At 44.8% G+C, this 144,179-nt stretch overlaps 5 protein-coding genes across 10 annotated transcripts; 1 reads left to right on the top strand and 4 right to left on the bottom strand.

Annotated features, from left to right (window-relative positions):
* Window positions 1-19,779: 19,779 nt before the first annotated feature.
* LOC108919834 (Rieske domain-containing protein) lies at window positions 19,780-25,954 on the top strand. Its single transcript, XM_018728124.2, has 3 exons — window positions 19,780-20,140; window positions 21,793-21,908; window positions 25,695-25,954. The coding sequence occupies exons 1-3, from the start codon at window positions 19,978-19,980 to the stop codon at window positions 25,791-25,793; spliced, it is 378 nt and encodes a 125-aa protein (XP_018583640.1). The 5' UTR covers window positions 19,780-19,977; the 3' UTR covers window positions 25,794-25,954.
* Window positions 25,955-31,025: 5,071 nt separating this feature from the next.
* On the bottom strand, window positions 31,026-44,678 carry cilp2 (cartilage intermediate layer protein 2). Its single transcript, XM_018728089.2, has 9 exons — window positions 44,615-44,678; window positions 40,116-40,211; window positions 38,991-39,260; window positions 38,537-38,719; window positions 37,118-37,273; window positions 36,688-37,005; window positions 35,846-35,954; window positions 34,151-34,308; window positions 31,026-33,457 (listed from the first exon to the last, which is right to left on the bottom strand). The coding sequence occupies exons 1-9, from the start codon at window positions 44,676-44,678 to the stop codon at window positions 31,026-31,028; spliced, it is 3,786 nt and encodes a 1,261-aa protein (XP_018583605.1).
* A 3,323-nt stretch (window positions 44,679-48,001) lies between these two features.
* On the bottom strand, window positions 48,002-76,843 carry yjefn3 (YjeF N-terminal domain containing 3). Its single transcript, XM_018728016.2, has 6 exons — window positions 76,639-76,843; window positions 54,616-54,724; window positions 52,021-52,131; window positions 49,580-49,693; window positions 49,230-49,380; window positions 48,002-48,870 (listed from the first exon to the last, which is right to left on the bottom strand). Exons 1-6 carry the CDS (start codon window positions 76,695-76,697, stop codon window positions 48,674-48,676), a joined length of 741 nt encoding a protein of 246 aa, XP_018583532.1. The 5' UTR covers window positions 76,698-76,843; the 3' UTR covers window positions 48,002-48,673.
* A 2,781-nt stretch (window positions 76,844-79,624) lies between these two features.
* On the bottom strand, window positions 79,625-109,556 carry LOC108919882 (transcriptional repressor p66-alpha-like). 6 transcript variants are annotated; one of them, XM_018728223.2, is made up of 11 exons: window positions 109,284-109,556; window positions 91,211-91,445; window positions 88,344-88,470; window positions 88,018-88,149; window positions 87,844-87,924; window positions 87,463-87,591; window positions 86,962-87,165; window positions 85,775-86,051; window positions 83,844-84,232; window positions 82,999-83,209; window positions 79,625-80,959 (listed from the first exon to the last, which is right to left on the bottom strand). In XM_018728223.2, exons 2-11 carry the CDS (start codon window positions 91,435-91,437, stop codon window positions 80,826-80,828), a joined length of 1,911 nt encoding a protein of 636 aa, XP_018583739.1. In that variant the 5' UTR covers window positions 91,438-91,445; window positions 109,284-109,556; the 3' UTR covers window positions 79,625-80,825. The 6 variants fall into 6 exon arrangements, with proteins under 6 accessions (XP_018583739.1, XP_018583743.1, XP_018583744.1 ...); XM_018728227.2 differs by having other exon boundaries at window positions 86,962-87,144; XM_018728228.2 differs by having other exon boundaries at window positions 86,962-87,141.
* Window positions 109,557-118,678: 9,122 nt separating this feature from the next.
* Window positions 118,679-129,202, bottom strand: LOC108919884 (MAU2 chromatid cohesion factor homolog). The gene is made up of 19 exons (XM_029255095.1): window positions 128,881-129,202; window positions 128,222-128,239; window positions 127,037-127,102; window positions 126,022-126,117; window positions 125,739-125,833; window positions 125,553-125,580; window positions 125,069-125,224; window positions 124,821-124,967; window positions 124,586-124,676; window positions 124,380-124,483; window positions 123,566-123,643; window positions 122,967-123,032; window positions 122,755-122,838; window positions 122,470-122,519; window positions 122,051-122,128; window positions 121,829-121,940; window positions 121,338-121,428; window positions 120,905-121,032; window positions 118,679-120,142 (listed from the first exon to the last, which is right to left on the bottom strand). Exons 1-19 carry the CDS (start codon window positions 129,112-129,114, stop codon window positions 120,068-120,070), a joined length of 1,797 nt encoding a protein of 598 aa, XP_029110928.1. The 5' UTR covers window positions 129,115-129,202; the 3' UTR covers window positions 118,679-120,067.
* Window positions 129,203-144,179: the final 14,977 nt, after the last annotated feature.

The following is a 144,179-nucleotide window of genomic DNA, read 5'->3' as shown; positions in this document are numbered from 1 at the left end:
GGAGTCGTTTTCCGTGGTCTGTGTCAAGCAAAATTAGTTTGAAACCTTTTCTAATTGCAGTACTTCCAAAAAAACAAGAATCACAGAAAGCTGGCAGCTTATTTGAAATAAGCCAGTAGCTCCCGAGGCACAGGACGGCGGGGTTCCAGGGAGTTCAGGTCCTCACCTCTCATATTAGACCCATGTTATAGATTTTTGGCATTTTTCTCCTGCTGAGCCTGCAATGCAAAGTGACTTTAAAAAAAACTCTAAAAATCAAGATTAGCTTTTTTTTTTTTTTGCCAAAAGTCATGGTTGCTGCTGATTTACATTAAGCGTTGCCATACTGTGACTTATGGAAAAAAATATGGGCATTTAAGAGCTGAGCACTTTTTTCATGCGCTTGTGTTGGCTTTCCTCTGGATTGTTTGGGCTTGGGCCACACAGGACAAAAGAACTCATGAGAAGTGCAGCATCTTCACCGTTGCAATCGTGGAAAATGATGCTGGAGAGCATAACTCCATGACCTCTTTCACTTTGTCCTTCGCGAACTCAACGGCACCCTGCCGAGCCATTCGATGATTTACCAAATGCTCTCTGGGCTGGGTACGATGCGATCTCCGAGAGTAAATCATGCGTGTGTGGACTATTTTAGCCTTGGTGAATATAAATATGTACCTTAGAGGCAGGAAGTGTATTGAAGATTCATTAAGATTCAACACTCAACAACAGCTAGCCTTCTTATGCGTACGATCTTGTGAACTTCAACATGCAGTAAATGCATGAAAGGGTGCATAGCCATCATTACAGATACACTACAGATATATTACACATAATGTAATATATTGGGCTTCACAGTGCATTATATATATATAATGTAATTATATATATACATTGCATTATACTGTATATATAATGTGACATATAAGGGGCAGCATAGCAAGTAGCACTGCTGTCTCACAGCACCTGGGTAGTGCAAGAGGATGTGGGTTCAGTCCCCACTCAGTCTGTGTGGAGTTTGCATGTTCTCCCTGTGTTTGTTTCCTGCACATGCTCTGGTTTCCTCCCACAGTCCAAATACATTTACATTTATTTTACAGCATGTCTTTGGACTGTGGGAGGAAACTGGAGCACCCCAAGGAAACCCACACAGACTGAGCAGGGATCAAACCCAGGTTCTCTCACACCACCCAGGCACTGTGAGACAGCAGCGCTACTCGATGTGCCGCTGTGCCATGTGAACATGTTGTTCAGGTTCCCCCATAGTGTGTGAGTGACACTGAGAGTGTTCCACTGATGTATGGATGAGTGACCCAGTGTAAGTAGTGTATCTAGCAGTGTAAGTCACCACGGTGAATAAGGTGTGTGGGCTGATAACACTACATAGAGTTCACTGGAAGTCGCTTTGGAGAAAAGCACCTGCTAAATAAATAAATGTAATGTAAGAGATAAATGCTAGAAACATGCATTTATTTCAGAAAGGTAAGAAATGCTCTCCTAACTGTCTCTGCTATATCTGTCTCACAGTTTTCTCAAAAGCAACTTGCAATTACTTACCCATTTATACATGTAGGCAATTATTTTTCTTTTCTCCTGGAGCAATTTAGGGTACATACCTTGCTCAACATGGGAATCAAACCTGCAACCTTCAGGTCTAAATGTAGTAGCACTAACCAGTATGCTATCATCTATCTGTGCAGGAATGTATTATTATTATTGAGTAATAGGTTTGATATTAATTCTTCATTACAGAATCTTTCTATTATGAAGCAGCCTGTTTAGATGAAGTTCTTTATGCTTCGCTGTGATGTATTTCAATCTTATTATTTTCCTGTAAGGGGGTGCGGTGGTGCAGTGGGTTGGACTGGGTCCTGCTCTCTTACATCCTGCTTGGGGTGCCTTGCGACGGACTGGCATCCTGTCCTGGGTGTGTCCTCTCCCCCTCCGGCCTTACGCCCTGTGTTGCTGGGTTAGGCGCTGGCTCCCTGCGACCCCGTATGGGACCAGCAGTTCGGACGGCGTGTGTGTGTGTGTGTGTGTGTGTGTGTGTGTATATATATGTATATTTTCCTGTAAAACAACTGGAAATGATGACGCACGGGGTGCAAAATTGCATGCAAAACAAAGTTAGCTTTGGACCCTTTAGCGAAATAAATTGAAAATGTAATGTATCTAATAGAATTACCTCATAAATGAACATGCACGCAAACACTGAGATATGCATCATGTACCCACACTCACTCTTACTGTGATTCCTTTATGTGACATTATGCAATTCTTCCGCTTATTATTTTAAAATCAGAAAAAAAATGTTATTAATACATGAAGAGCAAATGGGAAATTGCCTAAATAAATCTGTCCACGGTGGTTAAGATAATGCTTTTAGGGCAATTCACATAATTTGTGAGTTTGAAATTATAATAGAAACATGGATCATCATACTGGTCCAATAACAAAAATGTTGCTTTTGGTTATTGTTTATGCAGATGCATTGCTTCTCTGAATCAGCCACAATGTGCAGTGTTTTAGCGATGAGGACAAAAACACAAAACCCTTCTCTCTTGCCAGACGGTAAAAAGGTAACACTCATCAACAAAGATACATTTGTTATTGAAAACAAAATCACTGTTTCTTTTTATGGAATTTTGGGTTGAGGACCTCTAGGATTGGGAAATGGATTTCGAACTTGTGCGAGTCTGCTATAGCATAAATTATGTCAGGACGTTGAATACGTTGGCTTTCCGTTTGACTGATTTTGATTCGCAAAACATATGGCGTCAATCTATTTCAAACGTGGGACATGTTTTTAAATGTATCAGGTGTACGTCTGAAAATAGCAAAGGGGGAAACTGTAAAAGAGACATTGCCTTGGGCCCAATTAAGTCTTATTCGGCAACATCAGAAGCAAGTGGCTCTAACATGTGTTTTATCCTCTTTGATGATCGTCAAAAAAAAAAAAAAACAAGGAGAAAATGCAAGTTTCACAGTGTAAAAAAAAAAAAAAAATTCTGAAAAAATATGTTCCATCTCCGCTCTGATACGTGCTTCAGAGAAGGTAAAAGACGAGGTCAATAAGCAGTCAAAGGCACAATGAGAGATGAGATAAAGGTTGCAGCTGCCAACCTCGGTTCTTCGCTGAGATGTTTCAGGTTAATGTGATCGAAAGTGAGATTAAACAGATTTATCGTGCAACCGCAAGATGATAGCCTTAGAAGGTCCAGGTCATTTCAGACTCATTCTTCAGTAACAACAGCTACATTCCAGAAAGAGAAGCCTCATGTAAATTATTCTGTCTGGAGCATGGAGGCCTCCAGGGATCCCTGCACATACCCCCAGTCATTCCTGTGGCTGTTCGTCTCAGATCTGGACACGAGGGGCTCAGCGAAGTGTCCAGTGAAAGAGCCTCGAAGAAGCGACACGACCACCGGGCCGAACGGGAAGGAAACCAGAAACGCCCAAAGGCTTTCGTGAAGAACTGAAGCTCAAGGTTCTTTTGTCTGCACTCGCAGTCCAGGTAGAGTAACAGAAGGCGCGGGACTTGAGACTCGTGCCCTTTCCAATGAAGAAAATGGCTTTTCTCGTAATGAGTGGGTAATGTAAGGCGATATTTGTTTTCACACAAAACTTGCTTGGATAGTGGAAGCACTCAAAGACCCAGATGCACTCCTCTTTCGACAGCATGCACGGCACAGCGGGCTCGCTTTGTGAGGTATTGATGTCTGTGGTTTTCGGAGAGCCGAAATGTAAACCCAAGCGCTGCTCAGGCTGCATGGTGTGTAAGAGGAAGGCTGGCAGGACTGTCTTCGCACCAAGTAACCGCTGAAACACAGCTCGGCATGGGGTGAGAGGAGGCGATAGGGAGCAGACCCAAGGCCGGCTGCGGTGTGAGAAGCGTAGTCGGCCTTTCGGAATAATATTTTCGCTGACTGGAAACGCGTCCTGATTAGCAATTAACTCAAGAGCCAAAATTAAAATGTTCCCTCCCAGACCCTTCTCAGTCTTCAGCCCGGCTACTTTTCTAGATGTTGCGTCTGTAAAATAGTCCTAAAACAGTTGAGGGTACCAGGCGGAGAGGGAGTTGGAGCTCCTTCCTCCCTGAAAGACCCAAGTTAGAATCCCACCCCTACAGAAGCACCGGTGAGCGAGGCACCTACTTTAGCCACACACTGGCTGAAGCAGCTTGTCCCAAGGGGGGGGGTCGCGGCAAGCTGGAGCCTAACCCGGCAGCACAGGGCGCAAGGCCGGAGGGGGAGGGGACACACCCAGGACGGGACGCCAGTCCATCACAAAGCACCCCAAGAAGGACTCGAACCCTAGACCTGCCAGAGAGCAGGATCTGGCCAAGCCCGCTGCACCACCGCACCCCCCTTTAGCTAGAGCCTGAAAAACGAAGCAGCTGTATGAAAGGGTAAACATTTGTGAGAAGCTTTATTAGCTGCTTTGGAAAAAAGCCTCAGCTGAATAAATAAATGTGAAATATTTTTGCTTCATCGTGACCCACTAGGTACACCATTGTGTATAGAAACAGCATATGCTTCTACTATATAATCTCACATGTGACATAGTGCAAACTCCTGAGGAGTCACAACGGTATAGAATATATGAGACTACGGAGAAAATTTTAAATCAGCCGTGCATTGTTTGGGGGAAAAAAAAAAAAAAAAAAAGTTTATGACAAGATGTAAATTATGAGAGAAGTTGAATTCCTTAGCGGCGCATTCCCTGGAGCTTACCTTGGTGAGAAGTAGCAAACCAGGATTTTTAAAAGAAAAACTGTGTGGACAGTGGTGGAGAGCGTTCTGAATCCCATTCTACCCTGGTATGCCGGGTATTTGGCCAGGGTTTGAGGATGGACACAGATATCTGTGCGAAAAATGAATAACGGACGCAGGAGGCAAGAGGGACTCGAGGACACAAAGGAGCGAGTATCTTTAGCAGGGTTTGGCTGGCAGGGTGAGCAGCAGAAGCAGACAGTCTGTGTTGGTCATTACGGGCCTTATGGGGATGGAGAAAACAGACGTGGGTTTCTGGCTGAGCTTCCACCGAAAACACAGCGTTGAAGGCGAAGCACCGAGAACACGGCGTCCTGCACACCCTTCTCATTCTCTGCTCATTCCCTCCCCCAACTCATCCTCACTCTCCATTTTTCTTCCTCTCTCACGCTAACACACAACTTACACCCCCCCCCCCACACGATACAGTCGCAGCGCGACCGAATTACCCAACAGTAACGAACGGTGGAGTTCACTGGTAAATTTAGTCTACTCTTGAACACCGGCTCTCCGGTGAAATGGGACTTCGGAGGCCAACGGGAGCAGAACTTAACATCCTTTCGTTGGCAGAGAGACCACAAGTCTGATGTGCTTGATGTCCCTTTTGTTGAAACTTATTGACTGCAAGACACTGATTGCAAAATGGTTTTTCATTCCCTGAGACATGCCCTGCAGCATACATGTCCTATGTAGTATTAATAAATGTTGTATGTGTTGAAATTTCAGCTTTCAACAGCTAAGCAGTGCACTGAGCTAATTCATGGCGTTATTTTTAATTCCTATTAAAAAGAATAACGTGGAAATGCAAAGGATGTTTTCAGCTCTACTACACCAATTTTCTTTCTTTCTTTATAACTGTTCATGCTTCCCACACAATTGGATACAGGTTAAAAATAGATTTAAATGCAGGGCAGCGATGGTTTTGCAACATTTATATAATAGCGATGACATAAGGGATAAACACTGTATATGATTAAATACAGCAAGCTACTTTGCATAAGAGTTGTTACTAAGCAGTAAAGCTGTAATAAAAAGGTTTATTACCAAAGCGTTTCCTTTGACTCTAAATAAGGCCACTTCTGGTGATGGAAAAAGTTCCTCATCCATGAGAGTGTTTTTTTTTTTTATATATATATATATATATATATTATTTAAACCAGGATGTCAATAATTGAGATTGGCATTTTGCTTTCTTTGGACATTCATTTTCCCACCACCTCTTCAGGATACTTCTCAGACAGGTCTGGGTCTTTTGGCCCTCGGAGACCAGGAAGCAGGTGAGCCAGAAGGGTATTGACTGGTTGTTGTGAAAGTGGTAGCATCGGCAGGCAGATGGAAGCTCATGGGAACATGGACTCCTACCAAGGAACGTGGCACTTTCTGTGCTCTCAAAGAGCCTGTCTTGCGTGATATATTTCCCATTGCCCCAAAGCAATTTTAAGGCCTCCTGGACTCTCTTAGCATCTCCTAGGAGTTTCCCAGGAGCACCACAGCAGTGTCTCTTAGAGACCTCTCAGCAAAATCACTTGTGATTTTACAGCTGTGTTACTTATGGCAGCGAAACAATCCTTTTTTGGTTTCACCCACATCCCAAACAGAAGTACTGACAGCTACAGCGGAGTAATACTGGAATAAATTTTTGGACTCTTTCGGAAATACAGGGAGGACACCTGGGGATCACTGTCTCAAGCAATTCCTTATTCTTTTTTTTTTTTGCTTGTACATAATAACTTCGTGAGATCTCGATGTGACAAAGGCAATGTCTGTCTGCATTTATAATGAGTTTACCATCCTGCGGGGTTCTTTGTCATTTGCACTGCCAAGATAAAAAAAAAAAAAAAACCCAGTGTTCAGCTGAAATGTAATCATTCAAACCAAATTCAAATAACCAAATGATCTCAGCAAATATGACGTTATTCATCCGTTTGGTTTCGAGGCAGTAAAATTATGGCCCAGGTAGTCTTTACTGGAAACAAGATCCACTGACAGAAGAATGTGGTATATCTTTGGTCCGACACACCGTCCCCAATTCTAGGTGGTTTCATGTTTCATTTCCTGCGCCGATCTTGACAAAGATGATTTGTTTGAAAAACTCTTGACCGAAAGCAAGATTCCATTCCATGGTCAGAAAAATGGACAGTGCAAAATAGATAGTCCGAAATGGTTTGGAAAACGAACTAGGGGTTCACTATCGGTACAGACATTACATAAAGCTGTGATTTGAAAATGGGAACGAAAACATGTCATTCCTGGTTATTTTTTCCATGTGATTCTTTTACTTGTTTATTTAGTCAGAAATGACCATATCTCCACACTTCACATTGGACCTTTAATAGGATGATGCCGCAATAAAGCCTGCAAGTCCCGCTCTAGGGAGTGTCACTAAGGTGGGAAATTTGATGGGGTACCAGTTGGCACACTAAAAAGAAATCTGCCAGAGATTCTAGTGACATGACAGTGTGACAGAAAGGCATCTGCTGCAACACCCCACTTCCTAACGATGATGGCTCGTGGACTGAATGATGAAATATCGCCACGAACATCTTTGAAGGCAGCCGAGTCCATGACACTCTCAGGTAGAGAAACTTCGAAGACAATAGTAGGGATGTTATATTTAAAAAGCAGGCTTAGCTATGGGAGCCTGTCTACTTGCCTACATTTGCACACATCATTGTGCAGATTTGCTTGTTAAAACAGCACACCACCTGGATGCCTAAATTACATTTATTCATAGGAAATAGGGTTAGCTGGGGTTGCACTTATAGTCACTCACTGGCATACATACAAAAGCTGTAATGTTCATATTACCTTAATTACACAAAAGTTGTGAATAACTTGAATATTTATTTTTTGGGGAAGGTAATCATATTCACAAGTTCAACCAACTCTTGGGTTTTTGTTTTGCCCTTAAAGTTGCTCCTGATCGGAAAATGAGGAAACTTCATATCAAATTGAAACATACAGTACATGTAACAAAACACACTTCAACCTCATGGTTCACCTTTGGCTAAATACTGAAGAAAACATGGTTAAACTAAAAAAAGATTTGAAAATCTCTCATACTGATGAGAAAGTGACTTCTGACAGTCCCCAGATTTCAACCGAATTTTGATGTGCAGATCAGGTTGACCCATAGCAGCTACTCACTCAATTTTCTACATGATGAGAGGAACTGCTTTATATTCCCTCTTCCATACCCATCTACAGAGCCCAAACACAAGGAGAAAATGCAGACCTCACACACCCTGAAATTCAAACCCATTTTCACCAAGCAAATCATGTTATTGGATACTTATCCACTGTACCACCTTGTTCCAGATTGAATAGAGCACATAACACACTTTAACGAAATAAAGGCAGCTCTGTATTTCAGAGAGGGTGGCACAGCAGGTTTTGCCAGGTCCCTGCACTCTGCTGGGTCTGGGGTTCGAGTCCTGCTTGGGGTGTTCATCCTGGGTGCGGCCCGTTCCTCTCCAGCCTTGCTGGGTTAGGCTCCGGTTTGCCGTGACCCTGCTCAGGACAAGCGGTTTCAGACAGCGCGCGTATTTCAGACTCAATTCTTATCCGTCACAGACTCACATCACTTCAAGGTCATACCTGCTCACACCTGTCATGCCCCCTGCTCCCCAACCTTGGCTTGTTTCCTTAGGCCCTCAGTTAGAGGTGGGGGGTTTTGATCAGCTCTTGGGCTTATTTTGTCACAGAGACCTGACAGCACTGGTCATTTCCTTTGGCTGGTTCCCTCCCCAAAAAAAAACTGAGGAGGAGTGAGGGCAGTCAAAGTGCCAGAGCAGCTGCAACAACCTTCGGGGATGTGCATGTCAGGAACGAGAGAAGATGAGAGCACCAACCTGTCACAAGAATGTAGCACAAGTCCAAATTCTGCATGGAATCGTATGAACAGCGCTCAGGAAGCTCTGGGTCCCACCAGAGCTTGGATGGAAATTAACTTACCACCTAATCAACTGCACCCTTGGGACCCTGATACACCCCTGCAGAGGAAAGGCAGGAGCAGACAGAGCTGCTTCAGATGTACGGAAGGCCATCTGCCTGCTCCGAGCGCTGCTTGGTAGACGGCCCCTGAAGGTGCAGTGAAACTAGGCGATAGTGATGGAGGGAGACTGACCCAGCCAAGCAGGAGCTACACTCAAGTCACCCAAAACAGCTACATCACCTAACCCTCAAGTCCTCATTGTCAAGTACAATGAAGTCACACTAATCTAAGGTAACTGCAAAATTTTGGAAGCAAAGGGTTCTCTCATATTACAGCTTGCTATGAAATCATGTGAAAACTAACCAACAACACAGAAATAGACAATTCTGTTTTTACACTCATTTTCCTCAAGCAAATTGTGCAAATCAGGTCACCGCTGTCCAATGCTCATCTAGGAAGCCCAGGACACAAGGCTAAATAAGGTACACCTTCATCAGACTGCATCCATTGCAAAGTAACCACACCTTCACTCACACCCTCCCAGCAGTTTAGCATTACCCATTATCTTGAAACATGTCTGGACCATAAGAGGAAACCCACATGTACGGGGAAGAACATGCACACTATACATAAGAGTAAATTGGAGTCAAACCCATGCCCAAGAAGCCCAGGGCCTGCAATATAAGCACTGTATTTAACTTCTACAGAAATATGGTTTTTATTTTTAACCCCCCCAGGACAGCCACAACAGCAATAGAAACATCTGAAAGGTGTCAAGCAGAAGTCACCCAATTATTGTAACAGTGAATAATGAACACTAAAAGGCACATTGGGTTTTAATGAATCCAAGTTGATGCCACCGCTAGCTGTGCTTCCGCACAGGAAACAGTGGGACAGTGATGGAGAGAAGCAGTCTCTCTGTAACATAATAAGGTAACAGACAGGAAAGACAGCAAAAGGAAAATTAAGTGAGAGACAGCTGCTGGTAACACAGTGGAGCCGTGAATTTCTGGCTCTGTCCCTTGCCCTTTTTTTTTTTAAAAGCTACAAGACCCCTGACTTCACAGGGAGGGGAGCAGCCTTTGATTCGCTCAGGATCTGGCCCCCTTCCTTGTCCCCGTTGTAGATCTCACCAGCCATCTCATGGTCCTCCCCTTGTCTGATGCACGCTGGACTGCTGCCACATGAAACATTACACTGACCATTGTGGAAAAGTGGTTGTCCTATGAATGCCCCCCAATCACTGCATAGCCACTCTTGGGGAGTAGATATACCTAGAGTGAGCATGCTGTCCCCTTTGTGTCAAAGGGCAGGTACACCCCCACAACAAAAGTTTAATCGAAATGCAGCAAAAACCTACTCCTTAGGTCTTCAAGTGATAAAAGTAGCACATTGACATTTAAAAGCCAGTCTTACACTGACTCATTGTCACAAAATAAGAAGCTTTGCTGTCACCTCAACACTACCCTAATATCCCCCTACAGACATGACATTCACATGCAGAGTGAACAGACTAATTAGAAACTAGAGTACAGGTTTGAGAAGAAACAGAACAAAGTGAAACAGCACTCAACAAGGACCACAAGTGGAACAGGACAAGCACATCAGGTTTACACAAGGCTGAGACACAGGAATAGAAGAGAGGCACAGCAGTAAAGCAGAAACAAGACAAACTCAGAACTGAATAGACCCAACCAAGGAGCCAGCAAGCCCGGGCCATCTGAAAGCCACAGTAGATATCTCATTAAGAAACCATAAGTCTACAAGCTTGTTGTTTGCCTTTTATAGTGTCGTCAATTGAATCATTGGGAACAGCTGTGCTGCATTCTGCCAGATGATTTGGACCCAGACCTCTGGTGGTTAAGCTCATCACTCCTCATGGAAGACATTGGGTAAAAAAAAAAAATGTACTTTGGCTGAGTGGACCTTTCCTTAGACCAGGAATGTCAAACCATCTTTGCCAAGGGTTACAATCATTATTGTAAACTGGTCCAAGAGCCACATGTGTGAAAATCGTCGAAAATGACTTAATGAATCCTAGTAGTCTACGCTCAAAAATTGTTATATTTTCTTAGACCTGGTATGTAATCAGATGCTTGTATCTAACTGCATTATCATGTCATTCAGTAGAATTCATAGTATTTATGGTAAGTACAGTATATATTAATAGTTTTACAAATGTTCTTGCAAGCTGCGTTACGTGAAGCGGTGAGCCACACGATGGACACCTCTGCCATTTGATTTCCAAACACAATTGAGTAAGAATTGAAAGTGACTGAGGATAAACGTTCTTTCCAGCACTTGGATCATTAGGCCTTCAAGTGTCTCGGAGGTCACATTTGGGGGCATGGTGCAGTAGAGACCTGGGCCTTGGACACAAACGTGTGATTGTCATGAAGGAAGGTTCTTCAGCAGCTGGAGCCTTCAGTAGACTCTCAAACCAACAGAGTGAACCATGCTGGGTTTTCCTACTGTCTGAGGGGCTGATTTTAGAGTTTGTGTGAATGAAACCCCACAAAAAAGGTGTCCATGGCCTCCAGATTCCTCAAAGACTGAATTATTCAAATTATTGGAAACCTAAAGCTTATAGAAAAAACAGCACCGTGGCCTAATGTCTCATCTTCTGTTAAGAACGAGCTTACCCCAGTGCTACAACTTCATCCACTAACTAATGTGAAAAGTAGAACTTGCACAAGGAGCGCAGCATACAGTGCACCACGTACGAAACGCTCAGAATTCACAACTTCAGTTGACATACCAGCCTAAGCAATCAGCTGTTGCTGAGACAAAAAAAATGAGCAAAACGGCCCGTTGAAAAAATCAAAATCCTATTTAAAGTGTTTGAAGTTTGTATATTAGTGAAAACTAATGAATTTGCTTGCCTCATTATCAACTCCCCGGTCGTGTCATGGTTGGTGGATGAATATTACAGAGATGCACCTGATGGCACAGACAAAAGAGCAAGTGCCAGTCAGAAAAGCTTTCAAAAAGAATTTTTTTAGCGTCAAAAAACACAAGCCACCATGATCAGTCCCACCCCCTAAAATACAGGATGACACAGAAAACTCAAATTGTTGAAAAGCAAGGCTGAAACTGAGCAGACCCAAGCTGCATGACAAAAGACACCGTGTTAGGTCTGGATGTAATTATGACTGATGAGACGATGAATAAGGTATGTGCTCATGTCTGATCACTTCAGCAGACCTCCATGAGAGACAGAGCAGGGAGAAGACACACGATTATTCCATTACCACACATTACATGCTTTGCTTATGCATACTGGCCTGTAGCACATTCACCTAAAACTTGTTTGGAAGCTAGTAGAGAGATTGGTGGTAGTGTGCTCACTAGCTTGGCTGCCTTTGGACCCAAGGTTGGAGGTTCAAATCCCATATCCAGTTGTAGTACCCTTGAACAAGGTACTTACACTAGGCTGTTCCAGTAAAACTGCTCAGCTCTATAAATGGGTACATAATTGTAAGTTGCTTTGGAAAAAAACATCAGCCAAATGGGGGGGAAAAAAAAAATCTAACTGCAAAGTATGGTAAATTTGAACAGCTGTTGAAGAACCATGATGGTTATTTACAAAAAAAATGCAGACATAGTAAATGAAAGAGGTACTGGAAAATGTTTAGATTTAAATGATTATTTAAAAATTCGTTTTAAATTTTCTGCATGTAAGAATGGAATCATCTGACAAAAAAGGTGGTTGAATTTAAACCAAAAACTCATAAATGCTCATATATACAGGAAATATTCTGACAAAGTATATAAGGTAGAAAATAAACAATTTTTATGAACTAATGATCCATAAAAAATGAATAATTAAATAAAAATGAAGAATTTCTGTAATCAAATATGATTAGCTAGAATTTTATCATCATCTTGAAGGTGAATACAGTATGTACTTATTGCCTAGGACAATCATGTTTAATTACAATGATTAATGTATACTTAAAGCCACACATTTCCATCCATACCACTCCAGATTGTCTCTTCCTAACCTGTGATGTTTTCACTTGCTAGTGCAAAAGACCCAACAATTTCTTCATCATAACTCACTCACTCTTTCACTTTCCCCACTTGTCAAAGTCTTCATATAGAGAGGTCTTCATTAAAATCTCCCCAAAAGGAGATGAGAGCCATGTATGTACTCAACGAACCCAATTTTTACAAGGAAAAACCAACCTGCAAGGTTAAGCCAACAAACTCATCTCCTTAAAAGATTGTGGTAGTAAATAGTCGATATCCTTTAACAACTGTGCACTGTGAAATTCTGAAACTATATATATTATTCAAATAATACATTGCTGCTTGAAAGTATGAACCCCTTGTGTCCCTTACTTTTACTACAAAATGGTAATTTAATGAGAATTAGTGTTTCTCATGTGATGCAATAGGTGTGTAATGGCCAATTGTGTATGTTACTTTCGAGGAAATCGTGCAGCAGAAACATGGAAGTTGTGCAGGTATAAAAATAAGTGAAGCCCAAATTGCATTGGTTAAACCAATTTGTAAATCATAATAATTTATTAATTTAATAAGTTAATTGTAACATTTAGATTTTATTAGTTTAATATTTTATACAAGAATAATGACAATCCCTATAGGGTTCACATACTTCCATCACTAACTTTGGAATAATTACAAATAATATAATATACTCTAGTTATTTCTGTATTGCATCATTCCTACTTAATTTAAATTTATTCATTTAGCAGATGCTTTTCTCCAACTCAGAGGAAAAACAGAAGGAGAGATACATATAGAGACATGTGATTCCCAAAGTACAATCAGTTTGTTTCATGCCCTACAGAACTGATAGGAAATATAAAATGTAAATCTAACAAATACTGCAGATTTATGGAGCAGACAGAACATCAGGAGAGAAGTGTCTTAAATAGGCATGTTTTAAAGACCCTTCCTGAAAACTTAGAATAAAAATGTTAACTACTTGTACTTATAATTTCCTTCTTTCATTAACCTTCTATTTTTTGGATTTAATTCATTACACAAATGTGTATGTACATTACTTTAAGGAAGCTTATACGTAAAGTATTACTGCTAATAGTCACCTCAATGATTATCCATTTTAGGAATTTGCAATAAATTCAAGGGAAGGGAATTTATTTTGATCGCAATTTTAAGTAATATTAAAAGAGTATATCAACTGGAAGCTTAAGTTTAAATGACTATTTCCTTTGAGCTGCAGTTCATGGAATGAACTTTGTTTGCTGTATTAAGGTAAATTTTTATACCATAAACAGGCATCGGTAAAAAGTAGTGCTTGCATTACGAAGTAACTGAGATGAAATTTTTGGGAAGTATGACAAGCTAATGTGTGGTGAACTAGGTATACTGGTACCGGGTTTTTCTGCGTTTACTCTTCTTGCTAACTGCTTTACACTCCTGTTCAGGGAACCATCCGTGGTCTGTAACTGAGGTAAACAAGGAGAGGGTGAAACAGCTCCGCAGCCAAAAGGAGTGCAGGAAAATCATGACTATTTTAAATTTATACTCACTTTGGGATCTGGGAAGGGTAAGATTCAAAAATAATTTAAGCTTTAAATCAAAGCAGTTAGTAGTGGGGAACCTTCATCACCCTATGAATTGTTTCCATAGGAACAGCGACTGCTTTCCAAAGAGACTCCAAACGTAAATGTGCAAGGTTCAAAACAGGGTTTTGTTTCCCGTATAACTCCTTCTCTATTGAAGGGATTTCTGACTGAATTGAGGAACAAAAGAGTGAGCAGGTATCAGCCCACTTCCTACTCACAGTTGTACTCTGGAAGACCAAAAAGTGCCTTGTTAGGAAAAGTATTGATGCTTGTAAGAGTTAGACTTGCTTAATGGTTTTTTTTAATTCACCGCCTGATCTTCATGAGAAGTATAAGGAAAATAAAGTGGAAACCATGTTCTTTGAGATGTTACCTGGCTGTTGATTTTCCTTTTTTTATTTAAACCATATTTATGGAAGGTCTTTTAATCAGGCACACATAAGAGTTAGAGGCCCCTGGATAACAGCTGCTGTGATGCTGATGATGTTTTGAAAAAAACCTAAGGAAACCAGTAACTGATGAACTCATTGCTTGTCAGATATGTTGCCTAAACCTTCCCTTTGCGGTGGACTAAATTCCCAATACCAAAGGCATATGTGTCAAAGTCTGCACATGGCATGCATAAATATGGCACAAAACCTGTTTTTAATTTACTGTTGTAAATTAAATGAATTAATTTAATTCACTCTTACTGTTTCACTGTTGTACACAATGAATTAATAACGCTCATGAGGCAAACTAGTACAGGTTGCAAAGAATACAGTTTAAAAAGTAATTGATCTGAATTGACCCCACAAGGTGAGTTACTTTACTAACCAAATAAACTGTAGAACTTACCGAGACTGACCATCAGCAGTGTACATCAAACTAAATATCTCATATGTAGTAAATGATCCATGTGTTTTTCATAAACACTCAAAACATTTCTGTATTTAAAAGGATGGTTAAGATTCCTCCACTTCAGTTCACAAAACTAGGGAATTTCACTCCCTTTTCAAGAGTTTTACGTTGCCCTTAAGCTGCTACTTTCTGGTCAATGGTTCACTAGTAAACGATACCCAGACTTATGTGCTCGTTTAAAGCCAAGATAAGTAAGAGTTTCCCGACTTCCTGGCTTCCAAAACACTTGTTATACCCAATAAATCAAAACCCACCTTGTAATTTAACAAAAAAAACTGAAGTAAGGGAATTTCTGTGGAGTTATTGTCAACAAGTTGGTTCAAACCATTAAGAGCATACGTGCATTTGAAAGCCGTAACTGGTGAATTCTTTCCGTTCATCATAATTTTTCCACCGCCACTTGCAGAGGTTGCTTTCATTGTGGTCTAATTCAGCTGAAAGTTCTGACATCACCAAAGTTCCCAATTTTCTTGATTACACATATTTTCACAATAAGGTTCAATCTAATTTTCTTCTTTCAACAGCAAAGAATACTGAACTAGAACCTGTTTTTACTCTTGTTTCAGATATTAATTACATTAATTTATGTCCAGGCACATAATACATTTGCATGAACCCTCTTGCAACTGCTGCAAATGCAGATGTCAAAACGTACTACAATAAGCCTGCATATATTGTCATTATTTACAAAAATTGTTTTGTTTTTTGTACATTAGTACATAACACAAAATGCTGACAAACATACATCTAAGGCTATTTATACAAAACACTAAGAAAAATATGGTGCTTGTGAAGTCTGGATGCTAAGAGAAGAAAGTCAACCAAATTTATCCATAATTCTACCTGCTACCCCCATACCTGTCCTAGTATGGAAATCACACACACTGGCTGAAACCGCTTGTCTGAAGCAGGGTCGTAGCAAACCAAAGCCTAACCCAGCAACACAGGGCGTAAGGTTGGAGGGGGCGGGGACACATCCAGGATGGGACGCCAGTCCATCACAAGGCACCCCAAACGGGACTCGAACCCCAGACCCATCAGAGAGCAGGATGTGGCCAAACCCACTGCGACACCGCACCCCCCATAGTATGGAAATCTTACATCGATATTCATGTATTTCAAATTGTATAATACATTTTAATTAACTCAATAACATTACAAAAATGTCCTTATTCTCTTATTTCCTTATTTCAACTGAAATGTATACAATCAGTTATCGAACCACAAGCTACTACTTTGGGCAGCAGGAATGACAATGACTTACATCCCGAAAGTTGCTGATCAAAGTGTCACAAGGAGGTTTGTTTTAGTACTCCTGTGCACAGTAAAAAAACAGATTTTTTCTAATAAAATACTGAGCTGTAGAAATGGAAACAATCCTACGATGCTTAAAAGAACCATCAGCTAAACAAAAAGTAATAAAAGCTTGGAAGTCACTCTTCTGGCAATACTGTACTTGATGTCAGAATGTTGGATCTGAATTGCATTTCATTTGGAAATATTTTTACCTCATGGATCCAGCTGAAAATTTAAGAAAATGTTCACCACAACATGTCCTTTTCACTCCTGATTACTCTGTAATGTTTGGCAGCATGAGTAGCACTACTTCTCTGTCTGAATATGCGGTACATCAGTTTTATGTTGAAATTTTTGGAGGTTTTTCCAATGCAGCCTCCAAACTAATGCTGTAATTTCATGTATTTTATGGATATATCTAATATCTGTTTGTTACATTTGATTTCTGTAGCGCTTGACAGTTATGTAGTGTTTTCTTTTCACAACATCGCAATTTCGGTGAGTACTGAACACAGAAAACGCTGAACATACTGAACTCTCTGAAATCCAGGCAGCTGTTGTGCTGGACTGTATGACTCGCATTGTCGGAAATGTTCTATAGGAGAGGATAATATAATTGAGTTGGTTTATTTACTACTGTGTTTGCAACCATGTTAGTACTGCTTTCTGTACAAAATTGGGCTCTGAAGTACAGTGGAACTCCATATTACACAAATTTGAATTTAAAGGTCTCAGCTTTAGGCGTGCAGTTCCCCAAAATATCAGAAAAAATATTTTAAAAAATAGACCTGAGGGATCAGATTAATGCGGCTTTCTTGTAAATTTGTTGACAGCCCATGTCTGGTGTTTGTGAGTGTTGTTGTGGAATTGGTCAACAATTTGTTTTGAATAAGGGTGTGTGGAGACACCAAATTTTTAAGTCATGTGAAATTAGTTTTGATTTAATGCAACTTCAAGTAATACAGTAATAAAATAACATGCTAAATATTTGTTATTTTTGCTATATCTGATATTTTTACAGAAATTAAAACAAAAATAAACAGGTGCAGCAGATAGCATAGTATTTACAGTTGCCATCTAGTATTTAAATCACACCTCCTGCTTTAGTAACTGCTCCAATAAAACTGACCCTTCTCTATAAATATTATACATTTTTATGTCACAGATACAGCTGTTGTTTGGCTTTGGAGTGTTACTCTATATAAAACATTTTAAGTAGCTTAACATTATAAGGTGATGTGTACAAAAGACACGGCTAAATAATTAAACATAAATATAAAGCAAGGGCTGGGGGCATAGTGGCGCAGCGGCCTTGGCCGGGGTTTGAGTCCTGCTTGGGGTGCCTTGTAACGGACTGGTGGCCCATCCTGGGTGTGACCCCTCCCCCTCCAGCCCAGTGCTGCCGGGCTAGGCTCTGGCTCACCACAAGCAGCTTCAGACAGTGTGTGTATAAAGCAAGGGACTGTACCACTAACCTTTCATTGATTGGAATTTCATGATAAAAACTGTACAAAAAGACTTGCCATTACAACTTTGTCAGTCAAGGAGCCTGCATGTAACTCCATCAAGCAGGCCTATATAAGTCATCCCTTGTGTAATGAACACTCATATGAGAATCTGCACTTACAATGCTGTGCAACTTGCACCCTAAAACTTGTAAAATAAACTACTTTTGAGAAACTGAACTGAAAGTTCCATTAAAAACACAAACCTTGGTGACAGCAAGCACCACAGCCTATATCCCACCCCTCATAAGAGCATGGCTGTTCTTCTCCTGTGCATCAGTTGTCCCTGGCTGTATGCCTGCTTACAAGAATCTCTAAGACATTTTATCGTAGTGTCACATAACGAGCGTTGAGAAAACGTGAAGAGAGTGACAAAAGAAAAGAAGCTGAAAAGGCAAAGGAAAGCCTTACCATCCATTGATATAACCCCTTGTTCAAAGCAGCTTACACTGACTGATCTGGAGTCAGTGGCGTCACGAGTGTCACCTATGATGTAACATGATCGGCCTCCTCCCGTACCAGACCATACAGAATCCTTAGTGTTTTTTGTTACTCGTAAATCTTAAATTATTCCCCTATATCACTGAATGTAATAACAGTAGCGTCATAAACAACTGGCAAAATTCAGATTACACATTTAAAATACAATAGCATACGTTCAGCTATTTTAATTAATTTACCACATGACCGTCATGATGACGATGTCGATGATCGTTGAGGTGGTTAACTTCAGTGAAAATTCGGAAAGAAAACAATAGAATTCGAAGTAAAAACGTTTAAGAACCCCACCAAATTTTAACGTTATTGATTCAAGTTCACAAATACTAATTACTACCACAATATTGTAGCTAAAACACCAAAAAAACGTGACAAAATCAGTGACTGTAATAAACACAGCTGCACAAGCAAAGAAAACAAGAGCGGGGGTTCGTAGCGCGTGCGGACGAAACCACGTGATTCCAAGAGTCACTGTAATTGGGTAATAATGAGAGCTCTCAACAGAGCGCGAAAAGTAAAAGAGCGCAGAGTTTTATCCTTGTTGGTACGTTGATACATGTAAGCTGGGCTTTATTACGAAGAATGTTTTTGTTCTTATAAGTACAGGGATATTTTATAAAAAATAATACATTTCTGCTGAAACACTGCACACATTTCATAGACAGTCATTTGGTGTTACCCCCCTCTGATAGTGTTACTTAGTGCGGTCCGCACCCCTCTAGTGACGTTACTGGACATAGGACAATGGAACGGCGTAGACGTAGAGTGGGACGCTATTTCATCGCATGACAAACACAGCACACGCACTACGAGCAGTTCGGTGATAAATTCACCTGAGGCACGTGTTTGAGGAAATGGGCAAAGCCTCAGCGCTTTCTACTACATATCGTTTTTTTTTCCATTTCTGTTTCATCAATAGCTGTATGCACCTTGTTCATTTTTACATGTTTTCCGCCTTATTTTAATCAGCAATTAAAATGTGTTCTTTTGAAAAACGCGTGTTATTAAATGTACTGTCTTGTATTTGGAATGGTATCTCCCTTATGGTTTATTACCGTAAGCCCTGTGACAATGCCAGTGTAAACTGCTGTATCTTTGGTTATGGAGGAAAGTATGAATTTAACGGCTATTTGGCACATCATGTTGTGTCACAAATTGGTGGGGTTTAGAACGTTCAAAAAACATTGCTTTCAAGAAGCCGAGAATACTGGTCGACTTATAAGGTGTAGACAGCAATAATTCGACGAGAAACATAATTCACTTAAACTATTTGAAGAAAAACACGTACTAGTATGTGCCCTAAAAATGCTCCAAAACCTGGGTTTTCGAGAGCCTGCGCTGCATCCCTGCCTGGCCACCATGACCATGGCGGTCTTTTCCAGGGCTCGTATCGCAGCGCTTCGTTCAGAGGCAAAAAGAGCGCGCGAATTGTAGTTTAGTTGGGAGAAATTTAAATCGGATCACATTCAATGAAAGCTTAGGACCAGAGAGCGAGGACTACGCGCTGAGCTCCAGACGGGGAAGCCGTGTGTGCGATGGCCGGAGACGGCAGCGTGTGGAGGCTCGTGGGCCCGCTAGCGGAGCTCTCCCAGCGGCGCTGCCGACTGCTGCACTCGTCCTTCGGCCGCGGCTCCGACGTGTGTCTCTTCTACCTGCAGGGCCGCTTCTCCGCTATGGACGCCCGCTGCGCCCATTCGGGTGAGCAGTAATATGTGCCCTTTTCACAAGTTTCCCCACGAGAAAAAGCCGCTCGGACGGCGCACTGAGGCACTTGCCTGCCATACGAACTTGCCTGGTTTTTTGTGCATTAAGGGAACGTTGCCTGTTACGTCATTTACATTTATTCATTTAGCAGACGCTTTTCTCCAAGCGACGTACGTCTCAGAGAAAATACAATTTGTGCGAAATTGTGTTAAAGTAAATATTGTGTCAGTGAAAGGTCCCCCCCGCCAGCTGTGACAATACAATGAAGTGTTTGTGCTTTTTGGACTGAATTAGCGCCGTCATACTGTATTTCCTGCTTTATTACCGCGTTCGGTCGCCTTCGCGTCACATCTACTGTACGTGTAGCTCCGTCGTGCTGCTTCGAAACGTTTCCATTCCTCTCTAGGGAGAATCACTAACACCTCGCAAACATTCAAATAAAAGCAGGAGTCACCAGTAAAAATACAGTTCCGTTCGCTGAAATTCGGTTCCACTTGCCTGTTGATCCAAAAAATTGCAAAAAAGTGGAGTTGTGTTAACGTACCGTTTACTGGTCAGCCTTTTTGCCCAGATTTTAACAACGTCGTAGTTCTGTGGAATTCCCTCCCTGCAGGAATATTATTGTTCATTTTTCTTAAACACGAAACGATATTTCTTATTATTATTATTATTATTATTATTATTATTATTGTAGTAGTAGTAATAATAACTCGTGTTTACATCTACAGTGTACAGCGGCCTATAGTATACATTTACATTATATTTACATACATGTACATGTTCATTTATCAGACACTTTTCTCCAAAGCGACGTACATCTCATAGAAAATACATGTGTTCATTACATTAGTAGAAAGAGACACTTGGATGCAGACGTGTGATTCTTAAGTACAGTTAGTTTCTTTCCAGCATATCATGAATCAATGTTCATCACACGAGTAGCTGCATAAAACCTTGTCTGAATATCCACAATTCCAGATCGCTTTCCTAGTCATTTTTTAAATACATATATATATGTAACATTTCCGTTACATTACAGGAATAGCGCCGTAAAAGTTTATCCGTTGTTCGCCAGGTATGATCTTGAAGGTATACAGCATGAACATTTACACCTTACATGAACTTCAGAGATGATGGGAGAAGTGAGTCTGGAAGAGGTGAGTCTTCAGACTCTTTTTAAATGTGGATGGAGATTCAGCAGTTCTGAGTGACAGGGGGAGGTCGTTCCACCACAACGGCGCCAGAATCAAGAACCTCCGGCCTTTTCCTTTCGTGCGTGGGACCACCGGGCAGGCAGATGTGGAAGAGCAGAGCAGTCTAGTTGGCGTGTAGCACGTGATCAAGGCTAGTAGACAGACACAGGACAATAAAGTACACACAGTTATCTATCTGTCTACACACACAGAGAATGGGCAATGTAGTCACCAGTTATTGAAATGCATGTCTTTGGGGTATGGGAGGAAGCCCATGCACGCACGCTATGAGTTGGATTCAAACCCACGTTCGAACACACAGCCCATGAGAACTGAGGTACCAGCATTACTCACTGTACCTCCCAGTGCTGCCCAATAACAGCCTAAAGAGCTGACGCTGGTACTCCGGTAGTGTGGAAAAAAATCGTGTTGTGCTCACTGTGTGTTTCACAGGTGGACCGCTGTGTGATGGTGATATTGAGGAGGCTGATGGAGTTCTTCAGGTCTTCTGTCCCTGGCATGACTACGACTTCGATATTCAGACAGGGAAGTCACAGACTGGCTTACAGGTGATGGCGCTCATGGTGTCAAAGCGCACTTTTTTCACCATTGCAAATGGGCCAGCTGGTAGGCTAATAATTATGGTCATCACCTTCCAGCTATTGTGAAACCTTTTTAGTTATCTGAATTTTTGCCGGCAGCTCAGAAGGGGTCGGAAGAGTTTCGCTCAGGCTGTGTTTAGCAGGAGTGGAGAAACTCTGACCTCCGATGAGAACATTGTCGGGAGGTGGAAGGAGCACTTTGAAGAACTCTTAAACCCGAGTGATATGCCTCCCTTATAGGAGTCAGGGCCAGAGGCTTTCTGGCTGTCAGAGTCCATTTCCCTGGTGGAAGTCACTGAGGTAGTTGGTAAGCTCCACAGTGGCAAAGCACCGCGGGTGGATGAGATCCGCCCGGAAATGCTCAAGGCCCTGGATGTTGCTGGGCTGTCATGGTTGACACGCCTCTGCAATGTTGCATGGACCTCGGGGACAGTGCCCTTGGATTGGCAAACTGGGGTGGTGGTCCCTATCTTTAAGAAAGGGGACCGGAGAGTGTGTGCTAACTATCGGGGCATCACACTTCTCAGCCTCCCTGGAAAAGTCTATGCCGGGGTGCTGGAGAGGAGGCTCCGGCCGATAGTTGAACCTCAGATTGAAGGGGAACAATGCGGATTCCGCCCTGGCCGTGGAACAGTGGACCAGCTTTTTACCCTCTCACAGATCATTGAAGGAGCATGGGAATTTGCTAATCCAGTCTACATGTTTTTTGTGGACTTGGAGAAGGCCTATGACCGTGTTCCCCGGGAAATTCTGTGGGAGGTGCTTCGGGTATATGGGGTACCGGGGCCACTACTGCGGGCCATTCGGTCCTTGTACATATGAAGCGAAAGCTGTGTCCGCATACTCGGCATTAAGTCAGGCCTGTTCGGTGTGGTTGTTGGACTCCGCCAAGGTTGTGCCTTGTCTCCGCTTCTGTTTGTGGTTTTCATGGGCAGGATATCAAGGGCGCAGTCGAGGTCAGGAGGGCATTCTGTGTGAGAGTCGGAAGGTGACGTCTCTGCTTTTTGCAGATGATGTTGTCTTTTTGGCACCGTCACATGGCTGCCTCCAGCACGCACTGGAACGGTTTGCGGCCGAGTGTGAAGCGGTGGGGATGAGGATCAGCACCTCAAAGTCTGAGTCCATGGTTCTCTCACGCTAAAGGATGGTATGCCCCCTCCAGGTAAGGGGAGAGTTTTTGCCCCAGGTGGAGGAGTTCAAGTATCTTGGGGTCTTGTTCACGAGTGAAAGAGGAAGGGAGCATGAGATCGGCCACAGAATGGGAGCAGCAGCAGCAGTAATGCGGTCGCTGTACCGGACTGTAATGGTGAAGGGGGAGCTGAGCCATAAGGTGAAGCTCTCCATTTACTGGTTGATCTACGTCCCTGCCTTTACCTATGGTCATGAACTCGGGGTGATGACCGAAAGAATAAGATCGCGGATACAAGCAGCCGAAATGAGTTTTCTCCGCAGAGTGCTGGGACTCACTCTCCATGACGGGGTGAGGAGTTCGGACATCCGGGAGGAACTCAGAGTAGAGCCGCTACACCTTCACATTGAGAGGAGCCAGTTGAGGTGGTTCGGGCATCTGATGAGGATGCCCCCTGGACGCCTCCCTTTGGAGGTATACCAGGCGCGGCCAACTGGGACGAGGACCCGAGGTCATCCCAGGACCCGCTGGAGAGATTATATCTCACAGTTGGCCTGGGAACGGCTGGGGATCCCCCAGGTTGAGCTAGAGGAAGTGCGGGGGGCAGGGGCGGCTGGGCCTATCTGCTCTCCCTGCTGCCACCGCGACCCTTTTGGGACAAGTGGGACAGAAGTTGGATGGATGGATGGATGAAATTTTGCAAGAATGGCTCCTAAAATGTGACCTGATCTCCGTTTGTCATAATAACCACAATCTTATTTACATTCATTTAGTTGATGCATTTCTTCAAAGCAACTTACAGTGTCAAGGTACCATTATTTATCCATTTATACAGCTGGGTAAGTTTTACTGGTGCAATTTTAGGGTAAGTACCTCATCAGGGGTTTACAACTGGAGTTGAGACTCAAACCTGTGACCTTTGGGTCTAAAGGCAGCAGCTCTAACCACTACGCTTCTAACTGCCCGTCTTTTAACACACATTTTACAATGCCACATCTTCACTGAATCAATTGTTTAAGCAGTCTGGCTCGTTGATGTATGTGAACCCTTATTTAGCAACTAGCAGAACCTCTTACTGACAAAAACCTCAACCTTTCTATAGCTGCTGATCAGGCACATACAGCAGTTAGGCCCATTTCTCTACACAAAATTGTTACATTTCATGTGTGTTTTTGGGATGTCTTGCTAAAACAGCTTGTTTCAGGTCATAGCATGGCATTTCAGTGGGACTGAGGTCTGGGCTCTGACTTGACCACTCTAAATTCAGAATTTCTTGTGTTTGAACCAGTGTTGTTGATGTACTCCTGTATTATGGCTCATTGTTATATTCTTCAAGCCAACTTCTTTTGAGTTTTAGATTATAGATGGACATTCTGACATTGTGTTGCAGAAATTCCTGATAGGTTGTGATTGGTCCCTCAGTGATAGCAAGTCATCCAAGCCCTAAGGCAGCAAAGCAGCCCCACACCATTATACTTCCTCCACCATGCTTCACAGCTGGGATGAATTTTTGGTGTTGGCATGCAATGTGTTTTTTTTTTTTTCTTTTCTTCCAAACACAAATCTGTGTACATTACCAAATACTCCAGGTTCTGTTTCATCAGTCCACTGAACACTTTTTCGCTAGTGCTCTGGAACATCCAGGTGGTCTTCAGCAAACTTGAGACATGCAGCAATGTTTATTTGAGAGCAGTGCTTTCCTCCATGGTGACGCCCCATGAACACCACTGTTGTTCAGTTTTTTCTTACGGTAGACTCATGAAAGCAGACATTATCTGGGGTGCGATAGAAGAGATGCCTGCAGATCCATAACTGTCACCTTAGGGTTCATTGTCTTTTTTTGAGGATTGCTCAGTGTGCCCTTGGACTGATGTCCATTCCTTTAGAAATCCTTTTGTAACCCTTTCCAGTCTTCAGCTTCAGCAACTCTTCTTCTGAGGTCCTTTGAAATGTTTCTTAATTATTCTATATCGCACATGCACAAGAGAATTCTGTTGTAAAGAGAAGGTAACCAAAATTGTGTGTGTCTTTTTAATATTGCTGGGCTGATCAAACCTACACGTTAATTGACTGGAATATCAGACTTCACAACAGACTTGTCCTCTTCTAAAGTTGTCATTATCCTAGATCTTCACATACTTTTCTATCAATGACTTTGATTGTATGAACTAATTTTTCAATCTGGAAATATTAAAACTGTGTTCTGTTTGTTAAATAAGACTGTCTTTTATTATTATGACTTAGATCAGATCACATTTTAGGAGCCATTTGTGCAAATATCCAGATAATTTAAAAGTGCTGATAAACTTCCTCACAACTGTATAAGACAAACTTATACAACTGTAATTTCATATATTTAAGAATATTCATCATGGGTTCAGCAGCTTTGGGAAAAACAAAAATTGTGTTGTGGTTTTTGGCTGATTTTGTCATTATCTCCCTTTTAATAAAAGGAGTGGATTACATTTTGGGAACTTGGTCTGGAAAAAAATATGTTTGTTTTTAAACTGTTAACTCACCATCACCAAAATGTTTCAGAACCACTATGCTGATGCCTAGACAGATTAAACAATAATGATTTTGTTATTTTACTTATCCTTAATTCACATGTTTTTCATTTACAGCAACAAGTGCACAGTGTGAAGGTAGAAGATGGCAATGTATATGTGAAGCATGCAAGCCTGCTCTCTTTAGAGCCCTTTCCTCCAGCTTCAAAGAGCTGAAGTCCTCACAGACTTCCCTGGGTCCAGCACAGGAAATTCTGTTACAGTCCAAGCTATTTTTAAGATTTATTACACAGACCTGAGCTATCTGAGACATTTTTGTCGTTATCCGTGATCACTACAGGCCTTGAATCTGGCAGTGCGGGAGTTGAGTTTTTAGCAGGGCGATTCACTAATTGGTGTAGTGCCAGTATTTTAGCTGTCCTTGGCAGAAAACATAAAGGATTTTAATAGTTCAGTCTTGCAATTGATAAATGATCAGAACTTTAGGACATTATCCACTGTGTAGTGAACTTTTAGTTTTTGCTTTGTTAAATTGCCAGGATACCACCTGAGGTACTTTGGGATTTCGAAATTTATCATGGTTTTTCCAGCGGATTTTCCTTTTCAGATTAAAGCTGTTTATTTTATTTTGAAATTGAAACAATTTATCAAAGATTTTTTTCAAAATATGTTCTTTTCTAAAGTAAAACTCATGTTCATTTTAAGAAGTTGAGCACGCTGGGCATATTTTAGTGGTAAACAAAGAAATCATTCAAAAGTTTTATACTCATATTTTTCTGACTGTCTTGTAGAACAATTTTCTCTGTATTAAGGACACTTTTTTCTTGTTTCCAAGTATAAGAAAACTAGAACCAGAAAAGTATTGATCAATGGTAAAATGTCCATCTGTTGCTTGGAGCAATGAGTTGCCTTACAGCTAATATTTACCTTGAATGTTGTCAAGTCAGGGGGGCGCGGTGGCGCAGTGGGTTGGACTGGGTCCCACTCTCCAGGGGGTCTGGGGTTCGAGTTCCGCTTGGGGTGCCTTGTGATGGACTGGCGTCCCGTCCTGGGTGTGTGTGTGTGTGTGTGTGTGTGTGTGTGTGTCCCCCCCCCCGCCTCTGGCCTTACGCCCTGTGTTGCTGGGTAGGCTCTGGTTCCCTGTGACCCAAAGGGACAAGCGGTTCAGAAAATGTGTGTGTGAAATTGGTGTAAATTCTTTTTTGGTTTTAACTGCACAGAAGGCTTTAAGAAAGTTCAGTATCAGCATTTGTCCTGGACAGATGAGCAGTCGTGTTTTTCTTGTGCATAGGTGACGGTGAGGCTTTAAGGGAGGGAGACCTCCAGTGAACAGGGTTCAACAGTTTCTTTGGGTTTAAATGCGTTTTGCTCACACTGGAAAAGAGCATGTCTCGTTCCTTACAATTTCATTTTAACACACAGAAAGTGCCAACAAAAACTTCGCTAGAGCTTTTTTCTGCCCCTTTTTTTCTTTCTCCTCGCCTTGAACCACCAAAGTTGTGAGCTTTTATTTGAACAATATTTCTACCAAAAATGTCTGCTGCATGGTTTGGGATCTTTGCCACATGTCCAATAAAACATTAGTATGCTGATAGGTTGCCTCAAAATTTTGCTAAATGAATTATTTATTCCAGAGTTAGTTTAATCCATCTGTTGTTTTAACATTCCACTGGCCTGGAACTGTGAAATTATCTCTTGTTGTTGGTATTATGTTACAGTTATAAAGTTTTGTGACGTATTAGGGAGGACATAAATGATGTCAGGGCTTAGCATTGTATTAGCTGTTTTTTTTTTTTTCAATTTACTGTAATGCAGTTCTTTGGACGAGCTACTGTTTGACAGTTTTGTACTGTTTATTAATTTTATTTATACCCCTGCTTACAATTGACGATGATGTACTAATGAATTGAATTGAATTTTAGTTGTAATATATCTTTATGCCATGTGTCATTTAATCTGAGATGATACATTATGCATCTTTGTCATGTGTTATGTAATTATATTGCTGTCATTCTTTAAAATATTTTGTTGATTGCAGATAATTTCATATATGGACACAATATATGGTGTGTTTAAAAAAATCTCTCACAACCTCAAAATATTTTACATAAAAGTTTATTTACAGTACCTTACAACATCTCCAGTCAATTCACAATTTTCACTTTGAAACAGTACTAACTTGTGTGGTGGTGCGATTCATGCAATACACATTAAGAAAGAAATGACTGAGAATTATAAACAATTGTTTATTATTGTGTGCAAGATGTTTTCCAAAGTATAATGCCAGCTAAACAGTGAGCTCTTCATAACCTACATAATTTTGAAGTGATCTAAACAAGCTGATTTTGAAAGAGGGTTTTCTCTAATGTACCAGCCTTCCTGAGACTTGCCAGAAAGAGGCAATGAGGATAAATGTTGGAACATGAGCTGGTTGTAGCACTACATTCTGAACACAAATTGTGATTATTTTGAGTCAAATACTGAATACGGAGTCTGAGTTTTTGTTTGTATTATGTTGAAATATTTTCACTAGATGTTATAATTAAAACTTTTTAACTCTCATTTCTTTTTGTTAACAGACTTAATGAAAATGCATTAATCCTTTTGTATTTCACTTCGCATTTGTATAAAATATACTTATTGCTTCAGTGGATTTTACAAGTTCACATTCCCGTTGTTAATATCAGTTTGCAGAGCATTTTTGCATCTCCTGCAGTTATGCTACACCCTCAGGATTGTTAATGATACTCATATTCTCCACATGTGGCAACAATTATGGTCATCAACTGTTCAACTGATGGTATCTTCTAAACACGGCTGTTATTCGGAGTTCAGAATCTCTAATACCGTTCTCTAAAAGAGAGTCTAAGAACATCACAAGTAGTCTTCGATGACTTTTACCACAAAGCTTTAAGAGTATCATTTCAAAGTTCTTTCCTTCACAGCTTGCCAAAATCCATTCTTTAGACACAATTGCATGAGAATAGTGTTTAATTTGTGTGTATCATTATTCAAAAAAATTCCGTTGGCATTGGTTATAATTTATTACCCACAAAATCTGTTTGGCTTTTTAAATGTAACAGCATGGTGTTTTAAGATGATTTCCAAGTCATGTGTATTAAATCAGTTTCTTTAATCACTCCTGTTGCATAATGACCTGTATCCCTCCAGGAGCAAGGGTTGCTTTTATGATTAATACTTAAAGTTTTACCTCATGTCAGTTTGTTGAATACAGTTTCAAACATTATTCCCAAGTCATGTCTTGTCACAGAACTGCTGTGCTGACTCTTATCAGTATGGTTATGCAATTGAATTTGAGATGGTAACATGTTTATTGGGTCACCCTACATTGCACTACCATAAACAAATTTACAACTTGGTGCAAGGAGAAGAATAGCTCTTAGAATGTGTGCTTATTTAGCTTAAATATAGTACTGTGCAAAAGTCTTAGGCATTTTAGATGTTGCACAAAAATATTACAGTTATTTTACATCTTCTGTGTTAGTCTATAGGAAAGAGTGAATTTCAATTGCCAGACATTCAGTCTGCAAAAGGTGAACTAGTACAGTGAGATTTTTGTATTCTCTTAAAGAAAGTAACATAGTAATAGACAGCACATCTAGTCACCATTTCATACCAGAGTGTCTTCAGGTATCAATTTTTCTTTTATATCCATTTCAGTGATCCAACACTGAAGTTAAGGACTATCACTTGCTATGTCTTCATTTTGAATTAGGGATATGGTATGTGTGTAAAAGAAATTAAATGATCCCATTCTATTCAGAATTTTGGTCATTTCCCAAAACCAAAGCTATATGCACCAAGCATTTCCACATGCAACAAAATGGTCCAAATGCACTATCACATCTTAAATTTACTGCCAAAGATTCCGTATTGGAGGACACCACTGCTTGTTGTATTACCATGCAAACATGAAGAACGTGTTTCAATATTTACAGACAATCCCTTTTAGGATTTAACCTATGAGCTATTTTCCAGCCTGGCCTATTGCATATTGTTGGGGCTTTCAAGTCAGTACCCAAACATTGTTATTGCACTTCAAAGACAATAAAAATACTTGCCAAAATGACATACACTGAAGTAAGCAGATTGAATAACTTTAACAAATTCACATATAAATGCATACATACAAATATTCTCTTTCCAAAAAGCTGATGGCAGAAAACGCTGAAAATAATACGAGATGTAGAATCAAAGTCATATTGGAGAAACAATTTAGGTGATGCAATGGAGAAGCAGAGACTTCTGGGAAACATGTCTTCCCTCAAATTCTACTTCATTTCCCAGCTCTGAAGGATATGTTTAGTCTAGCAGTGAGATCCGTTTCGTTAAGGGATGCTTGTCTTGGCAAAGGTCTTGTGCACGTTGCTGTCAGGTTAAGCAGAAGGTTGGCAGACCCACAGCTGGCACAGTAACCTATTCCTTTCAAAGAAGACAAAGATGCATCCCATCCATTCCAGAGATCCTTGCACCCTACCAGTTCTTCTTAAATGAGTCTCTCTTTGATAGAGAAACAGGTTTCGCTGCTTTCAGAGACAGGTTTATTGCCTCACTGACAACAGGCACTATTTCACTTAGAGTGGATGTTCCACATTCTTAGTTCTCAAAGCAACAATTCATCTTCAAAGGAATGCTTTACTGGGCCGAATTTTTCTTAACTCACTTGAAATTAGTTTTTGCCTTGTTTTTGCGCTATTGATAAGATAAAGTCACATGTAAAAACTCTGGGGTGAAAGGTTAAAGAAATTTGAGTGCAATAGATTCAAAGTCTGAATATTTTCACAGAGCTTTACAAACTTAAAATGGAGAATTTCCACTGTGTCCCACTGAGATCAAAGTAACATATGAGAAATCTGAACATATTTTGTGAGTAACTTGTTGGTATTTGTGTTCATAAACTGAGCATTTTAAGTCAAATGAGGAATTATACATGTCTTCCATTTTCGCACAACCTTGTGGGCATTGTGTGAAGAATGGACTGCAACGTCTCTATGGTCTTCGGGGAGAAACATGCAAAGTAAGTTTCGCAAGAGAATACATGTCCAAAATCACCAGATTGGTGGAGATGTCAATCTCCACCTCTGAATGAGGACATTATCTTCAATATTTTAATCCAAGGGACTGTGGACAAAGCAGATATTCTATGGAGAAAGACAATTAAATTGAGTATCATTAGAATATGGCAATAGAAAAGGAGCTAATTCCTTAAGTACTGCCCTGTACAATTCACTGAGGTTTTAATATGCATACCAAATCAGTGGCAATACAAGGCAAAGAAAGAAGCTGAAAAAGAAAAGAAGGAAAGAAAAAGTTGTTGAAAAAATGTAATGTTAAGCACTTATTTGTTATTTTGCACTAATGCCAGTACGTTATAAAACTGTTAATATCTTTGTTAGACTGCTAAAAAGAGCCAACAGAGAAACTCACCTAATCCCTGATCTGCTGCCTGATCTGCGTTTGGCCTGTTTTCCTCCTCCTTCCAGAGGCTGCAGTGATTCTGCGGCCCTGGGTTCTGCTCTGCAGGCTCGAAGGATAGGCTATTACTTGAGCTGTCCCTCTTGTGACCTGTAGCCCTCCTGCTTGTCTCATGTCCCGTGCCATCTGAGCTAGAGTTTGGCCAGGGTTGGTCTGCAGCCGCTGGAAAAGGCTTTCACGAGTTATTGTCCTTTCAGGACAGCTGAAAGTCAAAGCCAACCCAGAATCAGACTTCATCTCTCTGGAGAAGCCATCTGAGGTGCCATCAAAGCAACGGCCAATTGCAATCTCCTTGGCTATCCGGGGATTCTGGTCCGTGACTGTGTAAATACCATAGTTGTGACCCAAGGGGTCAACTGGTGCCAACATTTTGAAGACATGGGTCTCATTGTTTTGCAGCAAAGGAGGGTGCTTAGTCAGGTACTCTTGGAGGAGGCTATTAATTCCCACTCGCCGGCAATTGCCCTGTGGGATGACTGCAATGAGAGACCTGTCCACAATGTCTTGGTCATAAAGCATCCCACTGCACTTAAACTCCAGACAGGCAGCAGAAGTGTTGGGTGAGTACATGTCTCGTGTGCTACGGATATCCCTGATGCCATAGAGTTGCCCTCTAGTTGCGGGATGAGTGCCTCCAAAATTCCTTGACCTTACCATAACCTCTGTAGGCCCATTGATCTTGACCTTGATGTAGCATGCACGAAACTCCTGAGGGTTTGGCCACCATGAGAGATAGTCACCAGTCCAAGAGGTCAGATCACTTTCCTGGAAGGGTACTACATTGTACTCGTACTTGTCCTTTTCCACACGGAAAAAGCGGAAGTGATTAGCATCAGCTGGTGCATTCTCACAAGCTATTAAACTCTGATAAGGATATATTGGCCCGTTAGTTTCATCAAAATTATTTGGATTAGGCTTGGCTAAGTTGATTTTGAAGGCCGTTTTCTTGAGAGCTGGATCGTCATGGTCTGAGCGCTGGTAATCTATCTTGTCAAGATATGGCTGTGACACCCCAATGATGTTAGGATTCATTTTAGGAGTGGAGGGAGCAGCCTCTAGTTCTTCACCACCCATCAGCGCTGTCACATAAGCAGTGTAAGCATCAGGCCTTTGGGCATCACAGAAAGCTGGTAAACAAGCTCCGTTGGGCCCAGTTATTACACTGTCAAAGCGTCCCCATGCACGAGGGTTTGATGTGTAACCAGGTTTGGGCTCCAAGTTGATGAGATTGATAACCACTCCTTCAAGTTGCTCTGTTGGTAAGAACTTTTCGCTCATATATGCCCGCACTTTGACATAACAGCGACGATCCTCAGGTACATCTAAGTTAAAAAGTCTACGCTCCCGTATTTCCATGTTGCCAATAAGGAAAGTGCGTTCTTCCCGCTTGCTCCTTCCGTTTCCACCATCGGTAGCCTGAGTGTGGTCAAAGTCACTTTCTTCCTCCCAGATGCCCGTGTCTGGGTTGAGGGACCACAACTTCATCTTGGGGATGTGCTCCGGCATTTTGACGTGCTGAGTGTCCAGCATTACTTGGACTGCCCCAGTCCCAAGAACCTCTCGGTTAGTTTCATCTCTGAAGTCTACAGAAAACATTCCATAGGTCCTCAGAGGAAGCATTTCGCCTTCATTATCAACAAAGTTAAGGTCTCCAGGAGTGGCAGCAGCGGTAGTGATGTTTCTTGGATCTAGAAATGTCACGCTGGCTTTTACCATGCCCTCATAAACCTCCCCAGTGCTTTTATGAAAGGAATTGGGGGGTATGACTATTTGACCAATGGGATCCTCACCTTCAATTTCACCAAGGTAGATGGTGTTCAGTTCTGTGGAGTTGATATCAACAGGTTGCTGCTTCCGCATCACTTTCACATCATGGTAGACAGCGCCACCCTTTTTGTCAAATACGAACACCTTGACAGTGTCAATGAACTTCTGCAAGCTGTCCACAAAATTTACAACAAGTCTTTCAGTATCAGGGGACACCTGAAGTGTGAAGCTTCCTTGGTATCCGGTGGTACCCACCCTTTCTTTCCCAAGGTAGATGTGTCCGAAGCGTAGGGGCTCACCGTTGTCTGCGGCAACAACCCGACCCCGCACCAGAATCTTGGGTTCCATGCACTTCTGGCAGCCACACTCAGTCACAGTGCGAATGGGAAGACTATAGCTGCCACAGTCAATTGCCTGGGTCTCCATATGTTTCACTCCACAGCAGAAGGCAGTACCATCCCTGCAGCGCAGGTCGAAGTCCAGTGACCCTGCACACTTGCTATGGGGACATCGGCCAGCATTATAGAACTTAGAGGTTGTTCCTGGCTGAACACAGTCCTCTGGAAGTTTTATCAAGTATTTCTCAGGTGTAGAAATGCAGGCTGGTGTGCCTTTAGCTGCAGAATAAAGAGATAATGCAATATAAATCTAGTAGCGTAAATTTTGTTCATTGTCACAAGAAGTGAAACTAAAGGTCTCTTCTCGTTCACATTTGTTAAATTTGATTCCCTATGAACTCGCTTATGAAACAGGTACACTTCAAAACATTAAAAAGCAGGCATACTTCAAAACCTTTTCTGAAAAGCAACTTACATTGTTAAGCAACCTACAATTATTGACCCATTTGTACAGGTGGGTAATTCTACTGGAGCAATTTTAAGAAAAGTGCCTTCCTCAAGGATACCACAGCTAGAAGTGCTATTACACTACCAGCTGGCCCTCCACATATTAAAAAATTTTTAAAAAGCATCTTAGTTTCATTCTCCTCCATTAGGAAACAATGTATTTCTGCTTTTTTTCATTGGAATGATTTTTTTTCTTGCCATTATGATTCCAAAACAAAATGATAGCTTTCAGAAGTCTTGTGCTGATTACTTTAGCAGACTACTCAGCAATCTGTCAGTCTATACTTCGTCTAACAAGCAACGGAGGAAAGTCAGCCATGTGCATATACTTCTTGCAGATGTGGAAACACGTTCTTGTCTTTCTTGACAGAAACAAGGCTACATCCATAAAGATATTGTTGGATTTCACTTCAGAATTCAGTGCTTCTGCATATACGTTTTGGGAAATATGGCGGCAATACTTACGAAGCACAGTAAGAAAGGCTCGAGAAGACTTAATGCTGCCTGTATCACTGCTGGCTTTGCAGTGATACTCTCCTGTCTGCTCTGGTTTGAGATTCCTCAAAGTCAGGTCCTCTTCATATTTGTACACATTTCGATCTAACAATGTTCCATTGTGGTACCTGAGTAGATGTACATTCATCAGGGAGAGCTGGCATCACATGTCAGTAACACAGACAACAAAAAGATGTCCATATGTCTGTTCATATATTAAGACTAGACAGTGCTGTGAAAAAGTATTTGCCCCTTTCCATTTTCCATTCCATTGACAGTCCATGTCATGAAAAAGTTCTATTTTGGTTCATCATTAGACAGAACATTCAGAACATCCCGGTTATTTTGGTGAAGGACAGATTTTGTTGAAGGATTTATTTTTGTTTTTAGGTGTACTGCCTCTCTTGCATATGCCATTTCTGGACAATATCATTCTTATTTTGGTGTCATGAACTTTGTCTTGAGCTGTGGCAGGAGATGCCTGCAATGAGGTGGAACACATGGAGATGCTAGAATGTTGCTCTGGGATTCCTTTGAGATCATAAATGACTTCATAAATTGCTAGTGGAGATACTTTGACAGAATGGCCATTTGTAAGTTGGTGTGCAATTGTTCCAAAACTTCTTGGTTCAGCCTAGGTTCAGCGCCCTAGAAACGTAACCCTGTCCTGACTGATGTACAAATTCTCTCTAGAGGTCATACTCAGTCACTCTTGTTTAAATGCTTGTCAGCGTTAAGATGGTCTAGAGTCTATCTCAGAATCATTGGATGCAAGACCAGGAGGGCTATACCTTAGATGGGAGGCCAGTGCATTGCAGAGTAGTCATACCGGCACACACTGTGAGCAATCTAGAGTCACCAATCACACTGAAATGCATGTCTTTGGACTATGGAAAAAAATCAGAGCACCTTTCTGTTCTTGAGGTCTTCAGAAATTTCCTTCGAAAGTAGTATTTTGTGTCTCTAATCTCTGTATTGCCAACTTAAGTTTAGCCGGTAAAGTTCAAGTAGGTTTCCTTCCACAGTCCAAAGATATGCAGCTGAGGTGAGTAGTATCCCATCTAGAGTGTACCCCCAGTCTTGTGCCCAATGCTGTCAGGATAGGCTTTGGTTCACTGTGAGCCTGTTGAGGACAATTAGTTTCTGAAATTGGATGGATAATTACATTTACATTTACACTTACATTTATTTGTTTAGCAGAGGCTTTTGTCCAAAGCAACTTCCATTGAACTCTATGTAATGATATGAGCCCACACACCTTATTCACCATGGTGACTTACACTGCCAGATACGCTACTAACAATGGGTCACTCATTACCCCCTTCATTAAGCTGAACAAAGTTAGGGAGCAATTACCTTTCGCACTTATGATTGCACATTTCAGTATTTTCCCTACAAAGGAAATTACATAAAAGTAATATTTATGTCAGTTTTTTCTTTCAAGATCCATTCATATACTACCAGGACTGACAAAACGATATGACCACATTTAATGTCAAAAAGCTGTAGAAACTTGGAAAACTGGAAAGGGAGAAAATACTTTTTTGGAGGACTTTGCATAAGATGAACAGCGAAAATTTACTACATAGAAGCTGGTATATGAAATCCTTTCCTTTGCACTTGGATTAAAGGAAATGGAAAATGAAAAGCATTTTATGACTTTACCAGTAATATTTATTTGGAATAGGCGTCCCTGTGGCTTTGCAACAGAATGTCACACGTTGCCCCTCATACCGTACTTTGTCCTCTGGATGCTTCACTACGTACGGTTTCTCTGTATTACCAGAAAGGGAGACATTTTTCAAATCTGCCAACAACTGTTGTGAATTGTACCACTGAGACACAAAATCACATAAAACTTAATCATGCATAAAGTTTAAATTACTGGTGGTGCGTAGCATAGCATATGCCATTCTTATTATTCTTATAATACAGGACATCTTAGCACTGCCATATTAATTTATTTACTATGCATTTTAAACCACTCCATGCGGTATATTTCATCCATTTACATGTATTCATTCGGTAGACGCTTTTCTCCAAAGCGACGTACATCTCGTAGAAAACACAATTCGTGCAATACCTTAGGAGAAAGAAACATAGCTGCAGATGTGTGACTCTTAAGTAGTTAGTTTCCTTCACCATATGCACCGACGTTCATCACACAAGTACCTGCATAAAACTTTACCAGAATATCGCTAATTCCTAAACACCTTCCTAGTAGTTTTTTTTTTGAGATACATATAAACATTTACTTGACGTTGCAGGAGTGGCTCTGTAAAGGCTTGATCAAAGTACGATCATGAACATTTATACCTTACATGAACTTAAGAGATCATGGGTGAAGTGAGTCCGGAAGAGATCAGTTTTAAGACCCTTTTTAAATGTGGACATCCAATAGTTTTATGAGATCTTTCAGTGGTCTGGATTTTGTAAATAAATAGCTTGGAGTCACTACTCACTAATGCACTTAAAGACTCATTCAACAGGTAAGGGTTGGAGCTCACCTGAGGACCTCAGCACAGCCTTCACCCAGGATGTCCCAGTGCTGTTGCTGACAGAGGAAATGGTGAGGGTGGCAAACTTCTCCTTGCTGATGGTGACAGGGGTCTCATCGCTGGAGCAGATCCCAGGTAGCCTGAATCGGCCCTTGTTGTCCGTACGCGTGCGAATGAGTTTGGGTTTATGGGCCAGGGTAACTCGAGCCCCAACCACCGGCACACCCGTCAGGCTGAGGACCTCACCATACAGCATGTGTCCCTCACACACACAGCGACTGCAGTCTTTGCTGGGGCGCCCCTCTGGGCACAAACGTTGGCAAGGTGCTGCAAATGCAAACACACAGAATTAGACGCACCTTCTGAAATATGTAAGTCTTGCCTTCCTCATTATGAAATGGGCCATCACGTGGTCGCTTTCCTCTCCGGCAGCCGTTACCTGGACACTGCACTTTGCCACACTTTTGCATCTCGACGGGGCGTCCCGCACATTGCACCTTGTTAGACGACCTGTTGCACCTCCTTCTCCTAAGTCTGCGGCCACCACCACAGGTCACAGAGCAGGCCCCCCAGGGACCCCAGGGACTCCAATTGGCTTTGGAGTCAACAGAGAAAGGACGAAGGATGTGTGAGCAGACGAGACAGATGAGACACCCCAAAAGCCGACCGCCAGTTTTGCTCTGCAGGTCCGATTAGCCAAACAGATTGGTTGTTGCCACCTTCGAGCTCTAACACGGTCACCGAGGAGAGCTGGGTCTGTACATTTCAAAGCAGATCTTTATGAAAACCAGTGAGCTCACTTATACATTAGGCACCGTATTGCATACGTACGGCAAAATGTTTGACATATCTCCATCGATTATTGTAGCTATTATTTTCTGTCCAGTGTACCGTTATCTGCCTGTTTGTTGTTTGTGAGTTACAGATGTCATTTTCACAGTCACATCTTCTCTGGGTTTCAAGCCTTCTTTCATTTTCGGGGAAGGTCTGTTGACGGGCCTGTCGGTTTTTTCACCGCCCCAGCACATTCTGCTTGTTTTTCTTTAGTTTTATTCTTGTGTGGGGGGCGTGGCGGTGCAGGATTGGACCGGCTCCTGCTCTCCAGTGGGTCTGGGGTTCGAGTCTCGCTTGGGGTGCCTTGTGACGGACTGGCATCCCGTCCTGGGTGTGTCCCCTCCCCCCTCCAGCCTTACGCCCTGAGTTGCCGTGTTAGGCTCTGGTTCCCCGCGACCCCGTATGGGACAAGCGGTTCAGAAAGTGTGTATTCTCGTGTGCTCCTATGTATTCTGATTTGTGCAAATAAATAAACCAGCTAAGTCGAAGTAGCACACTTCCTCAGTATTTTGAACAAAGAAAAACACATTCCATAAATACGACGGGTAAGAACGCAAAAGTACACACCGTTTTCGTATTTTCAATATATCCTACCACCCGCGACTCTCTTTAGGGTTGCTCATCTATCGAGCGCTTCCGTTAGCGTCCACTTGATTCCTCCAATAAACTAAATGTTACGCTGCACGTATGAAGATAGGCGCAAAAGTAACGAGCGTAAAGCAAAAATTGTCCAACAATATTAAAACGCACGGTACTTTAACGTAGTTCCACCGATTGCCTCGCACTTGAATTTTATTTCCTATTTCAGGGTGTTGAAACAGTTGACAACGGCATATTTCGACAACGTGCAGTGATTGAATTTCTTGTGAAGGAGGGCACACCCATGGCTGACATTCGCAAGCAACTTAGACTGCTCTTAAAGTTATGGGTTTCAAAGACGTGTCTGGTAAAGTAATTAAAGCCGTAGTAATATAGCTGAGTAGCAGCAGTGGACAGACGTTATAAGCGAAAAATAACACCCTACCTTGGCAAGGACGAGTGGAACACTCCTTCCTGTCGGTGTGCGGGCCCTCGCACGCGGGGGCCAACAGGTGGTGCTGGGGCTGTGTGCTCTTGCACCGCCGCTGTCTCACCTGGATGCCCGCATCGTCGCAGGCCGTGGCCGAGCAGGGGCTCCACGCTGACCACTCTGACCAGTAGGTGTGCACTGCAATATGCATAATGTGACATGACCTCCTGTCCATTGTCTCACAATCCACCTCCGAAATTTCATCTTCTGTTGAGTTGGAAGGACACGAGTATCACATAAATTGTATAGTCTGTGGTCATAGCACCTCTCTGTCCTCCGAACCAGCAGTTCCCCAGGACATACACTTCTCTCCAGCCGCATTTCTGCTACACTACCTGCATTTCCACACGAGAGGTTCCTCGCTATACAAAGTAGTGTTCCTCGCAAAGGTCGTGTTGGGTGAGGGTACCTGGCGGGCACTGGAAGCGTACGTGGTAGTTGGAGCAGAGTCGTCCGTATGGCTGCTCCTTGTTGATGCACCAGAAGCCCTTTTCCAGGCTTGAGTGCACCACCTCCCCGGTGTCGGCAGCTGGGACCCAGTCAGTGGTTCGCGCCTCCATGGCTGTGGGCCGCGCGCACACTCGCTCGCGGTAGTAGAAGCGGATTGCCTCGAGGCGCTCGTAGTCCCCGTTGCCTCCCGGATGGTCAATGTTGAACCAGGACGTCCATTCGGTCACCCCTGTGCGAGAATGGGCAGGAAAGGGGATCACGGTTGCCGTGCCTTGCGGATCCCATCAGTCCGAGAGCAGAAACAGCGTCTGGGATTTCGCTCAGAGATTCCAAATAGACTGCGACACAGGTGATGAATTAAAGTGGCTCTCTGGGGTCCCCTTTCACTCATTTTCAAGGCCTTTATTCAGCTTTCATCCGCCGTATGTTTCCATGCTCAGCTGTCGAGACGTAGGAAACGTCATGCGGCATCGCCGCGTCAAGCCCGTAACATGTCGTTCCAGATTTATTCATTGATTCCAGTACTAAAAAGTTTTTTGGTGCCCAGTGAACAACCTTGGGGGATTAATGGGAAAAGTCCAGACCTTTTCGGCCCATCACCTTGTTCCTTGTTAACTGGCAACATTTCTGTTAAATTATAAAGCAAAGATATTCGAACACTTACGCTCCTGGCCTCGTTTTGTTTGTGTATTGTTTCTCAAGATTACACACTTTATTTTTTTTTTTTAGAAAAAATTTACCCACATGTGGCTGACACTTTTCACCAAAGCAGCTCGCAATCATCTACCCAGCTGGGTGATTTTTGAGAAGGAATTTAGGGTTAGTGCCATGCTTAAGAGCACTACAGCTGGAGAGGGGATTTGAACTTGCAACCTTTGAGTACAACGTGAAGACCGCTAATGCCCAGACTACCACCTTAAAACGGTTTCAACGCACTCGTGATTGTAGTACTAATTTTACGTTACGCTTTGGCTAGATTCTGATTTTGCTCCCAGCTGAGGCCATCTTATCGAAGCCGAGGTTCAGCGGTAGTAAAATGGTAGTGCTGTGAGCCGGAGCACGAGTTAGCGATGCATGCACTGACCCGTAGTTTGTGGCTCGAGGAGCGTGTTATAGGCTTGCTTTCTGATCCTCCCGTTCTGGTTCCGTTTTGCCAGGTTTGAGCTCTTCCAGATGGAATCTGAGAGACCCAAATAAAGAAAACGCAGTCAGAGAAAAATTGCTTTACCTGAGCCGTGTCTATTGAAACATTGACCCCTGAGTGTCTGGCCAGTGTTCTAATGTTATTTATTAGGAGCACAGGAATTTATCGAGCAATAGGCCTTGTGATGCATATCACTATACATGTGGGAACTGGCTGTCTGCTGCAGGCTCCTTCAGTTGCAGAAGTGTCTGCGAATGCGAGGATGTGTCAGTCCTTCCGACTGTACGTTGAGAGGGAAGTCCCCACGTGACACCCGATCCCTGCGCGTTGCCCCAGGGTGTCTGCGTTCCGAGACCCCTTCGTCTGAGTACACGAGCTGGAATCTGGCTTCTCTTCTGGCCCACCCCTGCTTCTGACCATCAAGTCCCCCAACAGAGGTTTCATAGCATCTGGTGACGTCCACTTCCACACGCAACCTCGGTGAACTCACGCACCTTGTCTCCCCGCTGAGCAGGGCTTGCTGGGTTCGCAGTATAAACTATCCCATCCCAGGTAGAAAACCAGCTGTCACACATTGCATAACATTTATGTTTATTTCCCCGACACCTTTCTCCAAAGCGACTTACAATCTTAAGTTACTCACAGAGATTTATCTATTTATACAGCTGCATAATTTTACTGGAGCAACTCAGGGTGAGTAGGTTGCTCGAGGGGATTTGAACCCCAACTCCAACACAGCTCTACTGTAAAATGTCATCGTTTAATTCTGAAGCATTAAGTACATTTATTTGGTTTGCTCATGTAACTCATCAAAGGAAATTAAGGAAACTTTTTCCATAATGTCAAACAATCTCACATGTTTCATATAACTACACTCCTGTCTGTGAAAATGAAAACACAGGAGCAGTTGCAGCAGTAGCAGATGGGGGTAGCTGGTTGTGTACTGGTTAGAGCTGCTGCTTTTGGACCCAAAGGTGACAGGTTCAAATCCCACCTCCAGTTGTATTTCCCCTGAGCAAAATACTTACCCTAAATTGCTCCACTAAAAATGACCCAGAGGGGTAAATAATTCTAAGTAGACCAACATTAGAAGGGTTTTTGGAGAAAAGAATCAGCTAAATAAATAAACATAATGCGTCAATTATTGTAGCTCAACAGATGCAAACTGTTGGCAGTGTAACAGCACCTCATTAATATTAAAACAAGTAGTGTGCACTTCTTAAGCAGACCCAAGATTTGGCAATATCTGTCATAAAGTGCAGAATTCCTGAACCACTCCAAGCATTCGCTCTATATCTGCAGGCCTGTGTCACGACGGTCATCTTTGGCACGCGTTTTGTATTTTGGGATGCGCTATTCAAGGCGTTGGTTTGTCACGCCGTCTTCGCACTGAGATGTTTGGTAACAGACAACCCTAAGAGGATCAAATGCATAATTAAACGTATGGACATGAAAAAGGATCCGCTCAATCAAATTTAGTGTTCTGTGAAATGCGGTGTGCGCAAGTATACCATTCCAGAGGCAAATAAATGAATAAAACACTGTTATTAACTGTCACGGAAAAACGATCCCATCAGGTTACTTATGTATCCTTGCCAGATTTGGACTGGCAGGCATACAGTTCTTTCATCAAGTCTGGCCCATTCATGTTTTGGGATTTTGTATTCTGAATACCTAACAAGAAAAATGTTTGGTGTTACGTAAGACTTTGGGTAAACGGTTTCGGCCGTACTGCCGAGGCTCACGAGCTGCATCAGGTCTACGTCGAGAATTTCGAGGTACCAGAAGAGCCCTTCGGGTTTACTGGGATTTACACAGTAAGCATGTGTTCGAACAGGACAAGAAGTATTTCATTTCGAGAACAACCGTGGCGATCCAGCAGTCTGAGAGTTGCCCTCGGCGCTCACTTCTGCATTAATAAATAATTTAGCTGCCGAAAAAGTCAAAATATATCGGTTACCCATCTGGAAGCATTCGGGGACTGTTGTGTGCGCTTGGCACCGGTCCCCTTTGCGGTCTGTGTATTTGCAGATTTGTAGATGGCTGCTCTATCTGGCACTTTCCACACTGGATTAGGAACCGCTGGCTGAAGGTTCCAGACACACTTGAGCACCAGGTTCGACTGTTTTAGACACATCTGTGGACCATTACTCGAAATGTGCTTTCCCCAGTGACAATAACTAATGGGGCAAATCAGGTACAATACCTTCTATGATTAAAAAGAAAGGGGGGAGAAAAAACAGAAGCTCAGGGTTTTCATGGAAAATAAGCTTGGTAATTATTTGGTATAAAATTATGTATTTTGTTCTGCATAGAGGTGATCAAGAATTACTGAACAGTAGCAGCGCTGCACCTTCAACTAGCCTGGACACAAGCACACAAATACGGTAAAGCAAGTGACCAGATTTTTACCAGTAACTGACTATGATAGACAAACAAAGAGCTTTTTTAAAGATGATTTTTTTTATTGTTTTTATCTATTTCCTTCCCGTCTTAAATGTGTCCACCCCTTGAGCATCTGGATCACAGAGTATCTAGAGAATTAATTTTTCCTAGACAGATTAAGTGGCAAAGATATTTACTTTGGACCTTGTGGAATGGTTTCATCATCTGTGCCGGACAAACCCCGCACCAGATTTGAGCGGCGCGTCAGATTATGGCTCATTACCGGTGGACGGAACGGCATCTGGCTATTTAAAACACTGTTTAAGACCTCGATTCAGCAGGAGCGCTGTCAGCCCAAATGTTCTTGTCCATGCACACAACATCCAGGAGCAGCTGTCAGCTCGGCTTTGGAGAGAGGTCATAAATTCACAATAGGACGAGCAAGAAGAGTCTCTCAGAGCGTAAGAGGGAGAGAGAGAGAGGGAGGGAGAGCGAGTGGAAAAGGGTATCATTTCACCTGTTCCACTTGTGTCTTTCAAGGTATATATCTTAAATCCAGCTGGTTTTACAAAGGAACTGATTTATGGTCATGGGTCATCATCGTTTCAGGATGTTAATTTTTGTACCCTAACCTGTTCACTGTGAGCCTGGCTTATTCTATAGCAGTACTTCAGCGGCAGTCCAGTGCTCTTCAAACAGAGCCGTGACGAATACCTAAGTTCTTTTTCAATCCACCATCATTGACGTTTCCCTGAAAGGGGGGTTTGAGAAAACAGCCCCACGTAAGATTTGCTGCGTTGTGCTCAGGCCGTGTTAGGGATGTTTCTGTAATCAAAAACTGGAACATGTCAGAAATAAGTACATTTATTTGTTTAGCTGACGCTTTTGTCTAACGCGACTTCCAATGAAGTCTATGTGGTGTTATGAGCCCACACACCTTATTCATCGTGGTGACTTACACTGCGAGATACACTACTTACACTGGGTCACTCATCCATACATCAGTGGAACACACTCTCACTGTCACTCACACATTGTGGGGGAATCTGAACAGCATGTCTTTGGAGTGTGGGAGGAAACCAGAGCACCCACAGGAAACCTGCAAACTCCACACAGACTTAGCGGGGATCGAACCCACATCCTCTTGCGCCACTCTGTGCTGCCCATATATTTTATAACTGAGTTATAGTATTCAATAACTAATTAGTTATTAGTTATTAAATATTACATATTGTGTGTGTGATAACAAATATTTAATAAATATATTTACGCTTAATAATCACATTAAGCCAGTATAGGCAATCCTTGTATCAGCAGTAGAAGCATTTAATTATATGAATGTTGGCATTACTGGCACAAATGTGATGGCTCATCCGACGAGCGTGAACACGATGGCAATGGCCTCGTCTCACCGACAACCTTAACTTTGGCGAGAATTGCTCGTGAGGTGGCAGGAGAGCTTAGCGCCCCTAAGTCGCAGAGGTCCTTAACAGCCGGTACTCCTCTTCGAAGTGATGCTGTCCCTGGTGAGTCACCGACTGCGTTACAACAACATTTGCGCTGAATTCTCTTTAACTGCCAATTAAACAGCATCGTGGCCTGAGGATTTGACCTTTGATTAAGTAGACATCACGTGTGCTGGACAAATAGATACGTAGAAAGTGGTGCTTAGTCACTTGATATCCTGATGAAGACCACGTGAGAGATCATGGCAGTGCAAAAAGTGCAAAAACAAAAAATACTGACAATGTGGGCCTTACATTATAATTTACCCTACGTATTTCGTTACGAATGATACTTGTAAATGTCATCTATTCAGTGGGCTCCCGGGTTTAAGCCAATGTGTGGAAAATCACCGCGCACACAATACTGACACAAATCACAGTGATGTCACTATGATGCTTTGTTTGTCAGTACATTAAGCTTAAAAAAAACTGTCAATGCTGACAGCAAACTTCATAAAATGACAGCATACGCTAATGTCTAGGACCTCGCTGAGTGCAACACTTTATTTCTAGCAAATGACTCTTGATCATGAAATGTGCACCACCTACCTTGTGCCACAGCCACTGCCAGCAGGAGAGACAGGCAGAGAGTCACCTTCTCCAGGTCCCACATGGTGCCGCTCCTTCTGCAATGCTCACCTTTGCCTCCTTTATAATCGGAATTCTGAGGATGCTGGAGCGAAGAAGGTGACGGCCGAGGAGCTTTACTGCTATTTTACATTGGTTAATGGGAATTGCGAGTCGCCCTGAGCGCCGGGATTTTAAAGAAATGACACTGAGAGAGAAGTTGGGCCCGGCCCCCTTCTGCCTGTCATTGGCCGGTAGTCTCATGTCCTTGCCCTAAAGATCATCCCCCCCCCAACCCGAAAAAAAAAAAAAAAAAAAAAAAAAAAAAAAAAAAAAAAATTGTTGTGGCGGGGGCTGAAAGTCTGGGTTCTGGTTCCTCGGGGAGTGCTTCTCTTACATGATCAAGGTGCTGTTATTGAATAGAGGCTCTTTTGTTCTGAGCAGATCCAGATGTGTGTTGATACAAGTCTACTGGGAGACCCGTCGCTTTCCGCTCCTCAAACAGTAAATGTACCGTGGTGATATTTTATTGGGAGGTGAAAATTAGAGAGGAGCTGGTTTCAGCGGCAAAGCTAAGCCAAGCCTGAAAAAAGATGAAGAAAGAGTAATCAGTGCTTCTGTTTGTTTATCACTTTGTTCATATGTAAAAATTCTGAATCCTCATTTCTCATGTAGTGGACTGATGCTACTAGACATATTAGATTATGATAGATTGTGATGGACAGAATATTCCCTTTATGTTTAAGTACTTTTGCTCTTGAAAGTAATGTTTTATACCAACATTTTACTGATACACAAATGAATGCATGACACACATCTGCTGGTTCATGTGACTTGATGTACATGTATTTAGGTTATTACACTAAAACCCACTGAATATTAGTCCAGCTTAATTCCTTTGCAGATTGTTTAGCACTGTTTTGGTTTATAAGGGCAGCAGCAGATGGTAAACTTACGCTACAGTTTCAGCAGCTGCTGATGGCACTGAGCTGGGCAGTCGGATGGAAGTGGCATCACATGGCTTCTCGTTGCTCAAAACACTGCGGATAATTTTGGGTTTTTTTATACACAGCTCATCAATTATTTATCTTTCATCAGTGATTATTTTGTTGTTGAGAAGTTCAGAAATGTTTTACGTAATATATACATGCGTAACGCGTGTATGCTGTCATCAAATATCTTTCGTTAAGTGATTTTTGTCGAAAAAAGGATAGTCACATTCTCGATTGAAAGCCTCTGGATTTACATGTGTGTTTTGATGTGTGTTTTGATAGTAGTTAAGTAAGTCGGTCATTTTGGGAAAATATAATACAACATTTCGTATTTGCTGGTTATAGTTTTAATGGGTGGTGCGGCAGTAGCCCAGGAGGCTAACAGCACCTTGTCTGTGCATTCAGGAGTGGGTTCGAATCCATCTCAGTCTGTGTAGTGACTGCGTATTGTATCGGTGTACATATGGGTTTCTGGCAGTGGCTCTGGTTTCCTCCCACAGTCCAAAGAGATGTGTTTGAGATGAATTGGTGGCTCTGATTTGAATTTAGTTTTTTTCTTTTTGTAAGTGATTGTGAGTAATTCCCTGCAATGAACTGGGGTCCCTTCCAGCGTGTACCCAGCGTTGTGCCTTGGGTGTCTGGGATCGGCTCTAGACCACCACGATGCTGCATTAGGACAAGCGGTATCTATAACGAATAAATTAGAATTGTCATAAAAACATTATGCTGTTTGAAAATGATAAAACACAGACACACGCACTGTCTGAATCCGCTCGTCCCAAGTGGGGTCGCAGCAAACCAGAGCCTAACCCAGCAACATAGGGCGCAAGGTTAGAGGGGGAAGGGACACACCGACAACGGGACGCCAGTCTATCGCAAGGCACCCCAAGCGCGACTCGAACCCCAGACCCCCCAGAGAGCAGGATCCAGCCAAACCCACTGCACCACTATAGTGATAAAACAATATATGAATAAACCATTTACACATTGTTAACCTGTAGTATCACAATTTCTGTGACTCCAAGGGATCAGTTTTCCAGTGCGATGCACCTACAGCTCTTTTTCAGCGGGACCTCTTCCAAACTGAAACACACTTCCTCCTGCATAAACAGCACGTGTAACACGCAACAACTCTCTAATGACTCCAAATAAACTATTGTTTCTGCAACTAGAAACCTTTGCTTATTACGTTTCTCATCCAACTTATCTCTGCACATCCCCCAAAAAAACTGCAGCACTGGTGCCCGGAAAGCTTGTTGTTTTCCTTTGTGAATTCTACAGACATTTACATTTACATTTATTTTTTTAAGGGGGGGTGCAGTGGCACAGCGGGTTTGACCAGGACCTGCTCTCTGGGGGGTCTGGGGTTCAAGTCCTGCCTGGGGTGTGCTGTGATGGATTGGCATCCTGTCCTGGGTGTGTCCCCTCCAGCTTTGTGCCCTGTGTTGCCAGGTTGGGCTCTGGCTCAGCATGACCTTGCTTGGGATAGGTGGCTTCAGCCATTGTGTGTGTGTGTGTGTGTGTGTGTGTGTGTGTGTGTGTGTGTGTGTGCATTTAAAAGAAAGAGACATAGTTGCAGACATGTGGTTCTTCATTAAACCTAGTTTGTTACTTTCCAATTTATGCACCGATGTTCGTCGGATGAGTAGGTGCATAAAAATTGAAATAGACGAATCCTGATCACCTTCCTAAAAATTTTTATTTTTATTTTTAAAGAGGTACACAAACATTTGCATACAATACAGGAGTAGCAGCTGTGTAAAGGCTTATCTGGGGATGATCACAAAGTTACGGTGCATGAACATTTACACCACACATGAGCTGGAGAGATTTTGGGCGAAATGAGTCCGGAAAAGGTGAGTTTTCAGGCCCTTCTTAAATATGGACAGAGATTCAGCAGTTCTGAGTGAGAGCGGAAGGTCGTTCCACCACAACGGAGTCAGAACCGAGAACCTCTGTGCTTTACTTTTGTGCGCGGGACCACCAAGGGAGCAGAAGTAGACGAGCGAAGGGGTCTGGTTGGGGTGTAGCGGTTGATCAAGTCTTGTAAATAGCTGGGAGCAGTTCTGTTGATGCATTTGTAGGCAATAACCAGGGTCTTACTAACATAACAAACATACTAAAAAACTTAAAATATGAAAAACAGTAGAATTTTCTGATCTATTAATGTGCTGGATACATTACTGCAGGGTAATCTCCATGTCTCCATCTATGGTAGATGCATTTTATGCATTCAGTTTTCTGCATTTTAACCGTTTCTATGAAATATATGTATACATTTATATTTTGTATTTTTTTATGCAAATATTTATATACAGTGTTACCATGATGAACATTATCTTTGTAAAAATGTGTTAATAATGTCAGTAAAAGATAGCATTGACTACCATACAGAGAAAAGAGGGCACGACAGCTTTTTTAAGAGACCTTTTATTGAGCTAAGAACCCTACAGCCATTCAGCACCAAAACACTACTTCATTGGATTCACAGAGGAATTAATTCGTAAAAAAAAAAAAAAAAAAGCAATAATAATAACAATAATAAAAATGACCAAAAAATTAAGTCGATAACAAAGACGTCAGTTACGATCAGTGAAGCATTACTTTACATTTTATTCATTTGGCAGATGCCAAACATACGATATACTGTAATGTATATCTATCTCAAGTAGGAATCATGATAACAATAAATTAATTCTGCTAAAAAATGTGATTAATGTAAAGTACCTATGCATGAAATTGTTACATACATATTGCTACTAAAATTAATGTTTTTCATCTGCAAAAAATAAATAAGAAATTAGCCACAGCTGACATGAATTAGTGAGAATATTCTTTTCCTCGTACCATTTACTAATTTGATACAGCTCAGACCACCCACAAGTACTAAATAGTTTCTTCCTGTTTTTAGAAGCAAAAGAAATTCAGGCAAATATATTCCATGCCCATTATAGCACAGGAGTAATATAGCACAGTAACAAACTATAAAATAGAAAAAGGGCTGTATATATTATATTTCTTGTGGAAAATAATGCCATGAATATATGTGTTACAGTTCTATAAGGCAATCTGTGCCAGGAAATTCTGGCAGATTGAGCTCATATTTCTTTTGGATGTCATAGGGAAGGAAGCGACCAGCCAGGAAGTGTTTGCCGGAGAACCTGGCCGCGCACTTCTTTGGCGCTGTGAGGGATATGAGCACCTCTGGGTTGATTCCATCTGTGTTGGCCTCATCCATGTCCCAACCTTCATCGCAAAGGCAATGTGACACATTAGCTTCATCAGCTCCAACTTAATTTGGAATCAATGGCAATCACTGTATCATATCTGAGCTGTATACATCTATTGATGCCACAAAACTGAAAATGCTGCATAGCTCAATTTGGCAGGAACAGTATAAAAAATGACATGACGACCAGGAAGAACCTCGTACGAAGACATTACGGTATTTGACAGGACGGCTGGTAAAGATTAGACTACGAATTCTCTCATTTTTAGGCTCGCTATACTTCTTACTTACAAAATCGTCTTTCCAGATGTGCTAATAACAGCATAAACACCTTTGGCATTATTCTCCTCCACAGCCATCACACCAGGCATGTTACCTGAGGGCACATCCACGCTGGCCATGGGGATCTTTATCTGCTTGAGTGTGACCAGGATGTTAGCATATGGTTCCTTCACATCAGTGTGATCCGCATCCGGCCCCAGAATGGCGTCAATCACCAGATTGTAGGCGTCATTTATCAGCTGTACCTACACATCGTACCGTAAGAAAAATGAGCTTGGGTCAACTGAGACTGATCATTACCAGAAAACACAAGTATATAGTGTACGTCCTCAAGCCTTTAGCATTTAACTTAAAACCTTTTGCACCCTTGTCTTCTTAAAATGTCTGTACTTGAAATGTAAGCTGTTGAACTAGGAACTAGCAGTTTCCCTCCTTTCCACGCACCTCTGTGGGAAGGTAGGAGAGGAAAGGGATGTCCATCTTCTCACATTGCACGATGAAATCCTGATGGAGGCTTTCAGTGGAGCGCTTCGGGTAGAAGATGGTGGGTTCATACTCCTGCCCAGGAGAAAATGAGAGAATGGAGAGCGTAAGGACCTTTGGCATGAAGTCAGCTTTCATTCTCAGTCTTTGGACTGATCTAAGACGTTATGCCTCCTCATCTGTTCCCCTTCTGATTTTTACAGCAGAGGATAGCCAAACCTTAATTTCACGACATCCTGTGGATCTTGTAAGAATCATCTGTTCCATTGAAGACAAGTGCATGTTCTGTTGTAAAAAGCTTTTGTATTCTAACTTGTCCAACCACCACAGACTGCAGGTCTCATGGACCAGAACTGAACGTTGAAGTTCTCGCACAACGTGTTACAGTGACGTCAGTTTTAGGGACGGGTTTGATGAGCCTTTCCTTCTTCAGTTTGAGCTCAAAACTAGCTACACATCACTGCATAAAGGCTCCTCAAGCATTAGTTTGACCGAGTATTAATGCCAATATTTTTTTTGTTGGGAACTGGTGATATCAGACAACTCTGTGCTCTCACAAGAGGTTGTATTTTCACCCAGTTTCATACCAAAAGGCTATTAATATTAGTGCCCACAGGAATCATGGTACCAAGAGGACCTAATGGGTCATGTATTTTCACTTCAGCACATTGCCAAAGTTCAATTATGTGAGAAACACACCGAGAGTGTGAGGCACAGCAGTTAAGGACACGAACTTGTACCATCGAGGTCGACTGATCCATTCCCACCTGCTTCTCTAATGTCTTTGAGCAAGAATTCACCCTGAATTGCTCCAGTGAAAATACTAAGCTGTATAAATGGATAAAATACTTCAAGTAATTTTGATTAAAAGGGTGAGCTAAGAAATTAATTCATTATGTTCCTGGTTATTAAAGACTTCTTGAAAGACAAGTACTTTGTACTGAATTACTACTTGAAGCAAAAACCACATCGAACAGATAGACAGATCTTCATATCTGTGAAGAAAGCTCTTCAGAGCTATATTGTGAACAACATTTTGATAAAGGCATCACATCATCAAATCATATTTCAGACTTTGGCAGGCAAAGACTGGAGCAAACCTTTTTACCTCTACATAAACAATCTCCGAAGGAATGTAAAAAACCTTTACAAGAGGAAATGACACTCATTTAAATGGTCCCTGTTTGATTTCGGCAGGCAGATGTTTATTAAGAATAAATTATTTTGTATAGAAAATCATTGAAATAATGAAGTACACCTGTAGTTTCATAGTGGAACGTGTTATATACTCCTTGTGAGATACAGTTATAGTGAGCCAAAATTATAAACATGAATGAGTGAAGCAAATGATAAAATCAGTAGGGGCTTAGCTGAAGGTCATTGATCATCTTTAGTTATTATCATCTCAATTGTAAGTATTACTCCACTCTAGCAGCAGCTGCCAGAGTCACTGACTGAAAAAAAGTTTTTTTCTTCCCTAAAATTCCAAGTTCTATTGGTTACAGAGGAATGACACCACCTTAAAAGATATATTTAGTCATTTCAGAACATAACTGCCCGACCTTGGCCTTCAAAGCAAATGAATCCTTTTTTTGGGTGTTTCAAAGTATTTCACAGCAGAACGCAATATCGCTCTAAAAACATAACAGGGCTTTTGGGGACATAAATCCAGCAACATTAAAAACTGGAACAAGAGCACATACCATTTTACTAACGTGTCATTCATAGAGAGTTGTAACATTGCATGAATCTGAGAATTCTGACACATTTGTTGAAGTTCGAAAACATTTATACATTGAGAATTCACTTTGGTCTTGTGTCTGTGTTTATCTCGCTGGGCTTGAAAGACTTCCCAAATCTTATTGTCCCTTTTTATTGCCTGAGTTGTATTGCTCTATTATGAATATTGAGGTTTTTAATGTGTATCATAGCAGGAGATGCAATGCAGAGGTGATGCAGCAGGAAATCCTGCTGGTCAGAATGTACTAGATCAGAATTGTCCACTTCAGCACAATTCTGAATAAAGTCATGCAGGAAATTGACTTCTTATTTAGATTCAGTTAAGGGATGCTGTGATTGAGACCAAACTCTGTTTAATAGTTGAGCTCACTTTATCTCAGCTGCATTTGTGATGATAGAGATCATCTCCTTGATTCTAACTCTCCATAGGTTGAGTTATATGTATTACTGGTGAAGAACGGGCCCTTTCAAAACCTGTGAATTCAATTCTTTCTTTGTCCAGGACTTTTCCTCTGCTGTACTCGACCAGCTCAAACTAAAATGATAGCATGTGGCTCCAGAAAGCTTCCGTGATGGTCGTGCAGCATCTGCTGCTGAGTCAGTGACCAACAAACAGAGCAGAAGACTGTGTGTGCAGCTGCGTTCTTCAGCTCAACACTCACAAATATGCGCAGGTGGCGCGCGCACACCAAGCCAATGGAGCCGTTCTGATTGGGCCCACAAACCACCAGCACAGTGGGCTGCTTCTTATTCAGGGAGCCCAGAGGGAAAGCCTGCAGAAACAGGAGAGAAGAAGAAAAGCTGAGAATCAGACAGAGAAAAAGGGTGTCTGCTGCATGACCTGCTGACCTCACATCTCCAATCCCTTGTCACTGCAAAGTCTTTGTCAGCTATCCGTAGCGCACAAGGCACGCCGAAGGGAAATGGCACTCTTTTGTTTTCTTTTTTAAACCCAAACCTATTAAAATAACCCTGACGAAGTCGGAAAAATACCAGAGCACACACCGCAGAATGCTAACTTTAAATAACACACTTTCCATCGCAGCCTTTAGCCTAGCTGGGTGAACCACATTGTTCAGATATCCCAGGCTGACCTGGAACCTCAATTTTTGCGCCATACAGGGTTCAGATAACCCATGTGGCCAAAAGCTTAAAAGAACATTAATGTCACGTTGATGATAGTTGACAGGTATTATTGCAAGCTTCAGTGTGGTTGTTTAAGTCAAGCATGGTGATTGAGGGACAATGCATGTGTGGACATTGATACCATGCCTGAGAATGCTGACAGTGCGGCAATGAAAAATGAGCAGCTGTTACAATAATGAACTCCGCCATGGACAGTCCCAAGGCCGGCTGAGAAAGGAGGAGGGTTGGGTGTGGGGCTAACCACCCCACACCATAAAAACCTTACCAGCTACAGAAACACCAACAAGGAAACTTCAGACATCTCAGAAGAGATGCCTGGAGAGCCCTTGTTGGTGGCCTATGCCCCAGGAGGGATGGAAGGCATTACTGATGATGATGATGATGATGTTACAATAATGATGCAGCAGCGCAAAGAGTATATAGAGTGAACAAGGACACAACAAATAGCACAGAGAGTATGTACAGTCAACATGGACCCATCGAGTAGAACAGGGTGAATGCAGAGTCAACATGGACCCATCGAGTAACACAGAGCATACGTAGAGTCACCATGAACCCATCAAGTAACACAGGGCGAATGTAGAGTCAACATTGACCCATCCCGTTGAACAGAGAGTATGTAGAGTGAAGATAGACCCATCAAGGCACCACCTGGGCACTGCTCACCTGGTAAAATGGGAGCTCATTTACGGTAATGATTTACTCCTGAAACCCTGTAACAATGCTCTGATTGGTACCAGCCCCAGGGACTCATTTGGAGGGTCCTCTGAGCAAACTGCCCATGTTGATTGAAACTAATTTTCCCTCATTAAGCTTTCAGCAAAGTACGCACACAGAATGGAAAACCAGCTTCCCTAGAAGAAAAATAAGTGCTATTCTTCCTTCATTAGTCATTCTGCACACGCATTGTTCCTGACTTTTAAATGCCACCACTGCGGCCCTGTTCCCCTCCTACAGAATCTATTTTGTCAGGTCCTGCCAGCACTCCCTGTGTTCAGTTCTGGACGCATCCGGACCCAGCAAAGCAGTCATTTGTTTATTCAGGGCATGAACAGTAAGGGGGAAGGCCCCGTTAATTAAGGCCTATATCTCCGGTTCCCATCCATTCCCAGCTCCAGCCATGCCGCCCACTGCGTATGTCAATGTGCTAGATAGGGTCTGTGTGGGTACAGAGGCAGCTGCCCAGGTGCTAAAAGGAGTTTGACGGTTGTGCTGAATTTCAAATGACCTCAGGCGCCAGTCAAGATGCACTCACTAAATATGCCTCTCAAAAATGAGCCAGTGCAGCTGGAGGTCTGTCTGGGTTTTTGGTCTTTAGCAGCGGTAGGGATTTGAATCCTCGGTGAGCCGCAAGTCTTGCAAGCCTTCCAAGCGGTAACCACGGTCCTCACATGAAATAACGAACTGCAGGTCCTGTTATTTGCTTTGGGAAACTGTGCGGGACAAATAAACTCATAATTGAATTGAATAGCTGAATAATTGAAGCGGCGCACATCACACAGTTGAGCGTAGGAGGAAAGAGAGCCCTGAACTAGAGAGACGCGGGAAACATTCATCTTTCGTCTAGGAATGTCCACAGCAGGAACCGAAAGGTTTGAACCAACCGTCACGTTTGTCACATGAGAGCATAAACAAGTGTCCGAGAGCAATCTCTGGGCTGAGCCGTACCCATACCAGACAGAGCTAGTGACCACATCAGTCTGGCTGCGCTCATTTCAGACTCCACATGTAAGGCTGATGTAAGTCCTCTCCTTGCCAGACTGAATTCGTCGGCTGACCGAATCGCTCCCTGGTGCCTGCTACCAAAAAATGCCACGGATTTTACGATGGCGGCCCCGGAGCTGCTGAGATTACGACGATTCTTCGCGGAGACAAAGCGGAAACCGCACTTGTGCTACGTTCTCCTAGAGCTGTTTAAAACATAACTTGTCAAATGTTCCTTTCTTTCAATGGCTGATCGAAAGTCCATTGTAGACACAGAGCATTGGGACGTTTGGGGGAGAGGAATAGTGAGACAGGAAGGAAAGTCTATCTGCGCGCTCAGGAAGTCTAGCGGTAAAGAGGCGGAGGAAGAGAGCAGAACTCTGTTTTGGGCGGACAAGGTCACGCACCTTGGTAACGGCGACGGCACAAGCGTGACCCCAGATCTCGATGAGCTGCTGTCGTCCAAATCGATAGTCCTTCAGAAGCTCTGATTCGATGGCAGCCACCTCATCCTTACTGCAAAAGAGAGAAGTTGACACGTTCAAAAGAAAATATCTGGGCATAAAGGTGCCTTTGTATGGTGTTTAAGCATGTTCTACACCCAGGTGCTTGGCTGTAAAATGAGTCATGGGCATTATATAAGACTGAAGCAGTAAAGGTCGCTCTATTAACAACAGTGCTCACCTAAGCTGCTCTGTAAATACGATCAGCACAGTTGCTACAGGGCTAAAGGTGGAAGAGGCCTGTAGAGAGGCATCAGCGACAAGAAGCGCGGCGCTCGTATTTTAAGCACGTTGTTTCTGAGCTGCTTCTCATTCCTGGCGTGGTTCACCGGCAGTGGAGTCTGCTCTTTTATTTAGCTCCTTGTATCTCTGGGGCAGAGGGCAAAAAGCTTATGGAAGGTGGAGGAGACAATGCTGGCAATAGGTCAGCGCTGATGGATAAATAATAAGATGCGCAGAACCGTGTATATCGGACAGCTCAAAAAATACAAATTAACTTGTGCTTCATGCCATGACTAACTCTTAGGGTTAGGGGTTAAGGTTAGGCTTAGGGATTAGGGTTAGGAGTTAGGGTTAGGGTTAGGAGTTAAGGTTAGGGGTTAGGGTTAGGGTGAGGGGTTGGGGTTGGGGTTAGGGTTAGGGTTAGGAGTTAGGGGTTAAGGTTAGGGGTTGGGGTTAGGGTTAGGGTTAGGAGTTAAGGTTAGGGGTTAGGGGTTAAGGTTAGGGGTTAGGACTTAGGGCTAGGAGTTAAGGTTAGGGGTTAGGGTTAGGGGTTGGGGTTAGGGTTAGGAGTTAGGGGTTGGTGGTTAGGGGTTAGGGCTAGGAGTTAAGGTTATGGGTTAGGGGCTAGCCAACCCTACATACACTGAATAATAATGTTTTATAAGAAGTTATAGGATTCCATGCATGAATGAATAGCTACCACCGCTACTAACGCTCCCAGTTGGGGTTCTCCAAAGGCATTAGTTATGCTACTGGGGACATCTTGTGGAGCTCCTAAATTTCACTGCTTTCTCAAATAGTTTCCGAGTGCAGTGAAGCTGACTATGTGGACCAGGCACAGTGAGTATATGTGTTCCTTTTCTTCTAAAGTACAGCCCAAAACAAAAATACAATATGCTGTGATTAAGTATGTTTCCTGGGTGTAATGCATGCTGGAACTGGTGTAAAATGTGGTTCAAAATGCGGTGAGACTGTATATGTGCTGCAGAATGAAATTTTCCGGTACACTGACAAATTCATTTATGAAATTCACCCACAAAATGTCCATATCAGCAATCCATGAACACAGCACAATGTTCAAGAAATTTGGTATTTTATCTTAATTTCAGAAAAAGAGTATAAAAGTGGTGACATCCTTTTAACTGCCTGTATGCCCATTAACCTAAACCCACATTTTTAATTTTCATGCAAAGTTTAACAACTTGTACATTTTTTAGAATCAGGTATCAACACTTGGGTTGGTGAAAATGGTCGATACAATTACTGTTGGGGGCTTTCACTTCATATCGTGAAATAGCATGCATAGTTCACGACTTGTAATCGTTTTCCACTTGTATTAAAAGTATGAAAGTGTATTGTCCTACGTGTTTTTTTTTCTATGACTTCAGTGAATCATAGTTACTGTCACTTAATCAACAATTACTTAATTGCAGGATCAGTTATTTAATCACTAAGTTTAGAAGTACAGATAAACAACACAAAATAGAGAGATTATGAACGGATGCTCTCTTATAAACATTTGTTCTTTTTCAGTAACCGCTTGTCCTGATCAGGGTTGTGATGGTCCGGAGCCTATCAAGGAATCACTGGGCATAAGGCTCAGGGGTGCACCCGGGATGGAATTTAGAGTCACCAATCCACCCAAACTCTCTTTGGTCTGTTTGCATGTCTTTGGACTGTGGGAGGAAACCTGAGCACCTGGAGGAAATCCCTACACACGGGGAAAACATCCAAACCCCATACAGACTAAGTTGGGTTGAAACCTATACCCAATCAGCCCACGGCGTTATGAAGTAACAGCACTACCCGCTGCGCCACTGTGCCTCCCCATTCTTCATTTTAGTTTCATAAAATAAAGAAAAAGATTTTTAATTCCACAGATGTCCATGTAACATTTCCCTACATTGGGCTTAACAGAGTGATTTTTTCTTTACCTGAATGCTCATAATGTGGCGAGGGTGTAGGATAAAAGTAATATGTGGTATCATGAGGGATAAGAGAGCATTTGGAGGACAACACACCGAATCCAGCACATCTTGTATGTCAAACGTGCTCCATGGCCAAGCGATGATAGGACACCCAAGTTCGTACCGTCTTCCGTCTTTCAAAAGCAAATGTTGCTGCAGTGAGGTGTGAATTTACCTTCACACTGAATTGTGTTTCCTTAGTCTCCTCCGAAAAGAGTGGATTAACCAGTAACTGTTGTTCCGATGCATCGGTTCATCCCCCCCATAACGTTCCAAACTGCGACGCCCTCATTTCTGATTAGCCTTGGATGCGACTGGTTTTCGCAAGATTATTAAAAAATAAATTCCCCGACACCCTTCAACAAACAGTGAGGTCGCGCTGGAGGCTTTACCGTATTTTTTACGCTTCTCTTCTGGGTACAACTCATACACAGTTCTGGCTTTCAGGACAAGACTTAAGACTAAACAGCGACACAGCTGAATACGCAACACAGCAATAAATATCGTAGAATAGCGACAGGCGATATGGTCATGTTTACAATCATAGGTAGTAATCATATCATTCTAGGCAGATGAACAGACAGATAAATTGCTGATGATTTAAAATTTATTATAGAGCCTTTTCCGCACCACAGTGACTCAACCAGCTGGCATATATTTCCTCTCCACTTAGTATTATTCCTAGATTATTCTCTGCAAAAAGGAATGTAACATGGCCCATGCCCTTCAAAACACAGCCCCGCGACGAGAACACCACCTTTGCGGAGACTGTGGACGTATTCCCGAAAAGATGCTGCGTCCGCATTATTCCTGAGAAAATCTGAAATAACTGAGCTGCTCACGCTGATCATTTTTCAAGCTTCTTCCAATGACTTCGCCAAGCAACTGGAGAAATCAATTTGGGGTTCGTATATTGCTTGGTGTCCGTGAGATGTGCGGCGATCTGGATTCGAAGAGGTGTGAAACAGAGGTGTGTCCCATATTCCGCTGGCTGGAGCGCTTCATGTTGGGGTACAGCATGTGTACCATGTACCACGGTAGTCTCACCACCAGGCTGCAGTGCTGGGCCACACAGCTGACTCAGGCAACGGACAGCCGCCCGTCCATCCGAGAGGCCGCGCACATCCACAGGAAAACACGGTAAACGGCTGTATTTTTTAGGGGGAGGCACTTTGAAGATGCACCAGCTAGGAGTTGCGGGAGGTCATGAGGATGAGCGCTTGCTGAAATGTGCAGCGCTGAGAGCGGCGAAGGCCCAGATCCCAGAGGATGCGAAAATCTCCGCGCGCCCGTAATAATCTCGTAACGAGGCTGTTTACCTTGGGGTTTCACCCGCAAATTATGGCCGCGGTGCCATTAGAAAGCCCAACGGGATCCGTTCAGTCTGCTGTACGAGACGCACAAGTAAATAACAACGCATAACTCGCATTGCTCGCGTAAGGAGAACAGCGCAGTTACCGGCTGAACAGGCATCAATGTGCAAAGTCAAAGAAACAAAATTGAGAAAAGAGGAGGGAATGTGTTTTAGCAGAGTATCTGCATGACTCGTAGGGACAGATGGAATGAGCAAGGTAAAAGAAAGTATGAAACAGCGTCTGGAATGCATTTCTTGTTTGGCAAATTAAATAAAAGCATCAGCGAGCATCCCACTCCTTATTTATGATTAACTAGACGGCTGCTAATTATGGATTCCCATGGAAACTCATCGTAATTACCTACTTCTCTACTCCAGTAAGCAACTATTTCGGCACTCGTTAATCTTTCCGCCACTCGTGGAAGTGCAGGGTCGAACCCCTTGACGTGTTAAGGATCATTTATTCCAGCGTCTTGCACCGAAGCCTACATTTTACCAGCCTCCATTCAAAAAGTGCGCGGCGGAATCACGCGTTTCGTAGAGACTTGATTTCTGCTCTGGAAGGATCGTTTGTTCCCAAGTAACACGAAGCGCCATTTATGTCACGCATTTGTAAAGAAAGTCAAAATGTGTTGAAGATGTGCGAAAAAAATCTGAAATCCAGCTACTTCAGTCTGCCTCATTAATCACCTTCATCTCATGCTTCCAGAAAGCAGTCTAGCATTCATTCTGTGTGGTTAAAGTCATTTTCCTTGCATGATTTCCTCTTCTGTACCATTTCTACGTCAGACAGCAGACCCAGAGCATCATAGGGACCGATTAGATTATTGGCAGAAAAACACAAACAAGCAAAAAACATTGATAAATAAAGAGTTATGAGGCTGGATTGAGGTTTTTTTCAGTTCGGTGATTCAACTGCATCGAATCACACGAGAATGTTTTAATAATTTACATTTAATGAGCTTTTCTCAGGGTGTGAGGTGGCGCAGTGGGTTGGACTGGATCCTGCTCTCTGTTGGGTCTGGGGTTCGAGTCCTGCTTGGGGTGTCTTGTGATGGACTGGCGTCCCATCCTGGGTGTGTCCTTTCGCCCTGTGTTGTCGGGTTAGGCTCTGGCTCGCCATGACCCCGCTTGGGACAAACGGTTTCAGATGGTGTGTGTGTGTCTTCATGCTTTAATTTCAAGGGAATGTTTGCTATACATTTCTAACTGTTAAACACCTGCACTTTAAAAGCTCAAAAGTGAGGAACATACATAATTCCAAAGAACAACAGTTTTGTAATCATGCAACACACACACACACACATTTTCAGAACCGCTTGTCCCATACAGGGTCGCGGGGAACCGGAGCCTAACCCGGCAACACAGGGCGTAAGGCCGGAGGGGAGGGGACACACCCAGAACGGGACGCCAATCCGTCGCAAGGCACCCCAAGCGGGACTCGAACCCCAGACCCACCGGAGAGCAGGACTGTGGTCCAACCCACTGCGCCACCGCGCCCCCTAATCATGCAACATTGAATGTTAAATTACACTGCATGTTATTATTGAATTAGTAACATTAAATTATAACATTATATATAATTACTGAATTAGTTCTGTGACAGCCAGAATAGATTTCATACCCATTTTGGAAAAAGTGATGTGCTACACCAGTAAAAAAGGTTTTTTTCATTTTTTAAATATATGGGGCATTGCGGAAATACACTGGACTTGCCATTCAGCTTAGAAATGAAAAGCTCAGCTGTGAAATCAACACTGATTCGTTTCGGCTTTAGTCTTGGCTGCCAGTTTTCAGTGCTGTTACTTCACCGTGCGAAGGTATTGCACATGCCATAGCATGCTTTTGAGTTATTAATCCATAAACCATAACACCTTTTCATTTGTAACTAAGCAAACGGCCTAGTGCCAACACCGGACCGAGGCGTCAAAGAGCTATGTTTTGAGGGATGTCACTTTTGGGTCATTTTAGGACACCAAGGCACAGCAGCTCGTCTTGTACACATGGAATAACTCAGGAGAAAATGTGCGGTTCACACCGAGACTAAAGACGGTGTGTGGGTTCGGGAGTGCGGGGTGTTTTCCACAGCTGTGTCAGTCTGCACACTGCAGGCCAGATAATTTACAGGACACAGGCCCCACACCAGAGAGCCACTCTTCGCTCTGATCGCAACCTCTTCTGTCCGCACAGACTGCCGCGGCTCCCGGCAGCACTACGGGATGCGGGATGATCGCCATCGCTGTCACTGCCTCCCCAGCCGCCCACTCATTAGACGGTCAAAACAGACGAGAGGAGGGTGGCGGCACAGTGGGTAAGGCTGCTGCTTCATAATGCCTGGGTTGTGTGTGAGACATAGGTTGAAATTTAGCTCATTCTGTACAGTTTGAGGGGGGCGCAGTGGGTTGGGTTGGGTTGGGTTGGGTTGGGTTGGGTTGGGTTGAGTTGAGTTGAGTTGAGTTGAGTTGAGTTGAGTTGGGTTGGGTTGGGCCCTGCTCTCGGGGGGGTCTGGGGTTCGAGTCCCGCTTGAGGTACCTTGGGGCAGACTGGCGTCCTGTCCTGGATGTGTCCCCTCCCCGACCAGCCTTTCGCCCACTGTTGCTGGGTTAGGCTCTGGCTCCCCGCAACCCCGCATGGGACAAGCGGTTTCAGATGATGTGCGTGTGTACAGTTTGAATGGTCTCCCAGTGTTCCTGTGGGTTTCCTCCTAGTCACCAATGACAGGTGTGGAAGAAGTCAGTGGTAAGCCTACCTTACCTTGGAAACACACAAGTAGTTGTCATAGGCCAGATTTGACTCAGGTGTGCTTACCTGTACCAGGTAAAATTAGTCCTTGACTGAAGTTCTACTGAACTTCATCAAATCCATTTCACCTATCAAGTGATGTTTCAGTGAAAATAGTAAAACACTACTTGAATACATCAGTTAACACATTCATTTGGCTTTGCTAGCGAGCTTGTTGGTTTCGGTTTCAATACTGCAATAAAACCTTGTTTGAAAAAGAAAAAAAAAAAGTTTGCAGACAGGTGAAGCAGTGGTGCATACAGGTAAATACTTATTTAAAGCATTCGATTACCTGCTCCTCTGTAATACATTAGAATGTCCAGCACACGTAAGCAGCCACACCCAACTGGGCCCCCAGATTTATTTTTCCACTCGCTGACTTTCTTTCCTCTCCTCAGTTGCCAGATTGCTATTTGAGATTATATGAGCAAAATGTATTTAGTGCTTATTTTCTCTTTGCTTTTTCATTCTTATTTCTGTCAACCATGTGCACTCCGTTTTTCGACACTCCCGTCACTGTTAAGAGGATGACGCTATAAAAATAAATGGTATTAAATACAACAATTCCTTAAACTGCAGTTGTTCAGTGGCACAGCAGGAAGCTGTGGGTTCAGATATATGTTCAAGCCAGGCTTTGCACTGTCCCGTGTTCACATGGGTTTTCTCAGGGGGCTCTGGTTTCCTCCCTCTGTCCAAAGACATGCATTTGAAGTTTAAATGGTGTAAAAACCTAATTTCCACAGTATAGTTCTCAAAAGGTGCCAGCATCCAGGGCAACGTGCTTTCTGTTCAGCCCCCCAAAAACATCTCTGAATATCACTAGTCAGTCCTGCAAACTGTGCACTGAGACCACTGTAAATGCCAAGTTTCTGCTGTTTTACAACAACCGTTCCAGCGTAGTTTTCCTGCACAAAGCGCTCGTCCGAAGGGACGAAAACAAGGGCATCAGAGGAGCAGGTGGAGACGCTTGCTCTCGTGTTTCTTTAACAGAAAGTAAAAGTGGAACGTGGTGAAGTCCAAGAAAGAAGCGCAGGCACAGGAAACCATGGTAACAGAGACAGTTGGGAGAGTTGCTTTGCCTGTGTGTTTGAGGGAGGAGGGGAGAAATAAAAAAAAGGTTCCATTCTTTCCAGCCCAATTAAAACTGCTGCTTGGCTCAACTGGTTTTGTGAGACAAAAGAAAAAAAGTGACGGACAGAATATACTTTCAGAGAGCGCGGCTATGCAGCAGCGCAAGGATCTCGGGCCAGATCCTCAGGGATTTGCATAGGAGAGATTCTCTGCACCCTAAGAAGAATTTCTATTCGCTGTAATATGGTATATTGCCTTTAGGCTGCTATAAAAAATGTTTAAAAAAAAAAAAAAAATTGTGGCTGCCTGAAACAAGTAAATACCATCCACACAATACCATGTTTTTGAGAATAAACACACTCATTTCTCCAGTAACTCATTCAAGAACTTGTTTTTAAGTAGATGGGGTGGGCAGGTTTGTGATGAACCCAGCAGTATAATTAAATAACATGCTGCATAAATTGAATTTTCCTTAAGAAAATAAATTTTAAAATCAAATGCAAAATGCCTCGTACTAGGAGAAAAGAATTATTAGAAATTAGCAACTAGTAAGTAATATAAATCAAGATATAACATAAGCATCTTAGTTGTATTCTTTAGATTTTATTTTCAAGGTCTATGTTATAGTAATGTTTAAAATTTCAGGTTGCTATTATGTAAACAGATATGAAAGATCGTGAATGATGTTGGGTTAAATAGCACCCAAACATGTTTTTAAGACATTTTCTCAAGATAGTAATGAATTTTTTTTTTTGCACAATAGCCTGTCACACTTGCCCTCGTGTCCAAGTCAGAGCCCATGGTGGAAGCTCAAGGCACAACCCATCACACTCCTTTTCAATCAACATTTCACTTTTCCATTTGACCCTTAAGGTAAAATTTTGCCAGGCTTTATTGAATGATATGGACTTTGTCATTTCTGAAATGGGCACAAAGGTCAAGAAATTATATTTTATCCTTCTGAAATTAGTTAGTTAAAAAGCAGTATCCTTGAAATAATTTTGATTTTGTTCAAGCGGGTCCACCTCATAGTCAAAGAGCCCTACATACCACTCAAGAGCTGCTTGGACTAGATTAGACCAGAAGTTCTTAGGGCTTCTGGGGCTTTTTCAGCTTACATTTACATTTATTTATTTATTTAGCAGACACTTTTCTCCAAAGCCACTTCCAATGAGCCCTATGTATTATGAGCCCACATACCCTATTCACCGTAGTGACTTACACTGCTAGATACACAACTTACACTGGGTCACTCATCCATACATTAGTGGAACACACACACACACACACACACACACACACACACACACTCACTCTCTCTGTCACTCACACGCCATGGGGAACCTGAACAGCATGTCTTTGTACTGTGGGAGGAAACCAGAGCACCCGGATGAAACATGCAAACTCCACACAGACTGAGTGGGGATTGAACCCATGTCCTCTCGCACCACCCGAGCACTGTGAGACAGCAGCGCTACTGCTGTGCCACCAGCTTCAGATCACATGAGAATTGCTGTACTTTTTACAGGATGCAATTATAAAATATATATATCATTAAAATACATTAACTGCCTTGAACATCTGAAGGCCAGGGAGAGAAACACTGCCATAAATCAAACACAGCCGTGAAATTAGTTGCACCGGCTGTGTTTTTAGAGGCAGAAACAAATGGGGGTCTCTGCACTGAGCTCCTTCTTTAGGATGACATCCGAATCAGCGGATTTAAGCGATCTGGGTGCAAGGCAGTGCCGGTAAACACCCGACTGTCCTCCTCTAACCCTGCTCAACGGGGAGCTGTGGAACGCGTCATTTCTTTCGGAAGCCTTTTCCAAAACAAGACACGTGCGGGATTTTATTAACTGGGCTTGACTGCGTGTCACACTTTGTTGAATCACACTCGAGCGACAGGCTTGGCTGAGCGAAATAGCAATACGTAAACGATGGTGGCCCTTGACATTGTCACGTCTTCTGGCAGCTCCTCCACCGACGCCAGGTTAACATGCTAATTGAGATTGCAAGCGTGTGTTTTCGGCTCTTCCGTCTCTGTCCTCCCTCAGCAGCTGTTTTTAGGCAACAATGTCATAGAGCCCTGCTGCCGGAACACAGAGCGTCTGTTTGCCTTAGGATAAGTGATACGATCGCCATTGACCGCTCCACAAGTGCTGTGCAAATCGCCGCACAGAAACACTGAATAGATGGCCGAATAAATATTAGCCAATATACCTGAGGCTGGGTAAAATGGAGGTATAAAATGTTCCACATGTAACTCAGGGAACACATTGATCTTGGCAGACGGAACACTTAGATCACAAGGGCTAAAAAACACGGGAAAACAAGAGCCATGATTTCTTTGACATATTACAAATGTCGTAGATATGGTAATATTGCCAAAAAGAAGATGGAACCATGTCGGAGCGGCCTGCTGACCTCCAAAACGGAGAGCAAGCCTCCACCTTCCGTCTTTGTTCAGTGCCCTATTTCTGCAAAATATGACTTGGAAAATAGCCCAGCACCACATTAATATTTTGCTCCACTAAGAAAATTGCTTTTTTTTTTCGATTTCTTTCGATGTCTTAGCAAGTCACAATGCAGAGCTGTGATTGAAGTAATAAAAGATGCCCTGCTGTCAAAGGGTTTTTCTCTTCATGCATTTCAGCCATGATTTGTCCCATAGAAAAGCTTCTTGACCCACTTCCTCTTCAACCAGCCATCGGAAATGTCAAACGTGTTCGGCCATAGGCTTCCAGAGGATTAGGTAAGCTTACGTGTTCTTTTGTGGTGCGTTGATTTCTTCTTTTTCATTGCACAAAAAAAATTCTGAGGTCTGTTTCACAGAAATCACATGCGATTTGGGAAGCTGAAGTCAAGGGAAAGCAGCAGACATGTCTACTTTGCTGCTGAAGGAACCTCAGGAACTTCCTCCAGAACAGCAGGAACTTCACGTCCACCAGGAGGATGCTTGGAAAAGACTGTTCTCACTTTACCCAAATGACTGTACCTCCACAGACAAGTCCAAGATCAGGCGACTCGACCGTAATGGAACTCAACTCAAATAACGAGACCTGCTACCTTAGAGGTAGACTCTCTTGCACTGTGGTGTTTTCACAAGAGCCATCAAAACAGTGGAGATACTGGTTGACTTCCGCAGACAACCTCTGGTTTGCCCCCCACCCCCTTGGAAATTAAAGGCCAGGCGGTGTTGGTGGTCAAGTCATCTAAATTCAAGTACATCACCTCCATCATCAGGAAGCCCAGCCGAGACCGTTTTTCCTACCGTAGATCAGAACGCTCAACATCTTACAAAACATCCTTCTGAACCTTCATACAACCATCACTGAGAGTGCTGAGTGTTTTGACCACCTCCCTCACCATCTGGTCCCCCCAAGACTAAACATCATCTCTGCTGTTTCTTTCCTGAAGCTGGCTGACTGACTCCTCAACAAAATAATCACCTGATTGCAACATCCCCCCCACCTCACCCCACCTCAACCACTACTGTTCATATCTGACACTGTGTTTATTCTGCACCACATGTGATAATTGCATTTGCACACACTGGGGAAAAAAGTGCTTGGCGTTCGGAGAAAAGCAACGCCGCTCCAGCGTCCCTCATGCATTTCTCTTTGCGCGGAGTCCTCGAGAAGCATGCTGTGCTGAGAGAATATCAATGGAGCAACGCTATGTGGGGGGCAGAAAAAGCTCACAGCCTAGGTGCAGCAAGACCCCGTGCCCCTCATCTATAATTAATGAGTGCTGCCACGGGGGTGGGGGGTTGGCACCGGCTGGGGGGTGTGAGCCGCAGGCTCTTCGGGGCTCAGGCATGGCTCCCCACTGACGTTTGACAGCTGCCAGTGTGTATGTGGGGGAGGGAGGTGGAGGACAAGGAGGTGAACAGCACTTGTGCAAACAAAAGGTACCTCCATGAGCTCAGGAGCCCGTGCAACTCCTGCCTAAACTAAACCTGAGCGCCGACAGACGCGCGGGATGGGCCGCAGGACACGACACCTCAAAATCCGTGAAAACACGCTAAACGGAACCTCACGGATATATTACTAGAGGAAGAACCAAAAAGAGATTACACATCAAAAGCAGCCTTGTGTGTGTGTGTGTGTGTGTGTGTGTGTGTTTACATGAGAAAAACAACTAAACTCTCAAGTCTCTTGAGCGGAACATGAAGGTACATTTTGCGAATGGACCTATGACATGATTAACTTTATTTCATCTAACGTTGTCGAAAGGGCTCCTTGGCAAGGGGCCTTCTGGGAAAGCAGTAAGCGGTTTTTGGCCACCCCTTGCTGCGTGCAAGCCAGATGTACGTGAGTAACACACACACTTTGCGGGATCCCATCCCTCTTGTTAGAGCCTGGAAAAATGTGTGCGTTTCCTGAAAACCATGCATCACTCTGCCTCACCTGTTAATTCAGTGAATGAAGGAGGGACAGGTTAGCCCAGAGAGTAGAGCCAATGTCTTTAGACCCCAAGGTCACAGGTTTGAATCCCACCTCTCCGAAATATAGATGAGCATGTCAAATATTACCAGTAACCTTACCGCAAGTGTAATTACGGTCAATAACTCCCCAGTCTATGTATAATAAGTGTGCATGTGTCTATCACACAAGTAACCCTCACAAAGGGTGGCCTTGAGTAATTACATTAGTAGACAGAATGGTACCAAATGCACCTAAAATGATGGTTATAGATCAGCTTTGCTGACCCATGACAACATTGGAAGGAATTGTTCCTCCGCAAAATCTTGCCCATTTTAGTTAGAAAGCTCAAGGGTGCGAGCAAATTCATTCATTCAAATATTTATAACCGGATTATGAAAATAAAAAGGGCACCGCAGCAATTGGAATGTGGGCGAAAGCACTCGGTAGAGTTTAACGACGGTTACGGACGGACCGTTTTTTGGGAAAAAAATTACACTGAACATTTACAGTCAGAAATCCATTTAATTTAATGATCTTGAAGATGAATAAACAACTATATTGCAGGAATGTGACGGCTGCTGATCAACGTTAGCGTTCAACACATTCAATAAGCCAAAGAACGGTGTGGGTTCCTTGGGTACCCACAAACCGCCTGGTGATGTTACAGAAGCTGCGCATGTCCTGCTGACTCTTGTTGGGGCAACTGAATATAGTCCTTACCTCAAAGAATAATATGGTAAAAAACAGGACGGTGACAATATCTGATTTGTCCTCCACCAGATAAACATACAAAGTAGGGTGTTAAGAAAGAAGTCATTCTACATTTAGCCGATTTGCTCATTTATACAGCTGGGTAATTTTTACTCAAGCAGATTTGGGGAAATACCTCACTCAAGGGTACAATGGCAGAGTGTAAGATTCAAACCCGAGACCTCTGAGTCCAGAGGTGGCAGCTGTAATGACTACGCCACCTTCTGCTTTGCATCGTTCTCCAGCCCATCTAAAGCATTTTCTTGAGCTTCGGTGACAAAGTTCTCCAAATACTTGAGCTCGAGCCAAGAAATGTGCTAAATCTCAGGCCCGCAACATTAATACGCAGCTGTATTCGGAGAACCGGAGGAGGAGCATCTTGTGCGGATCACGTAAAAAGCCTCCTCAAGAAAGGAACGTCTCCAGCAGTGCACATGGTGTAAACCTTGTACCCATTCATGCTCCATTCCGGATGGCAATATGAATAAATCATTGGTAACTTTTCGCAAACCGCCAGGGGTTCAACATCGATTTTGTCTGCGGAGCGCAGCAAACCCTTAATCGGCCACCGAAGACATCAGAGACTCGCTACGAGCACCTACGAGGTTTGCTGGAGACGACGCATTTAGCGGTGCTCCCCGAAGCAGTTCACCAGCCCGTTCGCACCCAGGATCGAACGCAGCCGTTGACCGAAGCGGCCGGTCTGCAGCGTTCTCTCGAAGACCGTGCGTCGTCGTTGAAACACCGCAACTAAGGCATGCTTTACATTTCCCATCAGTGACAGTACGATTCAAGATAGTGTATTTGTGTGCACATCTCCAGTCCAGGAAGACACTCAGCCCATCCATCCATCCATCCACTTTGTTAGGAGCGAGGTTGCGGTGATCCAGAGCCTATCCCGGAAGCATTGGGTGCAAGGCTGAGGCTGGACGCACCCTGGATGGAACACCAGTCACTCAATTCCACCGTAACTGTAATTTAGGATTGCCGAAAGTGTCGTTCATGGTTTCATGTCAGGCATTCCAACTCCGAATGGTCTGAGCAGATACAAAACCCTAATGGCAAAAGACATGCATTCCTGCAACAGGATCTCTCTCGCTGATGGATGAACCGCTGGCACAAAGTCAGAAGATGCATTGCTTCGACTTTACGGCGAACAAAATGTCCAGAGGCTTAGTGCTCAACCAAGCAAAGCGATGAATCCAATTAGGGCTGAACTCTTCCCTGCCTGTCTCAAGTCCTCAAGGGGTTGTTAAGGTGACAAGACTAAGAGCAGATGATCTGCGAGGGAAAGGAGAAGAGGAGAAAAAAAAAAAAAAAAAAAAAAAAAGTGTGTTCACTGCTCTCATGTTCTCCACAAACAAGGAGCTGACGGAGAGCCTTTAGAGCCCAGGGAGATGAAGCGACACACACAAGTTGACACCCACAAGCACTCCTCCAAATCACTCATGTTCATGCTGTTTAATGTTTAAAGGATCCAGAGAAGCGGAGCTCTCTGACATTTTCCCCTCACCGCCGTGCCCCCACTCTCTTTGTTTTGGCCTCTCCTGGAGCTGCGTTTGCCTTCGACGTGGTGTTGTGTTGGAGGTGTAACCTCATTAACAACCCGGCGCCCCTACATTCCCGTAGCCGCCGGAATAGCTGCAACGTCCGTGGTTTCTATGGCGACTCGCTTGCACAGCATGCGCGAGATCCGAGTGTTAGCAGTCAATTTAATAATAAAAAAAAAAAAAGTAGGCCTATGCACCAGAATAATGTGTGTGTGCAGAAATTGCTCATTTACAACATTATGGACGGCAGATGGATTTTCACATCTCCGCCGTCTTCGGCGCCTTTGGCCTTCCGAGAGGAGAGTAGGAACGGGCACGATGGCGGCGCTCGTGTTATTCATCGCCGGGGTCAGGCGCCAGGTGCTCGCTCTAATGAGATCATCTCAAGCACGACTTTCGCTTTGCCAGCGCCGAACGAAAACGGATTCCATCTTTCCGCAGCACATCATTGCCCGTCTCCGCTGGCGTTGTCCTCGGCGCCGTCTTCCGTTATCACCACGGCTATTATCTCCGGAGACTTCCCTCGCGTACATAACCTTCCGAGAGAGAAGACGAAGCGCGACGACGGGACGAAGCCCAGAAAACACTGGCAGCAGGCGACGGCGTGAGGCCGAGTACGTCATTCTTAACGGCGGGTTGCCGCCGTGCTGATGCGGCGACCCTGCGGAAATCTGATTTGTCTGTGTGGAACTGGCCGAGATCCCCGAGTCCTGCCGTTGCCATGGAAATGGGGAAACGTGCAGGAGCGCCAGCTTTTCGATACCTCTTGAGCAGACCCTTCCTCCAGCGTCGACACATATTCACATCCAGCAGCGTTCGCCCCGTCACCTTCAGCTCCTCTTACGCGTGACCATCACCACATTTCTCCCACTATTCAATCAGGGCCCCTTGTGCATCTTCTAGACCAGACCACCGGCACCCACATCGCTTCCTGGACAAGAGAAGCAGTGCCTCACGACTCTGTCTTTTATTCACACGAGAGACACAACGCACTTCCATTGCAGACCGGCCAGTGGCAAAGTATGTATGACACACAGGATTACAGATATTTACATTTATTTATTTAGCAGGCACTTTTCTCCAAAGCAACTCCCAATGAACTCTATGTAGTGTTATGAGCCCACACACCTTATTCACCGCGGTGACCTACACTGCTAGATACACTACTTGCAATGGGTCACTCATCTATACTCTCTCCCTCTCTCTCTCTCTCTCTCACACCATGGGTGAAACCTGAACAGCATGTCTTTGGACTGTGGGAGGAAACCAGAGCACCCAGAGGAAACATGCAAACTCCACACAGACTGAGCAGGGATCGAACCCACGTTCTCGCGCACCACCCAGACACTGTGAGACAGCAGTGCTACTCACTGCATCGCCCCATTTAACACCACGCCACTCCTCTCCACACAGAGACAGTCAAGAGACTCTCGGGTTCTCCACAGGAAACACTGCAATGGTTCCCATCCCCAGCAGCTCTTGAGTGACACTGCCCCGCACACCGCTCCCAGCTTGAGTTTGTTAACTAATTAGACGAAAACAAGCTCCAACGAGAGCAGTGAAAAGCCCGGAGACTTGGAAACTATAGAAGAGGAAAAAATAATTAGGAGAGAGGAGCATTTCTGAAGGACATGACAATCACAGCCAATCCGTGTCTTTTCTTACGTAAGACTTGAGGACCTCCGTCCACACGCATGCCCTCCCCCCCAATACACGCCGTTAGCCGAGCTCATTAAAGAGCAGCAGAAGCGTCCCCTTTGTTTCTCAGCGTCCCCCTCGCCGCTGCTCTGCCTGCCTCTGCTCACGTTCTCGTGCTTCTTTCCGCTTCTTGTGGACCGAACCCAGGAAGAGGGCAGAATTAATGTGCACATCCTGCTAAATCACAGCAACACTCTGCTGCTGCTGCTCTGCGTTAACTCACTGAACAATGGAGAGAGGTGGAAAAAAGCACAGTACAGCATTCTTAGGAAGAACTGGGGGGGGGGGGGGGGGGGGGGCGGGAACAGCCCATGGTTCGAGCACACTCCATCACCAAGAGAAATAACATGTTTAAATGTAAATGTGTTCAGATGTAAACATGTGGTCAGTTAACTTCCATACTCTGAGTTGGACTGTGGTCATACACACATACTGTCTGAACTGCTAGTCCCATACGGGGTCGCGGGGAGCCGGAGCCTAACCCGGCAACACAGGACATAAGGCTGGAGGGGGAGGGGACACACCCAGGATGGGACGCCAGTCCATCACAAGGCACCCCGAGCGGGACTCAAACCCCAGACCCACCGGAGAGCAGGACCCGGTCCAACCTACTGCGCCACCGGCCATGAGATTCAATTTTAACAGACCAGAATGGAGTGCCATTATTGGTGTGTTTTTTTTTTTTTTTTTTAAATCTATTTTGGTAGCAGTTCGAAAGAAATTCCCAGTATAACTCGAGCTGGAGGCCAAACTTCAATAAATCTGGTTTTTTTAACCCCTCATCCTCTTTTCGGGTTCATCGTTCCAATCCGCTGCTGTTGAAAGTCCAGAAAAGGGGAGATGGATCCCTCGCTTTCCTCGTCAACAGACTCAGCAGAGCCTTGAACTAACTATAAAACCGCGTCTCCACAAGAGGAGACTAAGAGAGGTGTGAACACAGCTCCGCAAGGAGTAGTTCGTAGTGCTGCACGATACGAGAAGCCCGAGAGGGTGCTGGGACGGCTCTTGCCCCCTGGCAAACAGGCATCATTTATTCACATTGTCCCAGTTTATGACCCTAAAAAAAAGGGGGGGGAAAAAAAATAAAAAAAAAATACAGAAAAATCACAAAAGCCCCTCAAGGGACACCGTCCTCCACAGATACACGACATGCCCAGATGTACGGCACGCGTGGCAATTTTGGGACAGCTGGCCGCGTTGTGGTTACGGCTGCTGCTTTTGGACCCGCAGGTTCGAATCCCACCTCCAGCTGCGGTACCCTTGTGCGAGGTACTTACCCTAAATGGGCCCAGTAAAATAACCCAGCTGTATAAACAGGTAAAAAAACTACCGTCGCAAACAACTTTGGAGAAAAGCATCGGCTGAATAAACGTAAAAGCGGATCGAGATCATCCTCACGGCCCCCGGCCGCACCCGAGTCCACGCGGCCGCGCAAGCAGGTCGGAGCCGCATCCTCTCGACAACGTGCAGCCGCACCAAGTTTTTTTTTTCATTTCAAGATTCATTGACCGCATGCTACTACAAATCGAGGGAACGCTTTTATTACACCCCATTGCCACGGCGCACATCTCCTTTCTCCAAGTTATTAAACTTAGTCTAATTAAAGCGGGGTCTTAGCAGGGAGCGTAACGTCCAACACCACCTTGCGTGAGCGCATGTTTTCCTGATGCATGACGCATAATGACTTTCGTTTATTCATTTGCTCCTAAGCACTTGATTGAAGGTACATCTGATTTGTAGGCAGCAGTTTACCACACGCAGCATAAACAGGCTTTTGTGATATGCTTTCGTACTGAAATGTCACACTCTCGCTGAGTCAGAAGCAAAGATCAGTTCTACGCGGGAATTTAAACAGCTGTAACCGTAAAATAATTTCACTCTTCTGCTCATTTACATACATCTCACTTATACAGCAGCGTCACGACATCAGCATTACAGATGTTTACATTTACTTATTTTGCAGACACTTTTCTCTAAAGTGAAGGTGGTGCGGTGGCGCAGCGGGTTTGGCCGGGTTCTGCTCTCCGGTGGGTCCGAGTCCCACTGGGGGTGCCTTGTGATGGAGTGGAGTCCCATCCTGGGTGTGTCCCCTTCCCCTCCAGCCTTGCGCCTGTGTTGATGGGTTAGGCTCTGGCTTGCCACACACCCCTTGGGACAAGCAGTTTCAAACAGCATGTGTGTTTTCTCTAAAGCAACTTCCAATGAACTCTTTGTAGTGTTACTATCAGCCCCCACACCTTATCCACCGTGGTGACTTACGCTGCTAGATACCCTACTTACGATGGGTCACTCATCCATACGTCAGTGGAACACACACACTCTCTCCATCACTCACACACTACGGGTGAACCTGAACAGCATGTCTTTGGACTGTGGGAGGAAACCAGAGCACCCAGAGGAAACCCACACAGACACAAGGAGAACATGCAAACTCCACACACACTGAGCAGGGATCAAACCCATGTCCTCTCACACCACCCCGGCACTGCGAGACAGCAGCGCTACTCACTGTGCGGCTGGGACTGTTTCAGGGATTACCACGAGTCTCCTCCTGATAGTCACATTCATTTTCAACCTGCGCATACATAACGTTCACATTTATACGATGCTTTCCCCCACAGTGACTTGTTCAACGTTCAGCTACTTACAATTGTTCACCAATTTACAGAGCTGGGTAACTTTCGACTGGAGCAATCGAGGGTAAGGACCTTTCTCAAAGACAGTACAGCTGGAGGTGGGGATTTGAACCAACAACCTTTGGGCCCAAAGGCAGCAGCTCTAATCACTACGCTCCCAGCTGCCCCATATAAACCTGAAACAGAAGCCCTCTTTGCCCTCTCACGTTGCTCAACTGACTTGATACGGTACCGTTCCAGCTGCCCCAGTACCCTCAGCACACGCAATAAACTTTTTTTTTTTTTTATACTTAATATAATATTTGCAGCTATTAAAGGCCCAAGGCAACACATCCCTGATAACAAATCATCTTATCAGGCGCCTCCCCAAAGCCAAAGTTATGGTTATTGCTTTCTGGGCCTTTGACTATAAATAACAGGCACACGGTGTGTGTGTGCGTGGGGGGGGGGGGGGGGGGGCAGTCTTCCGCCGACTGACTGTGAAGGCGGGAGGCAAAGTTAGCAACAAGAAACTTTTTGCTGCATGGCACACAAGCATCTGCGGAGCACGAACAGGACGCAACGCAACGGCACTAAACACTCGATCACACCGACACACACTGCTCAGTCCGCGAAGGAGGCGCAGAGGAATCCGGTTTACGTCGTAAAAGTCCTCCTCCTTACGCATGCACATCATGCACATCATCGCTCGTTTCCTCTTTACTCCCAGCACACAGCGATTCCGTGCCGTCGCCGCGTGTGACTGAGGTCTACGCGCAGAGACGGCCGAGGAGGGCGCACGCACACCGCACCTGAATGTACGAGAACTTTCCGGGGGCGACTTGCACCACAGGCACTTTTAGGTCCACGAGTGAATTTTCCAACAGGAATTTGTAAAAATACAAATACTTAACTAAACATAAGTAATTAGTTGATCATCTTAAACCGTTTTCCATTTTTTTTATGCTTGCAAAATAATTTAACGGGTCGCTCGCTGAATTCCACTATCGTAGGATACGCGATTATGCAGGGGACTCTCTGGAGGTGCCTTAGGGTGAACAGTGATGGAAAGGAAACGCGAACACAGCGAAATGAACACGAGACCAGACGCAACGCGAGGCCAAGATGAGCGTCTCTCGTCGGCCGCAGAAAACGAAGAGCGTTTCCCCACGGAGGAAGTTTGTTCAGATGTAAAAACCTAGAATGAAGCGTTAGCAGCACCAGCGCAGGAAACGTGGAATTGCCGTGCGGCTCCTTTGTTGGACCTTTCGCTTCACCGCGACTCGTTCGCATAAGGAAGCGTTCGTGTCGCTCGGCGCTTTGCGCACTTACCGACACGCAAAATCCATGCGTACACCTAACCGGTCATAGAAAACTTACGCGATTCATGTCAAGTCCCAAACTGGGGATCCCTCAGAAGCAGGACGTCAATCTCCTTCCGTCAATTCTACAAGGTAGCATTGTTCACTCACTGCTTCTCTTAGTATCCCGAGTTCCCATCGCTATCGAAACTGGAATGGAGCTAAACTTAGGTTTTGCTGTAACTGATGCGGAGAGGAGCCAAAACAGGGATTCTGGACCTTCTGCACCCTGTTTCATTTCACTTTTGTCATAATGAGGCACTGATTGGAGAAATGACTGATGTCACTGTGCATCGGTGACCCGCATCGCTCCGAAACACCGTATCTGTCATTAACACCATAAAGAGGGCATCCCAGAGGAAGAGCTCTGAGCAACCATGCTGGCTCTACCGGAGGACAGCGGGGTACAAGTGTGGCACACCGCCTCTCTAAGGCAAACAAGCAGGGAAGGGGAAATCTGGGTTCGAACCGGACGAAGGAGGATATGCAGACACTGTTCGTTCCGAACGTTTTTGGAACACCGACACGCAGCGAGAGGTATAGGCACGAACACAAGAGAAATTATGCGCTCGGTCCAAGGACCCTTGTCCTCAAAGACCTACACCTCAGGCCAGCCTTCCCAGCCTGCTTAGTGACCCCCAGAATTGTTCTCCTTGCTCGCCAGCCAACACAGTCACCCCCTTATACTCCCCGTGAATCCCGACGGCGGTTGAACACTTAATTCCATTTTACCCACAATTCAACTTTTTACGACAAACCCATTTTCCCACTCAAATGTAACACCTCAACAGTAAAGCGGGTCGTTACAATATATTACTGTATGTTTACCAGTAAGTGTCTGTTACACAGGAAGAAAATGCCACCGCCTGAGACGGCCCAAGAGGCTTCATAAAAGGTTACCTTGTCTTCATGAACTAGGATCTCCAGCACGGAACAAGCCGGAAGATTACAAATTGCCACAAAGAAACACTGGCAGCGCTGCAGACGATGCAAGGAAGGAGTTTTGACAGAGTGAACATAAACATGACTCAACGTTAAAACGGTCGTGTCGTCATTAAGGAAATACGCATCTATGAAGCCTGCAGTTTGTCCAACGGGTGTCCAAAAACCGGCAGTAGGCTGACAAGTTTACCATCACTTACCACGTTTCCCAGTATTATAGTCGCCGTTACTAAGAGTGCTTTTCGAGCGCGTTAACAGCTGGATCACCACAACTAGAACCGACATTTCGATCAAATACATTGTTCTTTGCTGGCAATTTCTAGCAAAGAAAACCCAGTTTGGAGGGGGGAAAAAACAAAAAGTTAATTTAGGTCTTTCAGCAGAACAGACTGATTAAGGGATTGGAAAAACCTGCATCTCTTAATAAAAACACTCTGTACAGCAGTCACGGGGCTCTTTAAAAAAGGAAGCTACACCGTTAGCCGGACCCCTTTCCATTCTTGAGTCGGTCCCACTGTCTCAGGTTTGATTCAACGGTCGAGGGTGCGATACCTGCTGTGACAGCAGGGTAAACATCATCGCATTCACGTAAAGGAACAGCAGTCAGATGTAGACTGGAGCTCAGCCCTTCATATTTTAGTGATCGTTTTCACGTTCGTGGCACCTGCGCTATAAGGTATTTCGTATGCATAAAGGTCACACCTGCGGAAAAAGCCTGGTGTTAAGAAGCAAGACTGCATTCAGACCTTATGTGCACAGATCATCCACACACACACACACACACACACACAGCGTTTTTATAATTTCTAGATCAGTAGGTGTTGGAGCATGTTCTTCAGAGGGGGAGTACACCCAGAACTGGACACAGAGCTTGTGCTATGGCCAGATCCCCTGCATCGCCCTCCACACACACACACACACACACACACACACACACACACACGGTCTTAAATGACAACTCATACATGTCCCCTGAAAACTTAACACCTCTACACAGAGATGTGGACCGGCTCATTACCTCAATGTAGACTTTTTTTTTTTTTTTTTTAAATAAAGCATCCAGTCCAGAAATAAACCCATCTGTAGCACTTCTCCACATTATCAGAAGTACTACTGTTAAAAGAGCCACACCGACATGGACAAGCGTAACAGATCCAGTCTCTCTTCTTCCACCATCCCTTCCCACCTGAGGTAGCGCAGCGGCTCGGCGGTCTCCGCATCCGGTTCGGACGAGCTGTGGTTCATCCTGTCGGCTCGGAACGGCCCAGTTCGAGCGCAAGCAAAGCCTTTCGAGAGAAGCGGAACAATGAACCAGCAGTGGGTTTTCAACGCGCCCTCAGCCTCTTTCTCTCTCTATGCCTCCCGTTCAAAGCCTTGCCCTCCCTCCCCTCTCCTCTCCCTCTGCGTGTGTGCGTGTGTCGCCTCGCTGTCTAATAGAAGCATCTCTGTGTGCGTTTATACCAGCTGGCCGAGCTTGCAGCAGCAGCAACCAGTGAAGAAGCAGGGAGTCCCAGCTCATTGGCGGAGGCTACGGCGCGCGCAGCACGGCCAACTGCCTTCCGCAGCCCAAGAGGGAAAACATCAAGAAGCTGCCATGGAGAGAGATCGGGGGATCGAGAAATGCTAAACGAAAAGCTGCAGTCTGGCTGCTTTGTGGGAACAAAAATTTGAACACCCCCCCTACTGAAGGGAAACCTATTCATTGTATTTAACAGTATGTATGTCTCATAATAAAGGCAGCGATAAAAACCTGGGGGGTCAAAGTGCCTCATCGTAAGAGAAATGAGACCAAACAGAACTGTATGAGAACACGAGGTGAACCAAGTCATCATTTCCAGGATATGTCCTTTTTTACTCTGCATGCATTAGTGAATCTTTGAAGATTCTCAATTCATGCAAAAATACTAGGTGCATTAAGCAAATAAAGAAGCTTTTAATCGGGGGGGTCTGGCATTAGATTCTACATTTAAAAAAAATTTCCAGAAAAATTTCATTAAAACCTCATTAATATGATCCTTCCGAACAAGTGCTGAAACCCAAAGACACAAACCCATGTTTAGAGACACGAAAAAGGCCTAAAAAGCTGTGGACCTCACAAGCACCTGTGGAGACCAGCAATAGCAGCCTGTGTAAATTCCCAGTTAAGTGTCACATCACAAAGACACACACAAACAAAAAAAAAAAAAAAACAGTTGTGGGTGAACACCACAGTACACCCTACCCAACCCACAGCAGGAAAATGTGTGGCCAGCTACCACCTTGTGGTGGAGTGGAGCATTCAACGTTCAAACGTTCAACCAACCAAAGCACCCTGCGAGAAGACTAAGGACAAGAACTACATTGAGATGCTATGTATTGTTTTAATTAAAAAAAAAAAAAAAAAAAACATTTTAAGAACACAAAGATAAAATGAGAATTCTAAGTTTTTGCTCTCTTATGGAGAAATTTAACAAAGATGGTGAAAGGGTGATCTGATAGAGATTCTCATCCTTTGGAGTTGCCCCCCAAGCTGAAGGCATAACATTTGTTCATCGTGGGGGAACACGTTACGGCAACGGATGCACAATGATAGAGGGCAGGTTGGTGTAGCTGGACAAGCTACAGAACCCCATTGCGACCCTCCTCCTGCAGCACAACCTCTGCAATCATCCTGAGGTCAACAGCAGATTCCTGGATGCACCGATGATGCCTTCATACCAGTTTGTTTGGCTAAACCTTTCATGCACATGAGCAACGGGTGCTCGGAAATGTGCTCAAATGTGTATTTTATGCATATTGCACAATTCTTCCAGGAGACGTCCTTCTAGTACTAAGTACCAGCTAAACACAATCATTGTGTGGAGCTTTGGGGGAAGGAGAGAGGAAGAGAAAAAAAAAAAAAAAAAAAAACCAACTGCTGAACAAATAAATGTGAACAAGTGGCATCACTTAACTGGCAGGAGATACAGAAAATACAGAATTTGGTCCTCAAACTTGAAGACCTGCAGAAACAGGGGTATTAAATAAAACTCCTCGTAAAGTCAAACTGCCCACAGGTGAAATGAGCGCCATCGGCAGGTTGTTCAGCGGATACAGTGGTCTCCTCTTATGGACCGCTGAGCACAAGGCTGGAACTTTAAGTTTGATTTGTTCGCTTTTAAGAGCACCAGTCTGAACAAAAAAGGAACAGACCTGCATTTCTTCTCATAGCCAAAAATGGTCTTTACAAGGCAACTGCTAAAATGAACAATTGAGAACATTGACACGAATAAAGGGATTAAAATTAGTTTTATTACTTGACAGAGCAAGAAAAAGTCCAAATAAAAATGGAAACATCTGTACTGCTGGAAAAGGGGGGGATAAAATTTAAAAAAAAAAATAAGAGGAGGGACGCGGAGCAGTGAGCAGGTCCAGCACCCCAGGGAATGGGAATGGAGTTAGTGGTCACAGAGCAGCAGGCGACAGGCCTAGACCCGAGCACCCCCCTCCCCCCCAGCTCTCCACTGGATACTGCACGCGGCGCTTCGGCTTCAGCAGTGGCAACAATGGGAACCCCTCCTTTGTCTATGCTCTCGAGTCGTGACAGTGATGGAAAGAAAGGCGTCCACAGAATGACGGATTGAAGAAACAAACACCCACCTTTGCACAGAACTAAACCCCAGATTTGCCCTAAACAGACAAGTGTAGAAGTGATTGCATATAAGAGTACAACCTAACATTAAGAGTAAGAATCTGACCAGCGATCCATTATACACTGCCCCCCCCAGTCTTACATACACAAATGAAATATGATTATCTAAAAAGCAGGGTAAAGTTTTTTTGAAGTTTGTTTTAAGCAGAATCATACTGATTCAAAAACATAACACTGAAGTTGCATGAAAAATTAACTGCAACCTTAAAATTTAAGCATTTTGTTGAGTGTCTGCATTCATATATTCCTCGAGATGAAGGAAGTAAAATTCAACTTATGTAAGCTCCAATGTTAAAAACCATGGCGAACTGTCCCACAATATACCCTTAAGCATCAAGAAAGCACTGTCTTGTCGACTAAAAGTCCCCTGTACACATGCTGGCCATCGCTGCCGGATGCGGTACATTTTACCAACTTCTAGCCAAAGTGTAAAACAATGATTGCAGGCATTTATCCTCGAGGTGAAACAAGGGAGGACACACACACACACACACACACACACACACACACACACACACAAAAAAAAATTCCATCTGAAGAATGTAACGTAACTCATACTTGGTAAGCGTTATGCAGAAGTACATTCTGAACACTCCCCAGCAGTCTGTTGATCAAGTATGTTGGCTACAGTGGTGCCACTAGACATGTAACAGAAAAATATGGTGAAAAATGGAAACCCTTTACAGATACACACACACACAAAAAACTTAGAGACACTTCACACTGGGGGGGGGGACAGAGCAAAATTAAGATCTTCCTTTCATCCCTCTGTTCAAGTAGTTTGGTTGCTTAAGTCGAAGAGTTGGAATCTTGGGATTTCCTAGCTAGAATAACTTCATTCTTTTCTCAAAGTCTATAATAAAAGAGGAAAAATAAAATTAAACCTACTGTGAAATGGAGATGTAAAACAACCCCAATGATCTGTTCAAATTCAGAATTAAACCAGAACCATAATCAAGTCCAGCTGTAAATGAAGGGGAAACCAAATGAGAAAGCATGAACAATTTTATAGCAGAGGGGACACCTAACAGTCTTATGTAAAATAAAACGGAAATTCTCCGTACATTTCCACACAAGGGACAGCATGATGGACAGAACCCCCCCCCCCCCAATATTTCCATTTTGCAAAGCTCTAGGAATCTTGCACTCTGCTGAGAATCCACAAGCTGGAACCAAAATCCCATCCACTGTGCATGCAGTGCTGCCACTGACCATCTCCTCTGAAGCCTGAGGGGCCCCTCGGGGTCCTGGTTTGCCCAGCTGAGACAGTGGGTGTAGTAAGGCGCGTCGTTCATCTTGGGAAGCTGTGTCAACCGAAGGGCTCCCTAGGAGGTTCAGAACCCCATAGCCAAAGGGAGAAGTGACGCAGCCTTGATGACACCACACCTCAAGTGTGACAAAGGGGTGGCTAGTCAATTGACGGAGGAACAGGTGATGATTTTGGGGGGGGGGGGGGGTTCACGAGGTCCTCGTTTTCCTCAGTCCACTTCCAATGTATAAACAACATTCCCATCCCGTAAGTTACAGCACTCCCCTGAGGGACTGATGGCTCGGAGAGATGAGAAAGAGGGAAAGCCAAGGTGACGGGTTTACTTTTATTGGTCGGTGGTTCATCCCTGGCTGGTTTCCAGGAGTTTGTCGATTGTTACGTTGGTAATGATGATTATTACTATTATTTTCATTAATAATAAGGAATACTAGCATTATTTCCACGTGTTGGCTGTCTGGGAGATGGAGCGTGAGGGCAGCATGTCCAGGAGATACTCTCGCTGGCGGTCCACAGTGGAGGAGGTCTTGTGCACAGAAAGGCTGGGGTTCACATAGGCCATGGTCACTCCTGTAGGAGAACAACATACTGCGGTGAGGGGAGCGGTTTACGTGACTCGGCACAACACAAAGCAGGTAATCCTCACTAGGAATCTACCGCCACTTCAACTGTGGGGCTTTAGTGGCCAGAGTTCAAAAATGTGTTGTAACACTAAAGCAAAGCCAACGGAGAGGGGGTTTGATGGTGACAAGGTGCTATACGGCTTACAAAAAAAGACAGACGTGCGTAAACCGCGCCAACAACCAATATTTGTGTCACTTCATTTTATAATCCTGAAAGTTTTCACTAAAACTTTTATACAGACAAAGCAAGCTAAACTGGTATTTAAAAGCTGTATCGATGGCATAAATGGGAGTTTTGAGGGATCAAACCAACTGAAATGTTGCAAACATAACTGACATCTAGTGGTCCTGAAACTCCCTCAGCAGGCAGACTAGATCTGATCAAACAGTGTATTGACAAAGCTGCAGCAGGAATAAGGGGCTTCTTGAGACCACAGACAGTGTTCTTGGAGGAACATGAACATGTGCAAAGAACAGAATGCCTGCAGCATTTTTTCCTTGACTGTAGGAATAATTGAAGCAGGAACACTTTTCTGCTGACACCTCAACACTGGCTTGTTTGAAGACGGCAGGAACCTGAAGGCACTGCTTGACCGTTTCAGGATGGCCCCATTAAAGAGAGCTGAGAAAAGCCAAGGCTGCTGCTGCTGCTTCACGCTGCTCAAACAAGCGCTGGAACATTAAAAAGGTGCGATTCCATCTCGTCTCCACCTTCTGCATGAGCTTCGCTTTGAGATTGCCCTTCTGCTCCTTGCAGCGGTACTAGACTACAAGTGTAAACGCACCTATCATCGGTCAGTTTGGTAGACTTTTTCCACGACCACATTGTGTGGGTGAGCAAAACGAGGCACATGAAGCTTTGTCGGTGACAGGAAGTGTTTTTTTGTTTCCTTTATGCCCTACACACCTAGAGGAACACTGGGTCGCCCTCATGCACCCAGCTGTGGGACTCTCAGAATTTTGACATTCCCAGGAGAATGTTGGAGAGCTTGCTCTGCTCAGTAAGATGGGATGCCACTGCTACGCAGAAATTTATGTCTGCCAATGTCCACATATGAGATGTGAGACTCGTGGCTGTTGCCTCCATCACCACTGCCACTCCTTTGTTCCTGCTCTCTTAATATTTGGAGCCCATCGGTGCCTTAAGGGCACAACCGTATGGCAGGATGTAATTGGGGTCAAGCTTTTGGACAAAATTTTTGAAACCCTCTTCTTCAACAACAGAAAATGGTTGCAAGTTGTTTATAATCGGGTCACAAGAGCCTTATCCGGCTCCGTCCGCCTTCCTGCCCGGAAACAATGTCACTGATGATAAACAATATAAGTCCAAGTGAAGCAGTCAAAACTCAATATGCATGTAATTTAATCATTCGTCAGGCTAAAAATGTGTTTTAAGCAAACATGCCTTTGCTGAGGTGCACTGATCGTGTGTGTGCTTAACACATTATGAAAACATTTTTGAAACATGTTGCTAACACCAGTCACATTTTGAACGGAGGCATCCCCACATGGGTGCTGTATCATTACATTAATGCAGCTGATGCTGCAGGCAACTGAAGCATTTTACTTGCTTCTACTCAACTTCAAAGTAGCCTCACTTTCAGCTCCTTCCATTTCACATGTAGCGTTGTTACACAGGACAATGAGGTTGGACCTAAGAGCAGAGTCTGCTTCAACCAATCCAAAGCGCTCGTGCAAAATGAAGGTCCATGTTCAGGAAAAGGTTCAAATGGGAGCCTACGGTACTGTAGACTGCACAGGCTCAGAGTCATAGACTGATTCTGCAAGACTTGGGAGTAATGCGTCAAAACAAAATGAATCGACACACTTCCGAATCTGTATTTTGAGTCTGACATTGCTAAAACTAGCCTTCGTGAAAGCTCTTAAATGTTACCTTGCGAATATGGTTCTTTTTTTTTTTTTGGCCCTTTTCCCAGAAAAAAAAACAGTGTATGCAGTGTCTGTTAGAGGGCAGGTGTAATCTACCTGGGTTGACTGTGCTCTGCTTCACCCAGGCACTGGCGACAGGGTTACAGCTGCTTTTGGCCTTTCCTCCAGCAGGTGCAGCAAGTTTACCTGGCCTGCTGACCAGTGCTGCGGCCGTCACCGCACTTTGGAGCTGTGCAGATGACGTGAATGAGGGAGGCACCCCTCGTGCCCCCACTGCATGGACGCTGCGGGACAGTGGACCCGAACTCTGAGGAGAAGAGCAAAAGACAAGAAGAGTGAGAAGAAGCTTTCTGCCATGGCAAGGCAGACACAACTAAATGTCTCCTATACGATGGCACGAAACAGGACTTACGAGAAAAAGACAAATTTCACTTAACAGGAAGGAGCCCTACGCCTGGTCACTGCACATGCAGCCACTCGTGACCTTTGAGTATCACAATCCAGAAAAAATGTTTAAAGGACGCATTTTAATTAACGTCCGAATTTGAGGACGCTGACACTTCCCGATTAAAATCGAAGTAACTTAGCAACCTAATGGTATCATTTGATAATACACAGAAGTCTACACTAATGCGTTACAGTTGCTGTTACATAAGTACATTTGACAAAACTGTACTTTTACAGTAACTTTTGGCATTGATACGTTACTTTTCAGAAATAAATGTACTTCTGTCACCTGCTTTTAGTTACTGTTGAATGCATCTCTTTCAACATTTCAAATGCGCTTGGATACTGCACTCATGTGTGATGATACATAATTTAAAAAAAAAAAAAAACATGCACTCCAACTTTGCAGGACCAGAGCTAGAGAATCCAGTTTATACTATACAGAGACACTAAAGCATCTATATACTCAAAAGGCGCAAGAAGTCACGAAGGACCTGTTTAATAGCAGAGATGTGCTGGCCAATGGGAGCTCCTCGACTGTGCTGCTGCTGGACGGAGGAGACGCGAGCCTGCTTCATCTGCTGGGACACCAGGACCTGCTGCTCAGTCTTGGTCGCCGACGAAAGAGTCTTGGACACAGGAGAGGAGGCCATGCGCTGTTCAATCTCCTGCTCCTGCTGCAGAGCCTTGACAAAGGCAGCCTTCAGCCTGCTCGTGTGCTCCGCCTTCAGGGACTTCTTCTGGTTTGTGGTCATACAGTTTTCGCACATGATGGCGCCGCTCTTCTCCTGCCTCCAACGGGAGGTGAAGTCCGTCTTGCACTGGGTGCAGATGAACGGGTCCTTGGGGACAGCTCCTGTCGTCGCAGTGGCTAGTTGCTTCCCTGCGCATGAGGACCATCATTTAGCCTTTCCACACATTCTAAGAAAACTGATGCAGCATGACAAGCAAAAACATTACCGAACACACTGGTGCCAACAAGTAGGCGCGTTACAAATTCTCAAAGACGCATGCATTTTCTGGGGCTTTATTTTAATCGCATTTGGTTCGCTTATCCATTTTCAGACGTGTATGTAGCTGAATAAAGTGAGCTGCACATACACGTGCAAAGACACACACACACACACTTTCAGAACATTCGTCTATAAACCCGAGTTAAACTCAAAATGAGTACAAGGTTTGACTTTTACATTTGGACATACAGGTGGTCCCCAATTTACGACAGGGTTACGTTCTGCGAAACCCTTCGCAAGTCAAATGTCGTAAGTCGAAAATGCATTTTATACATACCTCTGTGTGGCAGACTGGGAGATGCGGAGCGCTGCCGCTGCCCAGCATCGCGAGAGAGTATTGCTCCGCGTATCAAAAAAAAAAAAGTCAAAATGCAGAGTACGGTTTCTACGGGGGGGGGGCGGTGAAGCAGTGAGCTTCACCGGGGCCTGTTCTCTGGTGGGTCTGGGGATCAAGTCCCACTTGGGGTGCCTTGCGACAGACTAGCGTCCCATCCTTGGCGTGTCCCCTCCCCCTCCAGCCTTCTGCCCTGTGTTGCCGGGTTAGGCTCCAGCTCCCCACGACCCCACATGGGACAAGCAGTTTCAGACAATGTGTGTGGGTGGGTTTCTATGGAATTTCTATTGCCAGCTCACCATTGTAAAAGTCGAAAAAAATCGTAAGTCGAAGCACCGTAAAAATCGAGGACCACCTGTAATTAAATGAATTCATTGACAGATGCTTTTCCCCTACCAAAGCATACAAAGGTATATTTAATAACTAATCCAACTCTCTTCCACTGGGCCTGCAGCTTGTCATTCAGTATTCTATCAATAGCAAGATGGTCATGGCTGCACATGGTCATGTTGTACATGTCAGCAATTGGAACTGAACAGCAGTTTGTAGAGGTATTTTTTTTCCCCCATTTAGTTTTAGTGTAGCTAAAAGTGAATAAAAATATTGAATTGGAAAGTCAATGTATTTTTTATATATCCAACAGAACCTAACTTGTAAATACAGCAAGGAGGGTCTATTAAGTGTCAAGTGACTGACTTAGTGGTAAAAGTGAGTGTTCCACTGATGTATGGATGAGTGACCCACTGTAAGTAGTGTATCTAGCAGTGTAAGTCACCACGGTGTGTGGGCTGATAACACCACACAGAGTTCATTGGAAGTTGCTTTGGAGAAAAGTGTCTGCTAAATAAATGTAAGTGACTTTAGATCGATGAACAAGTAAAGTTGTGACTTCAGGTTCCAATTGTGTTTCTCGGCTGTGGAGCTTGCGCATATTAATTTCACAAAATATTTAAATGAACATTGCACGCTCAGTCAGTTCTACCTTTGAACATAATTCAAGCTGTTTGCGTCAAGGTTTATCTATAAAGTTCTCACACTTGGTAGGACACCCACATCTGCCCATATACATTTAACACACCTTTGCCTAGCGTGTCCAGCAGGTTCTGCACAACCTCCTCCAGGCCCACCAAGTAGATAAACTCATTGTTGGCGGCTGAAGGCAGGAAGTTGAGATCGGGCGCCGGGGGCTTAGGTGGTGGGATTTCAAGCAGGGTCTTCTCCAGCTGCTTGCGGAGGGCGAGTTTGGCGGCAGCCTGCCGACTCGCAGGGGAATCATTGGCGTTGACCGTGGACACACTGTTGCCCAGGCCAGCTTGCGATGTCACTGAGGAGCCCTTCAGGTTGGTTGGAGAGGCCTGTGGTCAGGATCACAGATGCAATAGTGAGCCATGGTCTTAAACATTCAGCATTGTTTCCCTTTATGTTCTTCACAGGTAGGTTACAAGCAAGCCGATTCATTTCCAATAATCTGCAGTCATGTTCGTTTTTCCCCATCAAACATGAAGAGGAGGAGGGGGAAAAAAAAAAAAAAAAAAAAAAAAGTGCATGCCCCAAATTTAGCATGCAACAGTTATGTCACATCCAAGGCAGGCCCTTTCTCCTAAGTTTAATTTGTTCAAAGTCTTGCAATCGTGTGAATGAGCTGTGGAAAAGATTCCAGTGCCAATGGTACCGTTGGTTTCTCCCTGGTAAGGAACTTTGTCACCCATCATTTCTTCTTAGCCATACTGAAGATTTTTTTTTTTTTTTATACCTGCTAGCTGGGAAAATTAATATCGATATAGCTCAATTTCAAGCATGGCAGCCTCAGTGCTCTTAACGAGATAAGCCAGCATAAATACATAAGATCCTTGTGATTTTACTCAGTTCAGTTTACTCCCTTCAAATATAACTTGCACTCGAAAGTAAAAGCAAGGAATCCACTCTTTTGCTTTTCCAAAAAATATGGCACTGAACTTCTTGGGTGGAGGATTTGGCCATAGAGAATTGTGTCCATGATTCCCAGTTTTAGTTACGTTTATTTCTAACCACTGTGCCATAATTTGTAACGATGACTTGTTTCAGTCTGACTAGCCGCTGTTGTGATTCAGGAGGCTGCAATATGTGTGCCGCTCACACTTCACACTCTTTCAACCACAGCACCTCAGCACTGGTTTTGAACTGCTGACCTGTAACATATTTGCAGTGCTTCCATACACCCCGTAGGACACAAAGGACTCTGTGCCTTTAATAAACACCACAAGAGTTTAAAGAACCTGCAGTGACCTGGGGGATGTTGACCAGCACGCTGGTGTTGGGGACGTTGGCCACGCGAATCAGGCCCTGTTGGATGATCCTCTGGCCCTGCACCTGCACATTGGGCACCGTGGCTCGGGGGGCAAGCAGCAGAGGTGGGGGCCCTGAAGCAGAGTGCTGCTGCTGCTGTTGCTGCCGCAGGCTGTGGATCTGCTGGGGAGACACAGATATGGGCTGATGGGGCCACACACACAAAGCGGTGGCAATTGAAACAGTGGGGTGTTTCAGCAAAATGCGGGGAGGCAAAGGAAAGGGGAGAGAGAAAAACAGGGGAATGTTAACCTTCAGCTAACCCAGATTTCTCTTTTATTGGTGGAATTTTTTTCTATTCATTCATTCATTCATTCATTCATTCATTCAATTTTGTTATAGGGAGAAATGGTAAGCCAGAAAGAGAGACATTCATGACAGAGAAGCATTAGCAGGGATTTTATTCAACCCCTCAGCACAATGAGTGGATTAAGTGCTCACCTGCGCTCCCCTGACCAGGGGTGGCATGACAATCTGTGCATTCTGTGAGCCCAGCTTGGAGGAGACCTGCTGACCACCACGCACCAGCGGAGGAGGGATGACTGTGCCGGAGCTGCGACCTGACGACACCTGCCCGGCCAGGTACAGTGGCAATGAAACCAGGTCAATACCGTGAAAGACAGCCTCAAGGTGAATTCACTATGCTGCATTGTGGGGGATAAATTTTAATTTTGGATCCTGCTGAATCTGGGCAGGAAGCACTTGTAACTACTGCAACACCCATAAACTGTGGGTTTTAAATATTTTCTTTCTGCAGGGACGACATGAAAAGAGATGGCTGCTAACGTAAGTCAAAGTGCACAGCCCTTGGCCGCCACTCACCTGCAGTGGTCCTTTTGCAGTTGCCATGCTGCCTCTGACTAGCGGAGGTGGGGTGGCCACAGAGCCGGACGATCCCACAGGCTGAAAGAGTGGCGAGACAAGGAAGGTGAGAGTGGAAAGTTGCGCAGAGTGCCGGAAACGGCCCTCGCCACACACCACACGTATGCAACTTGCCTTCTGCACGGGGGCTTCCTTCTGGAGCTGGCTCTGCCGCAGCTTCTTCAGCAGCACGAGCTTGGCCTCCTCCAGCCGCAGCTCCTCCTTCAGTTGTTTGATAATGCGCTCGCGCTCAGCCGGACTACTCTTCTATACAAAGGGAACAGCAGGGTCACAGTGAGGCTGGCTGCAGACTGCCTATGGCAAAATCTAGTGGACCTCTCATCGGTTTTGTTTTTTTGTTGACAGTTTAAAACCATACTATTGTACCCTTGAGAACGGCACTGAACTTAACGCCCTAAAACACTGAACTATGTGAACATAGTAGTTTGAATGGGATGTACCATGAGCAGCTCTGTGTCCAGCTCCTTGGAGCAATGGTTCAGTCCATTCATCTGTGGACTGGAGGGCTCGTTGTCTGACAGCACAATGACATCATCTGGTGACGGCGGACGCCTCTCCTTCATGTCACTATGACACAAAACACAGTAGCATTGCTACATGCTGCGTGGTACATAAGGAAATAAACTCAGCAAACAAAGCCTGTAAACCCATTTCTTTCACACTTTCTTCTCTCCCCGCCGGCCCCCTTCTTCAGGCGGAGGTGCACTGACTCCAAGAAAAGGAGCAGATGTGGGAAATGCTACCAGACATTTCATAAAACTTAAAGCAAAGCACCGCAGTCGTGGACTAAACCACATCCTCTGGCAGGAAACTAAAAATGCTGGGTACTTGCAGAACACAGCTTTTGCATGTTTAAAACGCAAATGACTGATGCCTCACTTGCAAGTCTAACGCAAGTGAAGCATCAACATATTCATGGGCCATTAGGGGGCAGTAAAGCTGTACTTTTGCCATCGATGTCCAACCGGTAGCGAAAAACGATCACCAAAAAGGTAAGACTATTCACCTCAAACCACTTAAGGCCTTTCTAATGGCCGGGACAGACGGACACCGTTTACAATTACGTTAACCAGGGCACTAGGACAACATGAAGAGACACCGAGGGTGTGGTGTAAGGATCAACAGGAAGCACTTCTCACATGGGGGAGGAGGTGGGGCCAAACAAACTTTCACTCCTAGCCCAGGAACAGAACATCTATAAAGTGCTTCTTTCCCGTTCCCAGACCTGCAAACACACACTCCATTACTATGCCGCACAAGCCTCCGGAGGTTACGGACGAACAGTATGGACACGTGGAGATGTGCGACGAGGCGATCCGATCAACTGTCCGAAAGCAGAAAGACTCACGACAAATGCTCTTAGAACGGGACCCTGACACATTTTATGGTTTGAAAAATTGCACCAAAAGAAACCAACAGCAAGAGTGGGGCTGGTGGCATAGTGGTTAGAGCTGCTGCCTTGGTCCAAAGGTCAAAGGTTCAAGTCCCACCTCTGGCTTTACCTTAAAAATTGCTCCAGTAAAATTAGACACTTGTATAAATAACCAAGTTGCTTCGGAGAAAAGCTTTAGCTAAAGGAATGAATGTAAGAGGACAACCACAGCCTCAGTGAGACTGCTGGGGACAACTAGAAAGGAGCTCTGCTTCTGCAATATAAATTCTACCACTGCAGACCGTCCAGCCGTAAACGTGACATGCTTGATGGACGCGGATTTCGCTGCTGGACCGCTTTCACCGCCCTCGCTCTTACGAAGGCCACGAACACGTGGAGCACACGGGCTGGACGGTACTCCCCCTTTCAGGCCTCCGAGTGGTAAAAAGGCACTCTCTCACTCTTTAAAGATACTGGCGAGACACGTCCCGGCGACATGGGCGAGCACCCAGAGCAGCCCTCCACCGACGCGGCTTTGCGTTGCACCGCACAAGCAACAACACGCACGGACTAAAGTTCACTTATGACAGCAAGGCTGTTAAAGGCCTAGTGTGGACAGGGAGAAGGGAACAAGGTGGCGTGATTATATCTGGCAAATTAACCTGCTTGTCCCTATGAACATTTTTTTTATTTTGAAAACATATATACATATTACTCAGACCCAGCAGCATCTTTTGAAATCACTTCCTGTGCATTAATCACCCTGCTAAAGTGATCACGTGACCCAGGCATTTCCCTTCAAGGTCACATGACCCATGTGCACGCAGACACACACACACACACACACACACACACACACACACACACACACAGCCCCCCTCCTTAACGGTTTCTTCCAGTGTGGAAACCATGGCAACGGCTGGCTGGAACCGGTTTGTGACACATAGCCTTCATTTTGTGAAGTGAGGCAGAGTTCAGGTGCTGAAGAAAATGGAGCAGCAACTGCCTCAAACTTTCTGAAGGGGAAAAAGGCGGCAGAGGAGCAGCGACTCAACTTCCTGTGTGAAGTGTGGAGCCCACTTGCTCTGTGCGATGACACACACACACACACACACACACACACACAAAAAACAGGGTAGGCCCTCACCATAAGTAAAAACATGTTTGGCAAACATAAAGGGATAGCCATTGGTGGAGTACAAATACTCTGTGTACATCCAGGCCTTTAAAGTTATTGTATGACTACACAAGTAATAACCCTATCCCAATTCTGTAAAAAGTGCAAAGTTTAAAGAGTTCTGTGACCGATGGACAGTATTTTTTTGTCCAGAGACCATGGGGTAAGAATGCGCGACCTGGTAGGTGACCTGTGTGGGCAGAGGGGGGCTCTGTGTGTGTGTGTGTGTGTGTGTATATAAAAACAACAATTACAAAAAATTCAGTTGACAAAAACTATTAAATGATGCGCTTTCCAAAAACCATCTAGCATTAGAATCCTGGTTAGGCAGGATCCTGACAAGTACAAAGAAATGAGAAACAAAGTGTAAAAACAAAAAGGGAAAAAAAAAAAAAAAAAAGACACAAAAGCACAGCACAACGTAGGGAAACAGCCAGAAGGCAATGGAGGAGCGGGAAGAACAATCCAGCAGTTCATGTAGGAGAAAAAGGCCATTGTGGCCACGAAACAAGTCACGCTGACAGGTGACTGTGACTGATGACTTAAGTCACGTCCATCACCGTTATTCACATGACATCAACGTCACACAGTTATTGTGGTGCAAAAAGACCACTGTGTTTGTGTCGTCACCCTCCTGGCATGACCCTGTGTGTAGCGCCTCAGCAACAACATGCCCAAGGGAAGTGAGGAAGACCCGTTTTCGCCACTTGTGCTACGGCACTTCTGTATAACGAGGACGCACGAGACAGCCGGCCTACCTTTTGGACGTGCTCATGTCCACCGGCTCATCCCCACTTTGCACTTCCACTTTGATGGTGGCCTTCACGATGCTGGACACCCTTAACCCATCGACCGCGCCAGCCTCGGCCCGTGCCAGCTCCCCCCTCTCCAGCTTTGCCTTCTTGCTGTCGACGTCCCCAGGCAGGGCATCCCGCTCCATTGCCCGCTTCTGGCTGCGCGTTTGGCGCACCGCATCCTCCGACATCGCAGCACCTGCAAGCCACGGGGAAAGGAGTTAGGATAGACGCATCCCACGACGCACATGTTCTCTCAGTGACATAAAAGATACTTGCAGCGCCTTCGGAAAGCATTCAGACTCTGGACCAATTTTCCTCACTAATTATCGGAGAGAATTTATTTTAGGTGAGAAGTTCCATTTTTATCTGATTTGACCACAAAACCTTTTCCCAGATGGCCAGGTCACTCGTGATTTCTGGTGAACTCCACATGTTATTTAAGGTGTTTCTTCGAGTAATGGTTTCCTTTGTGCCACCCTCCCACAAGCAAACCTAAGTCACTTTGGAGAAAAGCTAAATTGAATAAATGTAAAGAAACACCATCACCACAATGAAGTATGGTGGTGGTGGCACCATCATGCTGCGGGGCTGCTTTTCATCAGCAAGGAACTGAAAATATTTTAAGGAAAAATGGTTGGAGAAAACGGTACAAGACAGCCTGCTTCCGTGTGCTTAAAATAAATAAAACTGAAGCTTGGAAGAAAGTTCACCCTTCAGCAAGACAATGATCCGATCCAAGCACAAATCTAAAGGAACACCAGAATAGCTGAAGTAAAGGGGGGGTAAATGATCCGACAGTCAATGTTCTGATCTCAATTACTAATGAAAATCTGTGGCACCATGGAAAAAAACTGTTTACAATCATCTACCCAACCAAAGGGCACACCTACCCTAAATGACTAAAAGCTGAGCCGGGGAGGAGTGGATCTACCAGTTTGAATATTTATGTAAATAGAATTTTTTTTTTTTTTTTTTTTTTTTTTTTAAACCATGCCATATTACAACAACAGTTTCATTTTCCAATAAAATGTAGAATGAATTTAACGCACTGTTTGTGATTCAGCAAAACAAAAGAATTGCTTTAAGGTCTGAATTCTTTACAAACACACTGTATGACAGTACAGTAGGACCCCCATATCAGTGGGGGGGGGAGATATGTACCAAGCCCCCAGCGGATGCCTGAAACCACGGATAGTAGCGAGCACTATATACTGCACATACCTATAACAAATTGATAATGTCTTATTGTGCCTAATTTATAAGCAAAAAGGGGCTACTTGAACACAAGCACCGTGATACCGTGAGAGTTGATCTGATAACCAAGATTGCTACTAAGTGACTAATGGCAGGGTAATGTACACAGAATGGATAGGCTGGTCAAAGGGGCCATTAATGTCCCGGGTGGGACAGCACAAGATTTCACCACATTACTCAGAACGGCACGCAATTTAAATTGAATGTTTACTGTATTTCTGGAATTTTCTATTTTCTTGGACCGCGGTTAAGTGAAACGGCAGATAAGGGGGTCCTATTGTACTGCATTTTCACGTACCAAGCGAATGAAGCACTAGACTGTGGATGATGTCACAAACCTGCTCTGCAACATATTCAAAACATCACTATGCTTCATGAGAACCTGTAGCAGATCCATAAGTTTATTACTAGGTTTTAAACTTAACCTCTGTATTGTACAGACTGCACCATCACGAATGATTTATATAGCCTAACATACTAAGCGTTTTTCTGCCCTGTCGAATGAAAACTGGTGATGTACAGAAATGCAAGTTATTCAACAGGTGTCTCCATTTTTTTTTTTTTTTTTTGCAATAGTTAAACTCCAAGACTCACCGGCACCCTCCTTCAAGAAAGTGCTCGCTTTAAGGCACTTAAATTTAAGCAAACTCCACCAACCGCTTGAAGAAGGGAGGAAAAAAAAAAAAAAACAAAAAAAAAACAAAAAAAAAAGTTCCTTGCGTCGCACCGTCTCAGGAAGCTGTTACCGGTTTGAATCCCCACCTTCTCAGAGCTGTAAGATCAGATTAAAATAAATTCAACAGGGTCGAACGAGAAAGTGAATCCCGTGAGAGGCGCACAAGAGCACCTCGGGGGGCATCACCTGCAGATCAATACTACTCCCTTCAACAACCAAGCACACTTCATCAATAAAGCCGCCGATAAGCCAGCCGCGTCAAATGTAGGGCACCGAGCCCTGAGCACTAGCTCAATCACAAGGTGCTGGGGGGGCTCCTTGGTGCCACATCCACACAGTGACCCTAATCCCATCATCCACCGCACGCATCTGCTGGAACAAGAGTGATCACACTGTGCGTCACACAGGGGCTCGAGCGAGAAACGCCTTCACCTGTTAGTTTGGCAGCGGGACCCGCTCGCTCATTAATGGGACTCGAATCACCAAAACAAAGCAACGAGATCCCAAAGAGAACAACGTTAAGACCTCCCAGTGGTAGGGTGACCCCAAAGGGAGTCCCTTACCCCTTTTCCGAACAATGTCAAGGATCTCAAACTCTAGCAGTGCTTCACTGTGTACCTGTATTGCAAACTTATCATCTGATAAAGGGAGCCGACTTCAGGCCCGTCTCATCTCTACGTGACATCACTGGAGATCCACATGACCCTTCCCAGCATTCCACGGGACACACAAAGCACTTTCCTGAGAACCGGTCTGAACCGGTTGGCGGGTGAGAGAGGATGAAGCAGGTTTTAACCCTCAGAGGGACAGACTGGTAGCACGAGCAGCCACTGGAGCCTGCGTGCGTCTGCAAGAAAGACGCCGGGCGCATTCCAAAACACGGGTCTGCTGGAGAGGAGGAGGAAGAGGGAGGGAGGGAGGGAGACTGGCAGCAGGTCCAACACAACCAGCACGGCTGCTTTTAAAGGGACAGTTGGGAGTCGTATGCTCCCCGGACATTACAACTAACGGCCAAACTAGTCAACAGTCCCCATTCGGAAGAGAGCGCACTTCGCCGACATGCTGGCCTCAAAAACAATTCGTCCATCGTTCTATCCCACACACATTAACAGGGTCACCTTCATTTTTAAGGCTTACAGAAGAGTTCTCCGATGCGCACTGAACCTTAACTGAAAAGAAAGCAGTTGTTGCAACAAGATCGCTGCGAGCTTCCCTTCCCTTCCATGAGCTTACTCCCTTAAACGCAGTAACGATGGCCGAACACCGTGACCCGCCATCGCGTACAAACCGTGCGGTGTACACGAAACCGGTGATCAAGAATTTGGTCAGTTCACACATGGTGGGTCATGGCCTTAAAAGCCAACGTATAACATCAAACTGTCAGCTTCTGACCGAATGGGATGGATCGCTACGTTTCTCAAAAAAGGCTCCAATATGAACAAACTTCTTTTCAGTTTCTGTTGACCCAATCAATGCAACAAAAACCCAACATTTTGCAGCTTATCGGGGGGGAAAAAAAAGCCAATTGTTGTAAGTAAAAGATGTTTCTCATTAAAAGGCTCACTTACAGGCATTGGGAGCAAAGTCAAAATAGCCTCGAACATACATCATCGTGGAATGAATCCCTTTTGCTACCCAAGAAGAGAACATTGCTTAGTACCTTTTCACTGCTCACTTAACTAGGCAAAACAGGGGTCAGCAAGTTGCACTTGAGTGTTAAGAAGTATTTTGGACAAATATGGATTCCAAAAACAGCTCCTGGAAGAGCATTAACAATCCCCCCTCCCCCCGACACCAAAAACAAAACAAGTGGACCACTTCATAAATAAAGGCAATAACTAAACAAGGGCATAGTGCTAATCCATATCATATTTTAGGGGTTTAAATGGTACTGAGCTGGCAAATGAGCATGTCATGATTTTCACTAAGAAATGTGGCCACTTAAAAGCAATTCAGTTTGAGACACAGCAAAGGCTATAATTCAAGATGACACTGGATTAAGCCACACGCACCACGTAAAATGGCTGCGTTCTGTCTTCGTGCACCGTCGGTCTCGTGTCAGTTTGAGGAGGCCGCTCAAGGAAGTCTGGAAGGCTCTACCCCCTTGGGGAAAGTATAGCCACTCCTTGCAGCACAAGCATTCTGTAAACAGCCTCCCACGAGTCACTGTTGAGACCGGTACTCTTCCTGGTTAGACTCTCCAGTCGTCCAGCAGCGAGACGCTGACACCGATGCTACGTTCAAAGCTCCCTCCTTCATTGAAAAAACTCAGGAGTCGGTCCAAAAAACACACTATATATTATATATAGACACACACACACACACACACACACACACACACACACAACCTATATATGTATATAGCATGAAGAGCGGGTGCTTCACAGGGCTTGGGCTGCATGATCAGACACAGGTTCGAACCCTCTTGTTCTTGGGCTTTGTATGTTGCGAGTGGGTTTGCTCACACAATCCAAAGATATGTTATAGGTGGACTGCTCACTCTAAATTGTCCATAGTGAGAGTGTGCGAGTGTGAGAGAGAGACTGTCCAGCAACAAACTGCTCTCCTGTCCTGGGTGTACCCTGTCTAACCCAACACCCTATGCTTCCAAGATCAAGCTTCGTGGTTCCGAGTGTATCAGCACATCGCTGTTTCCACTTCATTATGACAAGTTCATGCAGACAGAGGCCGCAGTTATGTCTCCATGCAAATGTAGAAATGAAATTCTAACGGCCAAGCTTCACACGCACGCACGCTGGGCCGAGCCACCGCAGAACGCAAGCAAAGCGATACTGCGAGCGCAGGAGGCTCCAACTGGGAGAGGAAGCTGCCCTCACCTACCTCTTCAACACGGTGGACCTCCTAAAGAGGCACTGCAACCTGAAAGGGCCTCACGGTTGGAAAGATGTGCGTTTAAACCCAGAAGCATCTGCGGAAGGACGGCGTTGAGCACCGCAGCGGCATTCTGGGCCGCGCTTGACGTACCGGCGAACCACGGCTCCACAAGCACATGGAGCGTGTGCCCTTCCGCACCGAGGGTGGTTCTGGACGGGCCTGCGTTTTTCAGGTTTCGAGAAATGTACAAGCGGAATGCACTTCGGCTGCTACTCGGCAGAGGAGTCTCAAAAGTGACACGTTCAATGTGCCTTGGCACACCGCAACAAAGGATGCAGAAGAAGGGGACCTTGACAATGACTGTGGTGTGTGTGTGTGTGTGTGTGTGTGTGTGTGTGGGGGGTTTGGTGGTCATAAGACAAGAGTTTACTGAGCTTCCTCATAACTCCTGCTACAGAGAAGCATTTTCACATGGGCAGCTGGATTTCCCTTTGCCCCTCAAACACTACAAAGGGACAAGCATCCAAACAAACACTCGTCACTTTGTCATTTCACACACACGTGTTCAGAGGGCATAAAGGAGCAGGTTCACCAGGTAACAGCGGTAAAAGTCAAGCCAAGCGGCTTGTCCCTCCACTGAGCACGTATACGTGAGTCGGTGCCTTACCTCCCTGACGCAGCATCACGCGTCCAAAAAAAGGCCTCATTACGTAAACGGAGCGAAGCCTCCGAGAAGCGCATAAACAAGAGTATTTCACGCATGAGTGTAATGTGTAGTGCCGCGACACACGGAAAGCAGGACCTGAGAGAGGAGCGAGAAGACGAAGCCGTTGGCATCGCAGCTTTCGTTTTAGCCAAAAGCCAGCCGGTCATTAAAACGCAGATTTCTGAAGTCACTCACACAAAGAGAGAGTTCACCGATATACTGAAATGAGGCAACTGAAGCGTGTCGCTACACCCCCCCCACTTACAGATGCTTCCTTGACTGCTGACGCTGCACAAGTAGTTAATGATTACCGAAACAAGTGGCTACCAATTTGAACTCACAACCTAATGTACAGAAAAGAGCAAAGAGAACTGGTGTAATCAGAAACCCCGGTATACGCTTACTGCACCTCTGCCGTAAACTAACGTACCTGACCTCGGCCAGATAGCAAGTCCGATCCTCCTCTTTCGGTGAAGCAGGATATCAGTTAAACAAAGGAAAATTCACAATAATTTCAAGACTCTGCAAATAAAAAAAAGACCAAATTAGTACCACTAAATATTGGTGAGTTAATTAATTTAATGCCTTTGTACAGCAAACAGAGGCCCTTCGCCAAAGTGGTTCACCAGTAAGCAACACGTCACAAACTGGAGAGCACGTTAAAATTGTCAGAAGCTCGCTTTCACGTTTCAATTATTTACTGGTAACGTTTCTCAGCCCATAAATGTTACCCTCCATACATTTATTTATTTATTTTGCAGACACTTTTCTCCAAAGCAACTTCCAGAGAACTCTATGTAGTGTTATCAGCCCACACACCTTATTCACCGTGGTGACTTACACTACTTACACTGGGTCGGTCACTCATCCATACATCAGTGGAACACACACACTCTCTCCCTCTCTATCACTCACACACTGTGGGGGAACCTGAACAGCATGTCTTTGTACTGTGGGAGGAAACCAGAGCACCGAGGAAACCCATTCAGACATGAGGAGAACATGCAAACTCCACACAGACCGAGTGGGGTGAGAAGCCACATCCTTCCCCACCACCCAGGCGCTGTGAGACAACAGCGTGACTCGTTGCGCCACCCTGCCACCCATTAAGACAGGGCGAGCTCTTGCCATTTTCCCCAAAGCAGGATTCTTGAACTGTTGCACTAAACCATCCAGCTGCATTAGGGCACAAAGTGTTTTGCGCAAAACAAGCTAAACAAAAAACTGGAAACATTTATAAACCATACACATCCCATGTCCACGAATCATGCTATAATAGAGAAGCATGGCAGCTGATGTGAACGGGAGGATGGGGAGGTTAATGAGGACTTGCTGCTTCGTCCTCCAGGAAACATCTCAAGGGCCCTTCAGGAAAGGACAGACTTGATCAAGGCCTTAAGCGAAGGGAAATTAAATGAAATGGTGCGGCCTTAGCGTCGAACCGTCGCTTAAACCGCCGCAGGTGGCCCAGGCTGTGGCACAAAATGCTCGGTGAAACGCTCATGTGCTGACGCCCACGACGTGAACGCGAGATGGTGAGAGAGCAGCGGATACCACGAGACGGTTGCACACGGACGGCCTGCAAAATAAAAGGCACAGCGAAACCTTGCATTTTCTTTTTTCCTTCCTTTTGAGAAGAGAAGCCTCGACGGAACCCCGGGCTTGGGTTTCCGCATCAGCTCTTGCGAACTTTGCTTGGTTCCCTTTCGATCTGGGTCCTGTGGGACACGCAACTGGTGTGAAGTGTGACCAAGAGTCCTCCTCAAGATGGCGTTTAGACCCTCAAACGACGGGGGGGGGGGGGGGAAATCGCTCTTGCTGGATGCACGTGCCATCAGTACTTCCGTCACCCACACCTACAACAGCGAGATCTGTCACAGATGTCGCGCCCCACTGGAAACGGAGTTGAAAAGTGATGGCGATTCATAGCATCTACAGGAGACACACACACACGAAGAGGCTGTGGAAGGCCACTTCTGAAAGAGTCGGAAACAATCTGACATGAAGTAACAATGCTCACAAAGACTAACTCGAAACCAGCCCGTTAAGGTGTACTTAGCTGCGCATACATGTGCACGAGTGCGTGTGTGCGCCCACACGCACGTCCTACCCCGCAGCTATGAAAACCAGCTTGTCCAGGAGATCCAACCATTGGTGCAGAGGAAAATTCCTTTGCACACCCCCCTCAAATCAGGTTCAGTGAGCGGGGAGGGCGTCCATCATCAAAAAGCTAACGGCGTAATCAACGCCATTTCGGCACGGAACCCTCTCCTTCCATCTGGGGCTAAATTCTTAAAATCCCTGCATCACGAGCATCGGTCCCAAGGCAACGAACGCAACGCTGATCCTCCCGACTCACCGTCCTCGGCCCATAGAAGAAAAACAACCTCACATGACCAGGCACCCATCCCCCCACCATGCCACTCATGCTCCTGTCTTCCACCCCCCCCCGAAAATCTGTAACTGTAAGAAGGGCCTAATCTGCCTTCAGCTGGCGCAGCAGCGGCGTGTGCGAGCAGGTCGGGAGCGCGCTGCTCGCCGGCCACAGGCGCGGGGGGCAGTCCGGCCTGGTCAGGGGTTAGGGGGACAGCGCACACCGGTCATTGCCATCTCACGGCACCCACCGGCTTGCCCGCCCGCCCGTCCGTCCATCCAACCCCCACCCCAGTGCGGTGCACGTGGCAGCACAGGGAGGGGGATGGCTGCCCTGAGCAGCCTGATCCAGCACCCAAAGGGTTAAGCCCTGCCATTTTAGCACCAGTGACAGATTGGACTATTAGGGCGTTACCTAACAAAATGGAAGCACTTAACCCTGCGCCTGCCGGAGACTCTCCACCTGGACTTCCCATAGCAACATGACAACGAGCGCAACGCCAGGAAGAGGAGCCGCTGCCACCCCCCCCGCCCCCCCGCCACAACCACCAGCCCCCCACCCCCGCACATGAGCGGCACAAAGGAATGCTTACACACAGCAACAACAAGGCTCACGGGAGTGCGCGCGCACACACACGCAGCCTATGGCAGCCAACGTGTCTTTCACATGTGGGCTGTGAACATACAACCTGAGGGACAAACAGCATTCGGCTCTAAGGGAAGTCGCTGGCAACTCCAACGACCAGCAACCGTAGGAGTTACTGGAGCAACGAGGCCGACCAAGAAGCCGTGTGCCGTCGTAGCCCCTTTGGCGATCGCATTTCTGTCTTTGACTTTGAGGAAGTCTGCGAGCATGAGAACACTAGCGATAGCGAGCCCAGGGCACCGACCCAGAGGACTTCTGCCAGGCTAAACCGGACATCGCCGCAACACTGTCGCGGCTACAAACAGCATGTTGGAGCAGCTCCGGCCATTCGGTTCTTCTGCTGCACCGAAGAGCCACCACCGCAGCGCCCAGGGAGACCCGCAGTTGCCATGCCAGCGCCGGCTAGTCGCAACACACAGTGGAACCTACTGTCATCCCACCGGAGATTTGGGCGGAGAGAGCGAACGACAGAGAGCATAGACGCGGCGCGACTCTTCAAATTATTGATCGGCTTCGGTCCATACGGCCTCTCGGAGCTCTGCGCCGGCGTTCCCTCCCAAGCTGTTGGAACCAAAAGGACATCCTCCCCTCACATGAAAAGCTACAGTGCAAGAGATTATATAACCCTTTCACCTGATTCAACAGTGTATGTTAAGGGCAAGTAATAGAGGTCAAGAATAAGTAAAGCATTCCCTTCCCACTACATATGCAGAGGTAACATTGTTCTGTAACAGTAAACTGTACTACGGTGTGGGGCGGCGGTGCAGCCGAAATCGTAACACCCATTCCTCACAGTAAGGTGTTCATTCAGTCTTTGAAAGAGCCATTAAATGAACTCCCACTGTCGTGGACTCGGGTTACCGTTGATTTTTAAAGGGAAAAATTTTCCTCAACAAAAACATCAGCTGAAATTAACATAGTAAGTGTCTTATTAATGACGACGACATTTGTAACAAATATTCATACTTGTACCTTGTTCTCCAACATAACATTTGTTTATTCACCGATTCACTAATTATCGATAGCTGTGGTACCCTGGAATGTACCCTCCACGTCGTATGGGAGAACAAATAAGGACAAACATAGGGACGGCTGGTAGTGTACTGGTTAGCGCTGCTGCATTTGGATCTAAAAGTCAGAGGTTCGATTCCCACCTTCGGCTGTAGTACCCTCGAGCAAGGTACTTGCCCTCAATTGCTTCAGTAAAATTACCCAGCTGTATAAATGGGTATATAATTGTAAGCTTGTGATAATCGTAACCTTAACATTGTTTGTTGCTTTGGAGAAAAGCGTTAGCTAAATATGAAAATTAAACACAGTACATGTGGCAGAGACATTCTCACAATTTCCCCGCAGGTGTGAGAAGAAAGCTTCATGAAGACGAGCGCCTACGTGTTCTACTGTGCAGAGCACACGGACAGCCTGCGCATTGAGGCACCATGCGCCATTGCCACCAGGTGTTTTACCCGACACGTTCACCGTTTGATCCCGACGTTAAAGCTGCATTTACGGCAGCGTGACAGTATTCGCATCATACAGGCGTATGTGAATAATTAAGTGGCATCTTTAGTTCTCCTGCAAAGACGACAGGTTCGAATCCCACCCCAGCTGTAGTTCCTTCGAGCAGAGTACTTAAGTGGAAGTGCTGCAGTAAAAATAAGAGCACCACATAAATGGTAAATAACTGCTCCCTTGCACTAAGCATAACGAACTTTGTGTACATAAAGAAATGAGTTCTTCAATTTTCTTGCACGTCCCTGTGACCGTTTACTGCACGTGTTCTTTGTTGTGGTGGTGCTGAACAACTCCTCGATCCCACGACCGGGGACACCAGTTGCGTTGTCAGGAAGTAGCTGCACAGAGTTCACTGCTCGCCTCTGAAGGTGTCAGCGTACCAAATAATAAGGGTACAAGATGAGACGTGTCCCAGCCATTGCAGCAGTGTTGCGTGTACTGGACCCCACTATGCGACACCCGGGTATTTCCAAAGTAAACTGGAGTCTCTCAGTATTCGGCGACATTACACCTACTGTTTGACAAAATACCTTCATGCAAGTATGTATACTGCCCACTGTCTGCAAACAGACCATTTTCACATCTTCAAGCTTTTCTGAGAAAAAAGTTGCACACTGTGCAACACAAGACAACTGTGTCAGACCGCCCTCGTTGGGTCTCTGCGCTAAACCCTCCGTCCGTACTCTCGACACCAGATGAACAAGCGACTTGGGCGGACCCGCACTACCGAATTTGATCGATCGTGGTGGGTCAAGACCATCCCTACCTTGTAAGGGCGACCCACGTGATATTTTAACGTGAAAGTAACAGGCTACGTACGGAGGGAGCAGCTTTCTGTGTCAATCCTAAAGCTGAAACGAGACAAAAAAGGGAACAGCTGAAAAAGTCACTTTGGGAGACCAGGCCAGCAGTGAAACTCGTGCCGCACTTGAGGGGTCACCGTTACACAACTCTTCGTTCAACCTGAGGCTGAAGCAACGAAAAAGACTGTAACCGCTTCCTTCTCATGATGGCTGTAAGCTCAAGTTGGCCAACTGGAAAACAAGAAGAGCTAAAGCTACACAAGTTGCTGCTGCTGGAAACGATCACAACTGATCTCTGTGATATCCATCTGTCTTTTTGTACACCTGGAGGTTCGCTCAAGCCGTGAAAAACCAAGGAACCAGAGTTAATTTAAAAATATCGTGCATTTGACATTTAAAAAAAAAAAACCTTTAGGATGATCATATAAATGTGTACAGATATAAGGAAAGTACACCACGGAAATGACACCCAAAATTCCTGAAGTTCTGCAATGCCATTGCTATCATGATGCGTTTCTCTAGACAAAAAACAAGTTCCATGGTAACAGGGTCTACATGTGTCACTTCAGATCTCTGATTCGTTGTCATTCCGCTCACATGTGTACACCAGATTTGAGCAAGCAGAGCGAACGCTTGCCTTGCGCAAACGGCCACTTTGGGGCCCGTGCAGCTCCCCAAGTCAACAGGTGGCCGCTTCCTCAAGGAAAGCTGACAGTAGCGCTCATCACCTGACCATTTGAACACAGTGTTGATTACACATTCGCTTAAAACATACCGTAGTAGTGAGGTGTTCCCCAGTTGTCTCAAGAACTTGAGTACCATGATTTACTACAGCTCAACAGGAGACAAGTATGTCATGATAGCAACAGTGAAGTGCACACATACCTCAGTGCATCAACGTAATGTGCTTATGTACACAAACTGAAAGACCTTCCAGGTGTCCATCTGAACGCAGTGTGTTCAGGGACCCTTGCTCCAGCGCTGTCTACGGGCAGCTTGCCTCCCAGGTCCAGGTTTGCTGCTTGAACTGAGCTCTGACTGCCTCGCGCTGCTCATGAGTCATCCTGCTGCACTCCCTCCACGTGTGGCCAACCTCCTAGTCTCACAGAGACCCAAGAAGCCTCAGACAGCTTCACAAAGCCATCCCTTCCTGGAGCTTTTCCCTTGCTACCAGCCTGCACCACGCACACCGTCGCTGGGAATGATGGTGCTGCAGCTACGCCGATACCAGAAACAGGTGACAGTAAACAGTGGGAGGAGAAGTGAAATTCACATTCCACACCAAAGCTCTTGTGAGACTACAAGGAAGTATGTGCGCAAAACTCCTAGTCATAAGACTGATAAACCCTAAATTCTACCTGGCTCCATCATGTTCCCCGCACTGCAATTTACTTTGCTGACGGTCTTTGGTTCTTTCCTGGCACCAAAATTAAAAAAAAAAAAAAAAACCTTGAGCTAGAAAGACGCTGTCCAGCCCATACTAAACAAACGTTTGATATTAACAACAGAGCTCATCACTGCTCAACCAATTCACTGAAGCTTAAGACAAGAATCTGCAATTTTAACACAGCCATATAACTTTTTATGGCAGAATAAAATTGGATGACAGGGTGGGAGCATTTCACGAGCAACAAGGAAAGCACAAAGCCAGCAAGATGTCCGATTCTGCACACTTGCAGGTGACTGGATGCATAGGCTCAACTCCTCATGGTTCCAGTGCCCTGGCCTCACGTCAAGCTCCTCTTACACAGCTAAAGAGCTGCTATAATAAAGGTGTGATAAGCGAACCCTCAACATCACTTAGACCATCATTATAATGCAAAACCTCATTAACTGATGATACCAGGAAATCACTAACCGCTCACCCAGTTTGGTGGCATCATGACACCCTTCATCACCTGGCTACGCCTGACACTCCAGTAGGACGTACGATATTGACACCTAACCCTAACCAAGAGTTGGCCGCTCAAGTACAATTCAATCAGAATAAAACGTGAATGTTTTGTACAAGGGGGGGCACGGTGGTGCAGTGGGTTGGACCAGGTCCTGCTCACTGGTGGGTCTGGGGTTCGAGTCCCACTTGGGGTGCCTTGCGATGGACTGGCGTCCCGTCCTGGGTGTGTCCCCTCCCCTCCGGCCTTACGCCCTGTGTTGCCGGGTTAGGCTCCGGTTCCCCGCGACCCCGTATGGGACAAGCGGTTCAGAAAATGTGTGTGTGTGTGTTTTGTACAGTAGGACAGTACTCAAATGACAAAATGTGAACTACACAATTTCCCAATGTCATCAGTAAAGGTCAATGTGGCACAAAGTTGGTTAAAAAAATAAAAGGACTAACAGATACCAAGAACAAAGAAACCTTCTGGAAATATTTAATAAAAAAAAAAAGCTGTGGCTCTGCACTTGTGCTGCTGAGAAGGAACCAGATTAAAATCTATACTAAATATAGAGCTGTGTTAAAGGATATTCAGTAAAAGTGTACGTTCCTCTGAAAAAGGGGAGAATTTCAGCAAATTGGAGTCAATGTGATCCACCTAGTTACACAAGTCTAATAATTTGCAGCATGTAAGGTGGTGCAGGTTCAAGGTTCATTTTCCACTCCTCACAATGAATTTCCTGTTTTTCATGTGGATTATTACCATCCTAAAAATAAGTCACCTTAACGAAAATCAAGCATGCACTACTGAAGAACTAAAGTGCTGTATGGTCAACGAGCTGTGCTGGATGTTTCAGAGTCCAAGTGACAATTATATGCGTTTCATCTCCTCGCAGCTCAAACTAACAACCTTTTCCCCCGGACTTATTCGCAAACATTTACTGAAGACGGAGTGCTGCAAGTGCACCGTGGTAACAACAAGAATGCTTAGCCCTCGTGGTATAACATGCCTTAAAGTGCAGCTTCGTGAGCTGCTCTCTTGTTCCATTTCAACTGTCGAATCCACCGACGTGGTACCAGGGTAGACGTCGGCCCGCTGAAGTACTGCTGCTCCCAATGCATTAGTGCCACACACTGAAAAGGGGTTCCATCTCAGGAGGCACCGTGGCACGTGTCCCCTGGCAGCAGCCCCAGCTGAGAGGTTTCTTCTCTAGCAGCCAAGACCGCAGCACTTGAGCTCAGCTGCCCAGCACTAAGGAAAAGGGGCCTTTATAACAAGACAAAGAAAGCAATAAGACCTCTTCTCACCTTACACTGTCAGGAATCAAAGAGGCTTCAACCATTTCTCTTCTTTGGGGTCATTCCAAGAACTGTATAAGTAACTCAAAGCTACAACCTGGAGCCTACGGACACTGATCGACATGTAAAATCTCAGGAGCGCCATGGTCGAATACATAACCATCCAGTATTAGAACAGGGAAAACTTACTCGACCATTGGTATGCATTCTCCTGACTCCTCCGTGCAAACCGCAGCTGGAAAATTAGAAGTGAGCCAACTCAAAAGAAATTGGTGTGGGAAATAATTAATGAAAGACTCAACGCTGCCAGTAAGAAGGTGATAAAAGTAAAGAATGGTCCACCTGAGAGCATCATGGAAAGCGTTTCTGGAGAGGCACATCACTTTGGAGAAAAGCATCTGCTCAAATGAATAAATGTAAATAACTGTTCATCCAAATGCTCACACAGTGAGAAAGGTGGCCATCGCCAACAGATAATATACGGTATGGAATCACTGGTGAGGCTCCAGGAAACCAGCGTATTCTGCCTCTGTAGTAGTATATGGAGCCATTGCTGCCTCAACAGAAAAATGACCTTTAGGATTACAACATGCAAAACGCCTGATTTAAAGTGAAGAACGTCTTTAGATTAGGTCAACAAAACTTTGCTTACCTACACTCCCAATAATGTGAATCTTTAGAAACTAAGGCAAAGTATTTTTCTGTTATTGAACTCTACTTTCAATACATCCGTCTTGCATGTATGCAACAATATATCCCATGCACAGCCACTGCGACTTAGAGAACTCTGCAGACTGTGAATAAAGCCTTTATACGCCAATCGTTGTGGCAAATCGTATCCTGCCCTAACCCTTTGGATGGGCACTCTATAGACGCCTTAGTGCCATTACAGAGGAAATCACTGCGGTCGCTCTGCAAGCAACCGTGTCACATCTCGGGTCGAGAAAACAAAATGTCATTATGCATTGCAACTGCAGCTTCATTCCAGAACTTCTAATGTTAAGATCAGAAGACAGAATTCTCACTTACACTGATTTCCTAGTTTTAAACATAAATAAACCACATTAAGAATTACATGTTTTATTACAATCTATATTTTATAAAAACTGAATTTTATACAATGTATAAATAACCAGTTGATTAAATGACTGATAGGGAAAGTCTAATGATCACCCTGCCACAAACCTCTCATCACCTTTAATGAGCGCATCTCTGCTACCCCCACCTTATTAATTGACCACTGTAAAATCAGGGCTTAGTATTAATTGTTTTATTCATCTAAAGTTAACGGGCAAAAATACATATACATTTATGCAAGACAGGGAACCGCCAAAGTCTCTGGTTTGGAGTTTACTGTATTAAGATCGCTTCATGTGCAAGCTGGAAGAAATCACATCAGCCAGCGGATGAGCATCCCCTAAACAAATCAATCATATTAATACAGCAATATGCGCCCATAGTCTAACATTATTAATAACTGCCCAGCTGTACAAATGGGCAAGTAACTGTAAGTGGCTTAACACTGTAAGTTGTTTTGGAGAAAAGCATCTGCTAAATGAATGAAGATAAATGTAATACTTCCCTGAAATGGAAGCAAACTTGGACTCTGCCATCCATCAACTAGAGGAAGTCTGCCCAGATTAGATTTATCAACAGCATTTCCTCATCGTTTTAACAAGAAATTACATAAACAACCTCCATCAACATTACACCTTAATGTCAAATTAATTTAATCTCACAATGGGAATGGCTCCTGCTGCCCAGTCCCTACAGATGTTATTGTAGGCCTTCCTCATTTTGTAAACTGGCACAAAAAAAAAAAAAACAATGAAGTGCAGAAACAATGACGGGGCATTTGGCGACACGGAGGAACCGAACTTTGCCTCCATTTGACCCGTACACCAAGACATATCATCAAGCTTTCAGGGACTCCAATGTCTGCAGCTATGTCTCCTCTTAATGTAATGCACAAATTGTATTTTCGCCTAGATGTATGTCGCTTTGGAGAAAAGCGTCTCCTAAATGAATAAATGTAAATAGCACAGGCCCAGCACTATGAGCCAAGGCTGCTACTGCACAGGGTAGGGAGGTGCAGGCATCAGCAAGGCCTTCGAGTTCAGCTTAGTGTAAAACAAATGGAACAGACCAAGGCAGGTTGCGATTGTGCAACTCCGAACACAAACCCGGTGTTCTAAACCCACTACATCAAGCTTTAAACCTGCAAGGCAATATATCCCATCCAATGCAATGTTACAGTACCAGAACCAGACAAAGATGCTGAACAAACCATACATTAAGTAACAACATTTCACTGTCGAGTCAAACATTTTTGCTTGAAGTTGCACCGATTATTACAAGTTACCAGCTGCATTACAAATTGTGCCAAATTTAGTCAGTTGGCACTTTCCACAAGGTACACCGTAAGTTTAACACTGAGGTCATCTGAGGTCAAGCATTAGAAAAAAAATTAAAAGGGGGGGGGGGGGGTATTTAAATACTTTGCGAGAATTTGAGAGTTTTAATCACATGATATTGTTGAAGTCTGAATTTCAAAGTTAAAATTCAGTTGTTTATATGCTAATAAGAAACTGTCGGAGATGTGCCAAAAGATTAAGAAGAGGAAATGTGAAAAGTGAATGAAAACACACACACACACACACACACACACAGAGCATATCCATGAGAACCAACAACAGCTTGATATGTACAGTACATTCAACTCCAAAACTTGAATTTGCACCTTCAGCGCAGGAAGAGCTGGCAGCTTGTAGAAATAAAAAGCAGCGCTTCACACAAATGACCTGGGAAGTAATTAGATAACGTTTCACAAATGAAAGAATTACAGAGATCAACAGAGCCCATGAGCTCAGTATCGCATCTTCAGATCAGTGGGCCATGACGTCTGAGCGTGCGTGCGCGCGCGCGTGCGTGCGTACACCTTTAAGAGGATGAGGAAGAGAAAGGCCGCCAGCTGAATTGGGAGCAACGCATGCAGGAGGAACGTGGGGACTTTTATTCTGACATCACCACAGACAAACTGCCAGTCGGGTTAAGTGCCGCGACTAGGGGCCAAAACCAAGACACACACAGATACTGTCCACCATTACGCCACCATTGAACCCCCCCCACCCATGATCCACCCACCCCTCTTCATCACTCATCAAAATTCCTACCGTAACAGCCCCCCCTCCACCAAATAAACACATCACACGCAGTCAGTGCGTTAGACCAGCGAACGCTTATATTACAGTAATGCCGGTGGTTCCGCGTCATTATGTTAAGTCCACGGCTCACATCTACTTGGTTTGACTCGTCAACCTTTCGAAACGGAAAAGGTGCCAACTTTTTGCTCCCTCCAAAGGCCCAGGATGGCACCCTGCGGCGAGGGGCCGCGCGCTCGCTCCTGCTTCCTTGGCGGGGCGGATTACAGCCACCAGCAGGCAGCCCGTTGGCCACGAGCCGCGCGCGGCGCCTCGCTACCAAACACACACACGGCTCAACTTTCCACACACGCAGTCGCCGCTTGCTCAAACAAAAAAAAAAAGGAGCGGGTATAAACTCGGCGCACTTCCTAAACTAAGTGCGCTGACCGGAGCAGGAGCGGAGCCGAGCCTCTTACGGCCAACTGCCCCGAAGAGCCGTCGGACCCTGCGCGCGCACACATACACATATACATACAGACACACTGGTGGATAATTCGACCTGAAATTAATCCACCACTCGACTCCAAACTCCCGCAATATACAAGTAACAAGTGCGCGACCAGACCTGCTATTCGCAGGCGTTAAGGCGTCCGCCGCTTAAGTTTGTGCCGCTTCTCGCGACTTTTCTTCCGTCGCCGGCGGTTTGTTTTTTTCGGCGACCCGGAGAGGCGCGTTAATGACGCGTCTCGCGAGCCGCCCGCACGCGCGCCATGGCGCTGCACTCGCCCAGCGCGGAGGCAAAGAAACTTCCCCTCCGCGTTTATTCACAACGAGCAAGGTTTTACACTCTCTTACCCCCCTCCTTCTCCTCCTCCCCTCCAAGTAAAACTTTATGTACATCTTTAACTTACGGAGTAGAGGTGGCGCTGCACGTGTTTTTGCCTGCGCCTTCCGCGGCCTTGGGGTGACTATTTACCCCCGTATTTCGGTGGAGGAAAAAAAAAATCCCGGGGATCCCCCTTTATCAACCCTCCCCGCTGCTTCTCCGGTTGCCAAATAATGCGCTTCTCACACATGGAGCCGCGGCGTCACCACACTGGGCATGCGCACTGGGAGCACCAGGGGGACCCAGAAAACAACTACTGACCACCTCCAAAGAAGCAAAAAACCCCGTAGTTGCAGCAGCATCTCTATTCAGGCTGACAATGCACAGCGGCAACTGCTGCAAGCCCCCCCCCCTCCGCCAATTCACTCTCTCACCCCGTCACACACACACACATAGAGTCCAGCCTCGGAGAGAGGGGGAGGGACAGGGAAGGAACGAGGACACCAAGAAGAAAAAAAAAAAAAAAAAAGAAAAACGATGTCATTCAAACCTTGAGCCCCAACCTCGACCCTTTATTTCAAGGAGCGGCAACATCCATTTTATTAGCGAGAAGCAACGTGACGTTCGCACTGGCTGAGCTGCAGCGATATTTATAGATGGAAACACTTTAGGGAAGAAATGCACACTCAGCAATAATGCGCCGGGCGCGCGCACTCGCGGCACAAGACATCTTATGTGACCCCCCGCCCCACCCTGTGCTTTTCCTCACGTCCACGGTGAAGGGACAACAAAAACATCTGAGGGACTCGTTCTTTCCTTCATGAAATTCCTCGTAACTGTAACTTATTTCCAAAGTGTAGCGGAAGGTAAACTGCAGTGTCGCCCGAAGACACAAGCCTTGTGACAAGGACCGCTTTCACACAGGCCACCACCACACGTCTCTCTTAAAAGCACCTCCAAGCCACAATCTATATAATAGTTCAAAACATATTAAAAAAAAAAAAAAAGACACTAGAAAATAAAAGGGATTTTTTTGCATGTCTGAAATAAAACTTGAAGGAAAATGCCAAAGTGAAACACGTATCAAGGTTCAGACGAGGTGAGTTACGGCCTACGAAAAATATAGCAAATGTTGCTATATATATTACTGCAACAGTAATTTACTTTTTGACGAACTCGCTACAAATTTACTCATCTCAGAGTCCGTGAGAATACCGAACAGGGCAGTGCCTACTAGTACTACTTCTACTTTACCTCAACTACTTCAATTTACCTCAGCAACTTCTAGCAGGATTAGATATCGCAAACATATGGTATGTCCGGCAAACAGTTTCAAAACTCTCTTATTCCAAATACCAATACTTCGGGAGAAATTGCTTCGGCGGAGGAAAGAGAACCGTTCCCATGTCGGTGAAATTTCGAGTCCGAAAAGAGTCCAGGGACGTACGTGAGCGGGAAAGGACCTTTCAAGTACCATGTCTTTGGCGATGACTCGGGAGGTTTCAATGACTGCAGGTATAAGTTACACCGTCGCTTGCTGAGTATGATTTTACAGAGGTCTATAACCTCACCTAAGGAGGGAATCTTCAGTTAACCTGGAAAAATACCCTTAAACACTCTTTGGACAAGAGAAGGTAACATTTCATATGGAATTTTAGTCTTCGTGGGATGTTTCTGGGTCATCTCAGCAGTGTTCTTGATGGATTCTCATTCCATGAGCTTTCATACATATATTCTGAAAATGTGGTAGGGTACAGGGTCACGGTAACAGTGTTTATTCGACTGTCGCAAACATCTTCGAGAAAGTGTTTCGTTTGCCCCCTTCTGACCCATGCCCAAGTCTCCGTTTACACGTATGGTATCGACTGAAAGGTCGAACTTTCTTCCGCTAGAAAAGTTAGCACAGCCTGTAGGATAACTTGAAGGAATTTTGGAAGACTCAGTCACCTTCTTGGATCTTCTTGCCTAGTGCTTCATGACCTTTCCTGCCAAGTATTGTAACCCTTTCTCTTTAACTTGTCCTGCAGTTTGTATTGTACTGTATGTGCACTTTCTCCGTGTACCGATTCCATCTCCATGTTGTTGCGACCAAGTTCTGTTTTGCGATAGGAAAAGGTCGTTTTAACCTCTTTTGTTACTTTGCAGCAAAAGTTGTAACTATTCACGGTAATCACATCCATGCAAATACCATTAGCCACATTTACTGGCGGTTTGTAAGGCTCAGGCCTCAGGACAAAAATGTCCGCGTAAAGGTTTCCGAAGCTCAAAAGGAATATAAGCTGTCAGAAAACGCATAGTCACTACGTAGCGCCTGAAACCTTCAAGAGAAATCAACCGTGCTGTAAGGGCATCCTGAAAGGTAAGGCCAAGGACCCTTCCGTGTGTTTCTCTCAAAACCTTCACTGACACTGAACCCAAGGTCTGCCGGGGCCTCAAAGCTGCGAAGATCTCACTGCGCAGCATAAGCAGACTGTCTACACAAATGGCGTCGGCGACCTGAGGTGGATCCTCACTCAAGTGCAGAAACAATGCAGGAAGTACCCCTCCCTGTCGCAGTCTTGAGGACTCACTATTTGGCAGGAAGTGTGTCCTTTCAGCAGGCATGCTGAGCATACACCTATTACCTCATAAGCATCACGATATTACGCAACTGCTTTTTCAGCTGTGGTTTAAGATCGATCTTCATCCTCCCGACTATTATACAAAGTCACACAAAAGAGGCCTTTTTACGGGTACTCAGCAAGAATTAAGCAGCATGTGCTTTTTAACCCCTTTTGAAACCCTTGTAGACATGTGACAGGCAAGTCACATATGTCCCAGGCGCTAGGAGGCCTGTTAAAACAGCAGTGCTCATAAGATCTCACTCAGCATTGGCAGTTATGTCAACTATAGTTCGCTTGAGACAGCTGCAGCACGATCCCGAAAAAGGGCACAGGTACAGGTTTAAGTCAAACTACGGGCCTGCTCCTTTGCCTATTTTACCAACAGGCTTATGCCAGGGCTACACCTAATAGGGTAGTGGTTAACATTACTGCTTTCAGACCCACGGGTTGTAGGTTTGATCACCACCTCTGGTTATACTACCTTTAAGCAAGGCACTTACCCTAAATTGCACCAGTAAAATTACCCAGCTGTATAAATGGGTAAATAATTGTAATCTTCTAGCTGTAATAACTGTAACTTCAGCATTGTAAGTTGCTTTGGAGAAAAGCATCAGCTAAATGAATAAACATAAATTTCTTAGGCTGAAGTTATCTGTTTTTAAGTGCCCCTGTACATGATCCAAAAAGGTGTGTTAGCTGTAACAGTAGCATAGGAATTAGAACTGTTGCCTTTAGACCCAAAGGTCATAGGTTTGAGTCTCTCCTCCAGCTACAATAACCTTATGGAACATATTTACCCTAAAAACTACCCAGCTGTATAAATGGGTGAATAACTGTAAGTAGCTCAACACTTCTTTTATGTAACGTAAATGTTTATATCTCAAAAAAAAATATTACTAGGAAGGTAATTTGGAATCGTGGATATTCTGCTAAAGTTTTGTGCAGCTACTCGTGTGATGAATGTTGCTTCATATGGTGGAAAGAAACTAACTCTAGTTAAGAATCACACGTCTGCATCTGTGTGTCACTTTCTACTAATGTAATGAACACATTGTATTTTCTATGAGATGTTTGTCACTTTGGAGAAAAGTATCTGATGAATGAATACATGCACTTGTAAATGTAAATGTGTTGACAAACATTATTACATAAGAGACACAGAAAGTCTGTCTCTGGAGCAGTGGTTCAGTTCACCGGTGCTTGCCTGAGATGTTACAATAATTGGTGAATAACTGTCGGGAGTTTACTGTAGTGCGTCTTGCATTGTAAGTCACCTTGGACAAAAGGTGTCCCCTAAATACTACAGAGTATTTCCTTTCCTGAGGAAAGCAAGTCCCATAGTGTAACCTGAAAGCTGTTTTTCCAAATCCTAGGAGAGGGGGAAATTTTAGATGATATAATTACGCAAAACGGTGTCATTGGTGCATTGAGCAGACCTATATAGGCAAGACTAAGTTTGTCACCTTTCCACAGGAGAAAGCTGCTAAAACTTTGTCCTCGAAGGTTGCTTTGGTTGTTTAACGTGGTATACAGCTATTTATGCACCTTATTATAAATATCTCAGTGACTGAGTTGATAACCCTCAAAAAGGGCCTTCGCTCACGTGGTGGTGACAATTCTAGGGGGCCACACCTGGAGAGGGCCAGCAATATTCCCAGTAGTAGTTAATTTACTTTATTTAAAAGGAGGAAGGCAGATGGTGGGGTGCGGCGGCACAGCGGTTTCAGCTGGTGCCTGCTGTCTGGTGAGTCTGGAACTCGAGTCCTGCTTGGGGTGCCTTGCGGCGGACTGGCGTCCCGTCCGGGGCGTGTCCCTTCCCCCCCTCAGCTCTGCGCCCCGTGTCGCTGAGTTGGGCTCTGGTTCGCTTCGGGACAAGCGGTTGTAGATACTGTGCGTTTGTGTGAGAAGGCAGATAAATATTTTTTCCAGGGGCCAGAAATTTCGAGTCACACCCATGCCATTAAGGTTCACTTATTTTTTTCACAGGCTGTACTTAATATGTACAGTATTCATACACGCACTGGCCACCGAGACCCTCTTTTACCTCCACAACAACATGAATTCAGCAACTGAATGCTGGACACGTTCCATCGGGTTTTCGCTCCATGGCTTGACACCTTCACAGAGTTTCTGCAGATGTTTCAGCGCCACAATCATTCTGCTGACATGGCATTCAGCCTCATCCCAAAGATGTTCTACTGGCCTCAGGGGCGGGGAACGCACATGCCGCTAGAGTAGAGGCACTACTGTGTTTGCGGAACCGTCCTGATGCGATGCGTTTTTCGCAGTATGTTGTGTTATCCTACCGAATGCGTCGGTCTGCGAACGGCTGATGGGACACATGTCATCAGCAACAATGTGTCGCAGCTTTGGGGCATCCAAACAACACTCAGCTGGTATAAAAAACCTAATGTGTCCCAAGAAAACATTCCCGAGGTAGGATGGGTCAGTGGACTCATTGTTTTTACTACAGTTTCTGACCTTGCAGTCAAAATTGTAACGCAAACTGGGATGTGACAGACCAGGCAACATTTTTCCCACTCTTCCATCATCCATTTACATGTATTCATTTAGCAGACGCTTTTGTCCAAAGCAACGTACATCTCAGCGAAAATACAATTTGTGCATTACATTAGGAGAAAGAGGCATAGTTGCAGACATGTGACTCTTAAGTAAACCTAGTTTGTTACTTTCCACTTGATGCACCGATGTTCATCGCTCGAGTAGGTGCATAAAATGCAGGATAGATGAATCCCGTTAACCTTCCTACAATTTCTTTTAAAGAGTAAGGTACACAAACAATCACATGCAATGCCAGAGTAGCGGCTGTGTAAAGGGTTGTCTGGGGATGATCATGAAGTTACGGCGCATGAACATTTACACCATACATGAGCTGGGGAGATCTTGGGCGAAATGGGTCCGGAAAAGGTGAGTTTTCAGACCCTTCTTGAATGTAGACAGAGTTTCTGCAGTTCTGAGTGAGGGGAAGGTCATTCCAGCACAACGAAGCCAGAACCGAGAACCTCCGTGCTTTACCTTTCGTGTGCGGGACCACCAATCGAGCGGAAGTTCTGGTGGCTGCATGTCCACTGGAACCTCACGTTCTTCTGAGCTCACGGAGGATGAACCTAGCACGGTCTCCTGCTGCTATGCTCACTTCACAGAAGTGCTGCCGTGTGGATGTTTTTTGTTTATCACACTATTCCCTGTAAACTCTTGATACTGCAGTGTGCAAAAATTCCTGGAGGGCAGCAGTTTCTCAGATGCTCGATGAGTGCAGCTGGCACCAGGGATCATGCCACGTTCAGATTGACTTAGATAACATGTCTTGTACATTCTAACCTTCATTGTTCATTCTAACCACTATGTAAATGCTTCATATACTGAGTCACAACCATGTAACTCACCGTGTCTGGAGAGCAAACTGTATCTGCACACAACCAAGTGTTTCTAATGAAGTGGCCAGTGAGCGTATACAGCATTTGTGTTCTATTACACGGAATTGCTCCTCTTCTTTAGAGTCTATGTAGAATTTGTGTATTTTAAACAAACAAGGATTTTATGGAGCAAATGGGTGGCGGGGGGGGGGCGTCCAAATACTTTCAGGCAGCACTGCATATCCTGAGGGTCCCAGTCGTTCATTGCATCCTTCATATCCAGTTTATGTTTCTGACACGGAATTCTCATTTTTTTCCTGAACAGGAAGCTGCTGGATTAAACCCCGAAATTGGCACACCATGCTCTGTTCATCATAACCCAAAAAACGAGTTACCAAATATACCTCAGGCTATACATATTGAGGGCAGCGGCATCAGCAACATTGATTATTTGCTTGAATGGGAACAGGATTCAGCAAATTATTATAAAATATATAATGTCTCCAAAAACTGATGTACTGCAGATTTATCTCAGAAAGGTTTTATAACAGCAGCTTAGGACAAAAAAAAAAACTTTCAAACATGATGCACTGCAGGGGGTCCAGCTGCCTGGTGGACCATGAGCTTCAGGGTTTTTACTCCAATTACACCCAAAATGACTTCATTAGTTTCATAATGATAATATTCTTTGTTTATCCTTCCCTCCATCCATCCATCCATCAACTCAATCCTTCCATTGATCCACTTCCATGTTAACGGCATGTTCTGATTAGGGTCATGAAGGTCTGGAGCCTATTCCAAAAAGGGAGTAAACCCTGGACAGGACACCAGTCCATTGCAGGCTATATTTTTGTTTAACATACATGAACTAAAGGTGTGTATCTTGCAGCCAACCAGGCATGTGTTCAAGAAATATATTTCACATCTGCATTTGTAGGAAATTAATATTTTTTGTGAAATTGGTAAGTTAAAAACTTTGGCAGGGGGGCGCGGTGGTGCAGCAGGTTTGGCCTGTGCTCACCGTGTGGTGGGTATGGGGTTTGAGCCCTACTTGGGGTCCCTTGCAGCGGACCGGCGCCATGTCTGGGGGTGCGTCCCCTCCCCCTCCAGCCTTGTGCCCAGTATTGCTGGGTAGGCTCTAGCTCGCTGTGAACCGAAGTGGTTGTAGACGTTGCAAAAAAAAAAAAAAAAAAAAAAAAACTTTGGCAGCATCCCCCTCTCCCCCCAGAGGCCTTTGCAAAGGTGATACAATAAAGCCTGCGCCTTTCCGCATCGAACATAGACTTTGATTCCCTGTGCAGGATGGAAAGGAAATGACCGGATGGTGATGAGGGTAAAATTGTCACCATTGTGGTTGCCCTTGAGGACAGTTCAATGAGAGCTCTGCTCAATTACTTAGTACATTGCGCGCACGCACACACACACACCATCTGAACTGCTTGTCCCATATGGGGTTGCACGGAGCCGGAGCGTAACCCAGCAACACAGGGCGTAAGGCTAGAGGGGGAGGGGACCAGGACGGGACGCCAGTCCGTCACAAGGCACCCCAAGCGGGACTTGAACCCCAGACCCACCAGAAAGTAAGGCCTGGTCCAACCCACTGCGCCACCACACCCCCCTAGTACATTGCAGCACTTGCTATATTTCATTATGACACATTCTCAGACACCCTTATAGAAATTGAATTATTAGCTATTTTTACCAATACCTCACCATTTCATGGGTTTAAACAAGTTAAACGTTTGAGTGCTGCTTTCTGGTACACGTGATGGGCCGGCCCTACATTAAAACATTTTGCAGCAATAAAATCAGAAATACTTCGTATGCGGACAGCGTTCCCACAGCATCTGCACAGTCCAGAAACGTTTCTCAAAACTCTATGACAACCCAGAGCGATTAAAGAAGAGCTGCATATGTGAAAAGGCAGATATAAGGAGACTGAATAACAGGGTACAAGTGTACCCCTCTACCCCCGCCCCCAGTTCTGCGGTTGTACATATTACACTTGGCTGTACACTTCACCAAATCTTGAGAAGGTAGATCTAACCCTGTGACAAAAATCACATTACAGATGTCACTTTTGTCATTATTTACTCAAACAATAAACAAGCAAAGCTGTGGAAACTGTGAGTAGAAGAGAAAGTGTACCAAATCATCCTGGACCTTGTACAACTTCCTTTAACCTCTTTTAACTTGAAATGATTATTCATATTAACAAACTCCTTGGTTTCCTGCATTGTACTGGAGGAATTCTGGCACACTTTGTCCTTAAAAAAACTGCTTCGGCTCATTGATGTAGTGTTTGGCGATCGCCAAACATGGTACTGCGCATTACAGCCAAACAATTCCCGTTTAGCATCATGTGCCCAGAGGACAGCGATCCAAAATCCTTGTGGTTCATTCAGACGTTATTCTGCGAAGGTAAGAATAGATGCAATGGTCTTCTCTGAGAGAAGCAAGTTTCTCCCGGCGACCTGTCCGTGAAAGTCAAACTTGTTCACTCTTTTTCTGCTGGTGGGAGTTATGAACTCTAAAATTTACTGTTGATAGACTACAGTGAACAGCAGGGTGTAGCTTTTGGTCTTTTGCAGTTTCTCTGAGGATCACCTGAGCTGAGCAGGGGGTGAATTTGTTGGGGCTGCTAGAGGAAGGTAGATTGACAGCAGTCTTGGAGGTAAACTATTGTAAATTCAAAATTATTTTAAAGTAAAACACTATTTGAATGTAGCCCCATTTACCTTTGGGAACTCAAATTGCTGGCGAGTTCCCCGCCCTCCCCGTTGATGGGCGTAGTTGGAGGCCGGGTGGCTGCTGAGGATACTTGGTCACGTACACTGGGCTAAATGCCACTGTCATGTTACCAAACATGCTTTCATCATTTTAGTGTGTGTAGTTCACATGTAACCACCACTAATCACGTGTGTTCAGCAGGTAGGACGCCAAGAAAGTTGCGGCCGCTGAATTGACCGTCAAAATTAAATAGTTCACTAATCTGGTTGTATCCAGCAAGACTTATTTCCTGCGTTAGTGTGTCATTTCCTGAACTTGGGTAGGGTCCGTAGATGGACTTTTGGACATGATTAAGTATTACTGGGCAAGAATCCCACAGGACCTATGAAGGTGTGTGAAAGAAATAATCACTTGGGGGGGGGACATACCACCCTGAAAATTCACTGTGAAAATATTCCTGTGATGAAATCCTCTTTGCAGTTTAGAAAAGACTGTTTCCATCTAGTATCTGCAACTTTCATAATAATGAACTTTGCTACATCAATGCTAAGGGCAAAGATGGAATACAACACAACATTTGAAGGGGTCGATATACGTTAGAGTAATTAGAATTGTTATGGTACAGAAATAGCGTAGCAAACCAATTTTTAAGTTGCGCAATTAAGCAAATAAAAGTTAAAGTGACCTAATTTAATAAGCAGTAGAAACTGCGACAGGACAAAAACATTCCGCGCAAGAACCAGAGAAAAGGAGACGGGTATCGTCTTGAAAAGTTTATTACATATGTGATAGGAGAAAAAATTCCTACCGTTAGATTAAAAAAGACGGTACAAAACGCCCCAATCAATCGTACAAGCAGGTTATTAGGGCGCCACTCAACAGCGACATCTGCTGACGGGTTTAGGGACTGCACTTGAACCATCAGTAAGAGGGAATTGTTGCATCATCACCTAGGCTACAGTTACTATTACAGATGGTACAAAATCAAACCTCTGTGAGCTCCATCTCACCCACGAGAATATTTAATTAGAGAAACTAAAATGTCATCCTTGTATATGTACATACATGTGATCGATTAAATCACATGGGATTCAGTTAATATAAAGTGACAGCCAAGCAGATCATTTCTCCTACTTACGGTTTATGACAAGTTGTGCTAATACTTATAGTTAAAACTTCAGAAAATATTTTTACACAACTGAGACCTCAAACACGTAACTTTAATAAATTTCTTCTCTTTTGCATGCATATGCAAAAAAAAGCAGTCAGACAAGGTAAACCAAGCTCTAAAATCGTTTATCTAGTTACAAAAATATAAACGTAAATAAATTAATATAATGGGTATGCTCTTCTCTTCAGCAATATTTGTAAAACTGACCCCTAAAGAACAGCCAGGTTCGTATATGCAGCACGAAAGTAGCTACATAGAAAAATAAGTAAAAAATAATCGTTTACTACGGTGTAAAACCCAGAAAATCTCAGTGGTATTAAAACCTTTTTTTTTTTTTTTTTTTTTTTTTAAACTCCTGCAGAGAAGGAGACTTTCAGTGCCAAGAAGTTTCACGTCTGACTAGTGTTACTAGAGCCAGCTGAAGTTGCTTTAACCTACTGTTCATTTCCCAAGCCGTCTACAGTCCGGATATAACGCAGGATTCTGCATGAATACCCCTGTGTTCGGCAAGTCCGGCCACCCCCTCCTTGAAAGCCCTTTCCGTAACGCCGCCATCATACCCTCCTTGAAGACGAGCATTCTTCTTGGCCGTAGTGCTGCCCGCAACTTCCGCACAGCCGGCTCCATCCACATCGCGGCATGCCACACAGAGCCCGAGGTTATCCACTTGAGGTAGGGTTGCTTCTCTTGTCCACCATTGCTGGGTCTTCTGCTTTCTAACCCCCCTTTCGTTATCCATTTCCTGGCCGCTCGAGTTGAAAAGGAACCGGTATGTAGAAGCCCACCCCGTTTGCCTACTGTGAAGCGAATCATAAGTTAACATCTGAAGAACTGGAGATACAATTCAGGCAGAGGCAATACAGCCCTTGTGAGTCTTTGCCAGGCCTCTGGTGAAGCAGCCTCTCACTCGCTGTTGCCCACACACACACACACACACACACACACACACACACACACACACACAGTGTCGCTGTGATCCCAGCAGTACTCAAAGCAGGCTGGCCAGGCTGGTGGTGGGGCCATTCTGGGCTTGAAACTGCACTGGTGGAGGACCATCAGTCCACTGTGAAATACACATGAACAAGAACTGAATTGTAACTGGTCTGTAAGGAACACAAAGGCTGCTTCAACTCAACTTCCTGCAGGTGAATATGAAGCTATAGAGAAGAAGGTCTAACATACTATATGCACATAAAATGGATGAATGACTGAAGACTGATGCCAATTTGTGATTAACAGCCTAGTAATGCAGGTGCACCTAGGCAACGTAACTTTTATTCATTACATTTTACATTTAACTCACATTCATTCATTTAGCTGTCATTTAACTGAGTAAACCTTGGAGAGAAATTCAGATATGTGCAACCAAAATGTTTATCTTCTGGTCTTACCAGAGGGAGGGGAAAATGGTACATTTACATTTGTTAATTTAACTGATGCTTTTTTCCAAAGAGACTTTCAGTGTCACAGTTATTTACCCATTTACACAGCTAGGAAATTTCACTGGATCAATTTAGGGTAAGTACCTTGCTCAAGGGTACTACAGCTAGAATAGCGATTCCAAACCTGTGACCTTAGCGTGCAAAGGCATCAGCTCTAACCACAACTCTACCAGCAGAGCAGCCCCTACTTTTACCGTACTTTGTTTCTTAATTTAATTTTAATTAATCAATAGAATGTTTCAAACATCAGTTGCCTGTGTGGAATTTCATTTACAGAATATAGCAATAGAAGAAAAGAAACTGATATCTTAAAACCGGAAGGCCCCAGATCTGTTCTTTTAGGCCAATAAACTCAGGCACAGGAGACACTTGCTAGTACTCACACTGATGAGGTTATGTTCTGGCAGACTGCATGCAGCGATGTGGTCCTGTAGCAGCTGCTGGGAGAAGTTCTGGTGCATCTGCGCTGCTTCGTGCGCGTCCATCGTGTTGCCACAAGCCTTGTTCAGGTCTGAGGGGACAAAGCACCACTAACATCTGACCAAACAGGCTCAATGGCACAAAATCAATTCAATTCAATAAAATTGAAGCCATCAAGAATAGCACCATATACTAAATTTGCCAAAATGTGGAAGGATGGCTTTGAACAGGAAAATATAAACTACCAATATGTCATCTGCATTTAATACTTATAATATCTATTTTTTGGGCTTTATTACTGTTTCATCAACTTTAGCATGGTGCTTTGACAGACCTACAGTACATCTAGCCCAGGTTCATTCTAGCAAGGAATCAGGTGGTAGTGTTCTTATTTACCCTTCAAGAGCGCTGAAGACCAGAGCTGGACAGACATGTCAGGGATCTTGCTGGCCAGCTGCATGGCAGGGACCACCATATTGTTGCTCTCCTGGAAAAGAGGAACGTGGCTACAGGAAGACTCGAAGCCAACACTTCATGCTGACTCTCTTGTTTGCGTCTCATACTAAAGACTAAGAAACAATTACCTTAGACTCAAAGCACTTGACAAACAACACATACAATGTAAAGCTGTTCCTGTCTACGATTGTAAAACCTGTGAATGTAGTCTTTTTTTAGTTAAACATTACATATGAAACTGATACGGTCATGAAGACACTATGGAAGTAAGTAAATGGACAATCAGACCACTGACAGCAAGAAAAAGTAGTTGCCAGTAAGTAAAAGGAGAACATAGCATGTCGGATAGCTCTCATGCTACAAGGAGGCTGTTTTCAGACAGAAAAGACATGAGGGTTCCGTCCGTGGAGAGCTCTCTGAACTGTCCTTACCCTGTGATTTCCCAGCACATAGAATATATGTCCAAGCAAGACCAGAGAACAGGCTGTCAACCGATTCAAGTCTTCAGCATTCGACATCTTCAGAGTTTCCCGCAAAAACCGTCTGAAATGGAAACGGTAACAGCCGTTTTCATTATGGTGTGAAAACATATTCAGAATGTATCAAGTGTCTTGCTGCTACACTGGAAAGCAGGAGGCGAGAAGAAAACTTACTTGGCTTCATTGTAACGCCCCTGGAAGAAGGAGAAGAGTCCTCGGATGTAGAAAGCTGCCGCCCGCAGGCAATGTGAGCTGGAGGGAGAGGATGCAGTACAGCAAAACCGCAGGGAAAACATGTACATCAGTGCTTTGAGATCAGGCTCTTTCTAGCACCTGTGAGCAGATCTAGGATCTGCTGACTGTGTATGTGACCTCCAAACCTGCCCCAACATTGCCTTCTTTGGAACAGCAAAGATATATTTTTCTTAAAAAAGTGTTTATTTCAGCGAGTCCTACATTTGATAGAATCACTCACAACGTAATAACATTTATATTATACACCTGATATTTATTTAATAAAGAAACAGCTGTTTCAAAGTTTTTACCAAGTCAGTATGCTGGACATTAGTGCCAAGAAAAGTGTTTTTCCTTACCTTACGGGAAAACTCTGATCTGGGTTAATCCTCTCCAAAAGACTGTACAACTTTTGGAGAAGGTAAAAGAAAACATGTAATAGTATTTTTAAAAAGTTACCATACTTTCAACTTAAAAAAGTTTAAAAGAAAAAAAAAAAGATTGTAAACTACATTATTGTTAAGAAAAGCCCATAGAACCGTAAAGAACCAAAGAACCGTAAGAAGTTTTTCTTATATTTTAGATTAGCTGGACAGTTAGGAAAAAAACCATAATGAGATCTTGACAAAAGTAAAAGTGCTGACCTCCTGGTGTCGGTTTCCTTCCCTGATGTAGACACTGGCCAGGTTTGTCACGATAAATGTCCATAGCTCCTGGTGAGTGGTCAGCTGCAACAGACACTTCCGTAAGAGCTCTGCGAGCTACCTCTGTAAACCGCCTTGGGCAACGGATTTAACTAAGTAAAGAATAATAATTTCACTAAAACACATTAAAACTTTCCTGCCTTTACACTCACCCGTAGCGCTGTGGTGAACTGTGCTTCTGCATTGTCCATGCAGTTCACAGAGATGCAATAGAGGCCCTGGAAAATGGGCATCAAATGGGTCAGGTCAAATGGCTACTGTTTACTTATCACACTTGCAACTGATGCAGTAAGACCGATTCATTTCAGACAAGTGGTACGCTCAGGTAAGGCGACGGTTTATTGGATTCACACGAAGCTGGACCTTTCATCTGAAGCTCCGTGCTCAAGGTTACATAGTCCAGGGACTAGAAATGGTATTTACATTTCCATTTATTGATTTAGCAGACGCTTTTCTCCAAAGTGACTTCCAAAGGCCTCTATGTAGTGTTTGGAGCCCACACACCTTATTCACCAATGTGACTTACACTGCTAGATACACTACTTACACTGGGTCACTCATCCATACATCAGTGGAACACACGCTCTTTGTGTCACTCATGCACTATGGGTGAACCTGAACAGCATGTCTTTGGACTGCTGGTAGCCTTTGGTAGCCTTCGAATTAGAAGTTAGTGCCCTTATACAGTACCGCACCTGCACCATCACACACACATTTTTATTCTTCGGGACTAGTGGAAGAGACTACTTACAAGTAAAGTGTGAAGTTGAGCAGCATGATTGGAGAATAATCTGGGAGACTGTTGGCACAGCTGGCAAACCTGGGATATCTAGGACAAGACAAAGACTGACAGCCTTTAAAAACAGTACAGAAGGTTTACTCCCGACATGACCCTTGAAACAAGCTCACCACAAAGGGATCACAGGACACTGCGGGTTCATGCAAAACTTTCACATTTGTTAACATACAGAAAAACCAGGAACTGATTCCTAGTAAGGCAAGGGAGCATCTGCTTAGCAAAATGGCTGCAGGACGAGAGTTAGGAAGAAGATGAAACTGCACGATTGCTCTACGGTACGCTGTATGAGAACGCATGTTCCTTAACTGCAATGTACGACAACAAAGACTGAACGGAAGCCCTGTTCGTATCAGTATTCTTCCTAGGATAGTGCCAATAAAAATGTTAATCAGGTTACCATGTTCAATAATTTGTGATATGCCTACAGTGAAGTCACTAGACTTTGCCTAGTGAAGCTAGACTTGTCCATGACAAAAAGTGAAGCATTTGTCATACTGAGCATCTGTATTCCCATCCTCTCTGCAATTTTATTTGTTGTGGCATCCATGGAGAACTGAAAGAATGAAAAAACAAGCAGCAACTTGCTGTTGGCAATGCCACACTGCACACAACCCTTCTATTTGCAAGGCAAATGCTTTCCAAAGTATTTCCAGTGTCTCTAGAGGGCAAAAACATTAATAATAATATACTACTATGGTACTTGTAAAGCTAGTTCCTAGTGCTGTGAAATAAGACACTGGTGACTGCGCATGACTGCTGTACAAACCTCCTGCAATGCGGTTGCCTTGTGACCGGTGACCAATCGACACATGATGATGTGCTCCAGTAGTATAACCTGGAAAGAGGACAGGATGGGGCTGCAGTCCAACACTGAAAGAAAAAGTGATGGGGTGAGCGCACAGGGAATTAACAATCTGAGCTCTGCTCCACAATGCAAAAAGGAAAAGCAGAATATAAACTGAACTTCCTTACTCTTTAGCTTTTCAAGCTGCATGAGTGCTTTATCGGTATACTTCTGTGCCTTCTCCAAATAACCTGCTTGCATGGAGTGCATAACTGTCACCTAACACACAAACACATGGTTAGTCTGTGGAAATGTATTTCATTTCTAGTATTTCATTAAGGGCTTTCCCACAGCAGCAATGAAGTATGAAAAACACTCTCAAAGAAAGCGCAGTGTGTGCTGACAGCAGCAGGAGCAGCTCACCAGGTAGACCAACACACACATGTGCTCCTTGGGCAGCCAGTGGAAAAGATCAGCAGGGTTGCTGGGAAGGATCTCATCATCATGGAGTGTAGAGATGGTTTGAATGCACTGCTGCAGCTGCTTTAGGCAGGGCTTGACACTCTTCACCTGCCCCCCCACACAATCACAAAGCCAGCATTACTCGCTGAAACCACAGCGGTTAAAAAAAAACGTGCCAGAAGCACGTATTTTACAAGACCAGCACTAACCTGCCCAGCATCCAGGTAGTGTGTGACCTGAAGCACCAGGAAGAAGACCCTCAAGGACTCCTTCTGAATGGGGTTTCCCTGCCAGTTTTCCACAATCTGGCCGCACAGCGTGAGCAGGGGGTGCACCTCCTGCAGCTTCCGCTCCATTAGCAGCAGCTGACGCAAAAGGCAGTCGCACAGACAGTGGTTACTGACAGACTGACCCCTTCTGTGAGACTTCCACATCATGACCAAACTATCTCCTTACATGCTATAAACTTCAGCACTGTACAAGTAAATGAACAACATGCTGAACAGACACTGAAACAGCTTTACAACTCTCTGTCGAAGGGCTACTGGAAACCAAATTTTAACCCAGTTGCGAGCAAAAAATTAATCTTTATTTCATTTTGTGACCATGCTGATGATTCTATAAATTCTCAAGTAGTCAAATGGATTTTAGTATACCTCTGTCATTCCCACAAAAATTAGTTGCATAACTTACCATTCCTTTACTCAGGAGAAACAGTGCTCTGCAGGGGGTAAAAGACAGTTTAGTGACCTGCCACAAGTGCAGAACATCACACATAATCAATCTTACTTTGATAAGAGACTTGAAAAAATTCAGGAAGTGTATATATTTAATAAATGTCACTCTGTTCACCCTAAAAACATGCATGAAGGACAATACCTGGTATACTCTGAGCCTACAACCCTTGCATATTCAGCTCCTACACCTAAGAGGTCACAAGCAGAAACTAGGTCTTTCTCCAGTGTGTGTAGTTGCTGAGTAAAGAAAAAAACAATTACATATAAAACATAATACTATTTCCGTGATACAGCACAAACATCAATCATGCATAAAAAAACCAACTCACATCCTTGTTAAGGCAGACAAAACGCACAGAACTTTTCAAACTTTAATCTGTGTATATTGTTTCAAATTAAATGTATTAAGGCTGTTTTTAATTTACCGCAAGCTGGAATAGCAACCGACAATGCCAGTAAGGAGTTTGCTGTGAAATCTGGATTGCTTTGCGTAGTAATGGTTTTGCAGAGTCCACCAAATTCTGTAAACAACCAGAAAAAGTGTTTATGGGTTTAAACTGATGACTTAAAGTACACTGACATTCAGAAATATAAAAAAACAATTTTTTTAAATTACATAAATCGTTCAAATTTATTATTCAAGATTTACACGCAGCAGTAATGTTTCACCAAAGCAACTATCAACTTTTATGGGAGCTTCTCGGTGCAAAATGGGACATGGCGGTACAGAGAATAAAGCTGGTGCCTCGCAGTTCCTGAGGAGGTCTGTGTACACGGGGTTTAAGTCCAGCTCAGTGTGTGTGGACGTGCATGTTTCTCCCCTTATTTACAGCCTCCAGACATGCACGGCAAAGCGCTCCTGTTGCTCCCTTGCCTTGGACACCACACAAGCAGTCGCTACAAGTCGGACTTGACTCCACGGCACTTCCATCCATCCATCAGTGTAAATACATTACTCAAAGGTCCCATGACACTGGTGAGGATGCCTTCGATATACTATAGATATAGAGGATACTTCTGCGCTCAGACCGACACTGATGGGATTGTGGCCATTTCGCATTTTCTTACGCATTTGTTGCACCACCCATTGTTGTGTTTTATTAAAACACTAGACAAACGCACCCCTTCCCGCCTCACACCTGGTCACTCTAGGTTTTTAGGTCTGCATTTGCAAAAAATGAACACCGGTATTTATTCCCAGCAGGGGTGTGAGCAATGTGCGTGCGGGAGTTGCACCACCTGCGTAGAGGCTGACGTTATTGGGAGGTTAGATCCAAGACATGGGTTTCAAGAGAAAAGTATTACAAGCCTGGTCCAAAAATGACACGGTCGTAAAAGCATGCCATCCTTAACCGCGTACGGTGTTCGACGGTTAACGACGGCGAGTCGGAAACAGAAAGCTTTGCTTACAGACTCAAAAGCGTGTCAAACTCATCTTACCTGCTGGCAGTAGAGCTCAGACAGAAGACTCGCAGCCTCAAACTTAACATCTTCAAACTGTGGGACCTGATTTGCTTTGTCAAGGAAAATTGTTGCAGTTTATGGAAAATTCACAAGCAAACTGTGACCGGTGATTTCAGGAAGAGCAGAAAATGTATCCCAGTGCTGTATTACGTACTACACCGTACTGTACTGCACTCTGTACTCTATGTACAGACAGTCCCTGACTTACGATGGGGTTACGTTCCGATAAAACCATCGTAAGTTGTAAATACGAAAGTCAAAAATGTATTTAATACACCTAACCTACCAAACATCATCGCTTGTTATCCTTTAAGGTGGTCGAGATCGTCGACTGCAAAAGTCCAAGTTCATGTACGATGGCCATAACCGGCTTGCCGCCTTCATACCGGGCAATCATAGTAATTGCCACGGTAATTGCTTTCCTCTTCTTCTTCCCACCAGTAGCAGGAGACAAAAATGGGAGTTTCGTACTCATGATGGATGCACAAAACACAACGTAGACGATGGGGGGGGGTTCAAAAAAACACTGGCAACACAGAACACAGTAGACTACAGTAGAGTATGGGTTGTATACACTAGCGACCGTGTGGCAGACCGGGAGATGCGGATCGCTGCCGCTGCCCAGCATCACGAGGGAGTATCGTACCGCATATCACTTGCCCGGGAAAATATCAAAATTCAAAGTACAGGGTGTCCACTGAATGCGTATCGCCATCGCACCATGGTAAAGTCAAAAAAATCGTAAGTTGGACTACTGTAATGTAAATCGGGGAGCGTCTGTATTGTATTCTATGTACTGTTCTGTTTATACTGTACTATGTACTGTACTCTATACTGCATTCTATACTGTACTCAGTACTGTATTGTTTATACTGTACCGTAGGCACCGCTCAGGTGTAGTAACTTTGAGTTAGTTAGATGTGGTAACCGAGTTTCTTGGCACTTTTGCAGAAAAGCCTCTGCTAAATGATGAAATATCAGTGCCTCGCGGTCCTAAACATACACAGGTTTTAAAAATGAACATTATTGACTTAAAAAAAAAAAAACTACTTCTCTTCCAAGTCAAATTTGTACCTGTCGGGCATTCAAGGCAAACCTAAAAGCACAAGGCGGACACGACATTTAGTTGCGTTGAGGCGACAAGGTGCTGAGAAAGGATACTTGTTGTGAAATAAACCACTGCATGGAAAGAAAAGAAACAAGACAAGGAATTAGAAAAAGATTCGCTGAGGCGGAATAGACACAATAACCGCTGACGTGACCACTGCTGGCTGAGCGGCGGGCCGCGCTTCTCGCCTCTGGCTGCTGCTGTACAGCGACACGTCCGACACGGAGCGCCTCAGGCTCAGGTTTGCTACTTGTGTCCTCGAAAAGGAGAAGCGCGAGAGGACCGCTCGGGACACACAGAGAGAGAGAGGGAGAGAGAGCGCGAGGAAGGTGAACGGGTCCGGCGACACACACGACACGAACTTTTAAACATGCCGCTCATGCGGATTGATTCTGTGCTGTAGTCGAGCAAGACCGGGCGGCGCCTCAGCCACTCGGAAAATGATGTTCGCAGCCAGAGCTACGCGAAAAACGCTCTTCCCCTGGCCTGTCAAGTTTTACATAATACATACATACGATACATACACACATACATACATGCAGGACAAACGCAGAAAAGAGGCACAGTAGGCTAGTAGCACTGCGTGTGTGTCTCCGTGCGCGCGCGCTTGTGTGTGTGTAAGCGAACACAGGCGCGCCGCTCGTGCCGTGCGGTGCCGTTCCGTTCCGGGCCCAGACCGCTCCGCGGCCCCGGGCTCCCCAGGCGCGCTCACCGCTTTCTCGAGGTGGCTGCGCGCGAGCTCGCTGTTCTTCGTGTGGTGGTAGAGCACGGAGCCGAGCTGGAGGTGAGTGCGCGCCTCCACCCGCTGCGGCGGCTTGAACTGAAACACGGCCTGGAGGCAGTGCACGCACAGGCGGATCTTCGGCGGGCTCGAGGTGCGGAAGTGTTCGGCGAAGCCCAGCAGGGCGAGGTACCAGGACTCCGGGGCCTCGGCTGCGGACGCCATTTTGCCGATAACAACAACAACAAGTACTGGCGCCGCTCCATCCCCATGTGACTTCAGTTAATCTCGCGAGAACACAGCGAGACGTCGAAACCGAGCGGTTTCCTGGGATATCGAGTTTTTTTCCTTCCCTTAGCAAATGAGTTCATTAGTGGTCTGCATGAGCGGAGCAGCATCATCAAAACATCAAACTCAGAACCTGGAAGATCACATGTAACATATGAACAGTACATGTAATGCATTAAAACACCCCTGCTTTGTAAAAGCATGCTAGACAAATTTCCCTGGCTTAGCTGACTGGTTCCTTCATAAATCCAATGTTTACTTCTCAACATCAATTCCATTCATATGAAAATTAGGAATGCAGTTTATTCCAACCAGTGAACAAATAACTAGTTAAGATGGTTATGAAGAACTGGATAGATTTGGTTTTTTCACAGTTCACATGAAAAAGAATCACCAAAGTCATAGCATGTAAATATGTCCTACAAAGACCTCTTGTTATTTAAGCTTATTTTAAAGCCCGATGAAAACCTAAGAGTCAACATCTGTTTCAAAAAATTGCTTCATTATCAGGTTTAAAAATACCAGTCAAAATAAGCAATATTAACCCCTCCAGAAATGTAAGCACACTTCAGCTGGTACAGTATAAGGTACATCGGTGCTAAAAAAAGGAAGGCCTTTTCATTTATTTTAAATAAAATTGTACGAAACAGTAATTACACTGACTGAACCGAGCGCCGACCGGCTCGGCACCACGCCGAAATCTGAAGACGAATGAGAACTTCGAGATGAGGGCTGAAAACTGAGCCAGCGTGTTGAATACATCCATGTTGCTTTGGTGTGCATTCCAGACCCAATTCATGTGCAAACAAGGACACCGCAATTAAAATTAAATTGGGGTTTTAGGCGCAGATGTTGTAATTACAGAATGCATGCATGTTCAAGAGCGTCTGCCTGGAGATGCTGAACCCGGCGAGACGAGAGCTCCCGCTCCTGCTTCGTGCTGCAGCCTGGAAGCTGATGCGACACTCAGTCTTCGCCATTATCTCCGGTGAGCTGCTCATCATTCGCAGAGGACCCACACAACGCTATCTGCACATGCTTCCCCGGGAGCCCTTATCAGGGAATTTATTAGTCCGGCCTATCGCTCTTGCTGCACGTCGCTGGATGTGGCGCCGTTCTGCTGGAGCCTGCGACCGGCTTATCTCCGTTGCCAGCCGTACTCGGGACAGTGTGTTTCCGCTTGTATCCATCTGCAAGTGACTGCAGTAGTCGTTTGTGGGCCAGAAGAGGGTACGAGCCCTCAGAGTAAGAGGATCCCATCTCCTTTCCAGGGTGCAGTTTGGATCGTACCTTGTATCAAAAGCCCTCACCCTCCCGAGCCCCTCCAGAACCCCTCTTCGTAGCGACTTCATTGCCGTAGCTCCTGATCCCTGGGCCTGCAGGCACCATCGTCTACGTTGAGCTGGACTCATGCCCAGGAGCTTGTTGGTTCACGTGTTTGCTGGGACCCTTCTGTTGTACCCTTTGGAGAACTACCAGATCTGAATTTCCTCCAGCTGTGTGAAAAAGGTACCATTTGCAACTTGATTAGAACTCAGGCATATATATATATATTTTTTACCATTCGGCGATAGCGTCACTCATTCATGATCAATAACTGTCTAGTGCAGGGTTGTAATTGTCCTGAAGCACAGGGTGCGAGGCAGGATACACACTGGACAGGATGTCAGTCCACACTTACACACTACTGCAATTTAGTGTCACCAGCTCACCAAAAACACTTTAGACTGTGGGAGGAAACCAGAGCCCGTGGAGAAACCCAACGTGAACGCGGGGTGAGTCGGATCTGAACCCATGTCCAAAGCCTCGGCTCCGGAGCTCACCGTCGGCACAAAGTTCAAACGGTAGCTATGCGGTTTGTTAAGCGCCGCCCGCGTTCTTGCTACATTGCCCAAGATATACGCTGCAGAGGATTTTTTCTTACACCTGCCAGCGTAGTGGTTAGAGCTGTGGCCGTTAGACCCAAGTGTCACGGGTTCGAATTCTCCCTCTATCTCTAAATTGCTCCACTAAAATGACCCGGCTGTATAAATGGGTAAATAATTGTAGGTAGTGTCACGTGTCCCCCGAAATTTGGGACGAGAGCCTCTAGGCAGGAACCTACACTCCCGGCGGCACCCTCACGCACACGAATGACATCAGGAGTAGTAAGAATTCCACCTTTTAGTGCTCAGTTCACTGACCAGTAGAGCGCTGCGTTTCTCGTGCTCCAGCTCTCATTTCCACGGGGGACGGTGTCCCCAACCGGGCCGACAGTCCTCATGATGACTGTAGACTCATACTTCATACTTATTTGTCATCGTGCCCTTTATTTGTGTACATCTCTTTATTATGCACAGTGACAAAAAGTAGAGTGGTGCATCCGAGTAAGGTACTATACCTGACATCACGCCAATCCCCTCTGTCTTGTCTGTTCCCCTGTCTTCAATATTTCTCTCTACACCGTACGCTGATTTTAGCTGATTTTAGGTTTTTGTCTTTCTGGGAAATTTCTTTCTTTCTTAGGTTTTTGTCTTTGCTGGGAAATATAAGAGTGATTAGAGATGTTGGTCTTGTCATTTGGTTCCGTTGCTGTTCCTATCAGAGCGATGTTTATTGCTGGGGTGGAAGACAGTAAAACCTGGCAGCAGTAACAGAGGTTTATAAGTGAAGGCACATTGTAGTTTTCCAATATCAGATCCCACCGTTGCAATAATTCACACCATAATATTTATTAATAATCCCACGGTGTCCTTGAAAAGAATGTCTAAGACAATATGGCTTTTTTACTTACCACCCAGTATAACTCATTCGCACGCTCAAACGCACACGCTCAGTTTCAGGAAAACACTTGTCCCGGTCAGGGTTGCGGTGGTCCGGAGCCTATCCCAGAATCACAGGGCACAGGGCACAGTGTGGGGATGCACGCTGGATGGGATGCAAGTCCAATGTAGGATAGCCACACACACACACACACACACACACACACACACACACACACACGCCCATTCACACGCTGTGGTGAACTCAGAGCTACCAGTTTACCTAAAGCAGTAGTCTTTGGACTGTGGGAGGAAACCAGAGCACCAGGAGGCAACCAACACAGAGAAGGGGTGAACAAGTAAACTCCACACAGACTGAGCTGTATTTAAATCTTCGCCCGAACAGCCCAGGTAGCACCGCTGAGATCATACTGACGCAAGAAAAACTAATGTATAATATAAAATAATAACTTTTCTTTTGAACTAAAAAGAAGTAATTGTAGATGCACTGTCCTTTGCAACTGATGGTAGATCTATGTGCTGCAAGTGCAAAGTTGGGACTCAGAGCAAAGACAACAAACAGTTGATTCTGGTTTACAGTTATTATGTGTCGCCCCCCTCTGGGTGTTAAACACAAACTGACCACAAGAGGGAGCCAAAACCTCAGGATAACGCAGTTCTAGCAGTAATAAATATTATGTTCAAGGTCGACGTCAGCAATGTACTGTATATCGATTGGTGATATATTGGTGTGGTATCACTTAATTCACAGAGAACTTCTGAACAGATCTGTGATCTACAATGAGAATTTTCACACTAGAAATACTTCAAAATATGGTTTACACCAGTAATAAGACCATTCTGCCATCTTTATGCATTTTTTCCAGTTTAACTACCTATGAGTATTAAATACACAATTTTAACATATAGTATACAAACATGTATAATTCATATATATATATATAATTATGAAAAATGTATCATATTTATTTAAAAATATAAAGTATACAGTACATATGCATGAACACATTTTAGAATTACATACATATACATATAATTATGACAAATGTAAAATCGTACGTATTTATAAATGCTGTTGCTTTACGCGTGAAGTGTACTAAAATGAGGGTAACTACAGTACATGAAGAGCAGGTAGAAGAGTGTAAAATTTGTCTTAGCAAATGGCCAGAGGCAGCGGGGATGTGGCGCGGAGAGGCGCCACTAGGTGGCGCTGCTGCACAGGGGAAGGCGCCACTCGAAGCGGGCGAAGCCTTTATCGGCCTTGATCCGCCCTGGCTGCCCTGAACTTGACCTTCACGGAATGCTCCTTCTTCTCCTCTCTCTAAACCCCCGTGTGCTGCACCGAGGCCCCAAACTGCAGATTCAGTCACGGAATGTATTGTAAAAAAAAAAAACAAACAAAAAAAAATCTCTGATTATTACTTATTTATAGGGCGGAGTGTTACAACTTGAAGGTGACCTGCTGAAGTCCCAGAGACAGGGCTCCTCTGTAAAACATTCTGGAAAGGCGTAGCATTAATTGCTCCAGCACAAAATAAAAAGTCTTGATGAACATAGAAATAATATGGAAACAATACATTTCATTGTGTCCTCACTACCTCAGAATTAACGCCAATATGGTGAAATGCAGCGGTGTTAAATGCTCTTTGAAAGTTACGTACGCAGCATTAAGCTCTGCTTTATCGCTCACATGCGTGGATATAAATTGCTGCAATCTCCGCGGTATAGCACAACACAGACTGATCAACATTTGCATATCTTTTCATCTGGCATTTAAAAGCCATTCCCAACCTGCATTTTGCTCAAGAAATAATCTGGGCAGCCTGAACATGATAAATCGTCACGAAAACATTTCATATTAGTTACTTCTTATTGGCACTGCTTACCCTGTGCAAAACAATTTCGTGTCTTGAAGAATTTGTTTCTGTATTTCAGCACTTTATCTTCCATCTTTCGCAATTCATCTTCTATCATGAATGCTTTCTGGAGATGGGCTTTAATGAAGCTTTGACAGTTTGACCAGGTTGCCTATAGGGGGCAGTATGGCACCCTGAGAGCACCGCTCAAGGCCACACTAATCCATAGCCTGTGGTGACTATGTATCTGCCATTTTCGGGTTCGAAAGCACCGGAACCTCTTTAAGGATTTTCCTTTGCACTTAGTCATCGCTGCTGTCCCGAGAACGTAGTAAACCGAGTAAAACGTGACGGCAGTGATCGCGGCGCTGATGAAGGTTACTGCCGATCCTAATTAGCTCACACCGGGATCATTAGCCGACCAACTTGACCGAGACATAAAACTCATTGTGGGCGCGTGGCCTCCGAAGTGGAAAACGCTGTTTACTTCTGAGAAACATTTGATCGGTATGGTAGAGGGGGACGGGAGGTAGCGCTCGTCCTCATCCTCATCCTCAGACGGTCAGAGGCTCTTGTTTGCCACAATCCTGGCGACGGTATGAAATCCGAGCCTGAAAATACGACTCGGCCGCGTTCGGAGGGGAATTACTCGCCTCGCTCTCGCTGACCCTCATCCCTACCTGGTTAATGATGCGAACCTGTTGTGTCGCGAGCGTGTGAGCGTATCAGTGTGCGAGCGCGTGAGCGCGAGAGCCGACCGACACACCGAGCCGGCGGCTGGGGATCCTCGGCTCCTCGTTGACCTTGACGGCGATGTGCGCCGATGCTACCGGTGTGGCCGCCGCCTCCCGGCCAAGAGACGCCCCGGTATCGCCGGGAACAAAAGCGGGACGTGGAACGGGGATGCATCGTAAAGTGGAGTGGGGGGCTGGGCACGTTCAGCGGGGGAGGGGACAGAGCGCACTCCGGAAAGGCATGGTTGCCATAGGTACCTGGACCTGTGCCAGGAGAAGAAAAACTAATCTGCATGTATTCAAATGAAGCATGAATAATTTACTACCAGGCGTCTGGACACGGCAAACAACTGGCCTTGGTCTACACACACACACACACACACATACACATACACACACCCCATGTACCTACCCTATCGGCCCCCAGGTGCGAGGGAAGCTTCACGCGGCCACAAAGACACAGGCGTAAAGGGTAAGAAGTGAAAAAAAATCCTTCCGGAACAAGCGAGGCCCAAACCGGTTCTGTGAAACATCAGTTCCGTAATCATTCCTGTAGTGCCGCCGTTACTTTGTGTCTCGCAACATCGTCAGAAATATTGCGCGCGGAACATAAGGACGAGGTAGGAGGTTCGATGTCCAGTTAGAACGGCTAAGACAACGAGAGGCTGAGACCCTTTTTTTTGTGCTTCGCCTGCAAACCGGAAGGTCGCGGCTGCCCTGCCCTGCCGGCATCCTTCTAGCGGTTCCTGCACCACGCCGCCCGTGCGCCGTCTGCAGCTTTTACGTGCCAACTCGACGGCAGCTGGGTAGATGGTCACATGAGGACTTCTAGTGAATGAATCGCAACAAAGATGTGAAATGTAGGGAAGGAGAGCAGTTTCCCTACACAGATTATGTGTTTCTATAGGGTTTTTTTTTTTCCTCTTCCTCTAAGTGACACTCTTCTCCAAAGAAACTTCCAACTATTTACTCATTTATACAGCTGGGTAATTCTATCAGAGTAATGTGGGGTAAGTATCTCACCAAAGGGTACTACAGCTAGAGGTGGGATTCAAACCTATGACCTTCAGGTCCAAAGCAGCATCTGAAACCACTGAACTAACAGCTGCTTTGGTCTTTTGCTTTTCCTTTTGGTCTCTCCAGAGCACAAAGGCTGACAGTAAGACACCGCGTACACGGTTAGACCGCTTTCTAAAATAATGTAATTGTTGAAATTCGCACACTGCTGAGAAAGGAGCGCGTTCACATTCGACGCAATAACGCACACGGCGGCGGACAAGACCGAACACGGACGGCACCCGCGATGGCAGAGAGAGAGAGCAAGGCTGCTGCAGGGGACGGTCCTTCCGTTCCTGCCGCTCATATTTATATTTTGTACTGCTGGAACACCCCTCCCCCACCCGCACACCTACCCCCCAGCCCCCCCCACCACTTCAACCCTGTTAATTTGATAAGATCCAGCATATTGGCACTTAGAGGCGTTGTAAAGGCACGGGGGTTGCCGCGTTACCGTGGCGCCTGGGCCGCCGACTTCAATTAGATCGAGTGCTCCGACTGCACCGCGCTTCACTTGATCAAACACGACCCCCACGCTGGCAGTTGGGGTGCGGGGGGGGGCGGGGGTGGGGGTCCACACACTCCCGTACGCCTTCCGCCCCCCTCCTTCCAATATACGGCTTCTGGTTCCAAATGGGCTTCAAACTTGGGCCCGAACTTCTGAAAATCCACACGGATTTCTTTAAAGTTACCATAAAATACACCTTAAACAGTAATCAAATGGTAAAAAAAAATAAAGAAACACAGGAACAAGGCATGTGACCTACAACCGGCATAAAGAAATGAAATTGCCATCAAGAAGAAATTTTTACATTCTGAATTTAAATCGGAAATCAAAAGAGAGAGAACTGATCACCTCAGGTGAACGGCATCTTCGGTAAATGAACGGAAATAAAAAATTAGATTTAAAAATATAAACAGATAAGGAACGTACATGCTAACACCTACAGGTGGCAGAGAATGGTCAAAACTGGACATTTATTTCATTCCAGTTTCATTTCTGGTACAATTTCATTAAATTCAGCCAACTGCCATGTATGAAAGTCAGGTGTTATGGCCATAAATAACCTCCTCTCTCGCCAATAAAATGCAAATTTTTAATAGCTAAGCCCAAAAATGAAGGCACCTTACGCTCATGTGAAAAATAGGCTTAATGGAATGTGCGTGCCGTTAAAACGGCTCACGCTGACGACAGATGACATCCATCATTACGCTTTTTAGTTCCCGCCAAAAAACCTTTACAGTAGCGACCGAGAGCGCTCACTTCGCTACGCGACACTGGAACTTTCCGCACGGAACAAGGCGCACGTTTCACAAGGTAGGTACACCTATGTTCCAGCAGGTGGCGCAGTGGTTGGGGCTGCCGCCTTGTACTCGAAGGGTCAAGCTTACATTTATATTTCTTTACTTTGCAGACACTTTTCTCCAAAGCAACTTCCAACGAACTCTATGTAGTGTTATGAGCCCACACACCTTATTCACCGCTGTGACTTACCCTGCTAGATACACTACTTACACCGGGTCACTCATCCCTACATCAGTGGAACACACACACACTCTCTCTGTGTCACTCACACACCATGGGTGAACCTGAACAGCAGGTCTTTGGAGTGTGGGAGGAAACCAGAGCACCCCGAGGAAACACGCAAACGCCGCACAGACTGAGCACCATCACGCGAGAGGACGTGAGTTCGATCCCCGCTCAGGTTCAAATCGCCCTCCTGCTGTTGTACCATGGATCACGGCGTTAGCGGGAATCGACGGGTAGGCTATCGAGCATCATACGCTGCTTTCCAGTCGAACCCTAGAGCCTCGCTCTTTCGCTCCCTGCCCGAGACAGGCCGCGTGATCCGAGAAGGACGGCTGAGCGGCACCTTTAGCATAAGGCCAAGGGCACGGGGATTCCTGCGCTCTCTCCGCGCTTGTGTTTGAAGGGGAGGCGTGGGCGGTGGGGGTGTTGGACTTAGCATGAGAAAGGCGAGGTCCTGTGAACCGCCTGCACCCTGTGTTTTACCCTGACACCGGGCTCAATAGCCGCGCCGTACTTACCATGACAAACTGCGCGCATAGTTTTCGCACTTTTTTTCATTTGACGCTCCGCCTCCCCACCCCTTTCACTTAACCCCTCCAACCCTCTTTGGTCATTATTGGATTTTTTTCAAAATCCGCCGTCTGGGCTCGCGGAGCAGGGGGTGGGTCTGTCTAGAGAGAGCCGACCTACAAGCGCCGGTTTGGACGCGACGGAGAAGGACGAGGAGCCGAAAACGCCCTCGGGTAGCGGCCTCGGGGTAGTCGCGGCCCCTGCGCACAATGGCCGGGGTCGGGTCAAGGGTCGCGTTGTCTGGTCGCGGATTAGCGCAGGTGAGCTCTCTCCGCGGAGCTCCCGGAACACACGGCGCACCGCGGTTTGAACGAAACAAACGGGCTATTCGGCGGAAAGCAAGCGTTTTGCTCCGAACTATCAATTAACCGAAAGGAATCTCGTACCGTTAATGATCACCAGACCATTAATGATTTTTTTTTTTGCCTTCTTAATGTAAAACAACAAATGCATCAGTCCCAGGTATGCGCAGAGGAAATTTTTAAATAAAACAAATCTTGACTAATTAATGAGGAATAGAGCACAAAACTTGTTTATGGAACTCATTTTAAGACATGAAAAGCCTCCCTATAGCAGCATAGCTACCTTTCGGTAACTTCCGCTGGCATTTTTCCACCGTGTTTTTAAACGCGCAACTTCGGATCTTGCCGTTTAAAACCAACTGATGTTTTCGATGCAATTTTTTCACTACATTTTTGTCACGTAAATAACTTTCATTCTGACGGATTCAGTTTTTTTGTCTTTTTCAACCCCCTGCTTTTTGATGCCTTTTAGTTATAATTTTGCAGTTTACCAAAATAGGCATTTATATTGTGTAAAATATGAGTTTCTTTAGGAAATAGGATATCTAATTAAGCAAATGTTTCTTAAACTATTATAGTAATACGCATTATAAAGAATTTATGTTTCAGAAGCAGCAAAGAATTTGATAAGACTGAAGGCTTCAGTATTTAGGGTCTTGGAGGGGCAAGGGACAGAACCCAATACCCTCCTGTCTGGGCACAAACGAGCGGTTCGTCGAGGAGTTACGACTCGATAATAATCCTGTTTTCGTTTTGTTCGCTGACATCATACCTCGTTGCTCCATAAAGTTAAATCAGAACTATTCCATCTGTCAGAAATCACACGAAATGATAAGTCCTCCGTGTCGCGACTGCGTGAATTTTTGTGCATTTTTTTCGGTTTGAACCCAAATGTTCAAAGACAGTTTCTCGTATTAGTTACAGCCGATTATCGCAATACCGTTCTAAATCATAACTTTCAAAAAAGTATTTTCCAGCGCGTACACAAGTCCATGTTTCAGTCCCACCTCCAGCTGTAGCAACCTTGAGCAAGGTACTTGTACATTTATTCTTTTAGCTGTTGCATTTGTCCAAAGCGACTTACAGTGTTAGGGTTACAGTTATTTAGAAACTTATACAGTAGGGTAATTTTACTGGGGCAAATTAGGGTAAGTACCTTGCTCACGGGTACTACAGCCGGAGGTGGGAAATGACCCGGCTGTATAAATGGGTCAATAAGTATCTTAGAAATTTACGAAGGCCTGTTCTGTGTTGACTCATCACGCTCGAGATGAGCGGAGACACGCCGGTGCGCCGTGTGCTCTTCGGTGACCGGCTATTGACCGACGACCATTTCGTCCGTTCAGCCCGAGCGCAACTGCTCGTTTTCGCCGGAGATGCCGCTGGAACGGGATGCAAATTCACAAACCTTTTGCTAATTGGCTCCAGATATGGAGAAATGAAACCGTAATTATCATGCCTCACTTCCTTTATGGAAGTGGAAGGTGGGTATTGGTCATAGATCTGGACGGATGGAGTAAAGACCGGTTTATGTGTTGGTGATGCCCTGCTGTTGTTCTCTTGAGCAAAGGTGCGCCTAACTTGAATTTGAATGGTAAAATTTACAGTACATTGCTGTGTAAATGACTGCAATGGGACAGCTGGTAGCGTAATGATCAGCGCCGCTGTTTTCGGACCTGACAGCTGCGGGTTCAAATCTCACCTCTAGTCGTCGTACACTTGATGGAGGTCCTTACCTTAAATTGTTTCAGTAAAATGACCCCGCTGTATAAATTGGTAAAAAAAAACTGTAAGTTGCTTTGGGAAAAAGTGTGAGCTAAATGAATGAATGTAAAATAAATAAGAAATGTCTGTGCATTATGTTAGACAGAAGTGTTAAATTATTGTTAGAGAGGACTAATCACCGACAGGAGTTATCATTTTTAATAACACGGGAAGTTATTTTCCCTTTTGGATCTTTTTTCTTTATCAGTCCTGTTAGAGAAATACACTGTTTGGAATTTGGAACAAATTACTGTTATTTTCCTCAAGTGTGTGTATGAGAATTTGTGTTCCTCTCTCCTCACACGTGCAGAGCCCTGCTCCGCTGAGAGCACCTGGAATGTACCATTCTGCTGACTGATGGGGAACAACAGTCCTCCATCGTGGTGTGTGTGTGTGTGTGTGTGTGTGTGTGTGTGTGTGTGTGCGGAGTGTGTTTGCAGTGCACGTTGCTCAGCTCTGCGCTCCTCCCACTGATCCGACCATGATGAAACACATTTTTGCTATCTTTTCCCCCGACACACGAGCCACATCCAAAGCTACGGATTTGCAGCGGCAACTGCTGATGACACGTTTAAAGATTACACGGGAAACGTTCATATAGCTAAGATTTATTTGCAACGGGAGATAAATTTTCTTTGTTTGTGTTTATTAACGGGGGACAGCTGGGAGCGTAATGGTTCAAGCTTCTACCTTTGGACCTGAAGGCCATAGGCTTGATTCCCCCCTTGAGTAAGGTACTTACCCTAACATTGTTTCGGCAAAATTACCCAGCTGTATAAATAAGTGAATAATAATCAGTGAGTCATGTGACTTATATATAAACTGAATGTTGGGTGTCTTTTTCGATGACGTTTCATAAGACCACGTGCTCCTTCGGTGGGGTTTTCTGGGTTCCGTTCACTTCATTCATATTTGCAACACGTTTGCTCTTTCTGCGATAAAACCATACAAGCCTGTTCCGGTTTCAACGAAGTTTGAATGCAATTATAAACTGTGTACATTTTGTTTGCGTACAAAAGTATGAAATGATCGCTATTAAATTATGCTCCTGTGATCCATATCTAGCCTTATGGTACCCGTTGCCCGTTTTCCCATGTCATTAATTCCAGCTCAGTCCAATGGTCTTTCCACCGCTCTGCCTGTGCTTGTATTAATTTCTTTCAATTTGAGCCAGCAGCACCTGACTGTCTAACTATCTTTGGTTAAGGTGATGTGACACACGTCCATTAATTTGCCGTTATTACAGTCATTTCACAATGCATTTCACCGCTTGATAAGCACCTTCTCCTCAGCGGGAGAAATTTCTTCTTTGAACGACGCGTCGTCTCATCGCAGGGCGAAGACGGCGAGAGGTCCGGCTTAACCCTCCAATGGAAGTTCTGGGAGGCGACCGGAGGAGAGCGAGGTACGGGATGGGAAGTGGGGGTGGGTGTTTGGCAGCGGGGGCAGGCTCACTTGTAATCTCCTGAGCCGTGTTCAGAAAGGGGCTTGTACCCTGAAGTTTATCCTTAGTGAAAGTAGGGGAATCTGCCATGCTCAGTAAGCACGTATACAGGGCCATCTCACGGCTCGCTGGAGCCTCCCTGGGTGGCCCGTGGTCAATGCCGCACCCTTCGCCGGCCGGGCAGAAAGGGATAATCTCCCTTTTGCTTTGGGCGATGAGCCTCCCCTCCTGGTGGCCGAGCCACGGCCAGGGCGAGCGGATCCTCGTGTCGGGTCAGAGCTGTTCGTACCGCGGTGGCGGCGGCACAGCGCGGAACCTCTCCCGGCGCTCCGCGAGCCGCCTAACCCCTCTTCCGCGACCTTTCCCTTTTACATCTGACCGTCTAAAATCAATAATAATAAATCCATAATGTGATTTCTCTATAAACTCCTAACAAGGTTTTCTTTGTTAAAAAACAATAAGACAAATGGGAGTTCATTTTCAAAATGTTTTATTGAGAAACAGAGTAGCAAATATTACCAGCAAACAGTTATGAAAATATAAGAGTGTTTTTTTTTGTTTTTTTTTTTAATGCAAAAACATCTATTTGAAAACACTGCTGAAAAGGACGACTTTGCGTGTTAAGATTACGCAGGGCCCACCGGTGCCACACCGTACGCATCAAGGAAAAAAGGTTTAAAGGAAAAAAAAAAAAAAAGAAAAGCTTTGAGTAATTGTCTCTTAAATGTTTTTTGTTAGCGGCAGAACAGTACGGCGTTAGTGAGCGGCTGCGGCACGCTGGAGCACAGCAAATGTAGGACCCCCCGGGAGGCGACGAGGTCTGTCCATGAATATGCCAGTGTTAAAATTACGTTTTTTTTACGTTAATGCCACTAACACCCTAGGCAATTCTGGCGTGTGCCGCGTGTTAATCTTTCTGGTTGCATGTTATCATAGGCTGCGTAGTCTGGGGATCAATTAAATCTGCGCTTAAATATTCTTTGCCACTCTCCGCAAGAGTGTTTTCATGTTGTGGTTCAGAGTTTGGTTATTACAGCCCTAGAAGAGTCTGTTCTATTACACCTCACAGCAAATTGGAAATTATGTTAAATTCTAAAACAACAGACACACAGGCAGGTGTGAAAATTGTCTCTTGTACTCTGATATTTTATCATTACGGAGGAGTATTAGTTTCAGAAACGGGCGACAACATGAAAGCAAAATAAATTAAAGCGGAACTAAAAATCTTCTGACAAGGAGCATCTCTCCTAGATCAGCGGCACATTTTTGTGAGAATGAACTGAATGAATGCGTATACATGTACACATTTCCCTACTTACCTGCTTATTTCCCAGCATTAACACTTACTTGTCTGGTTACATTTCCTGGACTTCATATATATAAAGAGAAGACTAAGCAGGGCTCTTCGTATGCAGCCAGCACTTTGGGATACAGCTGACGGCCTTCATCTGGTCACCAGTTCCCATCTCTAGGGCTCTGCGGAGGTACAGCACGCGCAGAAAAAGGAGTGAATCGCACACCTGTACCTGTACATGTGAACACAGGAGTCTTACTACAGTAACGTAAAGGACATTTCAAGGAAAAGCAGGGGGGGGGGGGGGCTGGCAGCATGGTGGTCAGCGCTGCTGCCCTTGGCTCCAGAGGTCGCTGGTTTGAATCCTGGCTGTAATAGCCCTGTGCAAGGTCCTTACTCTATAAATGGGTAAAAAAAAACTCTAAATAGCTTCATATTGTAAATGTCACAGCCAAGGCAGTTGGTGAATGCCTGTTTCCCTGCCATGCGGCCGTGTTGTTGTTTACATCGGGGCAGGAGGAGGGGCGAAAACACAGGCCTTATCAGATGGGGGGGGGCAGGGGGTGACCTCGAGTCTACAGACAGACACAGGTCACAGCACAGCCTGTCTGGGCACTCTGCTTGACCCCAGAGCTGCCAAGTAGAGGGGGAGGCAGTCAGCTGGGACTAGACAAACAACACCTCTGGGATTAAGATGGAGACGCGCTAACTAGTGACCAGACTCATTCACAAGCGCGACGCGGCGTCTCGCGACTCTGCTTTGTCACATTTTGCAGCCATTGCATCGCTAAGCCACGCGACGCGGAGAAGAGCGGCGCCGTCTACAGTTCAGCAGCCGAGGGACTTGTGTCGATGGGTTCGGCGAAGGCCGGGTAAACAAACGTGGCTCATTGACAGAGAAGCTGCACGTCAGATGAAAAGTCCTATTTAGTTCTGTTTTGGGCGGTCACGATGCTTATCGTGATTGCACCATCGTTTACGATGATTATAATGAAGCATTTTTTCTAACACAGACGTTAATTGGTGCATGTGCGCCAACTCTTGTGCGAATGATCATATCCAATCCTTAGGACCCTTCTAAGTGTGATGTTTTATGAAAAGGCATCTCTGAAGTTGGAGACCCCCCACAGCCGTATCTACGTTAACGGCACAGATATCAGAACCAGGCGGCATCACCGTGGAGAAGGCCGAAGGTAATTTATGGTCATATTCTTCACCGCCAATATGGAAGATGCAATGTGGGGTTCAGATCAGGGCAGTCTGGGAGCTGACACTCCACAGTCTGGTGACTGAGGGGGGGTGGGGGGTACAGCTTAATATATTCAGAGCTTGGCTGGGGGGGGTTTGTAGTGTCTGGGAGTCCTCAATAGCTCAGGGAGGCGGCTGGGGTGCGTTTATGTTTGGGCAACTGTTTGGGGGGAGGGTTCTTGTTCAATTCAGACTGTCTGTCTGACGTCCCATTAAGGTTTGGGGTGGAGTTGGGGGAAAGCGGGGGGTGGAAAGGGGGTGGAAAGGGGGTGGGGGGGCGGTGCTGTTTAACTGCTGCTCCGAGAGCCCCTCTGTATAGCAGAAGTACTCCAGTGCATGTTAATTGTACATCTCCCGACACATTGCGGGACCTACACGGACAAGAGGCGGCTAGAACAAGGGGTGTGATATCATTGGCACATCTTCTAGCAAAGACTGTGA

The sequence above is a fragment of the Scleropages formosus genome, chromosome 9 (genome assembly GCF_900964775.1).
Source record: "Scleropages formosus chromosome 9, fSclFor1.1, whole genome shotgun sequence".
Classification (NCBI taxonomy): Eukaryota; Metazoa; Chordata; class Actinopteri; order Osteoglossiformes; family Osteoglossidae; genus Scleropages; species Scleropages formosus.
Note: the sequence above shows the minus strand (reverse complement) of the source record. Positions and strands in the feature narration are given on the sequence as shown.

Excerpts from the sequence above, each read along its gene's own strand:
- LOC108919834 (XM_018728124.2), top strand. The coding sequence starts at position 19,978 with ATGGCCGGAGACGGCAGCGTGTGGAGGCTCGTGGGCCCGCTAGCGGAG. Across the intron at positions 20,141-21,792 it reads CGCCCGCTGCGCCCATTCGG|GTGGACCGCTGTGTGATGGT; the intron begins GTGAGCAGTAAT and ends TGTGTTTCACAG. Across the intron at positions 21,909-25,694 it reads AGTCACAGACTGGCTTACAG|CAACAAGTGCACAGTGTGAA; the intron begins GTGATGGCGCTC and ends TTTCATTTACAG.
- cilp2 (XM_018728089.2), bottom strand. The coding sequence starts at position 44,678 with ATGTGGGACCTGGAGAAGGTGACTCTCTGCCTGTCTCTCCTGCTGGCA. Across the intron at positions 39,261-40,115 it reads CCTCGAGCCACAAACTACGG|GGGTGACCGAATGGACGTCC; the intron begins GTCAGTGCATGC and ends ATTCTCGCACAG. Across the intron at positions 33,458-34,150 it reads AGCCTTTCTTACTGTGCTTC|CTAAAGGCACACCAGCCTGC; the intron begins GTAAGTATTGCC and ends TTTATTCTGCAG.
- yjefn3 (XM_018728016.2), bottom strand. The coding sequence starts at position 76,697 with ATGAACCACAGCTCGTCCGAACCGGATGCGGAGACCGCCGAGCCGCTG. Across the intron at positions 54,725-76,638 it reads GAGCCGCTGCGCTACCTCAG|TAAGGATGAGGTGGCTGCCA; the intron begins GTGGGAAGGGAT and ends TCTCTTTTGCAG. Across the intron at positions 48,871-49,229 it reads CAGCGTGGATGTGCCCTCAG|GTTGGGACATGGATGAGGCC; the intron begins GTAACATGCCTG and ends TTTGCGATGAAG.
- LOC108919882 (XM_018728223.2), bottom strand. The coding sequence starts at position 91,437 with ATGTCGGAGGATGCGGTGCGCCAAACGCGCAGCCAGAAGCGGGCAATG. Across the intron at positions 88,150-88,343 it reads TGGACACAGAGCTGCTCATG|AAGAGTAGTCCGGCTGAGCG; the intron begins GTACATCCCATT and ends CCCTTTGTATAG. Across the intron at positions 87,166-87,462 it reads CCCTGGTCAGGGGAGCGCAG|CCCATATCTGTGTCTCCCCA; the intron begins GTGAGCACTTAA and ends TGGCCCCATCAG.
- LOC108919884 (XM_029255095.1), bottom strand. The coding sequence starts at position 129,114 with ATGGCGTCCGCAGCCGAGGCCCCGGAGTCCTGGTACCTCGCCCTGCTG. Across the intron at positions 125,834-126,021 it reads GGTTGCTATTCCAGCTTGCG|CAACTACACACACTGGAGAA; the intron begins GTAAATTAAAAA and ends TTCTTTACTCAG. Across the intron at positions 124,677-124,820 it reads TGTGTGTGTTGGTCTACCTG|GTGACAGTTATGCACTCCAT; the intron begins GTGAGCTGCTCC and ends TTTGTGTGTTAG.